Below are 144,179 nucleotides of genomic sequence, written 5' to 3' on the forward strand. Positions count from 1 at the left end.
GGTGCAGCTATGTATAATATGGCTGTCCTGGGTTATCCTTCCATGGGAACTGATTCAACACCATGTGAACCAAGGGGTACTTCAAGAATTCAGATTCTGCAAATTCCTCTGTGAGTTGATCTAATCTGAACCTCCTGGATCCATGTATGGATCAAAGCATAATTATCCTTCCAATTTTGCACATCTCTGAATGTTGTAATATAATTCTTGGCTCAAAATACATACCAAACTTGCATGTTAAAATGTGTATTTTGGGGGGGGGGGATACATCTAGAAATAGATACATTTAGATGGAATATATAAATGTGTACTGTGTGAGAAAATGAATGTTTATGCATTTTTAAAGGCACATTAATACAAAAATGTATGAACACAACAAATGCAAAATTGATATATGCTAGAAAATAGATTGATCTTTCTAACCCTAGATATTGCCATAAAATTGAAACTTCCAACATGTTATTCATTTCTGGCTGCTCTGCCAGTGAAGGAATTCTCTCCTAAAATTATTCTGTTTAGGTACTTCATGTTTCTGCAGAATCTTGGCATTGATGTTGTGCGGACTTTATACTGTTAGTTTTACCCTACCCTGTGCCTGCTTACCCTACCCTGTGCCTGTTGGCATTCTCTTCCCCTCCTTATTGTTTTACTATGATTTTATTAGATTGTAAGCCTATATGGCAGGGCCTTGCTATTTACTGTTTTACTCTGTACAGCACCATGTACATTGATGGTGCTATATAAATAAATAAATAATAATAATAATAATAATAATAATAATAATAATAATAATACTTTAAATATAGTTATTTAAAGGCATTTTAAAAGGTTTACATACTATAAAGAAGCCATTCTGTCACAAGGAGTGGGGGAAAGCATTTCACAAGCTGCACTGGAATTTCTGCCCGCAACGGGCTGGCTTTCATATTTTGCATGCATAACAAGGCAGAGTTCTCATCTGTTTCAACTAATTTTGAACTTTGTTGAAAGGACCATCAATGAGTTAAGCCTAATGATGTTTCTCCTCAGACAACAATGGTGGAAAAGCATTAAATGCCACTGCCAACTTGCTCAATGGTTTTGTCAACCAAGTGGTAACAATGATGAGAAAGATGAGGACCAATAGCAGGTTGAAGGGGGCTAAACTCACAGAGGGAGGGGGGCATTGAAGGTGTCTTGCTCAAAAGCCCTCAAAAACCTGGAGCCAGTACTGACTTGAAAGTAAGTTCCATTACATTCAATGGGCTTGCTCCTAGGCAAGTGGGTATAAGACTGCAGCCTTAGTTACATTAATCATGTAGTTACATTAGCCTTAGTTACATTAATCATCAACCCAGTACATTGTTCCTCATTTCTGTAGAAAAGTAAATGAGTAAGAAATAAGAAACCATAAGGAAGTTTTAAACTAATTCTGTTGTGGTTTTAATACACATGGCAAAGGAAGAGTACAGCCACAGGAAATTCACCGGTTGGGATGTATTTGTAGAAATTCATTTGTCAGTCAACTCAAATGATTATTTATTAATATTTATATTTGATGGAAGAGTGCTGGAACAGACATCATCATCATCATCATCATCATTATTATTATTATTATTATTATTATTATTATTATTATTATTATTATTATTTGACATCAGCATTTCTAGCAAGAACAAGTGGTATATTAATGCCACTAATTGCTTTTCCCCCACCACTGAAAATCTATTCCAAAAATGACAACCAGCAAAAGGCACAATAGCTGCTGGTGACAATTGAGGTGAGAGTGTAGACTCCCCGAGGGAGAGGCCCCACTGAGGGTGTCTTGCCCATGGGCCCTCAAAAACCTGGCCCCAGTTGTGGTCTTAAATAGTTTCTTTCCCCCCACCCACTTTTTTTTTTAACATGACAACACAAAGAAGAAGGTGAGACTAAAAAAAACCCAGCAAAACAAAATAGGTTTACAAGCTGGGTTTGGGAGTAGAACATGTGGTGACAGAAATAAGAACACACATATTTTGATATTGTAATCAACCACAGGCAGAAAAGAACTACAGACATTGGCTGTGGGTGGAGGGAAGAGAGGAGCTCCTTGACATACTGCATCCTTTTGGAAAGCCCTATGTCTCCTTGGGGCCATAAAGCTTGAACAACCCTTTGATTTGCTCCACCCCTGCACACTTATGCGCGGCTGCCCTTTCCTATTCCTATATAATCTCTGCTGTTCTGTTAGCAAACAGTCTGAAGCGCATTGAAGCACCTCATGTGTGCAGCTTAAACAGCTTTGGGATTTTGTCAAATGAGATGTATATAAATATCGCAAATAAATAAATAAACGCCAAGGCCCAGCTCTTCCTTCTGAATGTTCTTTCTCTTTACACCAGACTTGGACTGGACAGTCCTTCAAATGAAGGACACTTTCAAATCAGAGCAGTCCTCTACAGCCCTTTAAAAAGAGGACATATGGCCACCCTAGCTGTAGGTGGGAAGGAACTGGGCCTGTCAGCCATGTTTTTAAGGGAAATGATCTTGGCAGTGGTCTATCCAAGTTTATACTTTCATGCAATACTCTGAGGAGTTAAAAAGAAATAAAGGAAATTAATAACATTAAAACAACATAACAATGTGTTCAACTGTACGTCCACATTTACATAGAGCACCATCACATGGGGGGTGGGGAATTACGTTTCTTTGTGGCTTTTCCGCCCCTGCTTCTGTCCTTCAAGAGGAAGTAAACAAAGACCACATGGCCGATTCAGAGAGCACATGTGCACCACCTCTGCCCACTTCCCATTACTGGCACTGTCTTGTCTCCCATTGCACCCATTGCATCTCTTCCAATTCCTGACACATCTCCCATCCCCCATTCCTGCTGCCAGGACTCTCTGGAGCACCTTCTGTGGTGCTGCTGGGTGTGTGGGAGTGAGCTCTGGAGAGCCCCGTCAGCTCTTACAGTGAATGCCACAGTGAGAAAGCCACTGTGAGTGTGGAAGCATCCTGGCAGTGGGGGGGGGAAGCACACAATTTACCGCTCCTCCTGCTCCACCGCTTGAGACGGGGGGGGGGATTCACCCTACCTCCTGAAAAGGCTGGCCTGTTTTTGCCAGATGGAAAGACGTTTTGGTAGAATTACTATTGGTAAGTTTTGGAAGAGCTAAAGTAGTTTGAGGGTGGCCATCATCTTCAGAGACGTTATGCAGCCTAGGCAGGATAGATTAGTTTTTGACCAGCACTCAAGGTTCTGCTTTATTTGACTTACCACTGGACTGAAATTTATTTTCTGTCGTTTTTATAGTTGTTTAGGTACTTTGATTCCTAGGTATTTAAACTCTCCAGGGACGAGAGTCAGTCCCATGAGCCTATTAATGTTATGCTGTGGACTTACAGTTTTAAAGAGGGCAACCAGCCTTAATGTCGTTCTTCATCTGCTCTGACCTCCTCTGTCTTGCTTACTTCTTGGCCTGTGTTTCCTGGCCCCTCCTGGCCCTCTCTTCCTCCATATCTGGAAGCCCCCAGGTTGCAACAAAACTCTGCTGATAGCTGTCATGGCAGCCCAGCATAAAATTGAAGTAACAGCACAGTGACTGATCACACCCATAATAAGAAGAGACAGAGTTTTGTCCACCAATGAGATTTACAGACCTTTCAGCAACTTATATCTAGCAGTTTTGGCTCAGGAGATAGAGAGTGAATACTACTAAATTCCATCTGTTCAAATTAACTTAGAATAACAGCAACATCCACAAAAACTGCCTAAACTGAGATATTGCTGCAACTTACACCCCAAAGTCATAAATGGGGGGGGGGGTTTCCTCCCTCCCACCTACCCCAGCATGACCTTTACACACAGAGAGAAAGATGCTGAGTTGGTAGATTTTTTTCTTCTTGTTTGGACTTGTGAGGAATCTTTGGCACCATCTATATTATTCCCAAGTAATTATTCAGCTTTATATTCAACCAAAAAGGAGTCATCACAGTCAATTTTCACAGGCATATTTGTTAAAGGTCACTGTGTATATTCATTGCTTTTAAATAATCTGTTTTTTGCACTTCTTTAATTCTTATTTAATCAATGCTTCCTTGTTTTCTATCCATACCATAAGTTTTCTCTGGATGGGCGTACGTGTATTACAGACAATGGTGCCACTGCTCATCCGTTCCTCTCGGGCACGTGGATACAAAAGGAGGAACACAAGTGGGTGTCTGTTTTCCAGCGCTGCCCAAGTTAACCCTGGCTGCCACTCACTGGCGCTTTTCACCCATGGCTGAAATACAGCTGCTGCCCAAGGATCAGGGTCTTCTTTCATTTAAATCTGACTTGCCAGCATTACAGTAGGCAGCCAGGCTTTCTGCTGACTGACGTGGATTCAGTTCTTGGATAACATATTATGCCTTCTGCATGTATTGTTGCAAGCTTTGGTGATATTAAAAATAGCGTTTTCCAGACGGGAGTTATTAGTTGCAGAACTAGTACTTCTTCTCGAAAGGAGAGGCCAAGAGGCCCTTTGACTTGAAACCCTCGCCCCTAATTCCAGCTGTTTAGGGACCTAGTGGGAAATGAAAGGCACTTTGCACTTGCTTAGAGAGGTCTGTATTCTTTATTACTTTATATATTCTTGTTTGAATCCTGGCAATTCAAACAATCGGGGAGGGGGGTGCTCTCTGTGTCATGTGTGGTGCACACAGGTACCCTATGGTAAAGCCATAATGCTGTAGTGTTGCACATAGACTGGGGAGACCTGGGTTTGTATTCTTACACTGCAACAAAGGTCACTGGGTGGCATTTGGCATTTTTTGTACACTTGTCATTCCCAACTCACAATCATTTATGGGTGCTTTAGACATGTCATGCCAGTTGTGCTTCTGTGGCTAAACTGCACTTTTGGCAAGTTTTTTCTTCCTTTCGAACAGGGGAAATGATGCATTATTTGTGAGAGTGAACGAAAATGCTTTCCCCACTTGTATAATTGTGCTATTTTTTGCTATACCACTGTGCATCTAGAGGTTATGTAGCAGCAAAGCAAGAAAGGCAACACTCCTCATGTACTGCTTGGATTTCAATTCTTCGATGAAATCCAAAGTAGGTACAGCAGATGAATGGCCAATTAACAACCTCATAGAGAAAAGCTCTGCATCTTATTCTTCCAAGGACCATTCTTGTCCATACTCATCCCATTCTCCAGCTGATGTTAATAAGTCATAATTGGTTCAATTCTCACGTAATAATGTCTTTCCCACTACATGTAGTCTCTGGTGGCGTTTCCTGCCATATTCATAACCTTTACTCTTCTTTTCCATGCGATTGATCCAACTTTTAGAGCATCATCAGACGAGTGTTTTATCGCATGCTCGTTACTGGCCACTCATGGTTTGTCGAGGGTCCTTTTGATAATGCCATTTACCTCCCGGGCATCGCCTGCTCCTTCTCACCTTCATTCCATCACAAAATAGACCCCAGTAAATCCGATATATTTGGGGGGGAAGCAAAATGTGCCTCCATTTCCTGCTGTGTGCAGGAAAAGCAGCGCAATAAAAATGCCCATTGAATGAGCCACATGGTCATTGTTTACTTCCTTGTTCTTCACCATATGAAGAAAGAAGTATAATGGGACAGAAGCGGGGCAAAGCGCCAGTAAGGAAACACGATTCTTCCCCCGCCCGCCCTCCTGCCCCGATGACGATCTTAGTCTGCATGGTTCACGCTCAATTGTTCCTTCCTTTCTGTGTTGTTATTGCCTATGAACTTTGCCATCTCGATTTTATGCACAAAATTCCATAGTATTCCAGTTGCCCCTATCACTCGAACCATGTATTTATTTATTTATTTATTTATTTATTTATTTATTACATTTATATACTGCCCCATAGCTGAAGCTCTCTGGGAGATTTACAAAAGTTAAAAACAGTAAACATTGGAAAAGTATATAAAAAAATTAAACCATCAAAAACGTAAAAACAACAGTATAAAAAACAACAGTATCCATTTAAAAAACAACAGTTCTGGGTTCCATTAAAAAAAATCAACTTAGTGTTGTTAAATGCTGTTAAATGGCTGGGAGAAGAGAAAAGTCTTGACATGGCGCCGAGAAGATAACAATGTTGGCGCCAGGCGAGACTCATCGGGAAGATCGTTCCAAAGTTGGGGGGCAACCACTGAAAAGGCCCTCTCCCTTGTTGCCATCCTCCAAGCTTCCCTCGGAGTAGGCACTCGGAGGAGGACCTTAGATGTTGAGCGCAGTGTACGGGTAGGTTCATGTCGGGAGAGGCGTTCCATCAGCTATTGTGGTCCCAAGCCGTGTAGGGCTTTATAGGTTAAAACCAGCACCTTGAATTGGGCTCAGAAACATATAGGCAGCCAATGCAAGCGTGCCAGAATCGGTGTTATATGTTCAAACCTCCTTGTTCCAGTTATCAATCTGGCCGGTGCATTTTGCACAAGCTGCAGCTTCCGAACCGTCTTCAAAGGCTGCCCCATGTAGAGGGCATTGCGGTAATCTAATTTGGAGGTCACCAGAGTATGAACAACTGAAGCTAGGTTATCCCTGTCCAGATAACCTAGTATTTCCATCCACTGAAAATCTAGCTGAATTGTTTTTTGTTTTTGTGCCAACATCATCTTCACCTGGTCCAAATGTTAAAAAATGTATATGCAAACTTACTCCCGGGCTCCTTCAGTTCTTCAAAAATCTCGCTTGCCTAGGGAAGGTGAATCTCTGGCTCACAAAACTATCCAGCCCACAAAGTTCTCAATGTTGCATTGCGAACTTTCCCTGAATCCCTCCAGAGAGTGCGGTTTGACATCCCAGTCCCACCTTCTGGAGGAATCCTCATGGTTTTCTCTGATCTGTAATTGGAGATAACAGTGGGGATTCCCGTGCACAAACGCTGTGCAGGAGAATCCCCCACTGTTATCTCTGATCCCATGAGGGAAGCAGATATGCAGTGAAGAAAGGTCCTGGGCAGTGCACCAGCCACATGGTGCATCTGCCAGGAACCAAATGATGGCAGGGGCCAAGAACTCACCCCCAACATCATTCAGCCCACAGAGGACTGGGTGGGAGGGCATCCAACTGCCACCCCAATTTAGTTGCTCACCTTTGCTCTAGCCCTTAGTTCACATACTTCACAATGCGTCTAAAACCAAGAAATAAATGCACATTCGTCCTCTGTCCATACCCCTGAGACCATTTCCCTCCACTTTCCATATTGTTTCTCCTGTGTTGTCCTTTACATTATATTAAAAATAAATCTTTGAGAAATGAACCTGTCTTCTTACACTGTGTAAAATGCCATGGACATTGACGGTACTCCGTAAATGAATAATAATAAGACGATTGATGTCAGGAAAGATCTTTTGATCTGAGTAAGAGAAGATCTGCTCTGAAGCAAAGCACAGGAATGATTTGAGAGCTGGGGTGAAATGCGTGTGGCTTTTAGAGGTGGGGGAAGGAAACCGAGCAGCCCGGATGAAAGAGAGAGAAAGATGCAGGGCCGACTCAGTGAGCGCCAAGCACAAATCGGCGCGGTTCCTGTTTACTTTGATGGCAACTGCAACAGGGTACGCAGCAAAGATTTTAGGCAAGAATAAAAGAGAATGGTAATGAGAGAGGGTGGGGAAAATGAGGGGGTTAGGTTAGGACAGTTACTATGAGACATCAGAGAGACACACACAACAGTAAAAGGCATAATTAAATGATGGGGGAAAGGGTGTTCAGGCGGGAGGGGGGAGCTGGAAAGCTAAAATCCCTGTAATAAAGATGTTTTTCATACAGTTCTCTCAGCTCTTTTCTCTGAATAGCTGGAAGCGTTCCAGTTGTTATGAAGAGGGATATTACATATCTGCTGCAATCACAAAGAGCCTGTTAAGATAAGTGTTGGCTGATACAAGCAGTAGCCTTTTTGCAGTGTCTACAAGCTGGGATAACACGTCCATTGTTTGCTTGATCCTTTGCCTTTTTTCCCCTACAAGGAAAAGGGGGGATGGAACTGCAGTCACTCTTTTGCCTTGGCAGTGTTCCCTTTCCATTTTTCCCTTCCCTCTAGGCCAGTGTTCCTCAACTGTGTGCCTGCTAGATGTGTTGGACTGCAACACCCCCACCTCCACCTCCAGCTGGCATCCTAGGCAGGCTACAATGGCGTAGTGGGAAATTTTGAAGTACAGGAGCTCCTTAGGACAGTGTCATAGCCATGCCTCCAAGGACAACCCTACATTCACAATATTTTTGCCCTATTCTTCAGTGCCCGCCCCCCAAAGGCTCCCAGAGTGGCTTACAAATATTAGTAATAAAATAGTCCTCTGCCCTCAGGCTTACAGTCCAAAAGATATGACACACAAGGAAAAGGGATTGGGAGGGAGGAGGAAAAGAGGCTTTCCCTCCCCCGCGGTGGCATCTGGTAATCCTGATGCCGAGGAGGGATTGTGGGTTTTTTGGCAGCCATCCGGAGACCGGAGCCACTCCTGCCCTTTTCCTGGGGCTGTCTTGACACTGTCTTTCACGTCCTCGCCTTGCACCAAAGAAAAAAAGTTGGCATAAGTCCCCAACTTTTTTCCTCCGTAGCTTCAGCAAAAAAGCTACGGAGGGTGCGTGATTGCAGCAGTATTGTATATTCGACACCGCACCAATGTGCACCCATCCCGGGGCTTTCTGAATGTTTAGACAGGTCCCTAGAGCCAGTACTGACTTGGAAGTAAGTTCCATTACATGCAATGGGCTTACTCCTAGGCAAGTGGGCATCAGATTACAGCCTTAGTTACATTAATCACATAGACATTTACCCAGTACGTTGTTCTTGACTTCTGTAGAGAAGGAAATGAGAAAGAAATAAGGAAGCACAAGGAAGCTTTAAAATGATTCTGCTGTTGTTTTAATACACATGGCAAAGAAAGCGTACAGCCACAGGAAATTCACCAAACAGTCTGGATGTATCTGTACAAATTCATTTTTTAAAACACTAATTAATTGTACTTGTCAGTCAACTCAAATGATTATTTATTAATATTTATATTTGATGGAAGAGTGCTGGGACAGACATCAGCGTTTCTAGCAAGAAAAAGCTGTATATTAATGCCACAAATTGCTTTTTTTCTGAAAATCTGTTTGAAAAATGACAACCAGCAAAAGGCACACAAACTGCAACCATTGCTTAAAAAGACCCGTTGGCAGGGTGGTGGTATATTTTGTTGCTTTCTTAGTCAGTGGGAGACATCGAACCATTCAAAGCTGTTTGAATCTAAAAAAAGACATTCTTTTTTTATTATTAAGAAAGTAGGAGGAAGTCAGAACCTTTTTTTTTTTTTACAAATCAGATTAGGCTTATAGAGATGCATGTTAAGTGAGCCAAATTTAACAACAGAGTTAGAGGAGCAATTAAATTAAAATCAATACTGCTTGTAGTTTATGATGGAGAGAGCCCATTAGCTCAATGGTAGAGCATCTACCTTGCATGTCAAAGGTATCCAGGTTCAACCCATGGAATTGGACCCAGTCAAGGGCTCTAATTGGACACCTGCCAGGGGCCCACATTCCAGCAGGAGCCTAGTGACAAGGGCTCTTGGGAATTGCTGCTCCTCCTCCTCTTTACCTGCTTGTTCACCTGCCTCTCGCTTGGGCCCAGGTGAGAAGGAGGAGCACTAGATGCCACCGCCTGCTTGCTCACTGGTTCTCTGCCTCCCCAGCAAGCAAGTGGTAGGTGTCACGTCTAGCCCTGCTCCCCCTGGGTTGGAAGAAGGTGTTTCAGGTGATCAATCAGAATTAGACTCTGAAGTAGAGGAGTCGGCGCCAGAAACAGGCCAGCCTGTACCAGTGGGGGGGAAAGCTCTCAAGGGCTCTTCACCAGCTGGTGGTGAACTTTCTCCAGAGCTTATTTCGTCAAGGGCAAATAATACACAGGCAGCGAAAGCCAATATTCTTCCAAGGGGAAGAGCATGGCGAGGTTAGCTGATCCTAGAGTACGCCATAAACTAAAATGGGTGGAGCTAAAGGAAGGTGAGAGGAAGTCGGCCCGGCTGGTGTCCCATCAGAAGCTGCATCACAACTAGTCTCTCTGAAGTTAACGTGTCTTGGGAAAGGTCTATCCATTCTTCTTGAAAGGACAGTTGTCTCACTTAGTTTGCATAGTTTTGCCAAGGGGAAAGTTCCTAGAGATTAGACTCTCTTCAGGTGGGAAGAGATGTTTATTGCTTGAATAAAGCTTTGTGGATTACTTAGCAGGCCTCGTTATTGTCTCCCAAGAAGGCAGGAGGTGTTGAGAAACAGGACAGTAGCAAGGATGAAAGAGATGAGGAGGAGCAAAAGCAGCTGATGACAATGGTGGTGAGAAGATAGACTCCCTGAAGAAGGCACCCACTGAGGGGGTCTTGTCCAAGGGATCTCAAAAACCTGGAGCTGGCACTTCATGGAATCTTCAGTTATTAATCAGGTCAGGTGGCAGCTTGATGGGAAAGATTCCTGAAGAGCTGCTGCTACCAGTCACGGCAAACTAGGTGGATCAGTGGTCCAACATGTATTATTTATGCATTATATTTATATGCCACTTTTTTCTCGAAGAAGGGCTGGGAGGCATGCATGTTCCCTCTGCTCTCCATTTTATCTTCACAAGAACTCTGTGAGGGAGTTTAGGCTAAGAAAGTGGGACTGGTTAAGCGAGCATGGATTTGAACCTGGGTCTCTCCAGTCCAAACCTGACTTTCGAACCAGCAGTGTACCAAATTTTTTGACCGATTTCTTTTTGCTCATCTGTTGGGGGAAGTTCAAAAGGAAACTGCACCTGATAATTGTGGGAATGAGTGAGAAATTTTACTCAGAGAACTTTCTCAGGGTGCAGGGCTTCAGAGTAAGGAGGTGGCTGAGGGGTTTGCATATGCTCTTTCTTTTACCCCCCCCCCCCCCCGGCCACTTGAGCTTTTTGAAAAGCTCCTGGAGGACTCAGGGCTCCACAATACCTACTTTCTTATCCTGGTTTCATCTGCGGTTTCCCCTCCTTTTCCTTAGCAAGTAGAGCGCTGGCCACTTTCACCTCTGTGCGTTGTTGCACTCTTTCAGCTCATGTATTTTTTCACCTGGAGTGCTACTATGCCAGTGAAATCTTCCTCCCCGTCCCTTGGGAAAGGTTTACAGGGGAGGAGGAGTGAAGGTTTGTTTTGCTCCTTTCAAAGGATGGGCAGATAAATCCCATTTTAGTAAGTCTGTTTCTGTTCAATGGGGTTTACTCAAAGGTAAGCATGCATGGGATTTTAGTATAAATTGGATGTAAATGCAGTTGAAATCAATGAGATTTACTATTGAGTAAGGGAACCAGCAGATCTCTAGTTTATAAACTTGGAAATGCACAGCTTCACATGATCAATGGTAAGGAGAAGCAATCCATCACACTTGTGAACTTCCAGGAAAAGCATTTAAGGGAGGGATTTTTTTTTTAATCCTACAAAATCAAGGGATGGAGCGATCTCATTCAAACTTGGTACGCTGAAAGCTCTACTTAAGAGCTATCATTGTGCCAATTTTGATCTCTTTATCTTTAAAAATGAGGGAGCTGCAGGCAAGGAGGTTGCATTGCCCAAATTTCTTTTATGGTGAAAATGTACCCCTTGCCATGTCTAATTAGGAGTAAGAACATAGAGTTCAAAGAGACCTCTCTCCTCCCCCTTCATGGTTGAGTGGAGAAGCACCTTCCTCTTTTGTTAGTGAGACCGCCCTTAGACACACACACCCCCAACAAAGAACGGGATGGCCTATAGAACGCAACCACAGAAATACATGGGAGGGAGGAGACCATTTATTTCTCATAAATAATCCAGACTTTCCCAGCTCCAAAAAGAAATGAAACATGAAGGGGAAGAGGCGAAATGAGTGCAGGACCTGGACAACATCATGTGTGTACCGGGCTGCAAAACTGCATACCAGGCATGGGGAGCGTGCGATAAATCACTGATGTAATGGAGCCCTCAGTCAGGATTCCCTCCCTTTGGGCTTTCCAGTGCTGGGGCTTGCTCAGTGTCTGAAAGCTGAGAAAGCCATTTTGGTTTTGCTTTGTTGTTATTAAAAGTCATTTTAATAACAACAACAAGAAAACGATGACAAAGATGAAGAGCTCCTCTCTCAGCTTTCGGGCACTGAGTAGGCAGCAGGACTGGAAAGCCCCAAGGGCAGGAGTCCTTGCTAAAGATGTCTCTACATTAAGCAAAATCCTTGCAAAAACTTGCATCCTGACGGTGGGTTCTTTGCAGCATTAGGATGAGCTTCTTTATATGGCAGACATGTGAATTGAATCATGGGAATGCTTCCCTCCCTGCCTGGCATGTTGTGCAAAGGGATGGGGAGTCTTATTTTTGTTGCTTAACTTGTGCGGTACTGTTTCCTCGCAGCCCCCAGGAAAGACAGGACTTATTTCTGAGTAGATATAAGTTTGTGCTGTAAGTCTGCAACCATAGGCACATTTAGGCCTTAGCTAGACCTACCTGAAACTCCGGGACAGAGGAGTGAAAATCTCGCATTGTGATTCATGCGAGATCCCTCCTCCGTTTACATGTAAGGTGCGATGACCTCAGGAAGAGAGGCATCGCGCCCGCTACTTAAAATTTTTTCTTAAAGGACCAGCAGCGCATAAATGCTCATGCGCTGAAGGTAAGGGTTTTTAAAAAAATTAATTTGGTTTCCCCACTCCCCCCACCGTAACCCCGATGGGCACAGCTCCCAGCTCCACGCAAGTAATCGTGCGGAGCGGGGACAAATCATGGAAATGGGCCACACGTTCTGCGGTCTCGGGCTCAGCCTGGGACCGTGGAAAAAGCAGTCCCAAAGGGGAAGGCTCTATCCCGGAGCAAGGAAGGGATGATCCCTCCCTGATCCCTGTGCGTTATGTGGATGCACAGGGACGATCCCGGGGTTTGCCCTCAGGATATAGCCTGGTCTAGCTAAGGCCTTACTTGGAAATAAGTCCTATTGAACTCAAAGGGGTGTTCGTAGGGGTGGGGGATCAGTTCTGTCTCCCTTTGTTGCAGGGAGCCATTTTACCCTCTTCTCCCTCTGTCTCCCTTTGTTGCAGGGAGCCATTTTACCCTCTTCTCCCTCTGATCGAAGACACAAAAATTCCTTCCTTGGTAAGTTCATAGTGCCATGACAGCTTTACATGCTGCTGATTTCACTCCATGAAGGGTTTATTCCAGCTTATCTCTGATCTTTTTTAAAAATGCTATGTGTGGGACCATCAGAGACATCCTGTTTATTGACAACATCATAAAATCCACTCATATACTTCTGTGAGTGGCCAATCACGAGTGTGCTATAAATGCCTCGATTAGAGAACCCCTAAATCTCTAGGGGGCTTTCCAAGAAGCTCAAGTAGCTGGAGAGGACAGAATGGGGTTGCGGATGGTAAAAGAAAGAGACGATACGAATACCTCAGACACCTCATTACAGTAAGGTAAGCACTTAAGCTCTGCATGCAAAGATATTTCTCTGAAATCCTCAACATCCCAATGAAAGAGGCAGAAAAACAACTGCCTTTTTTCGCAGGGAAATGAAGAGGACAGGTGGGGTTTGTACACAGCACTAATTCTAACCACTATAGCTGGTTCTCTTAACTTAAAGTAAGCTTACTTTGTAATCACTTTGATTAGGATTAGTTGACATAACCAGAGAACATGGGCTGAGTGTGTGGCAATGCAATGTAATAAGCCACATTCCCATAGCCATGTCAGCATGTGACACCTATGGAATTCCTTCTGACATGTTTCGACGTCTGAGCACTTTATCGTGTGGTTTGGCCATCGTAGCCATGTCATCACCACATGCTGAACTCAGCCATGGCTGAATATTCAGCTTGCCAATGCAAATGTAGATGCCCGATCATCTGCAGTAGCATCCAAAAGCCAACCTGAGCTGAGTTTCATATGCAGCAGCGGTGTGTGGCGTTTCCTGCTGTGGGCTGGCATGGCTGTGTGTCCGCATGGACTTGGCTTTTTACTGTTTCTTCCACTCCCCCTGAAAGACTGTGTTTGCAGCTTGGGGGTGCTTCTGGATCCGTCACTCCAAATGACAGCCCAGATAGATGCGATGGCCAGGAGTGCCTACTATCAGCTTCGGCTGAGACGCCAGCTGCGCCCCTTCCTAGAGTCGGAAGACATAAAGGTGGTAGTGCATGCACTGGTAACTTCAAGGCTTGACTTCTGCAATGCACTCTACATAGGGCTACCTTTGTGCCTAGTCCGGAAACTTCAACTAGTTCAAAATATGGCAGCCAGGCTGGTCACCAGTACATCTAGGGGTGACCACATTACACCAGTTTTAAAATCTCTTCACTGGCTGCTGATTAGTTTCCAGGCGAAGTACAAAGTGTTGGTTATCACCTTTAAGGTCCTACATGGTTTGGGTCCAGGCTACCTATGGGATCGCCTTCTCTCATACAATCCGCCCCGCACACTCAGGTCCTCTGGGAAGAATCTACTTCAGCTAGCAAAAACTAGATTAACAACTGTTACCCAGAGGACCTTCTCTTCTGCTGCTCCCAGACTATGGAATGATCTGCCGGAGGAGATTAGTCAATTTGACAGTCTTTTAGAATTTAAAAAAGCAATAAAGACTGATCTATTCCGGCAGGCCTATCCAGTGAAATTTTAGAATGTTTTTAGGATGTTTTAAGGATGCTTTAAAGATGTTTTAATCATGTATGGTATGTTTTTAATCAGTTTTCAATGTGTATTTTATATCATGTTTTTATACTGTTTGTTTTATACTTTGAATGGTTTTAGTTTTTGTGAACCGCCCAGGGAGCTTTAGCTATTGGGTGGTATAAAATGAAATAAATAAATAAATAAAATATGCTGGGGTGGTTGTGAGAAGAAGCCTTTAGTCATGGGGAAATCCTCTTATCCTTCAACCCAGATTTAGTAAAAAATTAAAAAGGAGTTGCCAGTTGCTCGTGTGTGTGTGTGTGTGTGTGTGTGTGTGTGTAATTAAGTGGGCATCCCTTTGAAACCAGTGCATATAGCTGACATACATGTTCAGATGTGCATCAGATTTATGCTGATGCTTGCTGATCCAGTAAATGCTAGGTATGCAGTAGCCTGCTCAAGCATATGGATCTCCTTAGCTTGGGGGCAGGGAAGATGCCATACTGCAGATGTTGTCCGACTACAATTCCTATCACACCTGATCATTGGCCATGCTGGCTGGCGCTGATGTCCAGGAACATCTGGAGGGCCACAGGTTGCCTTAGCTGAGGCTGGGCTACCTGTGGCCCTCTAAGTGTTTTGGCATGCAACTCCCATCAGGCCTAGCTAGCATAGCCAATGGTGAGGGGTCATGGAGGTTGTAGGCCAAACCATTTGGAGAGCCACAATTTGCCCATCCCTGCCTCAGCTGGATCAGAGCACTGGTGTGCAGGCTTGTTTTAAAACCCTTGCGGATGAAGCAAAGTCAAATGTATCAATGTATTTTGTATAGTACCAATCCTTAGATTAGATTTTTAAATCCTGAATGTTTTGAGCTTGGCATACAGGTGATACACCCTGGCAAATTAACTGGGTAGGGCATGGCAAGACTGCTGTTATGTCCTTCTGTTTGAGTGAGTATATTTTAACCCAGACCAAGGGTCCTCACACCTTGTCATGAATTGAACACCAAGGCGAGAGAAGGGAGGGAGGGAGGGAGAGAGAGAGAACCAAGTTACTACGGCAACATAAAAACAACTCAGCAAGCAGCACTTGTGCATAGAAGCAGAAATGAGAGAGAGATGAGGACTCACAAAGAATTTTCATAATTAATCTGCATTTGTCTAAATAAAGATGACTAAGAATGTATATGACTCCAGGAAACACACTGTACTGCCTTTGTTTTGTTTTTGTTTTTTTTTAAAAATTAAATGCAGCTTTAAAACAACAAGAGCAACAAAACAGTTAATTTTACTCCTCAGTCAGGTCTAATTATCATTTATTAGTAGTATTAGCAGAGGCAGGAAGAGCATGTAAAAAAGAAGAGCAGAGGGTCATGGCAGCCCGTAGCGTGCTTTAAAAATCCCAAGGGAGTGACAGTGGGAAAGCAAAACCCTTCAACAGCAATTACAAAAGGAAAAGGGGAAGGAACTCAACCCACTGGCCCCCAGTATATGTTTTCAAGACCCCAAGGGAATTACAAGAGAGAGAGGATTTGAAGATAACCCATTGATACCTCATCCACTTGTCAACACAAATAAGCTGTCCAGCTGAGAGAGCCAGATAGCCTAGAACCTGTGGTTTTATCCAATATCTAGGAAATCCTTCTCCCTAGCTGTATAAAGTCCAAGGAAAACATGGCAGTGTTCTGGGAAGCTTTGAGAGGGTTTTAGGCTCCCCTAAAATTTGAAACATTCCTGTCTATCGTTTCCTCTGGTCTTAACAGCTATAATCACTATCAACAACACCTCCCAGTTGTATATTATTAACAGCTAGTGGAAACATCTCCCCCCACCTCACATTGTGAACAACCTGATAGTATCTACCAATCTATACCTAATACTGGAATGCACATACCATCCTATTGTATCTCTATGGCTAGTAGAATCACCACTCTCCTTTTATTTTGGCACCAGATCTGCAATTTAGTATGTAGCAAGTGTTGAGAAAAATCATAGAATTCTAGAATAATAGCATCAAACATTTCAAAAGTGCTTCCTGGCTTTTGGGGAGCTGTGTGTTTTAGGTTTCTACACTTTGTTAGTGGGCTGTGTCAGACACCGGACCATGCAAATGGCCTTTGGATGCCATTTGTAGCCTACGCAGGGGCGGGCAGGTAGTAGATCTCCAGATGTTTGGCAGTTCCTTTCCAAGCATTCCTGACCATTGGCCATGCTGGCAGAGGCTTCTGCAAGTTGAAGTCCCAAACATCTGAAGACTTACCTTCTTCCCACCCTTGGCCTACTGCGCCATGTCACGCTACTTTCACCCATCACAAATTGTTTCTGGATTGGGGTTTTGCACTTGAGAAAGGGGACCAACGGAAAGCAGCGTGCTGAGAGAATCCGTGAGCACACACAACTACTGCTGCTAGTGCTAGCATACTATTATCCATGCAGGGCAGAATCCTCACACACAAGCACTCCTTGTACTTGGAAACAAAAGCAATGAATGAACCAGGGCAACAGAGCCTCAGCAACTGGCCTCATAGCAGCCGCTCTGTGCCAATGTTTTCTTGTTTCGTTGCATAGGCGTTTACCTTTCTGATTTTATTTCAGAGATGCGTAAGGCTTCCTCTGCTACCCAAAAAGGAACTCTCTCATTATCTTCCCCTACACACACAGACACCCCTTTATTTCTGGTGTAGGGGCTTTTCAGAGCAGGGACAACATTACTCGAGTGTTTGGCAAACTTCATCTCTTGAGTATTATCCTAGGATCCAGAAATAAGAGTAGGCTGCTTTGATTGCCAAACAACAGAAATCCTGGCTGAGAAATACTGCTGACACAGAGGGGCGCATCTTGCCTCTTGCTCACTCCAGCTGAGCACCTCTCCACTTGCTGTGTGTGTGAGAGAGTAAACAGCACCTAAATTATCCACTGCTTTTATTTCCTCTCTGTGTTTGGCACGATAGGAGTTGTTGTTGTTGTTGTTGTTGTTGTTGTTGTTGTGTGGGTCTGTACGGATATGTAGTCAGAAACAACAACTACGACATAGCTGCAGGATGCTGGGGTCTCTGGAGACAGCTCGCTTGCTAAGGGCAGTATATACTGAGAAACTGATCCATACAGTCACTTAAAAGTACATGCATGACTAGAGAATGTTGTGTGGAGAAGAAACCAGCTGGGAGTGATTTCTGTGGGTGTAGTTGCCAACATTCATCAACAACAACAAAAACGAAGAGATTTTAATCGGCAAATCTTCCCTTAGCTGTACCTAGGCATGCATGAATTCTCTCACACGCACACTCACCCTTCCCAGGCTCAACCCTTCCATCTGTCTCATTTGGGCTCCGTATCCATAGCATCGGAATGTCTCGCAGCCTTTAATAGAGTTATCCACTCAACATCTCTCTATAAAGCCGTGAACTTCTGTTTGCCTGTTTTATAAAAGATGAACAGGAAATGACACAGACACAAGAAGGCCAAATATATTGGCTGGATTTGTACAGCTACAGGCCCTGATATGGTCGTTCTTCCAGAAGGCCTGAGTTCTATAATGCCCACATGCATGCATTAAGCTTGGAAATGTCTACCCGAATCTTTGGTACACGGAGCTAATATTCTCACAAACAAGTGGGTCAGGAGTAGGCTGAGGAGCACTGGAAGACAGTGAGCAGTGCTACATCCATAATTTAGGGGTTTTCAGAGACGTTGCCAAGGGGAAGAAGGAACCGAGAAATGCGAAAATGCAGCTGTCTTTTGATTGCCTTCTTCAGCAAGGCATTGGCAAAGCAGGAAAGCAAGCAGAAGATGAAACCAGCAGGACACCAATCCCTACAACCTCTCATTGGTGGAATCTGGTCCAATTAAAATCATCGCAGCCCATTGTGAACCGCTGGAACTCTGCCGCTGACCTCCCAGGCTCAGGAAATCTTGCCCGCCTAGAATGAATTACTTTGGTTCACTCGAATCTCCGGTCAGAAATAGAACAATGCCTTTAAAGGAATGCAGAGAGACTGTGCACTCCGCTAAGAAACAGAAACGAGGCCGTGAACAAGAGGGGGACCCAAGACTCTCAGATCAGAAATGAGGAGTTCACATGGGAAGGCCTGGAGTGGCAGCAGTGGCTACTGTGCTTGGTGGGACAGAAGGTGGGACCGGCAGAGGTGGAGCCAAAGGGGTTCACCAGGGGTGCGGTGCAGCGCAGCTAGAGATGGACCTTGAGACTAAAGCCCTGGCCCCACGGCTCAGACCCCTCTCCCAAATCTCTACCCAAAAGAGAGTGGCAGGTGATGGGGGCAGGAGGAAACAGTCCCAGAAGCAGTGTTGGTCCTGCTCACCGCAGCGTCCTTTCTTCATATTTTTAAATTCATTTTATAGTCATAGGGTGGCCAGCTGGGCATGTACTTCTTGTTGTTGCTGCTGTTCTTGTTACTTATTATTATTAATTTTATTATTTTTACTTTTAAAATATATTATCCTTTACTACAACAAAACGGTACTTATTCTCAAGTAAACATGTTTGGCAGCAGGAGCAAATTCTGTTTGATTCCTGTAGTCATGATGATTTGCTAGGATTTAAGTGAGTTTCAAATGTAAAACTGCACATGCTCAGAATTTTTCTGTTTTAAAAAATTCAAGATTGGCAAATGAGTGGTTTTTGGGGTGTGTGGAAGTTTCTCTAACATATCAGGAATGTAGAAGCAATTGTAAAGCGTGTAATACCAGTGTGGAGGAGGGAAATAAAAATGTTGTAAGCTTCCCAACTGAGGTAATACACCTGGCGGCTAAAGTCCCCACCACCACCACAGGACCATTAACTGCCCAGAGAGCTTGGGCGATAAATGTAATAAATAAATTAGGTGTAGGGTCTATAATTATCTAGCTGCACCACTGAATGACTTGTCAGCATTTTGGGACCATCCTGGCAAGAGATTCGGAAGGGCGCATTTCTTCACATAATGAGTACTGAATGAGTGAAACCCATGACTGAGACCATATTTTAAAAACCCAAAGTTGCTTTTGGAATTCAGCTGCTAAAACTGCAAATCTAGTATTCAAGTCCTGCTCATGGGAAGCAATTTACCTGGACAACTGAAATCATTTTCAAGGTGTGTGTGTGTGTGTGTGTGTGCGCGCACGCATGTGTGTGTGTTTTGTTCAACCGAGCAACAGGGACTGAGGTTAGCTTGCTTGGTTTGCTTAATACAACCCAATTGTAACTGTTGTCATCTGTCAATTGCTAAAGCCTGTGAAGTGTTTATCCTGCTGAAGGCTAGCCCTTAGGTGTTTTCATGATATGAAGGCATAAAACAACATTGCGTCTTGATTCCTTGACCATATTCTTGTCTATTTTTGTCCTGTTTCCAACACAATGCCACAGAAAAGTTCATATCACATAGTTACTGGGGTAAGCTATGGCCAATCTTTGGGACGATGGGAGTTTTTAGTTCAAAATATTTGAAGGTCCCCAGGTTGCCTACCCAATAACTTTAATGGGGAAATGTTCCATCCCCTTTGGCTTCCTCTCTCTTCCCATGGTTTCCTCTTCTTAGACTGTGAGCCTGTAGGCAAATTTGTTATGTTCTTTTTAAACCCAATCACGGGACATGCATGGCTCTTGAGGAACTATAATAAAGGTGCTTATTATTTTCTTCTATTAGAAGCTGGCTTCAAGTTAAACTCACTATGTGGGGGCTGCTTCATCTTGTCTGGGTTTTGCCTGCTGAATTCTGAAACATGCGCATACGCCCAGCCATTGCCACTAACGGGAGATAGAAGTCTCACACATCCCGGTGAAGTAGGAGACACTGGGTGCCTTTCTTTATGGGTTACTATTTCTTCTTACCTCTCTCTCTTGGGCCATAGGTAGACCTAAGGTTTATCCCTGGATCATCCAGAGGTCAAACCTGTTCATCTAGGTGACACACAGGGGATCCAGTGCTCAGGCAGGGGCGAACCCTGGATGATCCCAGGATAAACCTTAGGTCTAGCTGTGGCCTTGGTTTAGCATCTAATAGAATCATAGAATCATAGAATAGCAGAGTTGGAAGGGGCCTACAAGGCCATCGAGTCCAACCCCCTGCTCAATGCAGGAATCCACCCTAAAGCATCCCTGACAGATGGTTGTCCAGCTGCCTCTTGAATGCCTCTAGTGTGGGAGAGCCCACAACCTCCCTAGGTAGCTGATTCCATTGTCGCACTGCTCTAACAGTCAGGAAGTTTTTCCTGATGTCCAGCCGGAATCTGGCTTCCTTTAACTTGAGCCCGTTATTCCGTGTCCTGCACTCTGGGAGGATCGAGAAGAGATCCTGGCCCTCCTCTGTGTGACAACCTTTTAAGTATTTGAAGACTGCTATCATGTCTCCCCTCAATCTTCTCTTCTCCAGGCTAAACATGCCCAGTTCTTTCAGTCTCTCTTCATAGGGCTTTGTTTCTAGACCTCTGATCATCCTGGTTGCCCTCTTCTGAACACGCTCCAGCTTGTCTGCGTCCTTCTTGAATTGTGGAGCCCAGAACTGGACGCAATACTCTAGATGAGGCCTAACCAGGGCCGAATAGAGAGGAACCAGTACGTCACGTGATTTTGAAGCTATACTTCTATTAATGCAGCCCAAAATAGCATTTGCCTTTCTTGCAGCCATATCGCACTGTTGGCTCATATTCAGCTTATGATCTACAACAATTCCAAGATCTTTCTCGTTTGTAGTATTGCTGAGCCAAGTGTCCCCCATCTTGTAAGTGTGCATTTGGTTTCTATTCCCTAAATGTAGAACTTGGCATTTATCCCTATTAAATTTCATTCTGTTGTTTTCAACCCAGCACTCCAGCCTATCAAGATCACTTTGAAGTTTGTTTCTGTCTTCCAGGGTATTAGCTATCCCACCCAATTTTGTGTCATCTGCAAATTTGATCAGCGTTCCCTGCACCTCCTCGTCCAAATCATTAATAAAAATATTGAAGAGCACTGGGCCCAGGACTGAGCCCTGCGGCACCCCACTCGTTGCCTCTCTCCAGTTTGAGAAGGTTCCATTGATAAGTACTCTTTGAGTCTGATTCTGTAGCCAACTGTGGATCCACCTAATAGTTGTTCCATCTAGCCCACTTTTAGCTAGTTTGTTAATCAGAATGTCATGTGGTACTTTGTCAAAAGCTTTGCTGAAGTCAAGATATATGACGTCCACAGCATTCCCACAGTCTACAAGGGAGGTTATCCTATCAAAAAATGAGATCAAATTAGTCTGACAGGACTTGTTCCTGACAAATCCATGTTGGCTTCTAGTAATCACTGCATTGATTTCAAGGTGTTTACAGATTGACTTCTTTATAATCTGCTCCAGAATTTTCCCAGGGATGGATGTCAGACTGACTGGTCTGTAGTTCCCAGGTTCCTCCTTTTTGCCCTTTTTGAAGATAGGGACAACGTTAGCCCTCCTCCAGTCATCCGGCACCTCACCCGTCTTCCATGATTTTGCAAAGATAATAGACAAAGGTTCTGAGAGTTCTTCCGCTAGCTCCTTCATTACTCTTGGATGCAGTTCATCGGGCCCTGGAGATTTGAACTCATTCAAGGAAATTAGGTGTTCTTTGACCATTTGTTTATCAATCTCAAACTGCAATCCTGCCCCCTCAACTTCTGCTTCACTTTTTCCAGGGGGGGTCATAGACCCGCTTTTGGGAGAAGACTGAGGCAAAGTAGGAATTGAGCACTTCAGCCTTTTCTTTGTCGTCTGTTATCAATTTGCCCTCCTCATTAAGCAGTTGAACCACCATTTCTTTCCTCTGTCTTTTACTACTCACGTATCTGAAGAAAGCCTTTTTATTGCTTTTAGCATCTCTCGCTAATCTCAGCTCATTCACAGCTTTAGCCTTCCTGACGCCATTTCGGCACTTCTGCGCCACTTGTCTGTACTCTTCTTTTGTAGCCTGGCCTTCCTTCCACTTCCTATATGTATCCCTTTTTGTTTTCAGTTCATCAATAAGCTTTTTGTGGAGCCACATTGGTTTCCTCTGTTGTCTTCTATCTTTTCTCCTTATTGGAATTGTTTGTAACTGTGCCTTTAAAATTTCATTTTTTAGATACTCCCACCCATCCTGCACTCCTTTTCTCTTTAGGCTCCCTTGCCACGGGACCTTACTTATTATAGTTCGAAGTTTATTAAAATCAGCTTTCCTAAAATCCAGAGTACGTGTATGGCTACGCTCGACTTTTGTCTCCTTCATAATCAAGAATTCAAGTATGACGTGGTCACTTTCCCCCAGAGTTCCCGTAACTGCCACTTTATCCACTAAGTCATCCCTATTGGTCAATAACAAGTCAAGGATTGCCGATCCTCTAGTTCCTTCCACCACTTTCTGTAGGAGAAAGTTATCACCCATACATGTCAGGAATTTCTTGGAAGGGCCGCTTTTGGCAGTAATGGTCTCCCAACAGATATCAGGGTAATTGAAGTCCCCCATCACTACTACATCACACTTCCTTGAAACACTGGTAATTTGTTTCTCAAAAGTTTCGTCCTCGTCTTCTCCTTGATTGGGTGGTCGGTAGTAGACTCCGATTATCATATTCTTTTTATTCCTAGCCCCATTTATTTTAATCCAGACGCTCTCGACGGGGCTCCCAATCTCATCCGCCTGTATTTCTGTGCAGGGATAGGTATTTTTAACATATAGTGCAACTCCACCTCCCTTTCTATTTCTTCTGTTCTTTTTGAACAAGTTATATCCTTCAATTGCTATATTCCAGTCATGGGAGTCATCCCACCAAGTTTCAGTTATACCTATCAAGTCGTATTTGCCTTCATGTAATAAGAGTTCAAGTTCATTCTGTTTGTTTCCCATGCTCTGGGCATTAGTATATAGACATCGAAGACCATGTGTTTTATAGTCTGGCTTTGTTCCTACCTTGTTGCAGACACTATTTTGGGACACTGTTGGAGCTGTTCTCTGTACTGTGGTGCATTGGCCTTCATCCATTGTTGCCTCAAAATTTACGTCTCCCACCCCCGCAAGATTCAGTTTAAAGCCCTCCTGATGAAGTTCTTCATGCTGTGGCCGAACTCATTCTTTCCAGCCCTTGTGAGGTGCAACCCATCTCTTGCCAGCAGTCCATGTTCCAAGTAGCGTAGCCCATGGTCCCAGAATCCAAAACTCTCACGACGGCACCACCTTCGAAGCCAGTCGTTCATCCGGAGTATTTTTCTTTCCCTTTCTAATCCTCTTCCAAGAACCGGGAGGATGGATGAGAAAACTACCTGGGCCCCAAAGTTCTTCAGTTTCCTTCCCAGAACTTCAAAGTCTGAAATGATTTCTTCGTAGTTCTGCTTGGCGACATCATTTGTTCCCACATGGATGAGAAGAAAGGGGTATGTGTCCGTTGTCTTTATGAGCTTCGGTAACCTTTCAGTCACATCTCTAATCTGTGCTCCAGGGAGACAGCACACCTGGCGAGTCCATGGGTCTTCACGACATACTTGGGTTTCAATCCCACGCAGCAGGGAGTCTCCCACAACGACTACTCTTCTCTTCTTCTTGGTTGACCTACCTTCTGTCCCTTGGTCACTGTTGCATGGTGTCTCCTGTACTTCCTCCTCTGCAAACTGTCCTTCAGTCTCATTCTCCAGAAGCTGAAAGCGGTTGCTTAACTCCAATGGCCCCACCGGTGCAGAACGCCCTCTAATTCCTCCTCTCCTAACTGTCACTCTTTTCCAAGGAGTTTCCTCTTCATTGGCTTTCCTCCCCTCAGCATACTCCACTTCGGCTTCAGCTGGCTGTTGTTCTTCAATCTCATGTGCTTCTTGTTGCTGTTGCAGTTCCACCGTTCGGTCTAAGAACTCCTCGACTTCTCTTATTCCTTGGAGGGTGGACACTCGCTGCTCAAGTCCCCTCACTTTTTCTTCCAAAAGTGCCACCAGCTTGCACTTGTTGCAGGTATACGCCATGTTGAGCTCAGGCAGAAACACGAACATTGCACACCCTTTGCAGGTCACCACCTCTAGGGACTCCTTTCCATCCATATTGTCGATTTCTGCTTTGGTTTTTTTCCTTTTTGGTTATAGTAGAATTGCCTTTGCTTTGTTGTGTCCTCTCTGAAGGTACACAACTATATGAGGATGTCTTAAGGGAAAGTAATCTTTTGGGTTTTTTTTGCTTTTGTTTGGTGGTGGTTTTGTGGGGTTTTTTTCTCTTTATGTTTTTCTTTTTTTTTCTTTCCCCCACCTCTTTTTTATTTTTATTTTTTATTATTTTTTTATTATTTTATTTATTTTTTTAAGAGGCCTCCCCCTTGACCTCCCCCTGCCGAACTCCTGTTTGCTCTTCCTGTTAGCTCGCTCCCTGTTCGCTCGCTCCCTGGGAATCTGGCTTACTTTTATAGCTCCTACTTGAGCTGGGCCAGCTGCTCTTCCCTGCTTCTGCTTAGCTCCAAGTCAGGAACCAGAATGAGGTCACTGAAATGCCAACAACAATCAACAACAATCAACAGCAATTAGGCACTGATTGCTGAGTCCAACTGACAATCAGGCCACTCCCCCTTCAGCTCCTGCAGCAACTATTCACACCGACCTCTCACTCAGCACTCAGGAGCACATGGCAAGCACACGGCCTCTTTGAATTGGCAGCCTCCTGGGTTTCCTTGAGGCTTCTCTTCTTCCCCTGTCCTTGGTCTCCTCTTCCCCTACACTCCCCCTGTCAAACTCCTGTTAGCTCACTCCCTGTTCGCTCGCTCCCTGGGAATCTGGCTTACTTTTATAGCTCCTACTTGAGCTGGGCCAGCTGCTCTTCCCTGCTTCTGCTTAGCTCCAAGTCAGGAACCAGAATATTCCTTAGCAGTTGTGGGGAAGGGGGGCAGGAAGCAATAAAAATGTAAAATGGAGCCAGGTTTATATGGTGCTCTAAGGCAGAAATCCCAGGCCTGTTATCGATGGTTGGGCTCCCTAGAGTTGCTCTTGTTCTTCACCTGTCTCTTGCTCTGGCCAAGGCAATAGAAGTGGTAAGAAGGATGAGTAGCAGATGTGACCGCTTAGTTGCTCACTGGCTCTCTGCCTGCTACACAAGCAAACAGTAGCAATAATATTAATGAGGAGGAGGAGGAGGAGCAACAGAACCTGGTGAGAGGAAAGAGTCCCTGAGGGAAGAGGCCCATTGTCTTGTCTAAGGGCCCACAGAAACTTGGAGCCGGCACTGTGCAATCCTAAACAGATTTAGCCTAAAGTGTGCAATCCTAAACAGGAGTCAGTCCCATGGAACTTACGTGGCCTTTATTAACCTTCTTTAGCCCCCCATAAGGCCAATTTGTGTCACCTTCTCCCATCTGACACAATAGGATTCTGAGGAAGCTTCTTCATAGTTAACTTCTGTTTTGGAATTTAAAAAAATAAATAAAAAATTACGGTGCAATTGCTGTTAGATCTCTGGGTGATTTGCAGTAGATCACCAAGGACTTCTGAGTCCCAATTGTTCAACACAAGGGTGAGTAACATATAGGCCCTCATGCACTTCCCCCAGACTTTACTGTGGTTCCCCACTGCCCCTGCCACCAGACCACTAAAACTGAAATCAAGCTAGAATTGTCCTTTTTCAGCCTTCACCATGGTGTGCTGCCAAAATGTGTACATATATTGGTCTGAAACCAATAAAACACAGTAAAATTGTACAAATACCGACTGATAAAACAGTAAAACAGAGGCACATGGCAACACAGATTTTCTAAAAGGTTTACAAGTCGCAGCAACACAGATTCTGTCAAAAGCCTGAGTGAACAAATATGCCTTTAGTTGATGCCGAAAGCTTGCAAGACTTTTCTTACGATGACTCAAAAGAAGAATTCAAAAGTCGGTATTACGGCAATTTCTTTATTAGACCAAGCAAATGTCACAAAATGGTGTGCAAGCTTTCGCGTTATCCAGAACTCTTCATCAAATGAGAGGGGGGAGGGGGGAAACCTCATGAAGCCATGAAGCCCACATTGAGTCACAGTCCAGTGGAGGCTGGTGGCTCTGATTTTGGTGGGGCTATGAATCCACTCTGGGTTTCAGTCAGAACCAGCCAAAACTCTAAAGGACCGTATCCCCAAAATAAGGCATAGGAGAGGGGGCATGACTCAATGGTAGAGCACCTGCTTTGCAAGCAGAAAGTCCCAGCCAGATTTGATTCTCATCATCTCTGGGTAGAGTAGGAAAAAAACCCGCCAGAAACCTTGGGAAGCCGCTGCTAGTCAGTGTCCACAATACTGGGCTACATACACCAATGGTCTGACTCAGTATAAGACAGCTTCCTATGTCACAGGCCTAAGATGGAATGAGAGCGAAGGTAGCCGACATCGACCAGGTTTGCATGATCACAGATGTAAAAAGAGATGGCAGCTTATTTTCCCTCCCCATGCATGCTGGTCACAAGCCACCTCATTAGCCTAATTACCCTTGTTGGACATGGGTTGTCGTGATGTTCAAACCTGGTGTGAGTAGCTGGATGGGGTGGTGTACAAACCACCCAGCAGCCTAGAACAGGCCATGGGATTCAGGGTGTTTTGTAAACCACTCCAGCCAGCCAGCCAGCCTTGCTGGGTTCAGACATTATGACAACCCATCCCCGGCTAGTGTAATTATGCTAATTAGGTGGTTCAGGACCAGCATGCATACTGGGCTCTGGTAGATGGTATGCAGGTTTCAGGTTGCACCTTGGACTGTCCCTAAGATTGCTAAGTTGAAGAAATAACCCCCATTTGTGTTTAATGCATAGGATGCACCCTAAATCTCTGAGTGTCTCCACTCTCCCTGTACTAGTTCTTATGTATGAGCTCACTTTATTAAACCTCAGTTACTCTTGGAGCATGGTGAGCATGGTTGAATGATAGTCTAATTTGTTATATTATTTATTTAAAAAGATAACTCATAAGGTTTCCACTTGTAAGGTTCCCCAAGGCAGCTAAGACCAATACGAAACAAGTGATAATATAAAAAAGGCAATTTCACATGCAAATGTACATAGATTTAATGGATTACTTAATTGATTCATGGGCTAAGATTTCTTTTATCAGATGACAGCTCTACTAATCACTTAATTAGCCTGAGCGTTCTCTGAAACAGTCTCATCTTCGCTTGTTGCCTGGGTCCCAAGCTAGGCCACATGTGAAATGCACAACGGTATTTTGCACATCTATTGTGGCAGCAAGGGCAGCTTCCATCCCGCTGGGGCGAATAGGCTCTAGAGTTGGGTGTGTCTGTGTTATTAGGATTCTGGTGCGCAAGACAAAGTGAAATCTCTCCTCCCTGATCCCGATTCCTGTATTTAAGGGGGGTGGGGTGGGGTGTTTTAAAAGTCAGATGTGTGAAATGCATTGTCTTGTTTGGCCCTGAATCTTAATAAAGAGTGCTGAGTGAGTCTCCCAAAGAGCGTGGTACAGGCAACCACCCCAGATCTTCTGCTGGCGTGGTTCTTGTAACATGGGGCAGAATCCATGCAGGAAGCTGGAGAGAATCTCAATCTCAATCTCAATCTCTCTCTCTCTCTCATTGGTATGAACCACTTTGGGAAACAATCATGGTTCGAAAAGAGGAGTAAAAATGCAGTAAATAAATAAAGCTGTCCTCCACAGTTGATCGGCATGGATCATTTGATGGGTGCCTGTGTGCTGGGAACTGTGGGGGTGGGGGTGGGGGTGTAAATGGGGGGGGAGGGCATGCCAGCAATGGCCTCCCCCAGTGCTCACCTGCATCCCCTGATGTCCCAGGTTTGGATCAATTCGGCTCATGGGCCAAAACCAGATCCTTCTCCTGGCATAGATCCTACAACTATCAGCCTTGTGAACCCAGATCCGTCTTCTCAGTCTCTTGAGTTATATAAATAGTTGTGCAGCTTATTATTTAATATCCCCCTTCCCCCTCCCTGGGAATTCATGGCAGTCCACATGCATCCCTGCCCCCTCGCTATACTCTCATAGCAGCCCAGTGGGGCCCGTTCGGCTGAGCGCCGGCTCAAGGTCATCCACTGAGCTCGGTGGCTGGGGGGTGGGGTGGGCGTTTGAACCCAGAACTCCCCTGCCCTAGACCGCTTTACACCCCACAGAGAAAGCCTGCGTGGCGGAGAGCCAATTGCTGCTAAGGGCAGCTCTCCGTGCAAGGTCTGCAGCTGCCTCGACTCCGCGGCTGTTCTCTCGCCTGGTTCGCGGCACAGCTGCTTTGCTAAGTGCCGGAGCCTTTCACGAGGCCCCACCGGCAACTGGCTGCGCGTACGTGCCGCGGCGGCTCGGAGCAGAGCGTGGGTGCGCCAAGCAACGGGGAGGGAGTGGGTGGGTGGCTGGGGGCGCCGAGATCGGCTTTGGCAGCCGCCGCCGCCGCCGCGCGATGCGTGGGTGTGCTGCAGCTGCAGCGTCGTGGGCCCGGCCGCGCGGAGGCGCGGGCCCTGCGCAGTCACCTCGCCGCGGCGGCGCGTGCGCCCCAACGCGAGGCCAGCGTCGCCCCCAACAGCCAGGCCGCCCGCGCGCGCCTGGGGCGGAGTGAAGTCGTTATCTCCGGGCGCGCACGAAGACCCGAGTCTCGGACCCCTCTTGCCTTGCTCAGCGTCCCTCGGTCCCTGCCGGCTGCGCGTGCCTTTTGACTCCCGCCGCTGAAGGCCCTCCCCGTCTGCCCAAGCCGCGCGCCTCTTTTTACAGCCAGCTGGGCTGAGTTGCTGTAGGGAAGCCTGATCGCGCCGAGATCTCCGCGTGCCCCCTGACTTCTCAGGCAGAAAACGCAATTAATCGAGGGTCAGGGGGCAAAGAAGCATCGGCAGAGGATGCGGGCGGAGGAAGGAAGCCTCCCTTTCCCTCTCCCCCGCCCGCCCCACGCCCTCGATCACAAATTTACTTGAGAGGTCCACGGTTTGTTACTTACATAAACTGAGGGTTGCTTGGAACAGGCTTTCAGCTGAAACCAGATTGTAATGGCAACGCTTCTACCTGGAAGACGAGACTGCTTCTGAGCATGTGCAGGGTGCTGGTCTCTCATCACGCAACAGCCAAGCTCCAGAGCCTGCCCCACTCCAGAAACTATAGCTTCTTAGGCAGGCCTGTGCATCTACTATTTTCATTTTTAAATAGATGTACTTTTCACAAGCTTTGTACAATACATTTCCCATTTTCTGGGGTGTATTTATACGCACAATGCTTTGGCTGCAATCTTATGCATAAGGAAGCCCGACTGAATAGAGTAGGATTTAATTGTGACTCAAAATGCATAGGATGGTGTCGTTTGTGAGCCAATTCCACAAAGGTGCCAGCAGAACACAAATGCTAAATGTGTCTCTCCCTGCTTACCCAACATATTGGCATGACTGTCATCCGCAAAAGGCAGAACAGAGTGATATTCAATTTATCCAATTTCCAAAGTTAGCTCTGTTCATCTGTTGCGGTAAAAACAACAAAGAATCTTGTGGGACCTTAGAAACCAGCCTTTCCCAGTATGGTGCCCTCCAGATACTTAGGACTACAGCTCCCATCAGCCCAACCTGCAATGGTCATGGATGATGAGAGTTGTAGTCCAAAAACATCTGGAGGATGCCAGGTTGCATACTGCTCTAGGAGTAAAAAATAAGCCAAAGGCAAGGGCGGAACCAAGGAATCTTCTTGGCACCTGGCACTTTAATAAACCTTTTACTAATAATATTATTGTAGAAGATTCCTAGGTTCCGCTCTTGCCTTTGGCTTATTTTTTACTCCCCTATGAGGTTTCCTTCTTTTTGCACTTGCATACTGCTCTAGACTAACAAATTTATTAGGGCATACAGTTTCATGGACTACAATCCGCTTCATCAAAAATCATGAAGTATTATCCTAAGTTATTAATATGCCATCATACATTTGTGAGTCTTTAAGGTGCCACAAGACTCTGTCATTTTATCTGAGTGGTGGGAGATCCAGGACCGATAAAAGGAAGTACTTCTTCACACAATGTGTAGTTAAACTATTGGATTCACCACCACAAGTTGTAGTGATGGCCATCAATTTGGATGGCTTTAAAAAGCTTATAAGTAACAACATGTGGATACATTCCTGGAAGAGAAGACTATCAATGGCTACTATTCCTGATGGCTATGTGCTACCTCCAGTATCAAAGGTCTGCCTATATACAACAGTTTCTGGGGAGCATGGGTGTGAGGGTGCTGTTGCACCATGTCCTGCTTGTGGGTTGACAGCTGGTTGGCCACTGTTCTGAACAGAATGCTGGACCGGATGGACCCTTGTTCTCATCCAGCATGTCTCTTCTTATGTTCCTATGTTCTTATCTTTTTAATGGATTGAGGATGAGGATTAATGGAACTGTCTTAATGTGGGTTGAGGGGTTTTAATGGAGTTGTTTTATATGTGATTGTAAAGCGCCACAATGCCGGAAATGGTGAGGTGGCGCTATAAAAATGTTTTAAATAAAATAAATAAAATATATTTAAATCTCACCTTTTGAGCCCTCCACAACAAAATACTTACACATCATTTGTCCGTTTGTTTCTAGCCTAGATTTCACAACTTCAGGATACCATTTTACTCTGTGGTAATGGTAAATACCAACTTCTCAACCCAGCTGCTAATGGTGATTCATTATTCTATCTTTTTAGTACTAATTAGTCAAATACCCATCTTCCAATATTTGCTATTGCCATAGAGACCAGGAAACATACATTCTACTGCTGGAGTATTTCTTTATGTATTACTGAGTGTTAAATACTTTTATCCCACCTTTCCATTCAAAATATCCCCAAGGCAGCTAACGATAATAAAAATCATGATAAAAATTATTGAAAGGAAACAACGAATAGCACAATCCAAATAGAACAAACCACAGTGGCGGAACTTCTGGAAAAATGAAGACATAAGAAGACATTTCACAAATGTGGCACCACAACTGAAAAGGTACATTTCATGTCCCCATCCATTGTACCTCAAACAAGGTGGGAGTGGGGGTGAACACGTGGAACAAAGCCTTTGATAAATAGCTGAGTGTTTGGGTATGTGCATATAGGAAGAGGCAGTTCTTGAGACATGACACTCCTTGACCATTTAAGACAGGGGTGAGGAATTTCTTGCAAGTCTGTTTCAGAGACGCTCTCGGGCGCTTCAGAAGAGACAGGGTCAAACCACCAAAAATGCCAGTATGTTTTATTTTAAAGCACTTGCTGCCACTAACTAAGCAATTTCAACCTTTTAGAATGGGGTGGGGACACCAGGAAACCCCAAAACAATTGGTGGTGAGGTGAAAGGGGATATTTATTTTTATTTATTACATATTTATGCTGCCCAACAGCCTAGGCTCTCTGGGCAGTTTACAACTAAAACCATAAAATAACAACTATCGAGGTTAAAACTTAAAATGTCACATAAAACTAGAGTAGGTTACAGTCCAGGGAAGGCTTGTCTAAAAATTTGTGTTTTTAGGAGGCATTTAAAAGATTTTACATTTTCTACCTCCCGAACCAACGAGGGAGGGTTTTCCAGAGGGTGGGTGCCGCTACAGAGAAGGCCCTGCTGTCGAGGTTCTTCATGACAACATTCTCTTTGTCTCAGAGCGATGAGCAGGGCCTCCTCTGAAGATCATAAATGTTGCCTGGATGTACATAAGGGAAGGTGGTCTGCTAGATATCCTGGTCCCAAGTTGTTTAGGACTTTATAAGATAATAGCATGACCTTGCAAATGGCTCGGTAGCTAACGGGCAGACAGTGCAGTTCTTTTAACACAGGTTTTATGTGGACAGAGCTACGTATCCCAGTGAGCACCCTAGCTGCTGTGTTCTGCACAAGCTGCAGCTTTCGAACCACACACATGGGTAGCCCCACATAGGGCACATTACAGTAGTCTAATTGTGGGGTTACCAGTGCATGAATGACAGTGGCTAGGCTATCCCTGTCCAGAAACAAGCGTACTTACCGAAGTTGATAATGGGCGCTCCGGGCCACCGAGACCACCTCAGTTTCCAGGGACAAAGATGGGTCCAGGAGCACCCCAAAACCATGGAGCCATTCCTTTAAAGGGAGTGCAACCCCATCTGGAACAGGCAAACACCCCAATTCCCAGACTTGGGATAGGGCCATAGGGAGGGGGGCTGGCCATTTGGAGATCACCAGAGAGATGGATTGGGACCCCAAGACTATCACAGTTGAAACTAGGACTCTGAATTAGCTTGGCAACAAAGGGGTACCTCATGAAGATGGACACTGATGTTCCATGCTCTGTATTGAGAGCTCCTGTTCATATCCTGGCAGCTTCATTTCAAACCAGTTGAAGTTTGTGAGCGCTCTTCGAAGACAACTACACACAGAGCATATTACAGTATTCTGCTCTGGATGTTAGTGAGGCATGAACTACAGTGCCTCAGCCCAGTGTTTCCAGGAAAAGGTGCAGCTGGTCTAACAGCCTAAGCCAGTAAAAAGCACTCCGGGGCATCTCAAACACCTAGACATCAAAGGGCAGCGGTGCTAACCTGATTCTTAAAGAGGGAGTGCAAAACAGGTTGTGGATCTAATCCTGGATCAACTGATGTCCCAACCAACAATACTGGGTTAAATTTCACTTTGTTCACCCACATCCAGTCTACCACTGACCTCAGGAACTGGTTTGGGCAACAGTTTTGAAAGAGGGAAGGCGAGGGATAGAGAGAAAGGTGGATGGCATCAATGTACTGGGGACACATCACCCTGTCATGATCCCCAGCCCTTGGTTCTTGCAATGTGCAGTGGAAGGTTCTCATGAGGATGAGGCACAGGCTACTTCCTCTGGCTCAGAGGATGAGTTACTAGCAGAACCTCCATTTTGCCAGCCTCGCAGAAGTCTCAGCTGCAGAATCAGGAGATGGGCCTTTAGAAATCCAGTCAGCTCCTCCAGGAGAGGTGGAGCTGAGCACACTGCAATGTCTTGTCAGCCTACATAAAGCTTCAGTTGGATTTAGCTCCTTCCTGAGACATCCTCTGATTGTCCCAGTAGGAGAGAGTTCCAGCCAGCAAGGGCTTTGATCTACATTCCTGCCTTGAACTTACTGCCTTCTTCCTTTACATGCCTCAAGAGACCCCAGGCCTCTTCTGGACAGGGATAATTTAGTACGGGCACTAGGCATGTACAAAGTGGCTTGTCTCTTCCTTGAAATTCAAGCCAGAGCTCTGTTGAGGCGATTCTCTGCCTTGATTTCGGAGTGGCTCACCTTACTCTGCCCTGTTAGATTACCCGTCAGAGAAATGCCCTTTTTCTGAGAACTGCTCTAACCAATGGAAATTAATCAAATGCTTACAGCTCCCTCATTTTTAAAGATAAAGAGATAAAACTTGGCACAGTGATAGCTCTTATGGAGGGTTTTAGCCCTGCCAAGTTTGAAACAGATTGGTTCATGCTTTGATTTTTAGGAATTTTTAAAATGGAAATTAACACAAATGCTTACATCTGTGTAATTTTTATAGATAAAGAGATGAAACATGGCAAGGTGATAGCTCTTAAGGAGGGCTTCAGCCATGCCATGTTTGAATCAGATCCATTCATGCCTTGATTTTTTAGGCCTTTAAAAAAACAACAACCCACTTCAGCCTTGTCCAACCTGGTGCCCTCCAAATCTGTTGGATGAACCCCCTTGCACTGGAAGCCCAGCCAGCCAATAGGAGTAATAGTTGAACTGAAATAAAGAGCCTGCCTGTGCCTGACTCAGATGTAGAAGTTTTCTCACTCACAATGCCAGCCAGGCCAGCAGCACTTTCACACTGTGAAAATGTGGATGATTGACTTCTATGAGTCCGAGCAGAATCATACTCCCTCTCCCCACCCCAGCCGGAATTGGCAGCCAGTTAGTGTTTCACATTCCCCCCTGAACACTGCGATTGGAGAACATGGCCGTGGACAGCACTGTGGCAATTCCTAATTGGTTAGCCACAGAAGTCAATATCAAAGCTACCCCTCACCTCACTCAGCATCTTCCAAATATGGAGATATTCAATCTTGACACACACAGCAAGATAATTCCATAGACTTTTAGAAGCTCTGATTGGATACGTCTCCACTCTGATATTAATCAATGGTTTTGGAAGCAGCCAATCTCTGCTCTGGAAGATTAAATGCTCTGTGAATGTTTGTGGTTACCAGAGTGCACACCCCTAACAGGCACAAGAAACCTCAATACTAGATTTCTACAACATGCTGTATGGGGGATGCCTTTAATGTTGACATGAAAGCTGCAGCTAGTGCAGAAAGTGGAAGGTTGGCTGTTTTGGGGGGATCTACACTACTGCTTTTAAAGCGCTTTAAAGCACTTTGAAAATGTTTTGAAAACTGTATATACAGTGTGTCTTGGGCCCCAACAGTTGTCAAAACTGTTAAAAAGCGCTCCTTCGGTGCTGAAGGAACAGCACTGGCTGCCTATTTCCTACTGGGCCAAATTCTTTTCTTTCATCGTCATCATGGAGGTAGCTCTGATATAGGTACTGGCAAGTCTTCCTCCATTGTTGCCCTAACTCACGGGTGGGGAACATGTGACCCTCCAGATATTAGTGGATGGCAACTTCCATCAGCCTTAACCAGCATAGCAGTAATGAGGGATGATGGGAGTTGCAGTCAGACAGCATCTGGAGGAACCCCAAGGAACTGCATGGGCCAGATTGTGGTGCACCTGGCTCAGAGGTTCACAGCCCCGGGGCAGACTGTGGTGTGGTGGGAAGGGAGATCCCCCAAATTGGGTGGAGTCAACTCCCATGAGCCAACCCAGCCCACTGTAGTTGGGGCTAGTCATGTTATGGATGCCTTTTGACTTGTGCAACCTGAGGACATGGACAAACTACTTGGGGGACTGAGACCTTCTACTTGCCCTGTAGATCCTTTTCCATCCTGGCTTGCTCTTGCCCTAAAAAGCAGCTTATAAATGTTTTAAATGAATAAATAAGTATCTACAGTAGATGTATAAATCTGAATCTAACCCATTGTACTTGTATAAAGCAACAGTAACAAAATATTGAAACAGATGTAAAAATAAATCAAAAGTAATTCTAAATTAATTTGGTTTTTATGTTCTCCAGAGAGATTTGCATTTGAATTTAAATTATCAATGCAATTAATGACTATTTGAGTTTCACTTAATGTCATATCTCAAAAGCATTATTTATTTAAATATTATGTAAGATAACAGAACCACAGGGCACCAGCAAAGTGAGGGCAGGCAGATTTCAGTAGAAAGACACCATCTTCAATACTCAATCTAGTTTCCATGGCATGTGGGATGGAGCTACTGAAGATTCAGGAAACGGATAGAACACATTATTAAGTTTATGGGCTTCCTGCAACTTTTTCAGCGTTTAATATGTTCTCTAGCCCTTTCCTCATCGTCTCAACATCCTTGGCATGGTCAAGCTGAGAAAGCGCCTCCTCCAAGGCTACCCCACGAGCTCTCTGAAGATCTGACTTTAAAAAGCCCTTTCGCTTCGCCCAAACCCAACGGATCTGTCCACTGCGCCACCCTAGATTGCATATACATAAGATGGGCGAGGCGGTATCCTTGACGGCGCCCACTTCTCTTGACGGGCGCAAGCTTCGGCGTGACGCAGAATTCCTCCTCGGTTACGCCAAGAGCTCGGAGTTAACCCCAAGCCTTGCGCAAGTCGCGCGTCGCTCGAGAGCGGAGCAATCGCAGAGCTCTCCTCGCCGGCTCGGAATCTCCGGGCTGGAAGACTCGGAGACCGCTGACGGTTCATGCGCGACAATCCAAGGATCGCGCAGCCCCAGCCGCGCCCCGACCGGGTTGCCGTTTGCCGAGAGGGGAACCGTCGCCGTCCCTTGCCGTCCCGTCGTACCAGAGCGCGTCGTGGCGCACCGGCTCGGCCCTGGAGCGCGGAAGGTGCCGTCCTCCCACGCCTCGCTTCCCTCCCCTCCCGCGGCGTAGAGCGAAAGCGAAAGCCGGGTGTGGCCCCGCCCCGCTCGCTGCGGCTGGAGGGAGCAGCGGAAGCTCGTCAGGCTGCGGGTTGGGCGGCTCCAGGTCCCCGCTTCGGCTCTCGCTCCCTCGCGCCCCTGCCGCTCCGATCTCGGCGCAGAGGCGGAATCAGCACCACGGAGAGCGGCTTCCCCACCCCGAGGCTGGACATGGAGGCGCTGCGCGTGTGCTGGGTGCTGCTGGGCACTCTGGCCGCCGGTGAGTTGCTCGCCTCTTTCTCCTCCCCCTCGCCGCTCGCTCTCGGCGAGGGATCCGCGCTTCCCCCCTCCCCTCCGCTCCTCAATTCGTCTTAACCGTCGTTTTTCCTCCCCCGCCCCCCCCCCCCCCATCGTCCGAAGGCGAGCGCGTTTGGAGACTTGGCGGTTTCGGAGCACCTGCGCCATCCGCTCTCGTCGCCTCTCCCCCTAGCATGGGAGGGCTTCTGAGGCCCCGGGATGGCGAGCGGCAGGTCTCGGGGCTCGAATGACTTGCCAGAGGGGTGTTGCCGGGCTGGGGAGGGGGGGCTGGGGACACGAAGCTCGCGAGCGGGGTTTGCCGTTCGTCCCACCGAAGTGCGCAATGACAGGCAGGGCTTCGCCTCGCCTGGCGCCGCGTCCCCTCCCCACCCCTTCGAGCGAGACCGTTGATTCAGGCGGGTGCTGCGCTCTGGGATTGGCTCCCTCTCCCAACGCCTGATGCTTTCCATAAGCTTCGCTTCAGGATTCCTGCTGTTCGGAATGTGCCGTGGCAGAAGCGACAGCCGGCTTGTGTTGGGGACTGGGAGGTGAGAATTTGGCTCCGGCAGCCTGGCGTTTGCCGTGCCTCCAAACAGACGGGAGACATTTAGGTAGACGGCTTTCTCTCGCTCTCGCCCACATGCGCCTGCTTGTTCCTGGGAAACGTTGTGGAGGCTGCTGCGGGGAGGGCCAGGCTCTGGCTGGTTCGTTTTCACAGCTAATCGGTATCGGTGATGGCTGCTGCCCTTGCAAGAACCCACCTAAACTGCTGAGTGTGTGTGTAATCCGCCCCTCTTTTCCCTCTTTGGCTGTGTTGTTTTCATAAAACTTCCGAGCACATGTGCAGGGGAAATTCCACCACTGCCAGTATTGGGCGCAACCAAACTGGGAGCAGTACCTTTTGGGTGTGGAAAAAGGCAAGGACTCCTTTTCCCTGGCATGCTCCCATCTCAACGCATGGTGGAAGTCAACAGAACAAACCATGTTGGGCCTTCAAAATTGCAGGCCCGCCGGCCCGTCAAGTGTGGGGAGATAGGATTAGCCTGCACTCAAACCCTTGTCATGTATGGATTGTGGTGCTCAGGTGCATCTTGTGGAGTGAGAACTCAGGGCCTAGTTCTGTTGGCATGCAAAGTTTCAAATTGCTGGGTTATGCAAGCATCACAAATGCTCAAGGGACACAACCTACATTGCTGCCAACTTTGTAGAAACAGGTCTAATAAATTATCCCTGTCAAACTTTGTACTTGGAGAAGAACTCAAGCTGGCAAGTTTTGTATAGTGTGTTTGTCTAGAGAAATGGGGAGTTGTTTTAGTAAAGTTCTGCAGGTTGTATTCATTGTTTGGGTTAGCTGTGCTGGTGGCAGAACTTTGTGGAGATCTTGACTCTATTGGGATTGGTCAGTGGAGTCCAATAAGCAGTTATGGTAGTTGGAAGCGAAGGACTAAGGGAAGCGAAGTTAAATGGCTTTGGCCCTGTTCAGAAAATACCTTGAACCACAGTTTTAACCACAGTGAATAAGGCAAAAAGCCTTATTCACTGTGGTTAAAGCCATGGTTTAAGGTGTCTTCTGAACAGGGCTTTTGTGTGTGCTAGTTTATTATTTTACTTGGCTTTCAGAGAAGGTGAATTGCTGTCATAATATGGACATAAATACAAATATGTAATAAATAAAATAAAATTGTTATTTATCCAATGTGTCTTAGTGGAGATTGATACTTTTGTGACCCGGAGCTGGCAGTTCATACAGCAGCAACATATACTGGGGGATTCAGGGTAAAGCAGATGTGGGCAACATGCAGCACCTGTGTCACTCCCCTCCCCTTGCGCTGGTAGCATTTCTTGTGGTGGCAAAAAAAAGAAGAAGGAAAAACCCTGTGGCAATTAGCTGTTGATTTTCAGTGACAAATTACTACAGAAGCCAAATTTAGCTTGTTTTCAACTTAAATTTAGCTGGTTTAGCCTTCCATAGGGGCTTGCTGTTAAAAACAATATGGTGGCAAATCACTCGTCTTTTTGCCTCCCCCACCATCAAACTCACCAGCAGCTGCAGCCCATGGAGTGCATGTATAAAAATGGCTCCCAGACTCCCCTGAAGTTGCTCATGCTTGGTGTAGAGGAAGTGGCAACAGTGAGCTGTTAATATCGGTGTTATACCTCTCACTTCTATAAGGTGAAGGGTCATAGTATGTATGTTTGTATGTGTGTGTGTTTTAAAGTTAACATTTGAAGATAAATGGAAAAGGCTTAGCTTCATTTTATAGGTGATAGGGATCAGACCCTTCTAAACTAGTCTTTCTAAAATACTAATTCTAGAAATACTGATGGATATTGCTTCTCTCCAGAGAATTGAAAACCCCAAATCATGTGGTCTTATGGATAAATATTTACTATTGCATTATCTTCACAAATTGATTAGCATTTATTTATTGAATCATTCAAACAAAAAATTCTTGTATCCATCTATAGATTGCAGTCTTAACATTTATCTGGGTTTTAGACCCATTGAACTCAACGGTACTTGCTTTTGAGTAGACACATATAGGATTAGGATCTTAGGCCACGATCCTATGCAGCTTTAGACAGAAAAAAGGCCTACAATAGGGTGACTATATGAAAAGGAGGACAGGGCTCCTGTATCTTTAACAGTTGCATAGAAAAGGGAATTTCAGCATGTGTCATTTGTATATATGGAGAACCTGGTGAAATTCCCTCTTCATCACAACAGTTAAAGCTGCAGGAGCTACACTAGAGTGACCAGATTTAAAAGAGGGCAGGGCACCTGCAGCTTTAACTGTTGTGATGAAGAGGGAATTTCACCAGGTTCTCCATATATACAAATGACACCTGCAGAAATTACCTTTTCAATACAACTGTTAAAGATACAGAAGCCCTGTCCCCCTTTTCATATGGTCACCCTATCTACTGTTCCCAGTGCTGGGTGTGATAGGACATTCTCTTGTCTAAACATGCATAGGACTGCACCCCTGGAGAATTAAATCTTCCTGTATGTATGGTTGTTATCTAGGATCTGAAGGTTGTATCTACTGTTAGTTCTCCTTAGAGTAGAGCTATTGAAATGAATGGGGCTTAAGTTAGACAAACATTGGTTACAATCCTCAATGAAAATTTACCTGTTGTTTTTGTTGTTTGGTTTTCCCAATGGCCAAACAACATGTACTTTAGTGGCTTCCAAATGCTGATAGTTGAGGGAATCTCAAAATAACACCTTTTTAAATCTGATCCAAGATTCCTACTATCTGGACAGAAGAGATGAAAGAGAATTATTTTCAAATAGCTTTACTTCTGGGGAATTAAAATGTTGTGAAACCATGGGGGCCTGTAACAGTACTAGAGCTTAGGCTCTCAACAGCTTAAAAGCCATTATAAGTCACAATAGGGTAGTTATGATTCCCGTGAAGCCGAAGAAGTACAAATAAAGAAGTTGCTAATAAATATTTAGATGTGTAAACCTTAACGTGGATGGGGCTTTGTGGAGCTTGTATTGCTTGAGTCCTGTAAAGTAGATGTCTTTTGAAGCTGAGAATGTTAAACAATTCTTGTTATTCTGGTCCCACTTTTGCATTGACATGATCATGATAGCTAACAGTAACATTTGCCTAAAGTAATTGCAACAAATAATTATAGCACATTATCCTAAACAAATATTCACCAATAATCCAATAGAAAAACTGATAGGTTGTTCCTATGCTGAGGTCAATAGATGTTCTTGCAAGTCTGCAGCAGTCATGGAATCATAAATAAAACCTGAAATTTCCATTACTTCAGCAAATAAGCCTTTTTATGGCTGAATAGTGGGGGTAAAATGTAAATGAATCTGGGCACAATATATCCAGGACTGTTTTGAAATGGCCATTAAAGGATGTCAACAGGAGCAGGCCTCAGAAGAGTGTACATTTTACCTGTTACAATATCAAAAGTTTGAAATAGAAGCATGGAGTCATTTCTCAAAGCAAAAACAATGAACAACATATTTCTCTTCTTCCAGGTTCCGCCCAGTTGCTGTTTGAGAATATTCCATCTGTAACAATGGACGCTTGCAATACAACTGTTCTCATACCTTGTAAGGTAAATAATTTGATTGAGAACAATGCTACAAAAATGTTTGTGAAGTGGAAATTACAAGGAAAAGTATTTTTGTCTTACGATGGAGTTGATAATATTTTTGTCAGAAACCGTACTTTTGAGTCTGCCAGTCTGAATGTACCAGATCTGCCTAGTGGCAATGCTTCACTCCTACTATCAAAACATGAGGCAATTCCAGGAAACTACAGTTGCGAAGTTGTAGAAGCCAGTAGAGAAGGACAAACATTAATTGAACTTATATATGTTTCAGGTAAGCTATTTTGTTGCCTTCTTTTCTGTTATATATTGGGACTGGTGCTTTTTAAGTCTGCTCCATACATGAACTGGATTCTAAAGTAAATAATGATGAAGACAGGGCCCTGCAAATCTTGGATTGGCTCAATAGCCAATTGAGGAATTTGTAAGGGGAAGCATAAAACTATCAGTGTTGTAATGTGTTCATATAACAATTTGGTGCTTTTGCATTTTATTAAGCCATTCAGTTCTACTAGCCACAACTCAGAAATAATGGTAGAGCTGGAGAAGGTAAAGGCAAAGGAAATGATCCAGGAGCATAGACGATTCTCTTCATAGACATCTAGAGAGCCAGTGTAGTGGTTAGAGCAGGCTTCTCCAATCTGGTGCCCTCCAGATGTTTTGGATTTCAACTCCCATCAGTCCCAGCCAACATGATCAATGAAAAGAAACGCTGGGAGTTATAGTCCAAAACATCCGGAGGACCTCGAAGTGGGCAAGGTTGTGTTAGAGGGTCAGACTAGGGCTGGGGAGACTTAAGGTAAACCTCTTCTGCCCCACAGCCTTGAAGCACTCTGGGTGGCCTTCAGTCAATCAGCCTAAAGTATCCCATAGAGTGGTTATGATCAAATTGATCAAGGGGTCAGAACAACTCCCCTATAAAGAAAGGTTGCAATGCCCTGGACTGTTTAACTTTGGAAAAAAGTCAAGTTAGAGGTGGAAAGACATGTTGGAGGTGTACAAAATTATGCATATTTTTGATAGGCAGGTGTTTTCCCCTCTCTCATTATACTAGAACCTGAGGTAATCCCATAAAATTGAATGGTGGGAGATTCCAGACAGAAGAAAGGAAGTACTTCTCTCTACAGAGCAGAGTTAAACTATAGAATTTGCTACTACAAGATGCAAAGATCGCCTCTAACTTGGGGGCCTTTTATACAATGCTGCTTTGCATACTGATTCCCCCCCAAACCCCTCAACATTGCTGCTGCTGTATGGGAGGAGTGAGCACGGCTGTCCGGGCAGGAAAAATTGCAGCAGGAATGGGCACCAAATATTGGGGAACTGAAGACCATGAAAACCTTTTTTGTTGTTTTCTGGCAACTCTGCGCAACTTTGAAAGCCTGTAGTAGTGCACATGCGCGGTTATGGTTCATTGAATTTATGCGATATTCATCATAAATGACCCTACTTTTATCCCCCAAGCTTTAATATTTCCATGGCAGCCATTACTTGGCTTGTCAACCCCCCCCCCCTTCATTCCAGCATCTACCCTGCACTGAGATCTGCCCCCTAACTATGGCCACTGTCTTAATCCAACCTGAAGCCACTACTGACGGACAACAACAAAACATGGTGACATCAGAGCAACGTAAAAATGACACCTCGAAAAAGCACAGTTTCATGGGGGAAAGCACGACTTGGCCACGAGTTGCATCATATAAATGTCATATAAGCAATGGGGCGCACCTGCGCAGCCACAACGGGGCATATTTTATTTTCATTTTAATCTTGTACACCGCTCCGAAATTTTTCAATGGGGAGCGGTATATAAATATTCTAAATAAATAAATAATAAATAAATATAAAGAGTATACACAAGCCCTTGGTCAACTATTAGACAAATTCATAGAGTATAAGTTTATCAGCAGCTACTTGACTCTAAGATTATATTTTATCTCTTATATTTGAGACAGTACTCCTCTGTATACCAGTTTCGGGGAATAGAACTGGGAGGATGCTGTTGCACTGATGTCCTACTTGTAGACTTCTTTGGTGTAGCAGGTTTGCCACTTGTGCTGATTCAGTGTGGCTCTTCTTATGTTCCTTGATTGTGGTTAGTCCTGATGATGGACGCTTGATATGCATGTAGTGCTATAATGAAGTGTGAGGCACCAGAATGCAGGAGCGTGGGAAGAACCAGGTTGAAGATAAGGGTGAGGTAGCGTAGGAGTTGAGTGGGCATGCTCCGATGTTTCTAAGGGGACCATAGGAATTCTAGTGGGTTTTAGAGTGGTTGTGTAGTTTTCCTAGTCAATGAGATTTTAGCTTAGAGAAGGGTCTAGACAGACATTCTAAAAACAAGCATTGGCATGTTCAGAGGCTTTTTTCTTAAAGCAATCAAATTTGTGGTCAATACATTTAACTGGTAGGGAAGGTTAGGAATAAAGAGAAGTGCTTCTTCACATAATACTTAATTATCCTATGGAACATACTGCCACATGATGTTGTGGCTGAGTGTTACAAATTGATTAGATGAATGATTGGATAATCAATCCATTAATCATTATTAACGGCCACTGGAAACAAACATCTTTGTTCAGAATGTACTTAATTACTTTATTTGTTTGTTCCTTTAACTTGGTGCCAGGCACTTTAATAAAACTTTTGCTAATATTATTGTTGAAGATTACTTGGTTCCACCCTTGCCTTTGGCTATTTTTTACTCCCTCAATGCAAGAATCCACCTTAAAGCATACCTGACAGATGCTTGTCCAGCTGCAACTTGAAGGCCTCTAGTGTGGGAGAGCCCACAACCTCCCTTGGTAATTAGTTTCATTTTCGTATTGCTCTAACAGTCAGGGAGTTTTTCCTGAGGTCCAGCTGGAATCTGGCTTCCTTTAACTTGAGCCCATTATTCCGTGTCCTGCAGTCTGGGATGACTGAGAAGAGATCCTTGCTCTCCTCTGTGTGACAACCTTTGAAGCATTTGTAGAGTGCTATCATGTCTCCCCTCAATCTTCTCGTTCCCCAGGCTAAACATACTCAGTTCTTTCAATTCCTCCTCAGAGGGCTTTGTTTCCAGACCCATGACCATCCTGGTTGCCCTCCTCTGAACATATTCTAGCTTATCTGCATCCTTCTTGAAGTGGGGTGCCCAGAACTGGACGTGGTACTCAAGGTGAGGCCTAACCTCGAAGGCCTTGATGAACAGCCATGTTTTAACTTGGCCCTGAAACGAAGCCAGTGTTGGCACAAGTCGGGCCTCCAAGGGAAGGGCATTCCACAACTGGTGGGTCAACAGAAAAAGCACACAGCACAAGAAGCTTGTACAAGGACAGGAAAGAGCAAAAATGTCCTTTCTTCTTCATTCTCCCCATGTCTGGAGACTTGAATAGAAATCCCCTTGTTAAGAACTTTCGATACACTACAGTATTTTGTTGTGGGTCCTTACATTATTATTTCTTACCCACCTCTCCATTTGGATCAAGGCGGGGAACAATAATAAGTATAAAATACATAAAACTGAATTAAAAACATAGTATACATTGTTAAAATATCCTTAAAAAATTCTAAAAACACCCTAAAATTCCACTGGATAATAATAATAATAATAATAATAATAATAATAATAATAATAATGATAATAATTATTTTCCTGCCTCCACCAATGGGGATGTGATGAGACTTCTGAATAGAAAAGGGTTCTCCCCCCCACTCAAAGTCTAGCCCCTCCCACAAATAGATTGGGTGAGGTATGATTCCCCCTCTCCTCCTCCCCACCCCTGTTTGCACCTTTAAAATGTGCTCTGGAGAGTTGGGGAGCTGCAGCGTAGAGAAGAGGAGGGGAAAGCCCTGTCATATGTGCAAGAGCAGTGCAAACCAGTGCCTCAAACTGGGTGGGAAATGCTTGTCGATATCTCAGAAATGACAGAGAATGCTGATTTCCAGTTATTGGAGTCATCAGTGCTCTGTATATAGAATCATAGAATCATAGAATACAAGGCCATCGAGTCCAACCCCCTGCTCAATGCAGGAATCCACCTTAAAGCATCCCTGACAGATGCTTGTCCAGCTGCCTCTTGAAGGCCTCTAGGGTGGGAGAGCCCACAACCTCCCTAGGTAACTGGTTCCATTGTCATACTGCTCTAACAGTCAGGAAGTTTTTCCTGATGTCCAGCTGGAATCTGGCTTCCTTTAACTTGAGCCCATTATTCCATGTCCTGCACTCTGGGAGGATCGAGAAGAGATCCTGGCCCTCCTCTGTGTGACAACCTTTTAAGTATTTGAAGAGTGCTATCATGTCTCCCCTCAATCTTCTCTTCTCCAGGCTAAACATGCCCAGTTCTTTCAGTCTCTCTTCATAGGGCTTTGTTTCCAGACCCCTGATCATCCTGGTTGCCCTCCTCTGAACACGCTCCAGCTTGTCTGTGTCCTTCTTGAATTGTGGAGCCCAGAACTGGACGCAATACTCTAGATGAGGCCTAACCAGGGCCGAATAGAGAGGAAGCAGTACTTCACGTGATTTGGGAGCTATACTTCTATTAATGCAGCCCAAAATAGCATTTCCCTTTCTTGCAGTCATATCGCACTGTTTGCTCATATTCAGCTTGCGATCTACAACAATTCCAAGATCCTTCTCGTTTGTAGTATTGCTGAGCCAAATATTCCCCCATCTTGTAACTGTGCATTTGGTTTCTATTTCCTAGATGTAGAACTTGGCATTTATCCCTATTAAATTTGATTCTGTTGTTTTCAGCCCAGCACTCCAGCCTATCAAGATCACTTTGAAGTTTGTTTCTGTCTTCCAGGGTATTAGCTATCCCACCCAATTTTGTATCATCTGCAAATTTGATAAGCATTCCCAGCACCTTCTCGTCCAAATCATTAACAAAAATGTTGAAGAGCACAGGGCCCAGGACTGAGCCCTGCGGAACCCCACTCATTACCTCTCCCCAGTTTGAGAAGGTACCGTTCCCACCTGTGGATCCACCTAACAGTTATTCCATCTAGCCCACTTTTAGCTAGTTTGTTAATCAGAATGTCATGTGGTACTTTGTCAAAAGCTTTGCTGAAGTCAAGATATATGACATCCACAGCATTCCCACTGTCCACAAGGGAGGTTACCCGATCAAAAAATGAGATCAAATTAGTCTGACAGGATTTGTTCCTGACAAATCCATGTTGGCTTCTAGTAATCACTGCATTGATTTCAAGGTGTTTACAGATTGACTTCTTTATAACCTGCTTCAGAATTTTCCCAGGGATGGATGTCAGACTGACTGGTCTGTAGTTCCCAGGTTCCTCCTTTTTGCCCTTTTTGAAGATAGGGACAACGATAGCCCTCCTCCAGTCGTCCGGCACCTCACCTGTCTTCCATGATTTTGCGAAGATAATAGACAAAGGTTCTGAGAGTTCTTCCGCTAGCTCCTTCATTACTCTAGGATGCAGTTCATCGGGTCCTGGAGATTTGAACTCATTCAAGGAAATTAGGTGTTCTTTGACCATTTGTTTATCAATCTCAAACTGCAATCCTGCCCCCTCAACTTCTGCTTCACTTTTTCCGGGGGTGGGTGGGTCATAGACCCGCTTTTGGGAGAAGACTGAGGCAAAGTAGGAATTGAGCACTTCAGCCTTTTCTTTGACATCTGTTATCAATTTGCCATCCTCATTAAGCAGTTGAACCACCATTTCTTTCCTCTCTCTTTTACTACTCACATATCTAAGAAAGCCTTTTTATTGCTTTTAGCATCCCTCGCAAATCTCAGCTTATTTTCAGCTTTAGCCTTCCTGACGCCATTTCGGCACTTCTGCGCCACCTGTCTGTACTCTTCTTTTGTAGCCTGGCTTTCCTTCCACTTCCTATATGTATCCTTTTTTGTTTTCAGGTTGTCCCTAAGCTTTTTGTGGAGCCACATTGGTTTCCTCTGTTGTCTTCTATCTTTTCTCCTTGTTGGAATTGTTTGTAACTGTGCCCTTAAAATTTCCTTTTTTAAATACTCCCACTCATCCTGCACTCCTTTTCTCATTAGGCTCACTTGCCATGGGACCTCACTTACCATAGTTCTGAGTTTATTAAAATCAGCTTTCCTAAAATCCAGAGTACGTGTATGGCTACACTCAGCTTTTGTCTCCTTTATAATCAAGAATTCAAGTATGATGTGGTCACTTTCCCCCAGAGTTCCCGTAACTGCCACTTTATCCACTAAGTCATCCCTTTTGATCAATATCAAGTCAAGGATTGCCGATCCTCTAGTTCCTTCCTCCACTTTCTGTAGGAGAAAGTTATCACCCACGCATGTCAGGAATTTCTTGGAAGGGCCGCTTTTGGCAGTATTTGTCTCCCAACAGATATCGGGGTAATTGAAGTCCCCCATCACTACTACATCACACTTCCTTGAAACACTAGCAATTTGTTTCTCAAAGTTTCATCCTCATCCTCTCCTTGATTGGGTGGTCGGTAGTAGACTCCGATTATCATGTTCTTTTTATTCCTTACCCCATCTATTTTAATCCAGATGCTCTCGATGGGGCTCCCAGTCTGATCCGCCTGTATTTCTGTGCAGGGATAGGTATTTTTAACATATAGTGCAACTCCGCCTCCCTTTCTATTTCTTCTGTTCTTTTTGAACAAGTTATATCCTTCAATTGCTATATTCCAGTCATGGGAGTCATCCCACCAAGTTTCAGTTATACCTATCAAGTCGTATTTGCCTTCATGTAATAAGAGTTCAAGTTCATTCTGTTTGTTTCCCATGCTCTGGGCATTAGTATATAGACATCGAAGACCATGTGTTTTATAGTCTGGCTTTGTTTCTACATTGTTGTGGACACTATTTTGGGGCACTATTGGAGCTGTTCTCTGTACTGTGGTGCATTGGCCTTCATCCATTGTTGCCTCAAAGTTTACGTCTCCCACCCCCGTAAGATTCAGTTTAAAGCCCTCCTGATCAAGTTCTTCATGCTATGGCTGAACACATTCTTTCCAGCCCTTGTGAGGTGCAACGCATCCCTTGCCAGCAGTCCATCTTCCAAGTAGCGTAGCCCATGATCCCAGAATCCAAAACTCTCACGTCGGCACCACCTTCGTAGCCAGTCGTTCATCGGGAGTATTTTTCTTTCCCTTTCTAATCCTCTTCCAAGAACTGGGAGGATGGATGAGAAAACTACCTGGGCCCCAAAGTTCTTCAGTTTCCTTCCCAGAGCTTCAAAGTCTGAAATGATTTCTTCAGAGCTCTGCTTGGCGACATCATTTGTTCCCACATGGATGAGAAGAAAGGGTTATGTGTCGGTGGGCTTTATGAGCTTCGGTAACCCTTCAGTCATGTCTCTAATCTGTGCTCCAGGGAGACAGCACATCTGGTGAGTCCATGGGTCTTCACGACATACTTGGGTTTCAATCCCACGCAGCAGGGAGTCTCCCACAACGACTATTCTTCTCTTCTTCTTGGTTGACCTACCTTCTTCCTCTTGTTCACTGTTGCACGGTGTCTCCTGTACTTTTTCCTCTGCAAACTGTCCTTCAGTCTCATCCTTCAGTAGCTGAAAGTGGTTGCTTAACTCTAGTGGTTCCACCGGTGCAGAATGCCTTCTAGTTCTTCTGCTCCTAACTATCACTCTTTTCCAGGGAGTTTCCTCTTCATTGGCTTTCCTCCCCTCAGCATACTCCACTTCTGCTTCAGCTGGCTGTTGCTCTTCAATCTCATGTGCTTCTTGTTGCTGTTGCAGTTCCACTGTATGGTCCAAGAACTCATCTTCTCTTATTCCTTGGAGGGTGGACACTTGCCACTCAAGTCCTCTCACTTTTTCTTCCAAAAGTGCCACCAGCTTGCACTTGCTGCAGGTGTACGCCATGTTGAGCTCAGGCAGAAACATGAACACCCTTTGCAGGTCACCACCTCTAAGGACTCCTTTCAATCCATATTGTCTATTTCTGCTTTGTTTTTTCCTTTCTGATTATAGTGGAATTGCCTTTGCTTTGTCCTGTCCTCTCTGAAGGTGCACAACTATATGAGTAGGTCTTAAGAGAAAAGAAGATTTTTTGGGTGGTTTTTTGTGGGTTTTTTTCTTTTTATGTTTTTCTTTGTTTTTTCCCCCTCTTTTTTTTACTTAGAGGCCTCCCCCTTGACCTCCCCTGCCAAACTCCCCCTGTCAAACTCCTGTTTGCTCTTCCTGTTAGTTTGCTCTCTCTCTATGGGAGCTGGCTTACTTTTCTAGCTTCTACTTCAGCTGGGCCAGCTGCTCTTCCCTGCTTCTCCTCAGCTCCAGGTCAGGAAGCAGACTTGCCACTTCTTGGGATTAGCAGCAGCATAAATCATTATGCAAAATAAAGATAGTTATGCACATACGTATATAATTTGCATAATTTAAGCAGGTCAGGTTTCAGAATTGGCTCCTTTAGGCTCAGAATTTCATGATACCCTCTGTATTAATCAATGTATAGATGTTTTTTAAAAAGCAGGTGTATAGCTAAAAACATTTAGATGATATTATTAGCTGGTCTTTGTAGCAATTATAGGGTATTCTAGGCAAATCTTCAGCCATCGATGATATAGTGCTGAATTTCAGAACCATAAAATATTGCCAGCAATGTATGAGGGTTCACATTTAAAGTTGGATTGTTTGGTTTATTTTTAAAGATTCCATAGTTCATACGCATTATTTAATCTTAAAGGAAGAGGCATGTTTACTAATCAGCTGGATGAAGCTGGAATAATAGATGTGTGCCTACAACAAAATGTTGGAAAATAGAGTGTGCTATTCAGGATTCAAACCACTTCCATTTCATTCCTTCAGTTCCCTCCTAAAGCATTCCATGGCCACTGAGACTGATTAGTCCAAAGTGTGCTATTTTGGGGGTTATTCCCTTAATTATTTTTCCTGTATTCAGCCACCAGAGTTTACTATAAGAGGAAACAAGTAGGATGTACCACAAAATGTTTCACTCCGGAGTAGAGATGTGAAGGCCCAGAAAAAAACCAGAAAAATTCTGGGGAAAAACATTTTTTTCGAAGCCTTTTGGGGGGGGGGGTTCCTGAAAAATTGAAAAATATGAAAAAAATGAAGAAAAAACAGATTACAGGATTTTTTATTTTAGCATGATGAATAAAATGTTTAATACAAGGTGTTCAGATATTTACTTCTCCAAATGATTTCTAAAAACTGTACAGTATCAGATTATTACAATGTCTCTGCACCAAGGACAAGCAAGTCCTAGGTTGCAAACTGAGGCTACAACTCTCAAATGCAAGAGGAAGATGCATTTCTGCCTCTAGGGGGCACTTCCCTGGAAGCAGAGACTGAAACTAATACTGATAGCTGTAGGTCAGAAAATGAGTCTGATTAAATTTCATGCATATTCATTGAATCTTGGTTCCCCCACCCCCCCTATTTTTCTCAATTCTTTTTATGGGAATGGGGGCTTTATGTCTTGACACTGGAGGACTAGCAGAGACATAAATAATTTTCTTTGTTACTAATGTTGGTGGTTTCTTCAGTTATGGTTTTTTAAAATTGTTTTTTGCCTGCTCCTCATAAACTGGCAGAACCAAAGAGGTTCCTAACAGTTCAGGAGGTTGTCGCTCCATTTGTTACCAAAAAAAAAAAGTAAAAAAAAGTAAATTAAATTTGTAATAATTGTTTTAATACACTCCTTTTAATATACCAAACATAATAATTTTATGCCAAACCAACTTGGACATAATTACATTTTATGTTCCTAAAGTAACAAAGTGACTTTCAATCTGTAAAAAGTGCTAATATTGCATTATTTCAATCTTTCAGAAAATTTCCATTTCCACCCCTAAAAAACCGTTTTTTTCCAAGGCTTCAAAATTTCTGGAAATTTTACATCTCTACTCCGGAGTGCTTCCATTCAGGGTTCCAGTTAGTCAGCCATGGCCATTTCCAGGATGTTCCATTATGTTGGGGGGCCCTCCCAAATTCTCTACCCTCACAACAGACACTTGGTGTTCTATGGCCACACAGCATGACCAGTGACTTGGGGTCGCTGCCCCATAAGACTTCTCTCTAAAGGTATTTTATAATGTTGCAAGCCATGAGTTCTCTCAAACCGGTTAATACAGTACCTCCCTCTTGTGTCTGTATGGTGCAGTTTTGGCTATGTCAGGATCAGCACCAAAAGAATGAGTTAACTGTACATGTCAGGATAGTGATTCCCTCAGTTCTTGTTTTGTGTCTGTGTGTGTGTTTTAATTGAATCTATAGTTCTACCTGAATTATTAAATAGAAGTATGCATGTTTGCAGAATAATGTGATTATTGTTTCTGAGAAATGCCTCTTGGGTTATCTGTATGGTTGAAGTAGAAATGTACGTTTGTTTTTAATTTTTGTTCATTTTGATCTCGTCTTCAATATTGAGGGTTTTTTATAAAATGTAAAAACAATATTAGCAAAATCAAAGATACTTGGGATACTTGGTTCTCTTCAACTGTCAGGAGCAAGTTGGTTGATAGTTCCTTTTAATGTTTAGGTGAAATCCCTTTTCTTGTAATTTGAACATAAGAGCCATACTGGATCAGACCAAGGGTCCATGTAGTCCAGCATCATATTCACACGGTGGCCAACCAGCTGCCTCTGGGAAACCCACAAGCAGGACATGAGTGCAACAGCACCCTCTCACCCATGTTCCCCAGCAAATGGTTTGCATAAGATTACTGCCTCTGATACTGGAGGTAGCACATAGCCATCAGGACTAGTAGCCATTGTAGCTTTCTCCTGGAAAGTCTCCATCTCATGTAGAAGGATGAGGAATTGACTGATGAAAATGTGAGTCACATCAGCATGTTTCCTCATGTGTGTACACCAGTGAACTTCATAATTCTTCAAGTAGGAGCCACTTTAGCTCCAGGTACTACCACTGAGGCCACTTGGGGGCTTTTCTTGGACCATGGTGGTGGCGGCTCTCGTCTTTCCTGCACCAAATTTGACTGAAAGCTTTTTAGGCCTCCCCTCTCTTTCCACTTGGTCCAAGCAAATCCTTATCAGCCAGTCACCAAATCCCCAGGCAGGCAAATTCCAAATTCACCCCATTGCCGCTTCTGTCTGCCACCACCTGTCAGGCCACATGAGCTTCTTTTGAAGATCAACCTGATGAGCACGCAGTGCTGTCTGCCTTTGCTGCCAAAATTGTGCATTTCCCCCGTTACGTCAATGGCAGTAAAGGCCCCATTTGCACAAGAGTAAAGGCATGAATGGAGTGTTCACAACTTTACCCTTGTGTAAATGGGGCCTTTTTGGCCACCATTGACATGGAGGGAGGGAATGCACAATCAAGGCCTCACAAGTGCTAAAATGCAGTGCCCGACTGGGTCCAAGGCGGGGTAGATGCAGGGGAGTCCATCGGACTCCTGGGCTCAGTTGGGTGCTTGCAACAACATCCCCTACTCACTTGGTTCTTGAACAGAGATGGATCTTTTTCTCCTCACGGAGAAAGTGCTCTGCTCTCCTCAGTGTTGCAAAATCTCCCAGCACAAGGCCATTCAGTTTCCTCTATAGCCAGTCACATTGATCTTTGCCTCTTTAGCTCGGCTGATCGCTCGTGTATTCTATTTGCCCCCCCCCCTTAAAACTAATGATGCCCACTGCTAAAGCAAAAACAAGGCAACGTGAGAGAGCCCTTGCACCTGCACCAAAAGAGCATATGAGTAGAGATGTGGGCTCTCCCACACTAGAGGCCTTCAAGAGGCAGCTGGACAACCCTCTGTCAGGGATGCTTTAGGGTGGATTCCTGCATTGAGCAGGAGGTCGGACTCGATGGCCTTGTAGGCCCCTTCCAACTCTGCTATTCTATGATTCTATGTAAAATTTCGGGAAATTTTGAAGTCATAGAAAAAGCCTGCCCCACCCCTCTGCTTTTTTTTTTTCTGGGGGGAGGGGAATGGAAATTTTGGGGGAAATTGCGGGGGGGATGCAATATTAGCACTTTTTACAGATTGAAAGTCACTTTGTTACTTTAGGAACATAAAAAGTAATTATGTACAACTTGGTTTGGCATAAAATTATCACATTTGGTATATTAAAAGTACAGTATATTCAAGCAATTATTACAACTCGAATTAACTTTTTAATTTTTAATTTTTTTGGGGGGGGGGTAACAAATGGAGCTACAAGCTCCTGAACTGTAAGGAACCTCTTTGGTTTTGCTAGTTTATGAGGAGCAGGCAAAAACAATTTAAAAACAAACTAACAGAAGAAATCATCAACTTTAGTAACAAAGAAACATATTTATGTCTCTGCTAGTTCTCCACAGTGTCAAGCAGACATAAAGCACCCATTCTCCCAGAAAGAACTGAGAAAAGGGGTGGGGGACCAAGATTCAATGAATATGCATGAAATTTAATCAGACTCATTTTCTGAGCTCTAGTTATCACTATCAATTTCAGTCTCTGCTTCCATGGCAGTGCCCCCTAGAGGCAGAAATGCATCTTGCTCTTGCATTTGAGAGTTGTAGTCTCAGTTTGCAACCTAGAGCTTGCTTGTCCTTGGTGCACAGAAATTTTAATAATCTGATACTGTACCTAGTTTTTAGAAATCATTTGGCGAAGTAAATACATGAACACCTTATCTTAAACATTTTATTCATCAGGCTAAAATAAAACATTCCATAATCCATTTTTCTTCATTGTTTTTTTCAATTTTTTTTTTTTTGGGGGGGGGAACAAAAAAAGGCTTCAGAAAAAATGGGGGGGGATTTTTCCCCTGAATTTTTCTGGTTTTTCCCCTGGGTCTTCACATCTCTACATATGAGTAAGTGTGAAGAGCCAAACTTGAGGTGATTGGGAGCCACTAACGCCTCCCAGGCCTTGCAGTGAAGAGCGCTGGTGCACACATGGTCACATTTGGCTCCAAACTTCATTTCAGTTAAAGGCTGGGGGAACCTGTATGAATAGAAAGGAGAGATCGGCACAATTGAGATGTATAAAGTGGTGGAGTAAATGTGCACATAAATTCTTATAGTAATATTCTAAACACCTTTGTCTTAATGCTGAAGCAAGCCTGCTTCCAGTTCTTGAAACGAAAATCATCCATATTCTCAGAAGTGGTTTCCCTCGATTTAAGTAGAAAATATTTTTAAAATTGATTCGTAAAATAAAGGAAACATGACACCATCTTCTGGTGAGAAATGAAATAGCAAGGGTCCACATGGCACCCTTAAAACCCATGTTATGTCAAACGTAATGATCACTCAGAATTACTACTACTACTACTACTACTAATAATAATAATAATAATAATAATAAGCAGTATCCTATGCTACTGCTGTACTCTAGCAGTTTCTTTTCTGTCAGTGACAGCCGCTGATAGCATTTCAGAAAACCAGGGCTTCCTAAAACAACCCTGGAAATGAAACAAGCTTTTCTACTTGTTTAAGGATCTGCCAGCTTACTATTGTACTAACAGTGGGTGTCGCTTGTGTGCAGGCAAGGTTGGATGCTGTCCAAAAGCCTAAAGTCACATCCGCTTTCGACAACTTCTCTCTTTCTCCCTTCTCATTTATACCCTGCCTCTTATTCTACACACTGATTGACTAAACTAACCAATCCTTCAACAACATTTCAATGTAGTTCCAAAAGGAAGGGACTATTCAAATGGCCGGCTAATAGCAGTAGACCATCTTAAACATTTCCTATTTCCCATTGTTCCTTCTGTGTGTCCATAGGTAAGATACTGAAAGAGGGAATTTGTATACAGGTTTTCAACAATAGCAATACCAATACTGTAGGTAAGTGATCACTTTCTGGTTGATCTACAATGTTAGAGCAAAAGATGTACTCTATAATACTACCTGATCTACTATTAGGAAATGTAAAATACCCGTGTCAAGTGGCGTGAAGGTGTATCGACTAGTGTCCAACCTTCTTCCTTAACTGTTTTATCCCGTGAGAAGCAGCCATGTGACCAGACTTCACTATAGTCCAGTCCAATAGTGTTTCCATTTTCGTTAGGTCCTGAGCCAACACGAGCACTAAAACTACCATAGACACTATGTTGGCTTTAGAAAACTGTACTTTACAGAAGTTCAATTAGGGCTGTGTGCAGCCCCTCTGACTCACCTCAGAGGCCATTTCGGAGACTCTGAAATGGCCCCGATTCAAGTTGGGATGCTGTGGGGCTGGGCGGCCTCGCTTTGGAACCAAACCTGAAGCAAGGGTCAGCCCCTTCAAAGCGGGTCAGCCCTTGGGGTTCCTGGGCGCCTGTCATGCAGGTGTGTGGCAGGCACCCAGGAAAGCTGTGTGCAAGGCCAATCATTGGACTCACTGTTTGCTCACTTGCCCTGTCCCTTCATCCCAAACCGCTGCTGCCTGCTGGACTTACCTTTGACATCCAATTTAGAAGTAAGATGGGGGCTTTCTTGTTTTCATAGATTTACAGTCGCAAACTGTGGAAATGGCCCTTTGCGGCCTCCATAGTTTGCAGCCGTAGATCTGTGAAAACTGCAGAGCCCCATCTTACTTTTAAACCTTGGCTTTAGGTAAGTCCCATGGGCTGTGGTGGCTCCAGGTCTGGGGGGGGGGTGAATAGGGGGGGAGAGGAGGAGGGAGAAAGATGACTCTAATGTACTCATGGTCAGCCTCACACCAGCTTTTCCCCATTGCCAGGGAAGCAGCCCACCATTGCACCGAATCAGCCCAAAGCACTTTGGACCCGATCCACTTCACCTCGGAGTGCATCGGGCTGACCCAGTACCACCTCAGATTCAGGGGTTCAGCCCAAAGTAGTGCAGTACCCTAGGTTCAATACCTCCATCAGTTCTTCCCATAAACCCTTTGAGCTCAGTGAAGATTTATCCGGTGGGAAATATATGTTTAGGCAAATTAAGGTACCTGACACACCTCCACTTAGCTTTTACCAATATTGATGAAATAACATTACTTTCAGAATGGTAGATTAGCTGAGCCTCGGCATCAAGCTTCACTGAAACTGTTGTGGCCAAGCCCTCCCCCACCCACCCCAGCTCTTCTTTCTGATGGTATTTTGTTGCAGGATACAGAAATGAACAAAACACCTGCAGCAAAAGTGTTGAGATTTCCAATAACCAAGTTTCTTAAAAATGGAAAATGACATAAGACAAAATTCTTGATCTACAACTTATTCTGCCATCCAGCAATATTCCATGATAAAACAGAGAAGAGAGAATATGAATTCAACCCATCTACATAGGGAAATTGCTGGGAGTGGTGCTGTAGTTTGGGGAGAATAATAGCTTTATCACACCAGCGTTATATTGTGCAATCACTGCGAATTGCATGCAAAGGACTCAGAAGTTTTCCACCATATAATCTGCTTTGATTGTGAAGTACTCCCATACATCCTGCCTTAATTGTGCAATAAAGCAAAAAGATTCACCGTATTTAGCCCCTACATTTTGAGCGTATCTTCCGAGCCGCCACTGAGGCACAGGAGCAGGATTTTAAAGAAATGCTTACATCTGCATAAGCTTTAAAGATAAAGACACCAAAATTGGCACAGTAATAGATATTAGGGAGAGCTTTTAGCATACCAAATTTGAATTGAATTGGGTTATCCGTTGATTTTTTATGATTTTTTTTTACATTTCCCCCCTTAAACTCACTTCCTGGTATGCAAAGGATCGCTTTCGCCTGGTAGCAAAAACAACAACAACCACGAAAGCTTAGCGCTACAGGGGTAATCCAAGGGAAGCAAGTACGTGGGATGAAGCTTTAAATCAGGCTTCCCCCATGTTCTTCCTGAGCCATTGTCCATCTTCCAAGTTTGAAGAATTATTTGAACTCTTGCTTGGATCATATATATTTATGTCCAAGTTATAATTGCCTTGAATCCCCCTACCATAATTCCTGGGGAGAGTGGAAATATTATGAGTAGCAAGCATAGGAGATGAATTCCCTGGTACTCAGAACCATCCCCTCATCCATGCCATGAGATAGGGATGTTATTTGGATAGGTCACCTCTGTGGGCATGGCTTCCTCGGGGTCCCCCCAATTATGAGCGATGTCTTTGAAGGAAGGGGCCCTATTGTACAGGTTTGAGGAATGACTAATGAACTTCCTTTGTTGAACCACTTATTGATCTAAATAGGTGAAATTAGTCTCTGTGCCAGTACTTTATGTATACCTGGGTGTATACTTTGATAAGAATGGTTCTAGATTCAGCTCCAGAACATTAAAATAACAGCACAGAAGACAACTCGAGCTATCTTGAAACTTTTCTTTTCTAGGGGAGGCAATTTGGTTGCTCCAGCATTGAAAGTGTTTCTTGGAAAATGGTTGCTCAAATCCAATATGGTATTGGGATCTGGGGCTTAAGGTATAACAATTTGAAGGAGCTGGAAGTTTGTCAAAGCATATTCATGAGATATATACTGGGAGTACCCTTGGGTACTGGGCTCCCTTCCTCAAGGCAGAGAGTCAGGCTTGGTATCAGTAGAAGATAGGGATGAGAAGGTAGCCCTTCTGTATCAGAAGAGGGTCTTGGATATGCTTGAACACCACCTCCCCAAACTTTGCTTGAGAGAACAAATGAAGAAGGATGGCTGAGCTAAGTCATGTCAGGAGCTGCTAATCTCCAAAAACCTACTACCGGATATTTCACCTCACCGAAAGCTAAAAACAGAATGAGAGATTGGATAGATGGGATTAAAAATAATCAGACTTAGATTTAATTAAAATTTCAATTTATTTATTTATTGCAATGGTACTGCCTGTTTAAAATGGATCATGAAGGAGCCCAGTATGATTTGGCAATGTCCCACAGTTGCTGCTTTTGGGGAGGAGGTTATAATAAGGATAAACTTTGCATTGAAACCATCTATAATATGGAACAATGTGCATGTCCTCCTAAATTACTTGCCAGCTTCTTGGAAATTAGCACATGGTCAGTGCAGATGGATCTTCAGGGCCCTCATGCCAACCAAAAAACTTATATTACTACATTGGAAGGACAAATGCTGACCTCCCATAATGCAATGGACTGAAGACCTAATAACACTATCAACTTTTGAACGGGTGTTATATAGGCGTAATTTGTGAGTGGATAAATACATGGATATCTGGTCTGCTTTTCTTGAAATCTATGTATAACTCCCCCAACACCCTTTAATGAATGGTACACATGATGAAAAATGATGATATTCCTATATATGTAATGGGTGTTTTTTTTTCTTTACATGATATATTTTCTGTTCTGTTTTGATATATAAAATAAAAAGGGAAAATATATATATGAAGGTGCCCAGTACCTACAAACTCTCACTTTAGCTTCTTTGAGAACCTCATTTACAGAACTACACTTCCAAACCATGCCCACAGCATTCTTGGACAGAAGATTTAGGCATGTTCCTAAATCTTTTTCCTAAAGCTTTTAAAACTTGATTTTGTTCTGACTTTATACTGTTAGTTTTACCCTACCCTGTGCCTGTTTGCCCTACCCTGTGCCTGTTTGCTTTCTCTTCCCCTCCTTATTGTTTTATCATGGTTTTATTAGAATGTAAGCCTATGCGGCAGGGTCTCGCTATTTACTGTTTTACTCTGTACAGCACCATGTACATTGATGGTGCTATATAAATAAATAAATAAATAAATAAATAATAATAATGTTCCGTGAAACCTACAACTCTGTATCTGTGGTTTGGGAGAGGTAGAGGATATCTCACCTTATTTGCTTTACTGCCATCTATCTCAAAACCCCAGGGAGAGGTTATTAGTCAAACACAATAGCCTGGTTCAGACAACACGCTAAACCATGCTGCTTAACCCCAAAATGGTTAATGGAATGCATTCCGTTAACCATTTTGGGGTTAAGCAGCATGGTTTAGCGTGTTGTCTGAACCAGGCCAATAAAATGCTCTGACTGTTTAAATGAATTAGCTCTGACCCCCAGTTCCTTTCACTCTCAGTTTTTCTTAACTCCTGCTTTCCTCACCTCTTACTAACTGTCTCTGTCTTCCTTCTAACTGACTTTCTCTAATTGCCACTAACTCCACTCAGCATTCTGGGTTAAGCATTCCGCCACTCACTCTTCTGTTACGCTCTCCTTCACATATCTTTGTTCCAAACCATTTAGGGACATCTATGAAAAGATCAGCACTTCAGATTGCCACCAGAATAGAACAGGAAACTTGTGCAGATAGAACAAAACTGGAATATATGATTAGCAAGGGTGGGTGCTGGGAAGGGGCTTCAGATGGCTGCCATATTTTACATCAGTTGGGAGGTTGAAACTGAAAGGGCTTGTGAAGAGCTCCAAACTAATCTCTTCCAACTGTGGACGTAGATATTAAAATAGCAAATGATTGTAAAATGATGCACATTGAGCTTTGACTATTGGGCGGTATAAAAATGTAATAAGTAAATAAAATAAATAACTCCTAACTTCACATATATGCTGATGGGGTCTGTACTGCCAGTGATTCACTAAGGAAGGGATCTTGTGGTTGTGGCAGACATGCTGATGCAAAACCATTGCCCCAGTGTGCAGCTGCCGTGAAAAATGCAAAATCCATATTGGGGATTATTAGGAAAGGAAATTGGAAATAGAACTGGCAATCTAATAATGTCTGTATACCAATTTATGATGTGAACATATTTGGAATAATATATACAGTTCTGGTCACTGTATCTCCAAAAGCATCTTGTAGAGCTAGAAAATGTGCTGATTGCAGAAAAGGGCAGCCAGATCAAGTGGCTGGAGCATTTGGGGTTTCTTAGCTTAGAAAAAAGGCAAATGAATGCATGGAGAAAGGGGACAAGTGGAAAGTGAAGTGTAGGCCTAATCTGCACCAGTCAGCATATTGCACCATGAAAGTGAAAGTGGAATATAAAAAGCAGGAGCCACACAAAGCAGGATATAGCACTATGAAAGCGGTATAAATGTGGTATGTTGTATGTGTCGATGGGCCCCAACAGTTGTCAGTGCACTTCAATACCGCTATAATGGCTCCTGCCTTTTATATACCACTCTCATACAGCTTTCATAGTGCAATATCCTGCTTGGTGTAGATTAGGCTGTAGTTTTTCTCTCCCTCATAATACTAGAACCCAGGACCATCCAGCAAAGCTGAAAGGTGGGAGAGTGCGGTCAGATAAAAGGAAGTAATTGTTCGTACAGCACATAGGGCTCATCTACACCAAGCAGGATATTCCACTATGAAAGCGGTATTTAAAAGGCAGGAGCCACACTATTGCTTTATAGTGATATTGAAATGCACTGCAGGATCTTCAGTACTGCTTTATAGTGGTACTGAAGTGCACTGACAACTGTTGGGGCCCATGACACATCTACACCAAGCAGGATATAACACTTTGAAAGTGGTATGAAAGCGGTATGTGGTATGTGTCATGGGCCCCAAAAGTTGTCAGTGCATTTCAATATTGCTTTAAAGCAATAGTGTGGCTCCTGCCTTTCATATACCGCTTTCATAGTGGAATATCCTGCTTGGTGTAGATGAGCCCGTAGTTAAGCTTTGGAATGCACTGCACCAAGATGTAGTGATGGCCACCAACTTCGATAGCTTTAAAAGAGGACTGGACAGACGTATGGAGAATAACGCTATTAAAGTCCTGGTGGCTGCATATTGCCTCCAATATCAGAAGCAGTATGGTTCTGTACAGCAGTTTCTGGGGAACATAAGCAGAAGGCTGCTATCGCATTCATGGTTTCCCATGGACACCTGGACTAGTTTGAGCTGGTATGGCTCTTCTTCTGTGCTATTCCTATCCAATCCCCATTTGGGCATCAGTAGCATTTTCACCGTCATCCTCTTGGGATGATTATACAGAAATGGGAATCTCTCCACCCTTTTGATATTAAATGCTGGCAGTCCTTCAAGTGCAACCCCCACCCATTGAGTACAGACAGTCCCCAAAGTCAAAGAGAAATGGGCTAATGTGGGTTCAGAATTTGTAGCCATTAATGTAGCTATAATACAATAAGTCTGGTTTATGTTTTGTATTTCTTCTGCCAACTAAGATTTAGTGGTGGTTGTTATTCTTACATGTATTTTTCTTGTAGCAACATGGTTTCGACCTGTGGAACATGGTGTCATCACTGCCTTCATAATACTGGGCAATATTTTATATTGGGCCCAGTTCGGCGTGGTTGGTAAGTACTAAATTCCTTGTTCTTTACCAGTGCTGGATATTGTTATATAGTAAAATATTTTGCACATGTGTAACAATGGGGTAAAGAAACAAAAAAGAAATTAATGCTTTCCATGCATAAAATATGTAATCTTACACCATCTAGGTGATTTATATAACTGCTAACTGACATTTTCCAGGCATGAAAAATAACACAGAAGAAAAGGTGACATTGTAATTAATTTGAAGTCTGTTACCCTTTACACTGCGACTTCAATGACTGGTAATTAATACCTTCTATAATAATCTGCAGTTGAAAGGAAGCTTGTGCCTGTCTGTGGCTGTTTGACATCTTAGTTGTACAAAGAGCGTTACGATGGGTTCTGCCTACTATCCCATATAAACCAGGCCTTCCTCTTTATATGTTCCTATAAAATTATTTTACAGCTATAAGATATAGCACTTGTTCTATTGTGTTTCTTGTTCGATTGTTATTGGTGAAATCTTTTAGGGCCTCTTGGCACATTTGGCAATTTGACACACTCGTTGGCACCACCACAAAATGGGTGCACTGCAGATGAAATCGTCTGCCAACAGCCACCTGCCGTCTTTATTTCCTTACAGTATTTATGAGCCCCACGTGTGGCCAGGGGTATTCATGGAAACAGAAGATGGGAGCAGTTAGAGGCTCTCACTTTGCTTTGAAGCAATCCCAGTAAGAAACACTGTTACTGGGGTGGGGGGTGGGGAACTACAAATAAAATGCAGGAGGGGTAAGGCACTTTGGAGGATGCCAAGAAAGGTGTCTGAGGGCACACTAGTGCTCACAAGCACCACATTGCCTACCCCTGTTTTAAAAGATCTGGTCAGTTGTGGGGAAGAAAGATATTTGAATGCCATCAGCAAAACAAAAATGGACAGGACAGGCACTCCAGAAACAACTTGGTTTGTGGAGTTGTCTGAGCAAAGCATGAACCCATAATTACTCTTTCATTTTTTCTCTTTCTGCCTGATCTCCAAGGTAACATCCTCCCCTCACCAGCTCCTACTACTGTATTTTTACCTGCTCCTACTACACTAAATTTCATTAAGGGAAATTCCTTTAATGGAAAATCATGCTTCTCCCAACAGGAGAAGTTCTTGCTTCTAGTTCTTGCTTCTAGTTCCTAGTTCTTGCTTCATTGCATTGAATAATATAGGGAGATTTGCCCAACAATTAGATGCTCTAAGAGAGAAAAATATATACCAATTACAGTACAACCCTGTACCCATTTATTCAGAAGGAAACCCCACTGACTTAATCCCAGAGAAGTATGTATAAGTTTGCAGTTGTAGAGGCTCAGAACCTCTATCTGAGGGTGGGTGGGGGGATGGGGACATTTCCCTAGCTTTCAAATGAGTATAATCACCCCTTGTCCTCTTCCTTCTGGCTTATTACACCAAACAGGGAGGAAGTGACTGGCTGACTCTAGGAGAAGGTAAATGTCTCCTTGAGTGGTGGAGTATCCCAGTTGCCTTAAAACAGACCATGGTATAACTGCTCCTGAAGAAGCCTGCCTTAGATTGAAAGTATCTTAATAACTGTTGGCTCTTTACCAATATACCCTTCCTCTGCAACGTACTCAAATGGGTGGTTACTGTACAATTCCAAGAACGTATGGATGATACTGATTGAGTTTTAGGCCTGGGTTTGGCATAGGGGCTGCTTTGATTGACAATTGCTGAGAGAAAGACAGGGGAATGCAACCCTGCTGATTCTCCTGAAATTCTCAATGGCTTTAAATACTATTGACCATGGATTCCTTCTGGATAGAGTGGGTGAGCCACAGTTTTATGGTTGTTCCATTACTACCTGAATCATAGATTACAAAAGGTGGTTCCCCAGGACTATTGCTTGTTGCCTCTTTGGCATTTATGCTATTGAGTTTTACAAGCTTTTATTCTACACCAATGTTGTAGTTGGCTTTTTGGGATCCAGACTGACAATGTTTGAAATAAAAATAAAAGTTTGGGAACCGACATCATTTTAATGGCAACTAAGCAATCTGTAACTGCTGCTTCTTCCACTTCCTTATCTCTGAACTGATAGTCTTCCAAACTTTTTTATAATTTGCTCGAAATTATTTAGATTCCTAGTAATTTGGACCCCTAAATACCTAAAACTTACATGACAGAGCAGTATCTCCATCCTTTCAGAAAGTTCTTTTTGTGTGGGTGGGGAAGAATTTAGATACATTATCTCTGATTTGCTATAATTTACCTCCAAATCAACCACCAAACTAAAATTCTCTAATTCTTGTTTCAGGTGAGGTGCTGAACTAAGTGGTTGGTCTGCGGTCAGGACCATGTAATCTGCATAGTGCCCTAACAACGTGACCTTTTTTTTTTATTTAACAGAATTTTATTGTAACTCCCCCCTAAAAAATTTGTATTAAAGAGTGGTAATACAAGTATCCATAACAAATAAAAAAATGAGTGCATCCTTTGGTAGTATCCCTAGGTACCAACATTAAAGGTATTAGTAAAAGAGATTGGAGTAGACAGCCAAAGGTGGTTGAGGTGCAAACATGCTGGACAATCATAACATATTGAGTCATGTTTGTATTCATTTTTTGGCATTCATCAGTGTATGGAATGGGCTTGAGTCTTTAATTCACAGGATTTAAAACTCTGTAATTTAAAATGTCATTCATGGGCTGATGCCTGTGAGGGAGCTTGTAATGTGAGATGTGGATCTTCAAAGCCCACTAACGGCTTGAGACATCACTTTATATACAGTATATATTATTAATCTAAAAACAGCCCTGTTGTTCTAGAGAATCCTTACATCTTTGTGATGTAACATTTCTCTGGGATGCTAACCCAATGCTCCTAGGCATTATTTCATGGTGCACTGATTAAGTAAACAGTCAGCATAGAAACAAAGCTGAGCATTTCCAATTTATTGCTGTGTTACAGAGGTAAACCAAAAGCCAGCTACTCCATTAATATATTAGGGAAACATGGCTATAGCAAGAAGAAATTACTTTTCAACTTTCAAATGCTGCTCTTTAGAATTGTACTTTGGAGGGTTCTGTCTCTTTTTTTAATATACCGAAAAATCATGCTGTGTCTTTCCTACCTCATGCAATATCTACAATTAAGATTCTGGAATAGAAATGTACCTGGCAGTTTGTTAACAGAGCCTAAGGCAGAAGAATGCCCAGCTGGTGATAGCAAGTGTACAGTTTTTCCAGCTTCCTCTCTTTGGGAACCTTCCCGAGCGCAGTGTAAACCTATGAACTGTCAGCCTTTGAAGTGATCCACTTCTGCAGCAGCACTAATTTAACTGCCCGTTTTTAAAGACTAGCATGTTCAATTGAAGTGGAAACGAGAATTTAGTATCTGATCTGTATCAGATAAATTGAACTCTGTGAAGAGTACTTCTAATTTGAAATGGAATCGCAAAACGTTCCGCAACATGTAGTCATGGAGGTGTGGATCTTGCTGGGGAAGATCAGCATTGTGTGGCAAAAGGGGTAATCCAGTATCTTTAAAGAAGCCTCACACTGTTGCATGACAGTGTAGAGTTGTAGCAGCAGGGGCGGCCCGGGACACTTTACAGGAGAGGGCTGTAACTCAGTGGTAGAGTGCATGGTTGGCATGCAGAAGGTCCGAGGTCCAATCTCTGGCATCTCCAGTTAGGGCTAGGAAAGAATCCTCCCCAAGCCCTAGAGAGCCGCTGCCAGTCAGTGTCAACAATATTAGGCTAGCTGGACCTCATCTTGAGTATTGCGTCTACTTCTGGGCACCACACTTCAAGGATGCAGATAAGCTGGTCAGAGGAGGGCAGCGAGGATGATCAGGGGTCTGGAAACAAAGCCCTATGAGGAGAGACGTGATAGCACTTTTCAAATACTTGAAAGGTTGTGAAACAGAGGAGGGCCAGGATCTCTTCTCAGTCACCCCAGAGTACAGGACACAGACTAATGGGCTCAAGTTACAAGAAGCCAGATTCCTGCTGGACATCAGGAAAAACTCTCTGACTTTTAGAGCAGTACGACAATGAAACCAATTACCTAGGGAGGTAGTGGGCTCTCCCGCACTAGAGGCCTTAAAGAGGCAGCTGGACAACCATCTTTCAGGTATGCTTTAAGGTGGATTCCGGCATTGAGCTGGGGGTTGGACTCGATGGCCTTATAGGCCCCTTCCAACTCTACTATTCTATGATTCTATGACCAATGGTCTGACTCAGTATAAAGCACCTTCTTATGTTCCTGCTGCCTGAGGCAAAGGAAAAAGAAAGTGCCCCCTTCCATTCCATGTACAAAAGCTGACTGGTCTGACCAATGATTCTGTCTTAATGCTGATAAGACAGCATCCTCCACTGAACCTGAAGGCAGCAGGAGTCACAGAGTAGATTCCATAGCTCACAGGTCTCTCCTCCAACACCTTGCTGCCATCTCACACCTGCTACCTGAGGAGACTGCTTCACTCTGCCCATTAGAAGGGCCAGCCCTGTGTAGTACTGTCTCCCATTTTGCCAATATGAAACGTGTCTGGAGGTTTATGGATTGTACAGAAAGAAAACCGCCTTTTCACAGCTGCAGGAGTGACTTCCTCTTCAGTGCTGTGATGGCATTAGCCCTGATTCTGCAACAGTTGCATGATAATTGTACATACATAAGATAGCTTGTAGGAGAAAAACAGCACTACCTGTCCTTCCTCCCTTATTTTCTGTTCTAAGAGTTGGAAGGGGAATTATATGCCACTCTATGCATGACTATTCATGTTATAAAGCAGGTAAACACATAACCTTTGTCAGACCTGTGATGTTTTAAAACACATTTTAAATCTGCAGTTGGGAATGTGTCTCAGTGACATCATGGAAAGGATTGGATACACCAGTAACAATTTCCCCCAAACCTACACAGAATTGGTAAAGTAGCACAATTTGTACTGAGTTGGGGGAGCACTCAGATTTTAGTAGATATTATTTGAAATTCTATAGCATCCCTATAAAATTTGTTTTCCACTGATGGAAGTGCAATCATCTGGGTTTGTAATGGGCATATAGACTGCCTGGTGTGAAGGTTGCAGATATCACGCGTCATCTAGATAACATAGTAGACAGTGCTGGAGTGGAGTCAGTTGTTGTGGTCCCTGTTGGTACCAACAATGTGGGTAAACGTAGTCATGAGGTCCTGGAAGCCAAATTTAGGCTGCTAGGCAGGAGGTTGAAATCCAGGACCACCAAGGTGGTTTCTCTGAAATGCTACCAGTTCTGTGTGAAGGGCCAGCTAGACAGGCACAGCTGAGAAGTCTCAATGCATGGATGAGACGATGGTGCAGAATGGAGGGGTTCAGATTTGTTAGGCACTAGGGAATATTTTGGGACAAGCCAGGCTTGTACAAGAGGGACGGGCTGCTGATGCTAAACATAAAAAAGGTGGTAGAGCAGCTTTAAAACTAAATCCTGGGGAAAAGCTGACAGGAGCTTTCCCCCAAGGTTAAATCATTTGAAGGAGATGAATATGAACATGTTTTTGATTGTCCCAATGTAGAAGAGGAACAAATAGGCCATGAGTACAGGACAGAACATGAAAGCCAATGAAAGAGGCTAAAGTGCAATAGTGAAAAAGGGACACACCATAGACATCTGGGGAGGGACATCGTGCATAGGTGTTTCTATGCAAATGCTAGAAGCCTCCGAGCCAAAATGGGAGAATTGGAGTGCTTCATTTCAAAGGAGAACCTGAACATAGTGGGCATTACAGAAACCTGTTGAAAAGGAGAGAACCAGTGGGATATGGTCATTCATGGACATAAACGCTACAGGAAGGACAGGGAAGGGCATACTGGGGGCAGTGTTGCTCTGGATGTCATAGAGGGCATTGTGTCAAGTAGACTAGAGCACCTAAACAGGGAAGACTCTTCCACAGAAGTAGTGCTAGGAATGTGCTATTGACTCCCAAACCAAAATGCTCAGGGTGACCCTGAGATGGAAAAAGAAATCTGGGAGGCCTCCAAATGAGGAAGTGTTTAATAATGGGTGACTTTAATTATCATCACATTGACTGGATAAATGCATATTCTAGTGACAGGGAAATCTGAAAATACCCCATTAAAACCCTCTGATGTGGAAAAGTGCACAAGCACCCAGAAATACTCTGATCCCTTTACCCCCCTCCCCTCCTTGCTTTTGAATTTGGAGACACAGAAAGCCTCTTGGCTGGCTGTTCAAGGCTGTCCTGATCTCTTGGCACCTTATCTGCCATGGTCACATGTTGCTTTTTCCTTAAACACAACTGCTTTGTGTTTAGGAACCAGTCTCTGTAACATAGACATGAAGGTGCGTCACTTCATTGTTTATCACCTAAGTCCCCTGACTGGGCATTTTGGAAGAACTCAAATATGAAATTGTGGACCTTCTAACAAAAATATGCAACATGTCCCTAAGCTCAGCCTCTGTATGAGAGGACTGGAAGATGGCCAATGTAACACCAATTTTTAAAAAGGGATCTTGGGGGGGGGGGGGATCTGGGAAATTACAGGCCGATTAGCTTGACCTCTGTTCCAGGTAAATTGGTTGAAAGCATTATTAAAGACAAAATTAGTAAGCATATAGAAGGGCAGGTCCTGCTGAAGAAGAATCAACATGGCTTCCACAAAGGCAAGTCCTGTCTCACTAATCTAGAATTCTTTGAGAGTGTCAACAAACATGTAGACAGGAGTGATCTGGTGGACATTGTTTACTTGGACTTCCAAAAAGCTTTTGATAAAGTCCCTCACCAAAGACTCCTGAACAAACTTAGCAGTCATGTAATAAGAGGCGAGGTCCTGTAATGGACCAGTAACTAGTTAAAGAGCAGAGAGTAGGAATAAACGGTCAATTCTTCCAATAGAGGGAAGTAAATAGTGGGGTCCCACAGGGATCGGTATTGGGACCAATTCTTTTCAACTTGTTCATAAATTATCTGGAATTAGGAGTGAGCAGTAAAGTGGCCAGGTTTGTCGATGACACCAAATTATTTAAGGTTGTTAAAACACAAAGGGATTGTGAAGAGCTCCAAAGGGATCTCGCCAAGCTGTGAGAGTAGGCATCCAAATGGCAGATGTGGTTCGATGCAAGCAAATGTAAAGTGATGCACGTTGGGGCAAAAAAACACAACTTCAAGTATAATCTTATGGGATCTGAGCTGGCAGTGACCAAACAAGAAAGAGATCTTGGGGTTGTGGTGGACAGCTCGATGAAAATGTAAACCCAGTGTGCAGTAGCTGTAGAGAAGGCAAACTCCATGTTAGGCATTATAAGAAAAGGAACTGAGAATAAAACGGCCAGTATCATACTGCCTTTATACAAATCTATGGTGCGGCCACACTTAGAATGTTAATTATATACAGTTCTGGTCACCACACCTAAAAAAGATATTATAGAGCTAGAAAAAATTGCAGAAAAGGGCAACTAAAATGATCAAGGGGCTGGAGCATCTCCTCTCTGAGGGAAGGTTACACAGCTGGGATTGATTAGCTGGTGGTGGTGTGGGGGAAGAGTCTAAGAGGAGACATGTTAGAGGTGTACAAAATTATGCCTGGTGTGGAGAATGTGAATAGGGAGACATTTTTCTCCCTGTCTCAAAATACTAGAACCAGGGGTCATCCCATGAAGCTGATTGGTAGGAGAGTCAGGACAAATAAAAGGAAGTACTTCTTCACACAATGCATAGTTAAATTATGGAATTCACTACCACAAGATGTAGGGATGGCTACCAATTTGGATGGCATTAAAAGGGGGTTGGCTAAATTCCTGGAGGCAAAGGCTATGGTTACTAGTCCTGATGGTTATGTGCTACCTCCAATACCGAGGCAGTAAGCCTGTGTGCATCAGTTGCTGGGGAACATGGGTGGGAGGGTGCTGTTGCATCATGTCCTGCTTTGTTGTTCCCTGGCTGATGCCCGGTTGGCCACTGTGTGAACAGCATGCTGGACTAGGTGGACCCTTGGTCTGATCCAGCAGGACACTTCTTATGTTCACAACAACAACAACAACAACAGTGTCTATTGCCAGTTTGGTGTAGTGGCTAGAGTGTCGGACTGGGAGTTCAGAGATCTGGGCTTAAGTCCCCACTCAGCCATGGAAGCTCACTGCCTGACTTTGGGCCAGTCACAGACTCTGAGCCCAACTTGCACCACAGGGTTGTTGTGAGGATAAAATGGAGAGGAGGAAGATTATGTATTCCCCTCTGAGTTCCTTAGAGGAAACAGGGTGGGGTATAAATGCAATAAATAAATAAGATATTGCATATTGTATGAGGAAGACAAGGTGTTTCCTCAAATCCCAAAATCTGTCATATGTTCAAACCCTTAAGAGTGTAGGCAGTGATCCAGGACTTGCACAGCCTCACCTGATCCCAATGATATAGGGAGATAGAGCTGTGTGTCATTAGCATACTGATGGCACTTGGCTCCAACTCCCCTAATGACGGCTTCCAGTGGTTTCATATACATTGAGGAGAAGGCGGGAGGCACCCTGTGAAATCCTATAGCGCAATTGCCAGGGGGCTGAGGAATGGTCGCCCGATGTTACTCTGAAATCAGCCCTGCAGGTAGATGGCTGCTCTGTCAGACATCTTTTCCTGCCCCTAAAAGGAAAGAGGCTGCTTTGCTGGAGCCCTGGGTTTGCTTTCGCTTTTTATTGTTTTAAATATCCTACTGCCCTCAAATTAGCTGCTGAATACCTCAGATTGGAACAGATTGCAGCAGATAATTTTAGACTTCAGCTATGTGAGCGTTTTAAACTATTTTTCTTTTCTTTTGCTCTGATGGACTTGTGCTTGCAGTCTTATCAGTTAACAGTGGGAAGCACATCTAGTTCTGGCGAATTTCTCTTGTTGTTTGTGGTGACTGGCTGGATTCGGGTATCTTTGGGTAGCTTGCTAATTTCTGCCAAACATATTTTAAACCTTTTTTTTTTTTTTGGCTGAGTATAACAACAACTAAGAGGCAGCAGCAATAAAAACACCTGTGTTTATGCCGGGACTGAAGATGAGAACCCGCTACTGGAAGTTCAACTGCTTGTTATTATCAATTTGATTATTGACTTTCTCCTTAAAAGAGGAACAGTTTAGATAGCAGCCAAAGAACAGTAAGAATGAGAAGAGCGAAAAGACCTAGGTGTCCTGATAAGGATGGTGATGTGGAGTCTTTAAATCGTAAGCAGAGCAGCAATTATCTTCTGCCTCCCAAGGAGTTCGCTATCCCATTACGGAATCGCTTTACAGAACCCTCTGCGTACAGAAATGGCTGAGCAGATACTCTCAGGATCCAATGAGAAGGATAAAGTTAACAATGCGAACACTCCCTTAGTTGCTGTACAGAGGCTGCTGGACAGCAAAGCAGAATTGCCAGGGGAGTGTTGCCTGCTGACCAGCCAGACAGTTCGAACTAATTTTGAATGTTTGGACTATATTGTTAAGAAGCTGGACAGTTTAGAAGACAAGATGCAATGCACCCTTGCACCCCCTGCAACACAACCCAGGGAGGAGCAGAGAAAGCCCAAACATATGCTTCTGAATAGTTTGGAGAGAGTTAAAGAAGCAAGAATGCCCTCCCACTCAAATGGCCTGGTACTGAGACCATGTGAGGTTATAGTTTATCTACTTCCTTACAGGGGCCCATTTCCCCACTGGGACTCTATTTATCGGGCTAAATGACATCTGAAGCTATTACTAGGTCCCTCTGCAGGAAATGTAGACCTATAATCAACTAAGGGTCTCCTTAGTGATGGATATTGCAAGAGTATTCTTCTATCTTTTAGCTGCCAGCCCTGCAGGTAAGACCAGAACCACTGTAGCACAGTGCCTCCAGTGTCCATTCCCTGGAGTACATCCAGGAGGTTAATTTAACATAGTCCATGGTACCAAAAGCTGATGAGAGATTGAGCAGAATTAACAGGGTTGCCCTCCCCCTGTCTCTCTCTCTTGATAAAGGTCATCCATCCGGCAACCAAGACTGATTCAGTCCCATAACCAGGTCGAAACCCAAACTAGAATGAGTCTAGATTATCAGGCCAGATCTACACCAAGCAGCATATAGCACGATGAAAGCTGTGTATAACAGGCAGGAGCCACACCAAGCAGGATATAGCACTATGAAAGTGGTATAAGGTAAGTGTCATGGGCCCCAACAGTTGTCAGTGCACTTCAGTACCACTATAAAACAGTAGTGTGGCACCTGCCTCTTACAGTATATACTTTTATACTGCTTTCATAGTGCTATATCATGCTTGATATAGATCTGACTTCAGTATTCTCAGAGTGCCTGCAGTTGCTTCACCACAACCCTCTCAAGTAACTTCCGTAAGAAAGGGGTATTTACAACTGGGCAGTAGTTGTCTAATATCATTGAGACTACAGTAAGGACAGCAGGAAACACCAGAACTACCCATACACTCTCAACACCCACTCACAATTTGAACATACCCTCAACCATTCAAAAACTCATACACTGCATTCATCCAACCAATTACACACAGCAATCTTGGCACAGCCACAGTTTTTAGACTGTGGTTATAACCAGCCACTGGTCACATCTAGGCCATCGAGTTTGCCAACCCACCAAGCAACAAAAGATCAACCAAAGCATTATTTCGCAGCCATGCAAATATGTGTAATCTGTATAGAGCACAACAGCATAAACATTCTTGTGGGCTCCTGTTTATAATTGGTGTTGTCCAAAATCACTTTTCAAAACATTCACCATTATTATTCTGCTAAATGTTCTTGCAGCAGGCATAACTTTTAAGCTGTGTATTTTTTAAGTACTTGATTTGTAATTGTTATTTTCCTCTCTTGTTTTTCTTAAAGCAAAAATGTATGACATGACATTTAGTAAGAAGATCGGCTTGGGTATTCCAGGAATAATAGCCACAGGTTTTGCTGTGATTGGTTGCATTCTTTTTGCTGCAGGTAAGTGTCGCAACAGACATGGATGTTTTTGACATAAGGGGATTGTTTTCTGTGTGATAAAATATCAGCTATTGGCCTGATTATTTTCAAGTTGACAATACAAGGAGCAAGTTCTAAATCTCAGGATCAGATGAGATCTCCTGTTCAAATAATGGGACCTGAGAAGCCACATTCGTCTATACATAAGGAAGGGTCCATGGAAAGAAGATGTGACCCTAAGCTCTGTTGTCATCTCACCCAGCCCCGTCTTGACAGCAGCACTTTGGCGCTGGGAGGCCTCAGGCTCTCACACTCACACTCCTTCCTGGCATCTGCACCAGAAGGATCACAAGTGCGGAGTTGCCGCCGCCGTGCACCAGGGAGGGGGGGAGGAACGGGGCAGCGAGAGGGGGAGGAAGACAGGGACGCTAACCAGCTCTTCTCCCTCTCACCTCTCTCTCGCCGCCCAGTTCCTCCCCCCCCCACATGGTTTTTTTTAAATCTATAGATGCGAAGGATCACATCTACAGATAAAAAGGGTGTGTGGAAGGAACGGGGCAGCGAGAGGAAGGTCAGAGGGAGGAGAGCTGGTTCGCGTCCCTGTCTTCCTCCCCCTCTTGCTGCCCTGTTCCTCGCTCCCGCCTTTTTATTTTGGGTTTTTTTTTTTATCTATACATGTGATGCTTCAGCACACACTCATTTTTACTTATAGTAGTTGTGCAATGGTAATTATTGAAAGAAATATGCAGTTGGTTTGATTTGACCAGAAACTACCTTTATTTATTTATTTATTATTTAGAATATTTATATACCACTCCCCATTGAAACATTTCGGAGCAATGTACAATATAAAATGAAAATAAAAACAGAATAAAACACTTAAAACAAATTTTAGAAGAAGCAGAGACTCAAGGCTGCATATTAAGGAAAGGCTTCCTGGAATAAAGATGTTTTCAGGAGGTGCCGAATGGAGTACAAGGTTGGAGCCTGCCTGACCTCCAGAGGCAGGGAATTCCATAGGGGGGGGAGCCTCCATGCTGAAGGCTCTTCCCCTGGTGGACTCCAATCGGAGAATGGATCTATGTGGAACCACCACATAATTTAGATACATAATTTCCATGGTGTCACTCTATGGTGTGTGGCATGTAGTTTTGATGACATCATCAAGGTGGCTGTCATCAAAATTCACAAAATCTTGACTATCTCTATAAATAGTGGAAGGATTTTAACTTTTAAGGTCTCATTTTGTAGGCATTTCACAGAACTATATATTTGTTTGCACAACTTTAATTCAAAAGTCAATACTTTTTAAAGATATTTGTGTATTCATAATATTAACCCTATCTTTATACTAGTTTTGGGTGTTACATAGCTTATAAAGACAGAACAGAAAATCCTACTGAAGTAATATGCAGTATGCAAAGTAATTGTAGTGCTTTTATGCAGCTGTATGAAGTCATTCGCTAATGACTTTTGAAACTATTAGTTGTTATTGTAATACAACGTAACACAGTTGACACATTGTATGCCCTAATAGGCATTAGTCAACATGGTCACCAACATCATCATCATAAACATCTTCATCATCAGAGTCTGGGAAGTCTGATCTAATGTAGGAATCATTGTCACATAGGTCATAATTTCCTCCACACTCACACACGTCTGTACACGGTAGTTTCTTGGCTAAGCATTTGCAGGGTGGATTGCACCTGTTCTTTACAAGTGAACATCTGATCACCTGCAGAATTGGATCTGGTGTGCATGGCATGTCACAGAGAATGGGAGATATTTGCCCACACTCCATCCATGTTCAACAAGAGATGGAATTGCTGGGCATGCATGGTCATCATGGGTCCAAATCATAGCTTGGTAATTAACCTTCTTCATTGCAGGTATGAAAGCACTTTGCATAGGTGGTGTTCCCCCCCCCGCTCCATCTCTCTGTTTCATACAAAAAACATGGGCCAACATGCAAGAGTAGTTACCCTGTTGCTTGCCTGATTAGAGCTGGCAAATGAATGCTTCCAATTTGTCAAATACTATGTCTGGGTTTGTGTCTTGTGTTCCTAGTGAGTTTAAAGAAAGAAAGGTGTCTTTGGTCACTGTAGTAGTGAAGGCTTTCTGTTATGAAAAGTAAATAAATAAATAATGAAAAATTACCTTTCCCTGACAAAGTACCTGTGCAATTAGATCCGAACAGGGTGTGAAATACAAGCAATGCAGAAGCCTTCAAAGGGTCTACTGATTGAAATATATTCACAAGTGATGCAACATTTTTTTTAAAGAAAGACGTATGCCTCAGAAGGAAGTCTTGGGTACCTTTGTAGAGCAAGAACCAAAATATCAGGATCCTGTGCAAATGTATAAAGATTTGTAGTTCCTCTTTCCATAGCATTGATGGCAAGTAGAATTATCTTAGTATCTGCTTCTTCCTGGGTACTATTAAGAAACTCCAAAGAACAATCTTCATACAATCTGGTATTAAGAACACACAATTGACTAATAACCTTTGCAAACATTTTTTTTTACTGAAAACTGCCTTGCTTTCAGTGTTAATGAGTTCAGGCTTATCCTAGAAAAATAGATTTCCAGTTCGATGCACCATTTATTTATTGCCGTATCTTGTTTAGTGACTGCTGCTTTGGGGCTTTGATGGTGCTCATGCAATATTGCTGGCCCTAATAGTATCCCTGCTGTTTCTTGAGATATTTGGTTAAGTATTGGTGCTGTTAAAAATAATGGACCAGGGCCTTAGGATGCAATGTAATACCTACCAAGCATCCTGCAACCTTCAAAGCTCTATTCTGATGTTCAAGTGCTTCATCAGCTCCAAGTGCGCAGAAAGGTAACTGGGTTGTTAGGAAAACTGGGGGCTCATCTACACCAAGCAAGACATTCCATTATGAAACTGGTATATAAAAGGCAGGCGCCACACTACTGCTTTATAGTGGTATTGAAGTGCACTGACAACTTTTGGGGACCATTGACACATACCATATACCACTTTCATAATGTTATATCCTGCTTGGTGTAGATATGTCCTTGGGGGCCCCAGTTGTCAGTGCACTTCAATACTGTTATAAAGCAGTAGTGTGGCTCCTGCCTTTTATATACTGCTTTCATAGTGGAATATCCTGCTTGGTGTAGATGAGCCCTCAGTTTTCCTAACAACCCAGTTACCTTTTTCAAACTCCTTTCATATTTTAGGATCAGACTTCTTCAAAGCTCGTACTTCAGTGTAATTGTGTAGCTCTAATGCAAAGAAATAGGCTATGATTGCTTCTACAGATGAGATGTGTGCATTCCAGTCACAACATCTAATAGACCTAATTACTTGCAACAAACACTCCACCATTGCCATGTACTCTTGCATCTTTTTAAATGTTGGGTTTGCTTGTCCTTGGATCTCATAAAATTCCTTTATTTGTCCAAAGAGATTGCATTTATCTGTAGTGCTTAACAGATTTTCAGTATCATTTCCTTTGGTAAAATCGGATTTATCTTGTAGGAGTATCAATCAATCCTTTATTTACAGTCAATAGACCAGAAAAAGAAAGGTACAGTTATTCCAAGCAAAAGGTCAATAAGATAACCTAAGCAGGACTTCATCCTTCTTATCAATTTCTTTGCATGGATGCTTCTTAAAGAATATTTCAAGGTAGCAGTTGTACAATGCAATGAGTATTCATATGTGAGCTCCTACAGCACAGCAAAAGTGTTTCCCTGTGACAATGTGATGCACAGTGCTCTCGCTGTACCAAACCGCCAACATTTCAGGAATACCAGATCCATCAGTGTAAGTTCCAGTTGCATGAAGTATCACCATGCATACATGCAGTTCACCAGGCTGTAAACCAAATCAATCATGCAGAGTGTTAAGGCATTATTTGTTGCTGTACAGGCTTATAGAGACCCAAACCTAATGTAACAACACAATTTAATTTTGGTTCATAAATGTGTTGCATTAAATTTTCCAGTACTGGGAAGAATGTCAACTGAGTGGAATGATCTTTCAGATAGTGGGTATGACTGGCAAATCCCATACATGTATTGTTTGCTTAAGAACGTCTTGCGATGCTGCATTGAAAGCTATCCAGGTCAGAATGTTCGGATGAGTACTTTGCTGCTCAGCTTCATTAAGGGCATCTGTAATCATTGCATCTTCATCCTCCCTGTTTGTACATTGTGTACCCTCAATATGCAAAACACTAGATTTTGCTATACTTCCCCTTTTGCATAGACACCAAGCCAAGTTTGGAATAGTTTGGAATATTTTCATTTTTTTTTTTTTTTTTTTTTTTGCTTTCCAGTTGACAACAGATTCCTTCAAAACTGTACTCTTTGACTTTAGGATTTTTCGACTTTTGTAAGGAATGAATTCTGTCATGTTGTAGGCTAGTTCTTGTAGTGAACAGTTTTGCATGCCTGCTTCAGAGAGTGTAATGGGCTATAATTCATTTTCCTCATGATATTCTCGATAAAAGGTCATAACAGTTGCATGGAGGATTCCCTTACCATCCGGTGTATACTGAAAAAAATCTAAATTATCTGCAGCACAATAGACAAATCTCCCTTTCACAAGATCTGGTGGGGTGCATATTCTGCTATGACTTCATCAGTATTATGCATCATAATCACCAGTTACACCATAAAAATATTTTTGTTTTGTAGCTCTCTGATTTGTCTTTAAAGTGAGACCTTATAAATTATAATCCGTCCACTAATTACAGAGATAGTCATGATTGTGTGAATTTTGATGGTGGCCATCTTGATAATGACATCAAAACTACATGCCACACACCATAGAGGTACACCATGGAAATTATGTACCTACACGTAGTTTCTGATCAAATAAAACCAACTGCACATTCTTTTCACTAATTCAGCCACAGGGCATGATGTTTCCACATATGTTCCTGGACTATTATTAACTTATGAAACTTAAACATGGAAAAATGAAGTACACATCACTGATCTCACCACACATAGAGGTGACAGAATATTTTTAGGTAATGTATAGGATGTATGCTTTCTAGTGCTGTAAAACTACTGGGATCCTATTTAGCATGTATGTTTAGACATTTGTTTTTGTTGTTTATTCGTTCAGTCGTTTCCGACTCTTCGTGACTTCATGGACCAGCCCACGCCAGAGCTTTCTGTCGGCTGTCGCCACCCCCAGCTTCCCCAAGGTCAAGTTTGTCACCTCCAGAATATCATCCATCCATCTTGCCCTTGGTCGGCCCCTCTTCCTTTTGCCTTCCACTTTCCCTAGCATCAGCCTCTTCTCCAGGGTATCCTGTCTTCTCATTATGTGGCCAAAGTACTTCAGTTTTGCCTTTAATACCATTCCCTCAAGTGAGCAGTCTGGCTTTATTTCCTGGAGTATGGACTGGTTTGATCTTCTTGCAGTCCAAGGCACTCTCAGAATTTTCCTCCAACACCACAGTTCAAAAGCATCTATCTTCCTTCGCTCAGCCTTCCTTATGGTCCAGCTCTCGCAGCCATAGGTTACTACGGGGAATACCATTGCTTTAACTATGCGGACCTTTGTTGTCAGTGTGGTGTCTCTGCTCTTAACTATTTTATCAAGATTTGTCATTGCTCTCCTCCCAAGAAGTAAACGTCTTCTGATTTCCTGGCTGCAGTCAGCGTCTGCAGTAATCTTTGCGCCCAGAAATACAAAGTCTGTCACTGCCTCCACGTTTTCTCCCTCTATTTGCCAGTTATCAATCAAGCTAGTTGCCATAATCTTGGTTTTTTTGAGGTTTAACCACAACCCGGCTTTTGCACTTTCTTCTTTCACCTTTGTCATAAGGCTCCTCAGCTCCTCCTCGCTTTCAGCCATCAAAGTGGTAAAGTATTATATTTTATGAGGTGTATAAACATTTTTTTCAAAACCCAAATGTTTGAATTGAAACATTTGATTAGGATTGGGATAAATAAATCACACTTAATGTGGTTCAAACAAATTCACAGCATAGGGCTGTGTTTAATGTAAATTCTATGTAGTATAGACCCACTGAATTGAATGCAACTTAAGTTAGACTAACCTTACTGGAATGTTTGTAAGTACTTTTAAACATGTCATTCAGCTTGCTCTTAAAATTTAAGAGGAAATCACGAAGATACTGAAATTTTAGCATGCTCAAAGGGTTATGAATTCGATATTTCCTAATATAAAAAAATCTGCTCAATTCTCAGACTTCTGCCATTGGCAAATTGCGCTCACTAAAAACAGTTTCAACAGACAGCTAAAAAGTTTCAATGAAATACTAGACGTGGCATAAATGCCCCCCATCATATACCACTAAATGCCTTTAAATGCTTGAGAGTAAAGGGCAGCCTTTACATTGTGCCAAAAAGATGACAGTGTTGGTGCCAGGCAGGCCTCAATGTGGAGCTCATTCCATAGTCAGGGTGGGATCACCACTAAGAAGACGCTCTTTCTCTCTTTCTCTCTCTCGTCGCCACCCTCTGAGCCTCACTCAGAGGGGGACCCTAGATGTTGATCATAATGAAAAGGGTATGTTCATGTCAGGAGAGGCGCTCCATCAGGTAAGGCTTTATAGGTTAAAATGAGTACCTTGAATTGGGCTTAGAAACACAGGCAGCCAATGCAAGCAGGCCAGAATTGGTCTTATGAGCTTAGACTTTCTGATCTGAGCACATAAAGAGAAGAGAAAATAGGGAGTACCACTATCTCAGTACAGGAGGGAAAATGCAGGACAAAGGATTATATTATATTGGTACTAGTGTACAAAGCCCTAAACAACTTGGGACCTGGATACCTGAGAGAGCACTTTCTCCCTTACCAACCTGCCTGATCACTGAGGTCATTGGAGGGTATGGACCTTTTGCCTGATTGGAGTCCACCAGGAGAAGAGCCTTTAGTGCAGTGGCCCCTTCTCTGTGGAACTCCCTGCTCCTGAAGGTCAGGCAGGTGCCTCCTGAAAACAACTCTATTTTGAGAAGCCTTCCCCAACTGACTAGCTCTGCTTCTTTTTTCTGGTCCTTTATTTTAAATTGAACAATTTTAATTTGCTTTTTTAAAATCTTCTTTCTTTTTACTGTTTATTTCTATGTTCACTACTCTGGAATATTTTTACAATACTGAGTGGTATAGAAATATTGTAAATCAATAAATAATATTTGGCTTGTACAACGTTTGACCCTTCAAACTGAATTGGCCCACCAGCCACATATGGAAGCCTTCCTGGTTCTACTTTGTAGAATTGCAAAAGTGAGTCAAATACTTTACAGGCCACAGTACATGGCTGATGGACTGCTTTCAACTAAAAACAGGCTGCTAATCTAAGTGACGTATGGAGAGACTCACAATGTGTCACTGAGAAGCAATTTCAATACAGTGTTTCTTTTTCTTTCTGAGCCGGTGCCCTGCTCCAAAACATAGACTTTATCTGTCTTTTGAACTCAAATCTTTTGCGTATGTTCCTCCTGCTACTACTAAACATTTCTTTATTGATAACGTTGTGCCAGGCAGGCACTGTTCAGAACAGAGATACCATTTTGAGATTATATCCAGGAACGATTTGGTTAGTCATGTGCTTTTTCACTCGGAATGTTTGTTCTTGTTTTATTTCTTTGGCTGTCTTACACTTTTCTTGTTGTTGTTGAAAAAGAAATAAAATAATAAAACTATCAGTAAATATGAAGGGTGTGGGGAAAGGACATGGTCTTTGCCCAGATGGCCTGCAATCTGCAACAGGCGAAGTTGAAAAGTGTTAAAGTAGAAATCCAACGTTCAGCATAATTTTTTCAAGTGAAAGGAACATGTCAAATTTAGATGTTTCTTTTTCCTATTTAGCAGTCTTGGTATCAATACAGTTTTCTTTTAGTAACTGGGATAACAGTGGAGGAGTGCATAACGTCACTTTATGTAAAGATTTAATAGGAAAATTGTATTTATCTTGTGCTGGTTTTCCCCTGAGGGGCGCATTTAAGTAGGTCACCTTCATAATTTCCTGCTTCTTTTATAATAGAGTAAACACAATTTCAAGGATAAAGTTCTTGTGATAGTCCCATTTATACACTCTCTCCTTTGTGTTCTTCCAGTATTAACATTGCTTCTTTGCTAAGAACGAAGAATGAATGGTGAATCACAAGAATACAATGGATTAAATATCTGTTTAGTTAAGTGTACATTTATTCAAGGGGGTTGTGCTGTTTGTTTTTCTACAACAGTAACATCATGGGTTGCAGGATTTCAGGGTAAAGGGGCAGAATCATAGGTCTTAGCTAGACCTAAGGATTATCCCAGGCAAATGGAAGGGTTGCCCTTGCCTGCTCCCAGGATCCCCTGTGTGTCATTTGGACGCACAGGGATGATCCCGGACAATCCCGGGAAATAGACCTGGTCTAGCCATGGCCATTCTCTGAGACTAAAATCTAGGTAGAGAATCTGCTTGGAATGAATCTGAAATGTAGAGATCAAAATATCCTTGAGCTTAATTACACTTAATTGACATCTCCCCCTATTTTAATCAACCTGCTACAGATGGATATGCGTCAGGAAATCAAGCTGGACTTGGCTTAATTATACTTCCTGCTGTCATTTTAGTGCCCCTTTTCTACTTTCTGTTCACATCAGGTAAGACTTAGATTTACTATTTCCTGACATTATTATCAAAATGTAATATGATGTGGATCACGGAGGTGGTGTAGGAAAGAAAACCCTTAGATTTTGAGAATATAGTAGCCTTGTACAATTAAGTGCCAGCTCTGTTTTGAAGAACCTCTGGCAAAAAGCAGGGAACACTTTCCGTTACTGAGTTGCAGCATCTTTCCAGGTTGTGGCATTACACAGGGGGGTTCTGGAGAGAAAGGTTTTTGTTCACATCTTTGCCATCCACCGAAGCTTTTTCTTCTTCTTCTTCTTCTTCTTTCTTTTTTTTTGGGGGGGGGGGCTTCTTTTTATTATTATTATTATTATTATTATTTTTTGCGACGATGACAGGTCAACTTTTCCTGTCCTCTGTCAGAGACAAGAAACTCAGCTAGAGAAAACCAGAAAGGATGACTTCTTTTAACTCTGACATAAGCAGGTGCATACATAAAGTGCTGAAAGTCAGCTGGTTTTATTTTAATATATTGGACCTCTTGTGGGGCAATAAAATATTAGATTAGAAAGTCTACCTCTGGGAGCATTTTTTTTGGCAGTTCTGCTTGTTTCTTTGCTTGCTTCACATTCCACTTAGGGCACACATTTGCACTGGTTTAAATTATATTTCGGAAGATCCTTATTTTATTTTTTTCATTTATGTATCTCTTGCGTTTTGCCATTCTTTTCTCAATAACATATGATTATTTCCCCAGTTTTTGAGAAACAACCACTCTTTGCAATTATTCTGGTAGTTCTGAAAGCACTTGGATATGTAATTGCTGTAGTTGGATTTGCTCTGTGTGTGTCAGGTAAGAAGTATATTTTATCATCTTAATATTTCTTTTACCTTTGTTCTAAAGAAGTTATTTAGCCCTTATTCTGTCAAGAGGAATCTGTTTGCCAATGCACTAGCAAGTATCGAACAAAAGTGCTTTTCTGCATTGTGAAACCCACAAAGGGTTTTGTAGAATAGAATCCTTGAGCACATTTAATATTGTTTTATGTCATGAACAGACTATTGCCTTAAGGTGGTGTTATATTTTTATTAGTACGGCTGTGCCATGCATTGACATGTCTTTCAAGTTGGGCCTAAAGAGATTTGCGTTAAACTATTGACTTTTTATGACTGCATATCCTAAAGCCCATCCATAGCTACTGCTCAACTTTTTTGTAATTATTTTAATTTGTGCTCACAAGCTTAGTGTGTCTGTGCCTCCATGGGTAGACACACATATGTAATCAATTTCTGGTACACCAGTAGAGGAAGTTGTGAACGTTCATTCATATTTTAGTTTCATGTGTTTTTCTTGTACTTCAGCAATACTAAACTTTCGGTAAACTTTATGCTTGAATTTGACTTTAGCAAAAGATGCTTCCGTGCAATTGCATCTCTTGAAAAACAAAAGAGCACCTTTTGTGCTGCAAACTTTTTAAACTGAATTGAAATGTATAAAATAAAGAAGGCTGTTTATTTGAAACACTACTTATTATTAATTGGAGCCATTTTTATATAAACTGGCTTTAGTTGTATAGTGCAATTGCTGTGCTAGCAGTTAAAGACATATTCAGCCTTTGGTTAATACGGCAGGACTCTCTTGTTCAGATTGCTAGGCCTCCCTGCCTCTCACCTTCCCTGCCAGATGCAGGCAGCTTGGGACTATAGTGGCACCGGTGGATTCCAAAAGTCTGTTTGGGGTCACACAAGATCTGGTAGAAGCTTTGCTCCTGCTGCTTTTATTTCTTTCTGCTTTAAAGAGAAATTACACAAACTCACTCACTCACTTAGGGTATTTGTATAGCAAAGAAAGAACTTACCATGACTAGGACCACATACAGGCTAACAGTTCAATACGAGTTCTCAAGCTTAACTGAACTCTGTGTAAGTGATTTCTGGGTAAAGATGATTGCCAATCCCCACCCCACCCCACCCCACCCCAGCTGAATTACAGTGACTTGTTTTAGCATGCATCTATTCATAGTTGATGAAACTCTCAGTTTAGAAAGTGCTAGTAGACTCTTTCACAAATTATGTTTAAACTAAGAAAATAGAACCACGAATGCTAACCTAAATACCTATTTCCCCCCTCAACAGCATGCCGTCCAAAACAGAGCTCTGTCGTGATTGCAGGCTTAGTGATTATTGATATTGTAGCAGCAATTGGCTTAATTTATATTATAGTTCTTGGTAAGTACTTTCTATTTAAAATACACTTTAATATCAAATTACACTTAAGTATTCAGCTCGAAAGATTCTTGATTTGTTTTTAGACATTCTTGACCAGTAGGTTTTTGTTTCTTTGTCCGTAAGATCAACGTTTTTGGAATGATCTATCATTGTTTGGGTAACTGCAGGAAGCTGTTTTTAACTTTTGTAAACCGTCCAGAGGGCTTCAGCTTGGGGCGGTATATAAATGTAATAAATAAATAAATTGATAAAGTGTGCACCTCCACTTCCTTATACCTACAAGTAAGGGTTTGATTGGCCCTTTTTATAATCTAGGCCAGGTATTTTGTTTTCCATTATGGGTGTTGGAGGCCATTCTCTTCTTTTCTTCCCATTGTACTTGACTCTAACATTGCTGGAGAAGGAAACTGAAGATGATCGATGGATCCACAAGTCCAGCAAGAGAATTCTACAGAGCACCATGTAATGCTTTCGAACGCAGATCACAAGTGTTGTCCGGATCCATGCTCTGAACAGCTTGTGAGGAATTTACATGCTCCAAATATTCAATACATTATTTGTAAAATATACTCTTCTCCTAACTCCTGAGAGGTTGTTGTCCATCTGAGAAGCATTTGGTTTGGATTTTTATATACAAATCTTGTGCAATCCCCATGGTGGCTGGGGAATACTGGGAGATGTAGGACTTATTTTTGTCAAGGCATGCATAGGATTGTGCCCTAAGTGAATTCTGTTTTTTATGTAAAATTCTGGTGTATGGTCAAGATTACTAAGACAAACAAATTGCTTAATAAGCATGCAAACAGAATGCAATCCTATTGGAACAAGAATTTGAGCCATACACAACAGTATATTAGTATTAATGTGGTTGTATAGTATATTCTGTTAATAGGCCTCAAAGCTCAATTATTCATTTGATTACGTGTTGAAAACAACCCAAAGAGCCATGGAACTTTGTACCATAGGTGCAATGAGACTTCCCCACACATTGGCAGCTCCCTGTGGAACCATGTGGTGGAGGGTGGGGGTTCCCAAAAAATGGTTAAGGCTTAAAAGGGACTGTTTTGCCCATTGGAGAACTCTTTTCTTCCTTTCCTCCACAAGAAGCTTCAGCAATAAATTTCTATGAAGGAAATGGCATTTTATCCAGATAGTGTTTCCAAACTATTGAGTGTAGGTCACCCTTTCCCCCCCCCCTGCTGCCCCTCCCCCAACTTGCATAGCTGCTTGTGCAGCTGGGCTGGCCCAACAGCACAAGGAACCCCATCTTAGGGTCAAAGTAAACATTCCTGTAATCACGCAGAGTGGAGCTATGTGTTCTACTTTACTTTTGTGTAAAGGTGAGTGGCCCTGATTCAGACTGCAAGTGGGGACTTCAGAAGGGGAGCTTCAGCCTTCCCATTGCCCCTTTCCCCCTGAAATTCCACCCCCCTCCACAGGAGGTGGTTTAAAAAAAAGGGGGGGGGGGAAGAACGTGTCCATCAGAATCAATGGAGGCTTCTTTTTAATTCTCCCTCCTCCAAGGGCGGCCAAATTTCAGGTGAAAAACAGGGAGAGTGGTTAACACTGCCACCCTTCCCAGACCACCATGATCCCAATCTGAATCAGGGCCATATGTGCTTACACAAAGTAAAACTAGCACGCATAGCTCCACTATGCATAACTGGAAGAAGGTTTAGTTTGGCCCTTAGCCCCGGGCAGAGCAGATGAGACTGTGTTAAGTCTCAGTGGACATTAGGAGAAAAAGTAGAGTGGTATAGGTGATGCTGTAGAGAAGTGTTGAAGGGATAGAGGAGAGAATGTACTTCACTTCTTGGTTATGAGTGATTTGCAACCAAATTATGGTCTGACCCACCTTGAGTCGGAAACAGACACACTAGCCCCATTGGCATGTGACGAGAAGCCACTGTGAGTGAATTTTCCCATGGAGCTTTTTATTATGGCAGTTGCTGTCATATTGAATATTCAAGCCACAGGAGGGGCACACCATAGTGCCTTCATGCAAACACAGCAAAGGTGGGTTTTTGGGGTGGTTGAGAAGCTACCTGCAACCCTAAATGAGCCCATGGGTTCTGAGCTGCTTGTCAACCCCTCCAAGAACTCACCATCAGCAGGTTCACATGTAACAACAAGCTACAGCACATCCTTGCTGTGGTTTGAATATTCAAAATGATGTCTGCCCCTGTGATGAAAATCACCACAGGGACATTCGCCCAAAGTAGCTTCTTGTTATGCGTGAACCAGGTCACTGACTGGGTTTGCACAATCATGGAGGGAGAAATAAGCCACAGTGGCATATTCTAACTCCACCCCCTGTGGGTATGTTGCATGGGATGTTGTAATGTTCTGGGTGGCCTGTTACCCATGGCAACAAGTCACCCTGGCTGGGTTCACATGTCACAACTAGCTGCACTGCAAAGGGTAATTATGCAAATCCCACAGCCACCCAACTGGCACACACAGGAGATTGCTTATTTCTGCTCCGTAGTCATGTGAACCAGGCCATTGACTCCATTTTCTTGGTGTGAGTGTGTGTGAGAGAGAGAAGAGGCAGGTGAGAGAGAAAGTGAGACCTGTGTAGGGTTGGATAAATGATCCTGAGATGTTGAGAAAGGAACATTTGGTACTTCTTGTGATACATTCATTTTCTGCAGTGGATGGAAGATATTCTTACATGGATTGCTCTTCCCAGTTTCACAGGCAGGGATATTTAAATTAGGTCGAAGTGCCTCCCTGGTCTATTGCCAGATTTGTCAAATGCCACAAGTAAAGATAACAAAATTTACCCTAACCCCCAAATGGAAAAAAAGCTTTCTGCTAAACTAATAGTCCTGTACTCACACCTGAGGGGGGCAGGTAATATTCTTAATCCCCTGTGGAAAATGAACATATCACAGTAAGTAGCCAAAAGTTCTTTTTCCCTGGATGGGGCATACAACAGTGGTACCAAAAGAATGGGTGGGTGACTCCCTGCCGATCACCCAAAACAAGTACATTTGTGTATCAGTGTGTGTATCCTTGCACACACGTATGTACCTTAAGGAGCTTTAGTGGCTGAGGAAAGGCATCAAGTGGACAATGAGCACTGAGATATAATGCCTGGATTTCCTATGGACAATAAAGCCAGCCTGCAGTTGTTCTGTGACTCCCCTCAGGGAATTTGCTTATGCACACTCGGACATCTGCATTGGTGCAAGGCAGGGACAAAACTGGCTGTAGTTTATTCCTTCCCCAGGGAGGGCAGTTCAGCCTAATTTGAATATTCCTGCTGGTCAGAGCAAGTGGGAGGAGCAACCAACCCAAGGATATTCTTCTTCTCTGCAGGAAAATATCTCTTTCGTTCTCTCCCCTTCCCTCTAGGAAAGAGATGGTAAAGAACGTGGTAGATTTACTTTATTTGGGACCAGAGAAAAGTTTTTCAGCAGATCAGATTGGCTAGTCATTCATTCCAGGACCAGTGACAATTTCTGGCACTTTTTAATATGGCTATTTTCTTTACAGTGCCCTTGGGATGGTTGTTTTAGTTCCTCAGTTTCTTTCCTAGATGCTCATCAAATTGGAGCTTCTGATGTTGAGTTCAGAACATAGAACAGCATAAATCCAGAGGAAACCATTCCTGAGCTGCTTAAAATCATAGATGAACATGGAAAGGTGTCTGGCTTGTTGCTCAGTGTAGTCTCACTGGAATCAGGCCAAGTGTTTGCAGGAGTTACCCTATACAGGTTCTGAAAACCAGAAGGATGTTCCTGAGACAATATCTTGCCAGTTTTTGCTAGTCTTCTATTTTCTGTTATCTTGAATGATGTCGTTTTAGTTACCCAGTGTTTGTAATGGTTCACAACAGCCTTCATAAACTTGGATGGAGAAGGACATTAGTCCTTCTCCATCCAAGTTTATGAAAGCTGTTGTGATACGTTGTTCAAACAACATGCTAAACCATGATGGTTAAGCCCTTCGAGCTAAATGTTATGGCTTAGTGTGTCGTGTGAACCATTCCTAACCATGGTGGCTACATAACCACCATTTAAATATGCTCACCAACCACTTGCTGCAAAAGGGTTAGCAGCCTAACCTTGACTTAGCATGTTGTCTGCATAGAATCCAAAGATCTATAATGATGAAATCCTTTCTTGAACTTGTTGCATGGCTCCCTGCAAGGACGCAGTAGTTAGATATCTGTGCTTTGTATATCCAGTAAGAAAATGTATTCTGTATTTCTCTTGTAATCCTAGGTTTCAACTTGAAAGATCATCAGCCTCCAAGGGTAAGCTTAAAATTAATGTATTTGGGGTGAGTAGATGGCTCAGGGGATTTGTAATGAGATGCTGAGCCTGTCACGACTGTTTGGAGCCAGGTTGGTAGAAAGCAAAATTATTGATAACATGGCAAGAATCCTTATTACAATTAAACGGCTACCTAGTCTATCTCCAGTGATGGAATCATACAATCTGTACTTGCCTCATTATTCATTCAACTCTGTAAGATGTCTTTCCAGCAATATCTTTTCTCACCTTGTTCCATACACAAAGACTGCAGAATGCAGGCTGACTCACAGCTTGATCTGTCATCCATTGGACTCATTAAGCCCCCATCTGTGGTGGAAATAACCATCAAGCCATCAAAACAATGGAAAATGAAATCAAGCTAACTCGTGTCAATTAACTCATATACAATAGGTTTGAATCCTGAAATGGCAATGCACTTGTTCAAGACTAGCTTTTTAGGATAGATAGAAGTGGTGTGTGTTTTATAATTTCATTATTGAACTGATTTCAAAGGACTGACACAGGAAAATATTAGTAGGAGGCAATATGGCTATTTTAACTCTGATCCACACTGCCTTTATTGACAGATATTTAGTTACACTGTTTGGATGATCACTGCAGCACAGCCACAGTAGGAACAGTGCGTGTTGGCAGCCATTTTGTATATTCAACTCCTGGTGGGGGATTACCATGGTTTGTCAAGTCATCCAAACTGGGCACCAGGGTTGTCTAGTGTTAAACAACCATCAAATAACCCTACAACAGACATGAGTTATTTGATTATTGTTTAGCTCGCAAACAGCCCCTGCCACCTGGGTTTGGATGACATGACAGATCATGGCAAAAAACAAACAAACTCCACCCTCAGGGGTCAAATGTTCAAAATGGCCACCGGGCCACAGCCCCACCATAGCTGCAGTGATCATGTGAACCCAGTCATTCTCTCAGATATGGCTGGAAGACAGAAAAATAGTTAATTGGCAATTTAAACAGAGAGATCAGTAAGTTGAAGTCTGTCATATGTCTACTTCTCATGAACAGCAGTGCTAAATCTGTTTATGTAGTATACCAACACACACACCCTTGCACAAATAAAATGAGTGAATTAACTGTAGAGATATTATTTTTTCTGTGCAGAGCAATTGGGGCGGTGGGAGTACACAGAAGCATTCGATAATATGAGCTTCACTCCTGTCTGAAGTGAGGGGTGTGTGTGTGTGTGCGTGCAAATGTGTATTTATGTATATATAGAGAGAAATTGATATACCACCACTTCTGTTTGTGTTTGACATCTAAGTTTGATGCCAGAGTTTTTCTGGACCTCATTGTATTCTCTGATGTGTAGCAATGATTCTGAGGTGTATTTTTCTGAAAGCACACTTGAACAGTAAAGTGAAGCACAGGTGCTTCAAATATTCCTTCATCTGTCAGTCCTGAGACCTTGCTTGAAGCTTCTTTTTTACTATGGCAATAGGAGAAGTTGGTAGCTGTATTCCATTAGAGCTACTACAAAAGAAAAGAAATAAATCTAGTCCATTTCCCTGTGAGTTTAACATCTGCGTATGTGGGACAGTCTTTGATCTCTCCTGTAGGCTGCCTGAGTTGCATTCAGCACTGTTCTGGATGTGCCAATTTACAAAAGAAGCACCACCATGATGCCTCGGTGCCGATGCAACATTCTTAATAATGGTTAGGACATCAGGGCTATGCCTCAGGCTCACACGCTTCCTTCCTCTTTCCCTGTCCTATGTGCATTCCTCCCTTCCATGGCTTGTTTTAACCATGGTATAATGTTACGTCTAGGATTGTATGAGAAATTCATTTCAGGATTTGCCCTGTTTGCACCTTCCAGACTGAACACGGTCTTGAATGCAATCTGCAGCCGAAGTTCGTACATTTTGAACTTGCCATGTGATTCGCAACACACACACCCCAAATGTGTTCGACAGCTTGCATGCATTTGAAAAATGCACATAAAAAAAAAAGGAATTTTGAAAAACATGCACAAATATGCTTTAATAAATGAGTGAATAATGTCTGCATTCGGAAAATATCCGTATGGATTTTCAAGTGAAAAGGGGAAAGAAACCAACGCTCATAATCCTATATGGACTCAAGTTGAAACAAACTTCAAAATGGAATTTAGAGAACTTCAGCAAATTCGTATTTTGCTGATTTGCATATTCCTACTCATGTCTGCATCGACACTGATCACATTTTCTTATAATCAAGAGTTTCAAACTGTGGTTTTAAACTGCTAACAAGTTAGTGTTAACTCAGTTTGTTTTCTTTTTTAAAAAATCCGGGCAGTTGATAATATTGTCTCTAAAATACAATAAGAAAAACAAAATGTACAATAAAACAATAGATAAATACAGCACTCGAAACAGCCAGCAGAGATAAAAACACAAATCGGTGATTAGGAAAAGAAAGAAGTCTTTGGCCAATGCCTAAAAGATGATAATGTAGGTGCCAGGTGAGCCTCTCTGAGAAGGCCCTGTCTCTGATATTACTGCATGGCCCCATGTACCCTGACACGGAAGTGTACACATATAACCAACCAATTCATATATGAATTGTTCTTGGACCTAGAGAGGAAGTGCACTTCTGACTGCACTTTATATTTAAACCAGGTGGTTATTACCTCCAAAATATGGACTTACATGAATCAGAATAAAAGCTTTATTACAAAATATACAAGATTACTCAACTATATACTTTGATACAGAATGGGGAACTTGGTTAAATGAACCCTATTAAGCTTGGACTGACACCTACTTACAACCAGGAATTAAGCATAGACAGGCAGAGGTGGGAACTTACGGTTGGTAACAGAGGGAGCTGGGAGGGTGCCAGTGATTTGACAAACAGAGCTGGAGGCCTGAACACCACGGGGAAAGCTAAGAATTGTGACGCAGGGTTGGGCAGCACCAGGTAAAGAGCAGGAAGATGATAGAAGGAAACTGGAAACGGTAGGAAATAGTTAAAGCACTGGTATCAACCTATTCCAGAGGAATGGGGCTACAAGAGGAGTTTTGGAACGTCGTTGATCTCAATTCGAGGTTCAGGGGTTGTTCATCTGTGATTCTGGCATACGGAAGCTAACAAGGACCTTGCAGGCTCCTGTATCTTTTACACATTTTAGGCTTTTTGCTAGAAAGTTTGGACAGGAATGATGTGGCATTGGGCCTGTTTGCACGATCACGCAGCCCACCATGTTGGGCTGTGGCACATGCCACAGAATACAGAAGCTGTATTCTTGAATACAGAAGCTGTGACCGCAGCTTGTGTCATCTGAACCTGGTGAGAATGGGAGGTTGGCATGGTTAATAAACCACCCACAACCCTAAAACAATCCATGGGTACTGGATGGTTCAGTGGAGACTTGTGGCTCTAACACCACTGGCTCTGGGTTTTGATCAGAACCAGCTAGAACTCTAAAGGAGCTTTTCAACATGCTGAACCCGATCTACAAATGGGTTTAACATCTTGGATAGCTCCTTTAGAGTTCTGGCCGGCCCTGACTGAAACCCAGAGTGGATTTACAACCCCACTGACCTCGGAGCCACCAGCCTTTCCTGGGGTGGTTTTAACCACACCAACAACCCCCCTTCCCCTGGTCAGTTTCAGACAACATTGACAAGTGACAGTCATGACTTGAATATTTGGAAGCCGCCCGACACACAATGCAAACAACCACGACTTAAATAAGCCACAGTGGGCTGTGGTGATTGTTTGAACCTGGCCATTCTGTTCCTGAGGGACTCTGACTGAACCAGTACCAACATATCAAACACAGGTACAGGGAAGGAGGCTGTTAAGGGGGAAGGGGGAGCAGAGCTCATTGCGGGTAAAAGAATGAATGACCAAATCCCAACTTGAACTCAGCCATAGGCGTGCACAGCACATTTCATTTGGGTGTGCACCCAGAGATATTTTTTAAAAGGCAAACATGTATTGAATACTCAATCATAAAAGACATTATTGTTATTCATTTATTTATTAAACACTGTAGACACTGATGCCCTGACTGCAGGAGGGCCATTGCAGTTGGGGGGGGGGAGATGAGGAGACACTCCTCAAGCCCCAGCATTGGTAGGGTGTTGTGGTGACACTGGCTGGAGGAGGGGCTTAATAGGCACTATTAACCTTTGGGGGCCCTGTTCCTGGCCTCTTTGAAGTGTGGCTCCCAGCAGAGAGATGCCTTTTTGCTCCTGCTGCCGAGAGCAATGGTGATCTCTTGGAGGCAGCGGTTTTTGGTGCCGCAGCAGAGCAGCCTGAAGACTGTTCCTGCTGCATCTGGATCCCCCTCTGGATCCCTACTCAAAATCCCCCTCAATTTGGCACTTATTGCTTGAGACACACCAGGCACACCCCTTGCGCATGCCTATAAACTCAGCTCATCTTCTGAAAAAGAGCCCTGTTTTAAAGCTTTAATTGAGCAGGAATGGTCTACTCCTAAAACAAAGTGGATGAAAGGGAATCTAAGGTACTGAACTCTCTAGCCATTGGTGCAAGAGTTCTGTGTGCCATTTAGATATTTTGGATTGGAGCCAAGGTTTGAAATACACCCAATACAAAGAGGGCTTTCAAACCAGTTTGGTCAGTGTACAGCCCTATTCAGTTAAATGAGTGTCCAAGTACTGTTCGCCTTCATGTCATCATCAGAAAGGGCTACAGATACTGTTGGATGTGCAACAAAATAAAAAGGAAGTCAGGAGGGATTACAATGAGTTTGAAGTGACAGTCTTCTTTACTTCTGGTATGGGCATCAAACCTAGTCTTGATATCCTTAACTCTGTTTTGGGAAAACATAATATATTAATTCCATGATAATCCCCGAAGCTTTTGTTCTGTGGCATTCATGATTTCCATTACTAACGTTCTTGACAATATTGATGCCCCCCTTAATTATGGAATGATTTCTCTGATGAGGCCCGCCTTGTCGCCAACATTGTTATCTTTTCGGCGCCAGGTCAAGGTTTTTCTTTTCTCCTAGGCATTTAACAGCATATGCTAATTTTTTAAATTGACACCACATCTATATTTGGGCCTGGCTGAGGGTTCACAGTTGTTTAAAATATATATTGTCCTTGTCTGTTGTCTGTTTTTGTGCTTTTAAATTTTGTATATTGATTTTTAACGTTCAACGTTTTAATCTTTATAAACCGCCCACAGAGCTTCGACTATGGGGCTGTATATAAATGCAGATAATAATGATAACGATCATGATAATGGGGTTGAACGAAGCGTAGGTTCCACAGCATGTTCCTGTTCTTGGGTAATTTGCTACCAGATTAACTGCATTTATTCCAAACCTAGCTTGCAGACAGGGGCAGGATCTACACGACTGCTTTAAAACGGTTTATAACAGTAGTGGCAACTGTTGGGGCTCAGGACACACTCTGTATACAGTTTTCAGACCCTTTTCAAAGTGTCACATCCTGCTTGGCGTAGATGTGGTTTCCACTAAATACTGCTGCTAGTTCTTCCTTGTTCTTTCTGTAATGCAGCCAAACTGTAAAGAGAAGCTCTAGTCATGAAAGCACTTCTGAGGCAGGAGGTGTGTCATCGCTAACAGACTGGAAATAACAAAACCTGTCACTAACTTATTAACATTCTGCTGCTTCTTCTATTTGCTTTATAGAATCACTATTTATTGTATATATCAATTAGAGTTATTTAATTTTGGAGATCCAAACTAGACATGAAGGCTTTATGTTATTTTAAATATTTTACAGAAAGCTGTCGAAGAATCACTTAATGGTAGGTAGTAATTGGAATTTTGCACTCTATTTCAGGGACTTGACTTTTTCTTTTTAATCTAGGCCAGGCTGTTGATCCTATTTAAATGGAGATGTCTTTATAAAATGATAATGTAGAATTATTCATGGCCATTAATCATTTGTGGTTCATAAATCTCCTACTGGAAGTAAAAAAGTATTAGGTGCTTTGTAGTAAAGTAACCTCAGTCCTGCTTGACTGGGTATTCTAGGGTAAACAGCCTGGCGATCTTATAAATTGCTCTGCCAAACTGAATCAACCTCTTAATAACAGGGATGTTCCTTCTAGAAGGTAGCTGTTGAGTTGTCTCCTGCATGGGGTGCATGCATTTCTGGAATGGTGCTAGGCAGTGGTGCATTTTGTATCTTCCCTTCGGATCTGTGATTTCCTCATTTGAGCTAGTTGGCCTTTGAAAAATCCCACTTACATGGATGTAAAATCAAGAATAGTGCTGATTGTGCTTGAAGATACACATATCAGTGGTGCACCTTTTAATTTATTTTATATTACATGGAATTCTTGCATGCCAGGAAGTCGTCTTAAATTCTAATCCATTCTAAGTCTGTTGCTACTAAACTTCTCTTTACTCCTTGCTTGTCTAACTACTAACATTCTCTTTGATTTTCAAAGATGCGAAAGGAGTTATGCTAGAATGATGGTGAGTAAGTATTGCTGGTATTTACTGATCATATCTTTCAGTACGGCATTTAGATTTTTCACATTTTTTTGCAGAGTTTTTTTTTTTTTTTTTTAAGTAAGCCTGGGAGGGGGGCCGTCTTCATAACGCCAAGTCAGCACTGCTCTGCTGCCAAACCTTGTGGTATCACTGGTGCAGGGTGGCAGCGAGTAATACAGATGAAGGGAGGCAGCGTAGACTTTCTGGTTGCCATTAGGCTCGCCCTCTGCCCAGGCAGATGATGACCAATCAGGGTTCGCTGTCCACTCAGCCACCCCTCCAGCGTGACTCTGGAGCGAGGGTAGATGGCAGATACACTGCACTTGCCTCGCTCCGGAGAAAGAAGAAGGGATATGTCCCCAACTTCTTTCCTCCGCAGCTTCTCCAGAAAGCCCTGGGGTGGGTGCTGTGTCATATAATCATTGCAGCGCGAACATGCACCCACCCTGGGACTTTCCATGCATTCAGACAGCCACTGGGAATACCTGATTTGCAAAGTAAAAGTGCTTCTACACTTCTCACCACAGTAAGGCACAAACCTTGACTATTTTGTCCTAAAACCGTCCTGGGGAGGGATCTACACTACTGCTTTAAAGCACTTTATAACAGTTTTGACAACTGTTGGGGCCCAGAACACACTGCATATACAGTTTTCAAAACGTTTTCAAAGCGCTTTAAAAGCAGTAGTGTAGATCCCCCCCTGTTGGCCTAGTGCTTTCCAGATATGAGTTGAAACTTTTTTCCCTATACCACAAGTTTTGCAGCCATTTAAAAGCTGTTGATAAGCTTCCTGATTTCATTTTTTGCTTCCCATAGCTCCATGAATCTGATGGTTGTGGCCCTGGCCCTCTACAAGCCCAGAATCACATGGATCCCCTCTCTCCCAAGACACAATACAAAAAAATAATGCTAGAGAGAGAGTCTGTGCTGCTTCTGCCTGCCTGAAAGCTAATGAAAATAGGAAGAGACCCTCGCTTCACCTTTGAGCAGGTGGTTGCAGTAGATTAGGAGTAGGCCACCTTTTTGCCCCCATGGGTACATTTGGCAATTTGAGAGAAAGTCCTGAGCCCTGCCTTCACGGTACTGAGTTGGTGCCGCATTCCTCCTAAACCCCATGGTTTCACTCCTGTGGGGTGGCGTCAGGTAATCCCCACACCAGGATGGAGTGTGGGGTTTCCAGAGGTCACCCAGGAATGGGAGCCCCCCGCCCCACTCTCTTCCTATCTCCATCATCAGTCTACATCTGCCTGGAACACCCTCTGGATCAACCACAGATGGCAGAAGAGTCAGGGTGACCTCACTCCCAACGAAAAAGTTGGGATAAGTCCCTGACATTTTAACCGCACAGCTTCATGGAAAAGCCCCATTGTGGCAGCGAATCAGCAGCTACATCATATAACTGCTCTAGTACTGATTTGCAGCCACCATGGGGCTTTGAACACATACAGACAGCCCCATGGGAGGAGTGGTTGGTCACAAAGGACAAGTAACTTGCCCAAAGGACTGAGTACAAGGCAGAGGTGAGGTCTGCGCACCAAACACACAAAATAAGTCCTTTGAACCCATGGTTTTCAGTGCCAACAAAAACCTATTTTGCAGAAGGCAAACACTTTTTCTATTTCCTCCTCCCATTTGCCAGCATACACATTACCCTCACCTCTTTTTCTCTCACACCCTGCTTACTCACCCATAGGGCTTTTCTAAATAAAGCATATATCGTGTGCTAGTCATTCCTACTCATGGTTATTTATGGGTTCTTTAGATGATGTCATGAAAAGCGAAAGAAAATGCAACTTCCTCCTGTGTATTTGTGCTATACTACAATGTCACCTAGAGGTTATATAGTGGGAAAGCACGAAAGGAAACACTCCATGTGTAGTACTTTGATCTAATTTCTGCAAGAAAACTGAAAGTAGATACAGCAATTAACAGCATGTAGAAAAGCTCATAGATGCTCAAGTGTGCTCTCTCTCTCTCTCTCTCTCTCTCTCTCTCTCTTTCACACACACACACACACAGAGAGAGCCACCTTGGTGGGCACGTCACCAACCCTTGGGCTGGATGATTTCCTAGATCCTCCTATGATTGTATTTCATGGCTATGATTATATGAAGCATACAATGGCCCAAGCATGGAGTCAATAAAATGTTTTTTCTTGTTTATTAAAGTGTAGATAAATACTAATTTTATTAATCCACTGAGAGTATTGAAGAAAAATAATTACTCAAATGTCCGTATTCTGTGTACCACATTCACCTCCAACTTGGTATTTACTTCATTGGCTTCTGCTTAAACTACATCCATTAGATAGGGATCAAGATTAATTCAGCCATGGCTGCAACCTAACTAGTGAGTAATTAGGTCTTAGTCATTCAAGCAATTAATCAGTGAGAGAATTAGGAGTGTTTCATCAGTTTGTTCCATTTGCAACTTCTTATGTTATATTCAATCAGAAAGTAATTGTAATTCATTTACCCAAACTTGTAAATTGGTTTTGGGTAAATTAGGGATACTTGGACTCTAACACAAGAGACCATAAACCAAAAATAGTACATTTTTGGTTTATTTTATTATAATAATGTGGAGTATTAGTATAACTACATTTAGTGGGATTCAAAGGGTCATGCAGTGACCGCTACATACACAACGGACTTCCCAGGTTCCAAATCTTGCATTTCCTGGAAAGCTGCTCCTGAAGGTTGTCTAAACATCTGGTGTGGTGTGAAGGCTGCACTCAGAAGCTGGACAGGAAAATCTCTGGGTTGGTTTAAGTATGCCTATTTAGAGTAGGCCCATTGAAATCAGTGGGATAGACATAACTTAGTAATGAGCGAGTTGGAACCACAAGATGGTGACAGATGGCTGCAGACTTTATTTATTTATTAAAACATTTGTATCCCGCCCTATATCACTAGGATCTCAGGGAGGTGTAAAGATAAAATTATACATCAATATAAAATGCTAAATATACACAGTTAAAAACAAATTAAACCATGAATCAAGCTAAAACCAGTATAAAATTTAAAAGCAGAGAAAAAAACAATTAAAACAGTTACCGTATTTCTTCAATTCTAAGACGCACTTTTTTCCCCTTATAAACATCTCTAAAAATGGGGTGCGTCTTAGAATCGCAGGTGTGTTTATTATTTCTTAGAATTAAAGCTTTTTTTCTGTTGGTGGTACTGAAATTAGTGTGCGTCTTACAATCGATGGCGTCTTAGAATCGAAGAAATACGGTAAAAGAATGTGCAAGCTTGATGAATTTAAGTCGGGCCTTCAAGGGGAGGCCATTCCACAGCCGGGATGCCACAACAGAGAAAGCCCTCTCCCAAGTCCCACCATAGTGTATGTCTTGCATTGGTGGGGCACGGAGAAGGGCTCCTCTGACAGATCTCACGTCTTGGGCAGGCAAATATAGCGAGAGGCGGTCTCTCAAGTATTGCGGTCCCAAGCCGTTTAGGGCTTTAAATGTCATTACCAACACCTTGAATTCCGACCGGAAGCGTATAGGCAGCCAGTGCAATTCCTTTGTGGGATATACCTGTTAGCAGTCTAGCTGCTGCATTTTTCACTAGCTGCAACTTCCAATTTGTCCCACACAGAGTGCATAGCAGCAGACTAATTAGGAAGTTACCAGTGTATGAACTACTGTGGCTAGGTTTTCCCTGTCCAGGAAAGGTTGTAGCTGGCAGATCAGCTGAAGCTGGCTCCAAGTCATGGAGTCCACCTGGACAAGTGACAAGGATGGATCTAGGAGTACTCCCAAGCTACACACCTGCTTCTTCAGAGGGAGTACAACCCCACATGGAACATATTGCTTTCCCAATTCCCAGACTTGGAATCATCAATCCACAGGGCTTCCGTCTTATCAGGATTCCGTCTTATCAGTCTATAAATAAATTTTAACTTGGTGTTTTAAATTTGTAATTTTGCATTGCTGCTGTTTTTATCTGGTTGAGCTTTTATATTGTATTTTATATTATGGTTTTATATTGTTGTTTTATACTTTGAATGTTTTTAATTTTTGTGAACCGCCCAGAGAGCTCCGGCTATTGGGCGGTATAGAAATGTAATAAATTAATAAATAAATAAATTCAGCTTCAGTTTATTAGCCTTCATTCAGCCCATTATAGCACTCCCCCTGTCTTTCACCTGGAGGATGGCTTGACTGACTGTAACAGGAGCACTAAATGCTGCAACATTTTTGCTGCAGATCCCATTTTTAATATATTGAGTTTTTAAAGTGAAATGCTTTTAGGGTTGTTTCCAAAATGAAGTTTTTATTTATACATATGCAATATGTTCCCAAATCTATTAATTTTCAGGGACTGATTTTGAATAGCAATCATACTGATCTTGCGTAGAGATTTCTACAGCAAATGACTTCTTCGCAGTTACCTTTCTTTTTTCCCCATTTTTGGGGATAGAAAAATAATTTTTGAAGAAGAACGTTAGATTTATTTCAGATTCTGAATGATGATTTTGTCTGTATTTTCTAGGTTCCAAAGTGAGATAACTGAATCTGATATGAAGACAGAAACAAGTGGAGAGAGACTTTTGTTGATACACCGTGGCCTTGATGATGCACTACTCAAAGAAAAAGAAAATCAGGAAATTACTTGTTTTGCATGCGTGGAAAAGTGCTGTAATGACTTACATGATGTAATTTTATAGTCACAGCAGTAGTAGATTTCAAAGAGAAGTGAGTGTATGCACATGAGGTTTTGCTCTTCAGGGACGGATGAGTGCAAAGGATTCAAAATACTCTTTTTAGCCACTGTAATCTGTCTCTTTAGTGCTGCACTTCTCAGAATGATGTTGAACTGCCGCTTTGCATAAAGACCAAACCTCACAAAGGACTACTTTCAAACATCACAACGTTGGCACATTAGCTGCCTTCCGCTCTGGGCCAATTTTTGGCCACAGCATAGCAACTACACGGATAGAGTGGCATCCCCATCCTCAGATTTCACCCTGAGTTGCACAACAGCAGTGCTGAAAGTGGGAAGTGGGGGCATTGCTTATGGGTCACCAGTTCTCCTTTTTGCCCCAGGGAACTGTCCAGGGCCAATGTATTTGCTGTTTCACTTACATTATGGAACGACGTTTTCCCCCAGGTAGCCTGAAAATTGGACAACATCAGCTCAGTGTGTAGAAAAGGTTAAGCTAAGCCAGCATTGACATGTTTGAAAGTTATCTCAAGGTCACAGAACAGACTTCTATGGGACCACTTAAATCTTTATACTGCATGATAAACAGTACTATTTTCTTTCTTGGTTTTACTCACTCTTCTCTAAAAACCAATCCAGAACCAACCTACATTTTGACATTTTCTATGACAAATACAGAAACAACACTAGAATAAGGAACTATTTGTACAAGCTTTGTTTATACCTATGTAGTAACTGGATGTGGTACAGGGCGAACAACTATAGTCCCTGGTATGATTTTTTTAAAATACTGCAGTAATTTGTCTTTCCTCCCCCCGCCCTAAAGAAGAGTGTGATTTCCAATTCTTTCAGATGATCACAAAAGTCCCATCTACCCACTTGCTGTTAGTATTCCTGCTGTATATACTGTAATTCTTTGTGTGCTTTGGTGATCCGTATTGTACAAGTAACTTTCTCTTTTCCTGTTCTTTAATTAAAATGTTCTTTAAGAGCAAGGGCCAAGTTCAGATTCAGTGGCACAAATCCCAACTTCTGCACTGCTGAATGTAGTCCTTTAATGTTCATAAAGCTGAGAATCAACCCATGATGGTTCTGTTGATTAAATCATCTTTCTTTTCCATCTCCTACACCATGAAGTTACCAAAAACATATGCATAGAAACAGGAGCAGTTCCCTTCTAGACCATAGATTGCCAGCATTCAAATTAGGTTTCAATTGAAATTCTGGTTTCTTGATCTTGCCTTTCAGTGGCTTACATGTGCAGGATTTATACAAGAGGATCCAAGGAACTGTATACCTGTGCCTGTCCAGTTTTTTATAGACATCAAATGTATTCTGTATGAAATCTATTCTACACACACTCCATGAAAAAGGCCTTGTCTGCTTTTCTTCCCACTAAGAATCCACCCACTACAAATCTATTGTGAGAGAAACTGCATTATTTAAACCAACATTACTATTCTGAGTTTCTAACTTGTAGTTATCTCCTTTTTGTAAATTCAGGTCAGTTTCATGGAATGCTCTTCATTTGTTAGAATGTTCAATGGGACATTTACTCAAATCTCCGGACAGCTTTCCAGGACAAACTGTCAGTGTGTTTGAGTTTCCCCTGCCCCCATCTTATCAATAAATTGTGTCTCACATCAACAAAGGTATAGTGTTTGTTTTATTTTAAACTAGGTTAGGTAATTGCTCCATTATGCTCCCTATCCACCCTTTCCTACAAGTGTAACAAAACGAAAAAGGAAGGCTAAGCACATAGAACTTCCAGAGAAGCTAAAGACCTGGGAATGTGAAAGGCGAATCCTTACCTACCTACTTTTCCTTCTGGACAAACTATTGAGCCTAGCAGCTAATGAACAAAAAGCTCTTTGGAAAAAGGGGCCCATTGAAGATACGGGATGCAGTTGGTCTTTCATTCTTGGAATACTATGCTCTGTGGAAGAAGGAATATCATATGTGGCCTCTGATTTTGAATATTTTATTTTTTTAATCTGGTAGCATAGATAATTGTTCATATTTCTGCTGCAATACTTTCAAAATGTATTTGCAGGCCCCAGGCATATTGTAGTTTGATCCTCTATTAACTACTAAACTGGGTGGCTTAGTTCACATGTCTAGTCTGAGTAAGGTGGGATTCAGAATTTATGCCCATTACGAACGCGGTACTTGAGGACATTCATGGCTATTCATGTAAAGACAGCAAGATTAGGTCAAGCTTGTATTTTGACTTTAAAACTTAAAAGCTTTGGGGTTTTGGTACTTTTATTATATTCGAATATTATTGTGTGTGCTTGAGGGTTCATCCTGAAGACAAACAAAATTAAATGGTGCACATTAATTGGTGATCAAAGAATTCCATAGCATTGTAGTAAGCCTGGTTTGTTGCCAATAAATTTCTTTTCTGGAGGATCCAAAAAATAACAATTCAGTGGATTTATCCCATGTGACATTATTATTATTATTATTATTATTATTATTATTATTATTATTATTTATATAGCATATAAATATGTTTATGAACATATGAATTTGAAGTCTAATCATGCTGTTTGCCTTGTTAAACTATAGTTTTGTTTAAAACTGTAGCAGTAACGTCCATTGTATAGCCCAATGGGTACAGCCAAATTCTTTTCTATGGATGGAAAATAGAATATTCCTGAGACTTTTTAGAAAGGTTGGATTCGGCATATGCCCTTTTGAGAAAGATATAATATGTGCAAGAAGATGATCTTCTTCAGATTTTTCTGTGGATGCCATTCAGAAGTCTTAGCTTTCCTAAACTAGTACTTTATTTTCCCTAATGTTTAAGAAACCAAAGTAGTTATGGCTGTTTTAATGATTGCGTGGATTCATTTTTTGTATAAATATAAAGCCAAATCTTTGTTGTTTCCCCAGTTGGAGAAATCTTCTTTTAAACATAAGTGTGTTTTTATTTATTGAACATAGCTTTGTAAATAGAACTATATAATTAAAATAAAACCTGTTTTAATTTTTTTTGCGTTTCTCCTTGAGTCAGCACAGCTCCAAGCAATAATTTTCAAGCTCTGCTAGGCTGCTTTTTCCATCACAGTAAACCTGCAAATAGTTACAAATTTTCATTTAAACAATGTGCATAACAACGCCTTTTTCCCCATTGAAACTATATAACCATTAAAATAGAAACGGACAGTACTGTGGTGTTCCAACCAATGTTTGAAACGGAGAATTCAATACTGCAGTCTAAATTGTTTGAATTTGTTTAAAACCATGCATAACAAGTAAAGCTTAAATCATTAAATTCCTGGGAGTGCCAAGCATCAATGCAAATATAATGGAAATGAACTCTACCAAGTGTAAAATGCTCTGCTTTCCATGCTGTGGGAAACATACCACTGTGCACTTTTAAGCCGCTGAAAGCTTTGTAATACACAGTGCACATTATTTCTTCAAGTCTCACATTATAGCATTTGGTTATTGTTATTTCTTTTTAAAAACTATTTTTTAACAATTGGGGCTGAGAACCTATGAAGGAAATGAATATATCAGATCAGATGTTTCATTTTTTTTAACAATTACCTTTAAAGCACATTATCTCTCATGCACAAATGATTCAAAAACACTTCTAGGAAAACATACACACCCTACAAAATTTAAATCCTCTATAGCTTGCTTATCATTATGCCCTGGGAAGTCATCAAGGTGTTTATATTAATTGTGTAGGCTGTTGCACAGACGCCCACCTCCCAGGAGTAAAACTAGAAACCAGGAAGAGGCTTTCCGTTGTGAATATGCTCCTGAGATCTCTTGTACCTGCAAGCTCACCAGCCAATTGCATATTTGTATATGTTGGAGCCACTGGGTGGATGCGTCATTGGCGTTTCTCTTCCTGTTGGACCAAACTGCCCCATAGCCCATTTCAAGGCATTCAGCTTTAATTTTGTGGACTTGGCTGTGGGACACACTTCTAGTATGAAGATAGGGAAGGCAGGCAAGTGAGTGCCCTGTGCTCGAGGTAGCTTGCTCAACCTCTGCCAATAATAATAATAATAATAATAATAATAATAATAATTTCTTACCTAGCTCTCCCTCTGAATTGAAGTGGGGAACAACATTAAATACAACAATACAATACATAAAACTTGTACGAGAGCCAGTGTGGTGTAGTGGCTAAGGTGTTGGACTAGGAGTCGGGAGATCCGGGTTCTAGTCCCCACTCGGCCATGGAAACCCACTGGGTGACTTTGGGCCAGTCACAGACTCTCAGCCCAACCTACCTCACAGGGTTGTTGTTGTTGTGAGGATAAAATGGAGATGAGGATGTACGCCGCCTTGGGTTCCTTGGAGGAAAAAAGGCGGGATATTATAAAAAGAAGAAGAATTGTTAACAGAGCATATAAAACTAATACATCATTTAAATAACAATCACAACATCTTAAAATTCTTAGTTTAAAACTCATCTGGGTAGGCCTGCTGGAAAAGATCAGTTTTTGTGGCTGCCTTAAACTCAGAGAGAGTATTAAGCCGACAAATGTCCTTCTGCAGGCCATTCCAGTCTGGGGGCAGCAGAAGAAAAGAACTACGTGCTCATGCTGCTGTTACTATTGCTGCGTATTGCAATCCAGAGCTGGGATTTTGAGAGGAAAGTAACTATGGGGCACTGGATCCACCACCCAGAGGTAGGTGTGGCAGCAATGGAGTGGACAGCATTTACTTCACTGACAAGTTACAGGCACACATACATTAAAAAGATATCTGAAGAAACAGTCCACTTGAGCTGTGAGCTGCTTCTTCACCTATCTTGACTTGGCCTCTAGTTTGGGCATCTAGATGTCCTTCAAGCATTTTCCATACCATTGTAGACAGGGTAAGCAAGAATTTCCTCATATCCCAGGTATGAACATTGGAGGGCCAGGACACCATGTTGAAGCAAATACAAGCAATTATCAGCATCGTAGGTTGGCTTTGCAAATGGTTTTGAAGAATCAAACACAATGCATCCATTTCACCCTAGCTAGATATTAAACTATTCTTCACCTAGTATAATATACTTTTTTCCAATCATAGAGTGTCCTTTTGTTGTTGTTGCACATATCTCATGGTAGGTTTGAACCCCAAAACAGTAGGAACTGTTGTGCCAATGACAACAGTCAATCTGCTTCCCCTAGTTCAAGCACTCCATTAGGTCCAGGTCATAAGACAGTCTCAAATGTTTCTTTGGAGTCCATTTGAATTTGAGAGGAGGGGCCTACCTCCTCCAAAAGTAAAATGCCCGATATTGATAAGTGTCTTGGTGACCCCAATAATTAGAAGATGTAAAGTATTCAGAGTATATATACACCTTATAAGGTGTACCTGTAATTCAAGCACCACAGGAAAAAATTTTGAACTCTTATGAATTGTTCTACGTTATTGGCATTCAGAATAGAAAAGCCTGATAGGATGCCATTATGGAACAATTCACTTTTCATTATCATTTTTCCTTTGCTGGCAAGAGCTACAAAATAAATTCCCACTGATGTGTTTTATATATAAATCACCAGCCCAGTCTGCTTTCAATCTTAAAAGTGGCCTACAAATAATTTTAAAACAAATGAATTACCCCACTACTGTTTTAAGCGTACATTGCATTTTTTTGAATTCCCACTTCACTGGCTTACATTTTCTGCCTAGCCCAAATATCTGCCTTTACTTTCCTCTCAAGGAACATTATCTTTCTGACTAGCATTACATTAAATATTGACTGGGCTACGTAACATATATTTATATCTTGCTCTTGTATTGTTCATGGTTTATCTATTTGGCATATTTCAGCTTAATAATCCTAGAGCTACTCATGTGGAAGGTGTGCATGTGGTGGTTATTTTATTTTATTTATAACATTTCTTTGCTGGTCCTTCATCACCAAAGGTGATTCCAGGGCGGTGAACATTAAATTATAAAAACAATATAATAAAAGTGTCAAAACAAAACCCGATGCATAAAGTCAGCAAATAAAATAAGTTTAGATTGAAACTGAATTAAAGTTACAAATTTCAAAATACAGGAACATTTTAATTTAGTCCTAGAGTCGACACCAGTCTTTTTTTCCTCATGAGGGTATCCCAAAATCAGGTCCCAACACAGAGAAAGTCATTTCTTTTGTAGATGAATAGGGCACTTTATGCAATAATGGTATTTTATTTAGGTTCGGACATCGATTGGCCTAGAATTGTGCAGTGATTCTCCATCCGAACGTTCTGCCAGTTTTTATTACATCTAGCCTGCAGTCTTTCCAGATTACCTGTGTATGTGCACTTCTTGTAACAGGACAGATGCCACTGTGCTTTGTATTGATATAGTTCTTCTAGTGTTGTATTGTCACAAAATTCTGCCAACAGTTTGTAATTACCATCGTCACATTTATGTCAAATTTTTACAGCATGCAGTCGTTTATATGTAGATTTTTGGGCTTTCAACCAAACCCTCCTTTTATTGTTCTTCACACAACACACACAATTAAAAGTCTACACCAGTCACACCTTTGCATTTGGATGTTGAAGGATGATCAATCTGCATAACTCTATCCATAGTTCAATTATATTTGTTTACCTGAAACATACAAAGAAAAAATTACAAGACAATCAATATGACCCTGCTGTATACGTTTACAAACCAAGAATGTTGATCTAATAACAAAGGTACAGTGAAAATTACTGATTTTGTGGTTACACTTATTGTTATTTAGTAGCTCTCTGATTTAAAATGAGACCTTATGAATTTAAATCCATCCACTAGTTATGGAGAGAGTGATGATTTAGTGAACTTTGATGGCAGCCAGCTTGATGACAACATCAGTATGATGTGTCACACACCAGTTACACCATGGAAATTATATTGCTATTCAGTAGCTGTCTGATTTATCTTTAAAATGAGATCATATAAATTAAAATCCATCCAATAATTATGGAGATATTGATGATCTAGCGAACTTTGAGGGTGGCCATCTTGATGACATTAAAACTACATGCCATACCCCATAGAGCAGCCTTCCTCAACCTGGGGCGCTCCAGATGTGTTGGACTACAACTCCCAGAATGGCTGGGCATTCTGGGAGATGTAGTCCAACACATCTGGAGTGCCCCAGGTTGAGGAAGGCTGCCATAGAGTGACACCATGGAAATTATGTATGTAAAGGTAAGTTTTGATCAAATAAAACCAAACACATATTTCAACGATTTTGCCACAGAGCATCATTTTTCTATATGTGTTCCTGGACTATTGATATAGAGCTAGCATTCCCTACACTATGCTGGTGTTCTTTCTCTCATATGGTTTCAGATATAATAGTTTTTGTTTTATTTTTCCTTCAGTTTTTCAGTGACTGACTTCAGCAGGTAACATTCAAACCTACTCTGAATTCTGCTCTTCACCATTTCCCTAAAGAAAAATTTTATACTTGAAAGTCAAGTTAAAAGTATAAAGCCTTTTAGAGATGGTGTCTTCAAAACCATGATATTTTAAATTGGTAGTGCTTTTGTGTGTAACCACCCCTTTTACTCAACCCATCCAATATTGCTGGAAGGGATCATTGGTATCAGATCCCTAGATGCTCAATTAAATACAACTTCTTCTTTTTTACTCGCAGAGATAATCAGAACTGTAGACGTGCAGAGAACGTTTTCAACATGATTCACAGGATTGTTACTTAAGTTCAACCTAAAACGAAAAAAGTCTAACTTTCCCATAGCTAAACTGAATCTGCCTTTGAATTCAGGAGGAAGTGTGCATCTATAAGAGACAGCAGAATTTGGTTTTTAATGAGCTAGCTGAATAGCTTTCCTTGGTAGGTGATAAAGAATGCAGGAAGTTATTAGTTGCAATCACAGGCAAAGCCTGGCATGTGTCAGTGTCGCGTGCTACATCAGTAACAGCAAATCAATGCTTTAGAGACCTGTAAATTCAGCTGCCAACACACTCTGCTTAGTCTGACTTTCCCATTAGGAGGGACAGTGTTGTGCTGAGGATAATGGAGTGACCTGAGATTCAAGTCAAAGCCAGAATGTCTATTGATGTCTTGCCATTCTCTGCCGTTCTGCGGAGAATCCATTATTAAGAGCAGTGGAAATACAAACCTTCAGCTCTGGCCTAAAAACTGCATCTCCCCCCCCCTTTTTTTTTTTTTTTTTTTTTAAAAAAAGGGGTGATTCTGGCATCTGAACTTTGTGGCCTTCCTTTTTTCTAAAGATTCTTCCTGGTAATGGTGTCTAGAGTACCTTTTAGCTGGTTTGTGGAGAGGCTGTGATAGTGTTGTGGGCTGAAGAGTTCATAAGCAAAGTGTGTCAGGGAGAGCCCCGACACAGCATCTAGGGGCCAAAGAATAGTTCCGATTCCTGCATCTGAAGTCAGAGTCAGTGTTCCAACCTCAGACCCAGGAGTCCGAGTTCCCCACCCCCTTCCTCTCACAGCAGGAATGGCATGAACCATGCCAGCTTTCTCTCAAAGAACAGAAAAGTGGCCTTGGAGGAAAGGTAAAGAGTGGGGATGCCACCGTAGGAGGAATTCTCTGGCCTCCCCTGCCTCCTTCCCTCCTCTTCCCCAACACCTCAACTAGACAGGAGACAAAGTCAAGAGCAGGAGGAGCGTGGATGGACGAGTTTCGAGGCTTACAGCCATCCCCATAGGATTACATTCTTAATGTTTCAGCTGAAGCTTGACAAAGGTGAGTAGGATCATGTATATGGTGACATATTTTATTTAACTTGGTTTTTAATTTTAATTTTATTATTGCATTTATAACCCACATTTTTCCCTCCAAGGAGCCCAAGGTGGCGCACATCCTCCTCCTCCTCTCCATTTTATCCTCACAACAACAACCCTGTGAGGTAGGCTGGGCTGAGAGTCTGTGACTGACCCAAAGTCACCCAGTGGCTTTCCATGGCAGAGTGGGGACTAGAACCAGGATCTCCTGATTCCCAGACCAACACTTTAGCCACGACACCACACCACACATATACTAGAATGACTGCCCGCCTCTCGCATGGGGATATTAAATTACTTAACTGAAATGTCCAAAGCATCCCAATTACTAGAAAAAACTGAAATTAGGGGATTTGTGCATCTCTGCCTCAAAATGGGGACTTCAAATGACACATAGATATGGAATCTGCCATATATGCAAAGGAACCTGCGTTTCTAGGGAAGCCTGAAAATGAACATTTTGTCACTTGTATATTGGATATTTTGTCACTTGTCACCCTTTCACAAGGTCTCTATTCAAGTGGCATGCCCTGTCCAATAAGCACATGGAGGGAAGACCAGGATTATGCCTTCTGACCCTGACTTGTACACCATGTGTATAGATACATGGGAACAGAGCAGAGCCTACATGCATCAGGCTGTACCTAGGCATGATTGAGGAATTTGGTCTTCATAAATTTTGATACAAACTGATCAGATCATCTCCTGGACTAATGTATGGATCCGAATGCCATTATCCTTTGGCTTTCCTACTGTGATTGTAATCCCTCTCCATGTTGAATATGAGCCAACAGTGCGATATGGCTGCAAGAAAGGCAAATGCTATTTTGGGCTGCATTAATAGAAGTATAGCTTCCAAATCATGTGAGGTACTGATTCCTCTCTATTCGGCCCTGGTTAGGCCTCATCTAGAGTATTGCGTCCAGTTCTGAGCACCACAATTCAAGAAGGATGCAGACAAGCTGGAGCATGTTCAGAGGAGGGCAACCAGGATGATTACGGGTCTGGAAACAAAGCCCTATGAAGAGAGACTGAAAGAACTGGGCATGTTTAGCCTGGAGAAGAAAAGATTGAGGGGAGACATGATACCCCTCTTCAAATACTTAAAAGGTTGTCACACAGAGGAGGACCAGGATCTCTTCTCGGTCATCCCAGAGTGCAGGACACGGAATAACGGGCTCAAGTTACAGGAAGCCAGATTCCGGCTGGACATCAGGAAAAACTTCCTGACTGTTAGAGCAGTACGACAATGGAAGACCACCCTAGAGGTCTTCAAGAGGCAGCTGGACAACCATCTGTCAGGGATGCTTTAGGGTGGATTCCTGCATTGAGCAGCGGGTTGGACTCGATGGCCTTGTAGGCCCCTTCCAACTCTGCTATTCTATGATTCTATTTTTTCACATGTGACTTCACGAGGCAAGCTATTATGAAACCCCAAATGGTTAAGGTACCTTTACAACACCTAGGAAGCTGACATTTTGTGCAGCAGTCCTCCAAGGCATTCTGATTACTAGGGAAGTCTAAAACTGGTCATATTTATATTTAGCAGTTGAAATTCAGAAGTTGATGCAGAGCGTAAGAACATGGGAATCTGCCTTAACTGATACAGACCGTTGGTCCATCTAGCTCCATATTGTCTCCTGGCAGCAAGTCTCCTGGAGTCTCCATTCCTAGAGATGCCAAGACTTGAACCTGCAACCTTGCTGCATTCAAAGCACATGTTCTAACATTGAGCTACAGCCTTTCCCTTGCAAACTGGATGTTGGGTAGAATATTTGACTGTTGGGCCTGTTGCCTTTTCACACAGTTTGGGGCAGAGAAACAGCCACCATGTGGGCTTTTAAATTTCCTTGATAGCAATAATATATACTAACTAGGTTTAAGTTCTTCATCTTGCCTCTAAGGAAAAAAAAGCACCGGATCTAACGTTATCTGTATCGGTTATCTGTATCACGGGGCACACTAGCTTTACTTACATTTAGCTGTAATGTTACTGCAGGGCATACTGTTCAATTGTTTCCATTGTTCTTCCTCTTCTCTGAGAGTAGCAGAGCTGCTCACTTTGCTCCGCCCACTTCCTGCCTCCTTCCTGGCCAGCCATGCAGGGCAATAGTCATAAGCACACACAAACCTCCTCCCAAAACTTCTTAACTCAAGTCTCAGAGAATAGCCTGAATGCATAGGAGTCAGCCACTAGGTCTGAGTCTGATCAGGGTTTGGATGGGTGACCAAATTGAAAACTTTCAGCAGCACAGAAGATGAGGTCTGTTTTTGGCAGCCCCAGCTGTTGAGATTATTTCAAACACACCATTTAAGCCCCACTAGTTAGAGTTTTGGACTAGGAGCAGAGACCCCTGTGTTAATTTTCCTGCACGGAGCTACAGTGATCCTTTGCTTACCAGGAAGTGAGTTTAGCACTCCTCAGCTCCTTTGCAAACAGGGGGGAAATGTAAAAAAAAAATCATAAAAAATCTACAGATGACCCAATTCAATTCAAATTTGGTATGCTTAAAGCTCTCCCTAATATCTATTACTGTTCCGATTTTGGTGACTTTATCTTTAAAGCTTATGCAGATGTAAGCATTTGTTTTAGATCCTCCTGCGCCTGCAGCAGCGGCGGCTCGGAATTAGGGTGAATCTTTTGCAAAAGAAGCACAATTAAAGCAGGATGCATGGGAGTACTTCACAATAAAAGCAGATTTTAAGGTGGAAAACTTCTGAGTCCTTTGCATGCAATTGTCAGTGATTGCACAGTATAATGCTGGTGTGATAAAGCTCCAACTGCGGTAGCAGATAAGATAGCAAACGGGGCAAAGTGAAGGAAGGAGAACAGGAAGTGGGCGGAGCAAACCCAGCAGCTCTGCTACTCTCTGGGAAGAGAAAGAGGAAAATTACCAATAGAACAGGGCACATGCATTAGTATCAGTGCTACAACTAAGCATCAACGAAAGAGCACAACGAAATAGAACCAGCAAGCAAAACTCATTTACAACGTTAGAGACACAGGGTCACATGACGCTGTGCGTCACAGTAACCCATTCATAATGTTAGAATAACATCAGTGTAGATTCCCACCTGGTGATTGAAAGCAAGGATAGATTAAGATGATGCAGCATAGACATTAAGGAGTAATTTGCCATTTTATTGAATTTTAGCTTAACCTGCAGTTAGTTACCATTGTTACATTCTTCGAAGTCCATCGGGTGAAAATAAACGTGTAGCTTCCCTTAAAATTATATACAGCCAAAGGAGAGGAGTCTGCAGTATTGGATGAAGCATTTTCCTTTCTCAGCCATCCACTTGAGTAGTAAAGGGTGAAGCCACTGATATGCTCCAAACATCTTGTCAATAATAGCAGATCATCTTAAAAGCATGTTCACTCAACAGGATCCTAGTTTTATCTCTTAATGAATTCCCAGTTCACATTTCCAATTGATTGTATGCTTTCCTTGCTAACCAATATATTTCCCCCCGAGTCATTATCCCTGAATTGTGGTTGTTGACTTCTAGTTTCATTGGACAGTATCCAATGTTAGAGCAGACCCACTGAAATGAATGGGACTAACACTGGATATTGCCCCATGGTCTCAAGGCCTACTGGAAATGGTACTTTTCTTTAGTTCTATATTCTGGTGATTTACAAAATAATCTGTATAAATTTATTTACAATATAAAGTCTCAGTTGGATTCCGAGGAACATAACACTCATGTGTCAAATGTTTCCCAAATGCTTTATAAAAATTGAAGTACAGAAAGCAAAAAAGAAAAAGAAAAAAAGAAAAGAAAAAGCAACATAATATTTATGGAGGCTGTATCTGTATTAACTATTAAACACAGATCCCACCCACCCTGACAAACGAACATTGAACATTTGTAATGCAAGGGATAGGTACAGCCTCTCATTACCTAGGTGATGTATTGCTGCTCTTGTCCATTTAATTTCCATACTGATGGTGTAGTGAAGTACTTTGTTTATTCAGAGCCTTTCTTGGTTTCCTTGTATCTTAAACTCAAGGTATGTGAGGCTTATTGGTAGCATATTTATCAGACAATCACTGCAGCTGCCTGTTATTGGGTCTTGCAGGGAAAATATAAATGTTGCTCAGTTGAACATTAGAGCAAGATACTCATTCTTCTCCCAACCACCATCATTAGATGGATTCCATTGATTGCCAACATTTTCCTTTTAACTCTGGCAATTACCCACTTCTACTCCCCAACCCCAATAACTGGATGCTAATTTCTGAATCTCTGCATGCACACCTTTGGATGGTGCGTAGTACTAAAGATTTAGAAATCAATTGCATGGTAGCAGGGCACAGCTGCACTGCTCTGTACACACACTTTCAAAAGTATATGCAAATAAAGGTTGTGGGGGGAGAAAAGGTGGAGATTTCCTTGTAAGCCTATGCGGCAGGGTCTTGCTATTTACTGTGTAATCTGTACAGCACCATGTACATTGATGGTGCTATATAAATAAATAAATAAATAAATAAATAAATAATAATAATAATAATAATAATAATAATAATAATAATAACTTTGTAGCCACTCATTGTTTAACTTTTGGTTAAGGTGAGCACCTGTTGTTCATACGTTTGAGATTTCAGGATGCCAGTGCCGTCTCCCTGCACAAGCAGATTCCCCACTGCCATTGGCCATGGAATTTTTTTCTGCCTCTTCAGGCCCTTGGATGGACCCATCTCCCAGTTGGGGCCATGGGGTGAGCCATCCATGGGGTATTATGGATGAAGGGCTTAGTCTGAGCTATCTGTCTATAGTAGGGTGACCATGTTTTGGAAACCAAAAAGGAGGACAACATGTCCGTCCCCAGGGGGGATGTCCAGCACCAAGGAGGAGTTGCCCACCCGAACATGGCCTTGGTCACATATCTGATTTTACAGCACACAATTAAGACAAATCTGTTCTGCATAACATCTTAAATTTAAAATCACTGAAATAAAGAAGTGAGACATTCAATGGATCTGAAATTAACTTCACTTACTCCTACTTTTGTAGCTTTTACTGTACTTTGAAGCTTTTGCTATACTCTGTGTGATACATTCTTCCCTTCCCTCAAATAACTTTTCTGACTGTATCTTCACTCCGCTGCAAGCTTCTGCTGCTGTTGATGGGGTTTGTTGCCGGCCGGCTGGCCAGCTGACTTTTTAATTTTTAAATTTCATGTTTTTTAACTTGTGTATAATTGTCACAAGTTTCTCTACTCTAAAATTAGGGTGGGTGTTGTGGGCGGTGGACACTGCATCACCCATTCACACTTATCACTTATATACATTAGCTTCTCAAGGCTTGTGCTTTGGCACCTCTTTGCACATCCAGACTTTGAACTCCTGTCTACTTCCTGCACAAACACGTGACTCCGAGACCCTCTTTCTAATGCCCTGCGTTGCATGCCAGCACCGTGGGGCTAAGTTACAACAGGTGTCTCTGGGTTGTCTGTGCAGCCTCTGTTGTACCTCTCTCTAAGTCATTGCAACCAAACCAAAGCCTCTAACCTCAAACCATCTCCTCCCCACTCTCTCTACCAAAGTCACCTGATGGTCCAGCCAGTATTGCTTATTGCTTAGTCAGGTCCAGTGACTCTAACTTCAAAAGCCTCCAACGCCGCCACCTCCACCTGCACAACTGCTTGACTCTGATGCACTCTTAAAACACTTTGGGTGGGAAGCCAGACTGTTAGGGCCAAGCTACAGATGCATCTGGGTTGCCTTCAGCCTCTCTCTGCCTTATGCCAGCCAATGTCTCCAGCTTCCAGCCTCAAACAATCCCCCCTCTGCCAAAGTCTCCCAATGGTCCAGCCAGGCTGTGCATTTGTACCCTGTGGCTGGGGGTAGAGTGCCAGCTTATAGCTTAGTCGCATCCAGTGACTCTTGGTGTGTGTGTGTGTGTGTGTGTGTGTGTGTGTGTTTTAAAAAACCTCCAGCACCAGCCACCTCCATCTGCACCAACACTGGACTCTTAAAAGGCTCTGTGTGGCATGCCAGCTTCAAGCCTAAGCTACAGCCATCTCTGAGTTGTGACTCTGTCTAAAACTGATGCCTCCAGCCAGCCGATGCCTGCACCAACACTTGATTCTGAGACACTCTTGAAAGGCTCTGTGCGGCACGCCAGCCTCTCAGGGCTCAGCTACAGCCATCTCTGAGTTGTGTCTTCAGTCTAACTCTGTCTCTAAGAAATATGCCAGACAGCCAAAGCCTCAAATCTATTTTTCTCTGGCATGCAGTTCAAACATTCTGCATTGCATCCCAGCAGTGCAGACAGAGCCTAGCTCACAAGTGAACAGAGTGAAGTGGAAGGAAAGGAAAGCGACGACATGCCAAGTTCCAACAGGGCATCTGCCTCTCTCTCGATCGGCATCTCACTGTTGGTCATTAGAGTTTTTCTCTAAGGATGACCCTTCATCGCCCATGATGTGGAACTCTGAGAAAAAGGCTCTGGCCTGTTCTGTTTTGCCCTGTGGGATACTTTGACTGATCTCTCCTTGCCCACATTTTGATCTGTGGGTCCCTCGCCTCTTTTGAGCTCCAAGTGCCCATCAAATCTGCGATAGGAAAGGTGCCCGGCCCACCCAGCACTTCTTAGCTAAAAACTGGAGATCCCCTTGATGCCAAGGGCTGAAACTTCTCAAGGTTCAAGATCCCAAAGAGGAGGTTTGACAACCTGAGTTTAAAGGATATAGGTCCAGCAGTTTTTTAAAACAGTAATTTTAAAACCTTGAACATTTTTTAAAAAAAATCCTAAAAATCAATGGATGAACGGATCTGTTTCAAACTTGGCATAGCTAAAGCCCTAAGAGGAGATATCATGGTGCCAAGTTTCATCTCTTTATCTTTAAAAATAATAGAAATATAAGCATTTTCAGTATTTCCCATTAAAGTAGACTGCCCTTTGGCAGGGAGGATGGAGAATCCAGATTTTCTTCAAATTTCATAATTCCCCCCTTCCCAGATTTCTTACCAAAAATCCTGACAAATCTGTTTTTTTCCTGTCATATGGTCACTTTGGAAGCATTTAGCTCTCGTTTACTACCTAATAGCATGTCTAAACAAAGCATACACCTAAGATTGTTTCGTGGGTTACAATGTAGATTTGGTACTAACAAGAATTAGTACAGGAAAAACTCTTTTGATCCATGCTTTATTTTTATTAGAAATATACTTATAACATCATATTAGAATATTCTGTGAATATAAAGTTAACTTGCTGAACAGAAACCCTGTTAAAGATCCTTAGATTTTAATAGCTTAAAGAGAACTAGTATTTCTTAACCATTTCTTGTTCTTTGACTTCTAGTTTAAATACCTTAAAAAAGAGATATGTCATTCTAAGTACTAAGTCCCTTATTCAATTCTGAAAAAGCTATTCTGTTGACAAGTACACAGGCAAGGTAAGCTTCTAAGAAGACACTCCTAAAATCACTATGTATTTATCCCATTTTTGTGTAGAAGTTATTTCATAATAATATTATCAATTGTCTTATAAATTAGGGCACATAGTCTTAATTATCTCATTATTAAATGTGGTTTTTTTTTTAAAAAAAAGTAGAACATACATATAAGGCTTATGTATACACCTTTCAGGCTAGATAAGATCAATTGTGAATTATACCTTTGGAAATATAAAATCTTTACTCAAAATTTGCCAATGTAACTTAAGCATACATTTTTTCTAGACATCTGTATATCAAGCTTTTTATGCATATGCTTTACACAATATTTTTTGCTCATTAATTGATAAGTGAAAATTTTAAGTACACTTTTGATCTAGAATAATACAGCCTTACTCCTGTTCATTATCCAAATAACTTTTGGGACCAAGTAATGGGGCTTTAAATCAGCATTTCCTCTTTGGATACCATCCAGGTCATTTTGACCATTATTTTTACGCCAGTTACCCAGAATTCATTGTAAACTTGTTTGTGTCTCCTCTGTTAGTGCCAGTTACTTTATTATTTATTTCTCTGTATTTCCAATTACTTTCTATGCAGCATGTTTAATTGCTTGGGGCTTGCAGCTACAAGACAAGGCAGCTTTTGTTTGTTTGTGGGGGAGAAATAATCACTTTCTTCCATAATCATTTCAGCCACATTGAGGACTTTTTGTAGCTGATTGGGTAGCACCCTTCCTCCTTTGCTGCCATTGCCCTTGGCCAGACTTTGAGCTACTGTAGGGTGACCAAATGAAAATGAGGACAGGGCTCCTGTATCTTTAACAGTTGGATAGAAAAGGGAATTTCAGCAGGTGTCATTTGTATGCATGCAGCACCTGGTGAAACTTCCTTCTCATCCGAATAGCTAAAGCTGCAGGAGTATAGCTAGAGTGACGAGATACAAAAGAAGGCAGGGCACCTGCAGCTTTAACAGTTGTGATAAAGAGGGGATTTCACCAGGTGCTGTGTGCATACAAATGACACCTGCTGAAATTCCCTTTTCTATCCAACTGTTAAAGATACAGGAACCTTGTCCTCCTTTTCATATGGTCACCCTACTCAAACAGAGGGAATCTTACTCAAAGCTTAGAAATTGGAGGAACTGTGTACTATTGGTAGAATGTGAGTGAAAAAGCAATTAAGCTTTAGACTAGAAATTTTGGATAGAAGATCCAAGGGGTTGAGCTGAGGGTCTAATATTCGTGTTTGATTTGAACTAGCAAATCAAATATTTGGCTGTAATTCCCCAATATATTATACCATTGCTATAGTAACACCTTGAATTACCGGGCTAAATTAGGTCCCCAGATGGCTTGCTAGAAATGCATAATTAATATATATTTATACTCATTTTAAATAGAGAGCAATTAGTATGTAGAAAATAAAAAAATAAAATTTGAATGTTACTAATCTAATATTGAATACAAGTATTAAGCACATAGCACTAATCAAGGAATGAATATTGTTTAATGACATTTTAAAATATACTCAGTACAGCAGTATTAAGAGCTAACTATTAAGAGAAAGGCTCTCTAACTACCAAATATGTCATGTTTTTCTACTCTTCTGGCTGCTCTCAACTTGCATGTGAGCTTTTCAGAAAGACTGACCAGCCCCATCTTCTCAATCCAACCCTCAGACCCACTGAGGCTTTCCGCCATTTTGGCCACCTCCAACTTCGCCATTGCCAGTAGCATTCTGATTAGATCTTTATGAAGCAGGGGTTTATGGTCACCCTCAAAGGCTATATCAGAAGACATAGATGAAGGAGATGTGCTTTACTTTCAACTTTCATACATGACTGTTGTGGCTCTCCAGAAAAGATGCCTGTGTGTATATTGACTAAGAAAGAAGGGAAACCTGAGTGAACAAATTCAACAGCCAAGAAAATACCAGCCAATTTAGCAATCAGGTAATATGGTAATCAGTGTGTGTCCGGGGTGGGGGTGGGGGAATGTCACAGTACCTCTGAGACACAGCAGGTTGTACAACTCTACTATATAGCATCAATTTAGCCAGTGTGGTGTAGTGGCTAAAGTGTTGGACTGGGAGTCGGGAGATCCAGTCGGGAAATCCAGGTTCTAGTTCCCACTCAGTCATAGAAACCCACTGGTGACTTTAGGCCAGTCACACACTCTCAGCCCAACCCACCTCACAAGGTTGTTGTTGTGAGGATAAAATGGAGAGGAGGAGGAGGATTATGTACGCTGCCTTGGGTTCCTTGGAGGAAAAAAGGTGAGATGTAAATGCAATAATAAAGAAAGAAAGAAATCGCTAGACTCAGACATCAAGGTATGAAGGTTGGCAGTCCTGATTATCTACCATTTAAACCAAGCTTCATACCACACTGACATTGTTGAACAGTTTTGAATTTGGTAAGTCAGCACCCCTCATTTGTTGTTTCTTCCTCCCCCACCTTAATCCATAATTCATGGTTTTAATCAAGGAAAATAAATCATTGAAAGACACAGAAATGCCTCCCCCCCCATCCAAAGAATGCATATTTAAATGCCCATGGTTCCTTCTGGTTGTTCAGATTTATTGTCATCAACATGTATCACAAGATCACAATTCAATAAAATGAGATCAGGCTTGCATAAACACAATGACCAGGTTATTAAATTGGCCTAGATGTGTCCAAAGGGAATTTGATTCCGCCCTCCGTCCCCACCATCCTTTCAACAGATCTCCATAACATATCTTCAGTTTCAAGAAGGGATTATCCACCATGTGCCATAGTGAAACTGTTAGAGAAACACAGGTTCAAAGCCCTCTTGGGTGCAAAGAATGAGTTGTAGCATTCATTGGATTATGTCCAGTTAAAATGGACATTAAAAAACCCACTGTGTAACAATCCCCTCCTTTCAAAATAGATAACACAATATAACATGTTAAACAAATCAATGCAAATCAGGAGTGTGAGAGAAAACCAAACAGTGTTTTTTTAATGCAGCAAGACTGAAAATTTACAGGGTGGTTAGTGCTATCCAGGAGGAACCAGATCTAGTGAATTCTCTAGAGATTAATCTTGTTTTAAAAATGCGTAATAGATGTTGATTTCTTAGCCTCAGTTGTGTAAATACTAAGAGAGCCCCTGAAAATATTTACCATATTAAACTTCTCATTATTAAATTTACTCAAATATGTTATAATTTGTTGAGGTTTAATAATTCAGGAGTCGTTTATCAATATTTCAAAAGCTGTTCTCCATAGATGATGTTGAGCTTGATTCAATGGTTCTGAGCCAAGCACAAATATTTGATGAGTAATTTCCTCAGCTGGAGAGGAGGAGTTATTTACAAATGTATCATGAAGGAACTGCATGAATGTTAAAAAGAAGTGAAGGGTGAATATTGTGAACAGTCTGCCTGCTGGAGTCTCTCAGTGGCAATTCTTTCATGGCCATCAGACAGGGGGAAATCACGGTTCCCTATGTTGCTTCTTTGCCCCCATTCCTGTACCACATTACTTCCTCTTTCTTCCTGGATATGGAATACAAAAGCATTGAACAATCTGCTGATACTGACCCTGCCAGGGTCTCTGACTGGCCATTCCTTGCTTCCCAAGAGCATTGAACAATCTGCTGATACTGACCCTGCCAGGGTCTCTGATTGGCCATTCCTTGCTTCCCAATAGCATTTAACAATCTGCTGATACTGACCCTGCCGGGGTCTCTGACTGGCCATTCCTTGCTTCCCAATAGAATCTAACATTAGGACCGCTGTTCTTTCAAGACTCTGCTGCTCCGCAACGGCTGAAGGAGTTGCAATTAATGGTCGTGCTACCAAGGACTTTTTTTCCTTTGCTGTTGCTTCAGCAAAAATGTTAATCCCCTGTTATTCGCTGCTGGCTGAGACAATGGTCTAGTGTTGCCTTCTGGTAAGGTGAGCAGTTATAACTATTTGAAGTGTTTATTGGCCCTGTTCCTTCCGATTTTGTACATTAATAGCACCAGAGAAGAATTAACTGACCCACTTCCCCCATAAAAGCAAAATCATTGTGTTGACTTAGGTTCAGGGTTTCTTTTTCAGTTGGCTTTGTGTTTGTTAAATGCTGGTGTCCTTCCACATTGCAGCTTCAGAATCTTAATTACAAAAAGGGAAACAAACTAGAATTTTTCACCAGAAATAAAGAGAAGCTAAAATGGACTAAATTCGAACAAAAAGCCACAGCCTGCACAGAAGGCTGTCTGATTATTATTATTATTATTATTTATTTATATAGCACCATCAATGTACATGGTGCTGTACAGAGTAAAACAGTAAATCGCAAGACCCTGCCGCATAGGCTTACAATCTAATAAAATCATAGTAAAGCAATGAGGAGGGGAAGAGAATGCAAACAAGCACTGGGTAGGCTAAACAGGCACAGGGTAGGGTAGAACTAACAGTATAAAGTCCAAGCAACATCATGTTTTAAAGGCTTTAGGAAAAAGAAAAGTTTTTAGCTGAGCTTTAAAAGCTGCGATTGAACTTGTGGATCTCAGATGTTCTGGAAGAGCGTTCCAGGCGTAAGGGGCAGCAGAGGAAAATGGACGAAGCCGAGCAAGGGAAGTAGAGACCCTTGGGCAGGCGAGAAACCTGAATCCTTAAATTGCCTTATATTAATAGTTGCTTTATATTATTAAATCAAAACAAAAATTCCACTAACTCTTCTTGCCTCATATTGGATAGTTATATGGGGGGGGGATCTCTTTTCTGCCTGCTGTTACTCTCCCTTCCCCTCTCACACAACTCTTTGTGCCTGTGTGGGCAACTTCCCTCTATACTAAGAATAACTCATACATTCTCAAGGTTACCGTTTACAGGTTTGTGATTAATCTGCATTTAAATGCCCATTCATACCTGCTACAGAGAAGATTATCATTTTCCAAAAATGTTCTGACTGGTCAGGGATCGCAATGGCCACTAAATACATTTCCAATGCAAGGTCCTTTGTGCAGTTGCAGTGCAGAGAAATGGGTAGCCTGGAAGGCAGAATGGCAACAGGTTGGCTGTAATTCACTGGAGTGCATCCACCAGGCTGTCCCCCCCTCCCCCATGTTACTCTCAGGCAATTACAAAAGAGAATGTGATCTGGCAAAACAAGCTGCTGAAAAAGTATATTACCATATTTCTTCGATTCTAAGACGCACTTTTTTCCCCATATAAACATCTCTAAAAATGGGGTGCGTCTTAGAATTGCGGGTGCGTTTATTATTTCTTAGAATCAAAGCTTTTTTTTCTGTTGGAGGTACTGAAATTAGGGTGAGTCTTACAATCGATGGCGTCTGAGAATCGAAGAAATACGGTATTCATCTCCCTAGGTAGTGGCTGCTGTTCCCTGGTCCAGAATTTTATGGGCCTTCCAAACAGAACTATCATGGAAACAGGCTCCCCATTCACTTCAATGGAGAAACGTGTGCACAAGCAGAGGCTGCAGTTTCCACTGAAATTAACGGTGAGGCCCATGTACAGGCAGGTGTTCTGTGTGTGCATTTCCAGATGTGCAATGATTTGTTGGATTAGGTTGACAAATTGTAGTGGAGGGGAAGAGAACTTGCACATTCTTTTCTAAACTCATACTGCCACATATTATATCTACGAAGTGTTGTTACAGTGATTGCACACAAATGGCAGAGGTCTGAGGTCTTGAATTTTAATGGTCCTTATTCAATGCTGAGTGTACTTTTCTTGTTTAGAGTAGACCACTGAAATTAATGGGACTTAAGTCAGCAAAACTTGAATCCAACCTATGAACAGTACCAAACTGACTTCCATCAACATGCTTCATTTTATTGGTTTGTAAATACGTTTCTACAGACACAAGTACCAGCCCATAATAATGAGCTACTTAGTGACTTTAGCATGCAGATAGGGAAACAGCTTCTTCACTGCACCTTCTGAAGGCACAACGTTCCTTGCATTTACCCCCTCCTTTCAAAGAGAGAGAGAGAGACGGGTGGGGGGATGGGGTTTTGTTTTGTTTTGTTTTAGCTAAATGGATGGTTATAGTGTCATATCAAAATGATCATAGGTTATATCAAAAAGATGATGGGCATCAGTATTTCTTTTCTAGACTTCTAGATTGACATCAAGACTTTAAATTTCTAAAAAAAAAGTGACTGGGTTTGCACAATCCCCAAAGCCCATTGTGGCTTATTTAAGCCATGGTGGATTACGGAACGTGTTGGTCAACTTTTTGGCTATTCAAGCCACAGTGGGCGGCCGTCGTGGTTTATTGTGTCATGTGAATCCATGACAGTGGCTTATGCTGCTTATGTTAAACCATCCCTGCATAAATCTAAAACAGTCCATACCTTATGCAAGGGTTGTTTAATTCTCATATAAACCAGCCACACCCAGTTAGCACAAAATGATGAGCCACAGCACCCTTCTGCCACAGGTTGAATATTCAAAATATTTCTGGCTCCATTGCAATTTAAGTCCTATCCCTAATTCGCTTACCTCAATGGTCTGGATGGACTCTTATAAATCCCTATGGGTGAAAGCAGTTCAGCTAAAACTTACCACCATAGGGCTCTCCCATGACCATCTGTTATCCCTGGACCTGGGCAGCACCAAAAGGATCATTAAGCAGAGACTCCTGGACATTGATACTCAACAAGCTGCAGCTACAGCAAGCTGCACGGGGCCCATATTCCCCGTATGCCTTGGGGCTACGGGATCATGACCAAAACAGTGTACATCTGTATTTAAGCTGGTTATCTATACCCAAATATAGGAGGGCATTTTCCCTAGCAAGGCTTAATGCTATGCCTTCTAGGGTAATGGAGGGCAGATTTGGGAAAGTTCCACTATCAGATAGATACTGCCCCTGTAACAACGAGGAGGTAGAATCCATCTCCCACGTATTATTCAACTGCAGCTTCTATCAGGAGGCAAGAAAAGCCCTTATCCATCCTTTCACGCAACAATTACCTGGACAATCGTCCATGACCCTTATGTCGGTCCTTTTACAGGCCAAAGATAAGCATACCACCGAACAAGTTGCTAAATTTCTTAATCAGGCAATCCTTACCAGATCAGTTATGGTTGCAGGACATATTTTTGCTTCTACTACAGAACTTTAAGGTTTCATGCAATCATGCTCTGTTTTAATTCCATGTATTTTAAAAATGTATTATGTGTTTTCATATGTTTTATTGGTCTGTTGACTGTAATAAAAAGAATTGAATTGAATTGAATATTCAAAACGGCCATCAGCATGCGCCACAACCCTATCATGGCTTATATAAATAATCCAGGATGGGCTCCAATGATCATGTGAACAAGGCCAGTGGGGGTGGGGGGGTTGTCCAGGGGGTTCAGAGCAGGGCAACAAAGATGATCAGGGGTCTGGAAGCAAAGCCTTATGAGGAGAGACTGAAAAAACTGCATGTTTAGCCTTGAGAAGAGAAGACTGAGAGGAGACATGATACCACTCTTCAAGTACTTGAAAGGTTGTCACACAGAGGAGAACCAGGATCTCTTCTTGATCATCCCAGAGTGCAGGACACGGAATAATGGGCTCAAGTTGCAGGAAGCCAGATTGTGGCTGGACATCAGGAAAAGCGTCCTGACTGTTTGAGCAGTACGACAATGGATGGGACCAATGAACTAGGATGGTAGTGGGCTCACTCACACTAGAGGTATTCAAGAGGCAGCAGGACAGCCATCTGTCAGGTGTGCTCTAAGGTGGATTCTTGCACTGAGCAGGGGTTTGGACTCTATGGCCTTATAGGCCCCTTCCAACTCTACTATTCTATGATTCTATGAAATAATAGTAATAAAGTAGTGTGCCTTCTATGTCACTAGTTTAATATGGATACTGATCTATTTAGCATCCATAATAGCAAATTATCATTTTCACTAGTGTATTATCTCTGCCAATCATGACTTATTAACAGACTACTGAATTTATTATGAGTTTAAGTTTGTCATATCCTGTCAGTTATTGCCAGATAAGAAAGCAAAACCCTTCTGGGGTAAGACCAAACGCCTATCTAATCTGACATCCTGTTTCCTACAGTGGCCAATCAGGGCATGAGGATAATAACCCTCATCTGCTGCTGTTCTCAAGCAACTGGTATTCCAAAGCATGTTGTCCCTGTTCTTGAAGATAGCATATAATCAACTTAACTAGAACCCATGGTAGTCTTATCCTTCATGAATTTGTCTAATCCTTTTTTAAATCCATCTAGGTTGTGGTAGCAAATTCCATATGCTGTGTGAACCACTTTCTTCTATCTGTACTGAATCTGCCACCATTCAGCATCATTGGATGATCTCGGGTTCTAGTATTATGAGAGATAGAGATCTTCATTCTACCCACTTTTTCTGTACCATGCATAATTGTATACGCCTCTGTCATGCCCCCTTTAGTTTTTCTAAGCTAAAAAGTGCCATACATTGCAACCTTTTGGCATAGTGGAGTTGCTCCAGCCAAGGATTGTTCTTTTCTGAATCTACAATATATATTTTTAAGATACGGCAACCAGACCTGTAAACTATGTATGGTTAGCCCATAGAATTGTATAAAGTCTAGGGTGGCCAAGTGTCTACTTTACAGTCCTCTTCTTGTAGAGCTGGCAGAGGAGAGCCCTCTATTTGAAGGTGTCCTCTGTTTGATGGGCTGTCCAGTGCAAGTCTGGTTTAAAGTCAAGGGACCACAAAGAGGGAGAGCAGGGGACATGAAGCAGCAAACTCAACAGGCACACAGATCATCTGGCCAGTCTCCAGTATGGCAAGATGTATTGTATTTCTATTTAAATTATAATTGTTATTTCCAAATTTGCACCTATACATACAACGTTGCATATGCAGGTGTCATGTGAATTGGTATCCTCTTTTGCCCTCTTTTTTGGCAATGTGTAAGTTGTTACCCCAGTAAAGGCATTACAATATTGGCAATTTAGTTTTCAATCCCCTCACTGATGAGCCTTAGCATGGGATTTATATGGCACAGCTATCTGCCATGACCCCAGATCCCTTTCCTGGAGTCAGTTGACTTCAGCTCAGACCTCATTAGTGCAAGTATGAAGCTGGGATTTATTTATATTTTGTCTGGATGTGCATCACTTTATACTTACTTACACTTAATCATATATGCTGTTTTGTTGCTGTTCACCCAGTTTGGAGAGATCATTTTGGAGCTCTTTGTAATCCCTTTTTGTTTTTAACCACCCTGAATAATCTGGTGTTGGCAGAAAATATGGCCACCATACCATAACTCCAGACCATATATGAGCACATGAAAATGAACTGGTCCCTCCTAATACAGATCCTCAGGGGACCCCATTTCTTGCATGTTTCCATTGTGAGAAGAACTGTGGATGTATTCCTGCACTCTACTTAACTCTACCCAATCATATTATTTTATGTTCCCTCTTTCTAAAGGAGTGGATTTGACATAACAGCATGCACAGGGTTAGTTTCTTCTAGAGGAGAAGTGCCTTAGGTGTTTTTATTTATTTAATGTATTCATTTATTTTTAAAAAAACTATCTTGTCTTTCTGACAAGTGTCCCTTAAGACAGCTCACATCAATCGCAGCCCAGCCTCCCTCAACTTGGTACCCTGAAGATGGGTTGGACTACAACCCCCCCAGCATGCCAGAGCCAGCACGGCTGTTATAGACTGTTAATTTATGAATGTACAGATTAAACAAAGATTATAAAGTGCAGAAGTAAACACAGAGATATTATTATGAGAATTTTGAGCAACATTACTTCCATCTAGCAATTTTGGCAAAAAAAATCCAGGTCAAATAGTTCTCAGAATAATGAGAAAAGATGCCCATTTGAAGGAAGATAAGGCCCTTGCCCCAAACAAAGAGCTCAATCAGATGAACATTTTATTGCATGCTCATTACTGGGCACTCATGGATTTTCACGGGTCCCCACACGACATTGTCTGCCTCCCGTCCCTTCTAGCCTTCTTTGCGTGACAAAAAAAGACCGCAATAAGTCCAACTTATTTTTAAAGATGGAAGTTGCCACTATCTCCTGCTGTGTGCAGGAGAAGCAGCAGGATCAAAATGGCGTAGTGTGTGAACAGAGTCTTTGACTAGATGGACCCTCGGTCTGATCCAGCATGACACTATTAAACCATTTTATTTATTTATTTATTTATTTATTTATTTATTTATTACATTTTTATACCGCCCAATAGCCGAACCATTAACAAGCTAAAACTAGTAGAACATTTAAAAGCAATTAAAAAAACAATAAAACTATGTACAACTTTAGGCAAATTTATTAATTTTATTTATTTATTACATTTATATCCCACCTTTTTTCCTCCAAGGAACCCAAGGTGGCTTACACAATCCTCCTCCTCTCCATTTCTATCCTCACAACAACAACCCTGTGAGGTAGGCTGGGCTGAGAGGCTGTGACTGGCCCAAAGTGAGCTTCCATGACCGAGTGGGGATTAGAACCCGGATCTCCCAACTCCCAGTCCAACACTTTAGCCGCTATGCCTCCAAGGCTTTGATAAAAAGCCACGTTTTAACTTGGCATCAAAACAAAGCCAGCATCACTGCCAGTCGGGCCTCCAAAGGAAGGGGTGCCACAACAGAGCAGGCCCTCTCCCAATGTCTTGCACTGGTGGACGCAGAGGAGGGCTCCTCCAACAGATCTCAAATGGATACCATGGTATCCTTCTGGATAGGTTGTCTGAGCTGGGAGTTGGAGGTACTGCGTTGCAGTGGTTCCACTCCTACTTGGATGGCCGATTCCAGAAGGTGGTGCTGGGGGATTATTGCTCTGTGCCGTGGCTCCTAAGCCATGGGGTTCCACAGGGCTCTATCTTAGCCCCTATGCTGTTTAACATATACATGAAGCCGCTGGGGGAGGTTATCCGGAGATGTGGACTGAGGTGTCATCAATATGCGGATGATACCCAGCTCTACCTTTCCTTTTCATCAAACCCAGGTGAGGCAGTGGCTGTTCTGAACCAGTGCCTGGGCACGGTAATGGACTGGATGAGGGCTAACAAACTGAGACTCAATCCAGACAAGACGGAGGTACTGTTAGCGGGTGGTTCATCTGTCCAGCGAGGTGATGTTTGCCCTGTCCTGGACGGGGTTGCACTCTCCCTAAAGGATCGGGTCCGTAGTTTGGGGGTGCTCTTCGATCCAGAACTGTCACTTGAGGCACAGGTGAACTCAGTGGCAAAGAGCACCTTTTATCAGCTTAGGCTGATATACCAACTACACCCTTATCTGGACAGAGATAGCCTAGCTACAATTATCCATGCTCTGATAACCTCTCGTTTGGATTACTGCAATGCGTTATACGTGGGGCTGCCTTTGAAAACGGTCCGGAAGCTTCAGCTGGTACAAAACAGGGCAGCCCGTTTACTAACAGGGACTGGCTGGCGAGATCACATTACGCCAGTCCTTTTACAACTTCATTGGCTGCCAGTCCAGGTCCGGGCCCGATTCAAAGTGCTGGTATTGACATTTAAAGCCCTAAACGGTTTGGGGCCAGGTTATTTGAAGGAACGCCTCCTCCCATATGTGCCTGCCTGGACCTTAAGATCATCTACAGGGGCCCTTCTCCGTGAGCCCCTGCCAAAGGAGGTGAGGCAGGTGGCTACTAGGAGGAGGGCTTTCTCCACTGTGGCACCCCGGTTGTGGAATGAGCTCCCCAGAGAGGTCCGCCTGGCGCCTACACTGTACTCCTTTCGTCGCCAGCTGAAGACCTTTTTATTCACTCAGTATTTTAACACTTAATTTTAACTTAAATTTAAATTATACTGTTTTAACTCTGTATTTTAATCTTATATCAATTTTGCTGTGTGGTTTTATCCTGGTTGTGCTTTTTATATTGTATTTTGTATTTGTGTTTTTAACTTGTTGGTTGTTTTATGATGGTTTTAATTTTTGTGAACCGCCCAGAGAGCTTAGGCTATTGGGCGGTATAAAAATGTAATAAATAAATAAATAAATAAATAAATCTTGGGCAGGCATATATAGGGTGAGGCACTCCCTCAAGTATCAAGGTCTTGAGCCGTTTAGGGCTTTAAATTTTCAAGTTTTGTCCCTCTCTCAGTATTATGGTGCCAGGTCAAATACTAAATTTAAAGCAAAACTACAGGCCTCTCGTAAAGGGGGGTGGGAATCTGAATTCAATAGCAGCCTTGTTCCGCCTTTGACGAGATTTGCCCAACAACATAAACCCACTGTGTCCAAATTTCATTCCAGTGTTATGTGATCAGTTCATCCATCAAGTCTGCAACACTGTTAATGTGCCGTTGTTCGTCTCCAGAGTTACAACTGAATCTTCTATTATATTGCCCTAAATATATTGCCTTTTTACCACTCTGGAATTAAGACAGATATCATCTTTGTATTGCACTCAAGGTTAAGTTTGTCTCGCCAGTGAGAAAACAACTTTCAGTTAAAATACTATGTAGGGAGCCAATTTGCTGGAAAAAGAGGAATTTATCAAAAAAATTGATGGGCATAAGACATAATACACATGGAAACTGCCTGCACTATTTTGGGCCTTTTCACATAAAGAACATGAATTCTAGAACGGATGAAATAAGCATTGGAAGGGAGGGGCTGTGGCTCAGTGTTGAGGCACATACTTGCAGGCAAAGTGATCTGGATTTAATCCATAGGATCTCCAGGGCGCTGTCTATATACACTGTCAGTTATAGGAGGCAGCTACAGATTCGCAACCACCATGGGGCTTTTCCGCAAAGCTGCGCAGAAAAAAGTTGGGGACTTACCCTAACTTTTTCAGTGGGAGGGAGGTCATCTGACCTCACTCCGTGACCAATCCAGGGAGCAGTCCTGGCAGAAGGCAAACAGTGATTGGTCGCTGGAAACCAGGAAGAGGATGGTGGGGTGATTCCAATACCTGGATGACAGCTGGAAACCCCCACTCCCTCCTTTGTGTGGGACTAACCAATGCCACCCCGGGAAAATGAAACCATGGGGTTTTGTGGGAAGGTGGTGCCAACTCAGCACAGTGAAGAAAGCCCCCAGGTGGGTCTGGGAAAAGCACCTATCAAACTCTGGAGAAACACTGCCAGCCAGTAGCTTCTTATGGCCCTATGAAATTTATCCATAGCCAGTACGTTCCCCCTTCCCTACCAACCAAAGGTTAGTGGCTTTCTGTGCTTATAAAGTCACTGAAAAAGTCCCATAGTGATTGGCAACATTATTGCATAATCCACCCCTAATCTGTCAAATATTATGTCTAGCTAACTGCCTTTCAATTCAGATGACTGTTTCCTTGCTCTCAAGTTAGCAGTTTTGCATTAAGCTGGAAAATGCAGGAAGCAATCGAGTGGGTTTCCCACAAAGGAAATATTTGGGCAGAGGAAGGGAGCATTGTGCCTTGTCAGTTTTGCCAAATATTTTCTCTGCCTCTGAGGTCAGCTCAGGCCTGCTGCCTCATTTTTTTGGGGGGGGGGTGTCTCGGGGAGGGTGGCCATTTACGCATTGCACAAAAAGAGGAATTGCATCAGCAAAAAAGATGAAAGGGGGAACCAATTTGTATTACATTTCGATATGCAGATTTAAAGAATCGCTGTCGTTTCAATAGAAACACAAGACAACTCACCATAGTGGAGAGAATTGACCAGGTGACCTGTTTGCCTCCTCTTCAGTCTGCCGTCCAGGTGCTCGAGGTTGATGATGGGCAACTCCAAGACACCTGCTGTTCTCACTTCTTACAGTTCTTTGATTTTAAACCAGACCCAGACTGCAAAGCCCATCAAACAGTGAAGGCCTGCAAATGGACGATTTTCCTCTGCCAACTCTTCAAAATAGAGCTAGCCAGCTGCCAGCTGCCCCTTCCCCCATGAGTTTAGCGGATTACTGATACAGCTGGATCCATTTTTCTTTTTCTTTTCTTTTTTAACCCTGGGCCTGATCCTGAATGGATCCTGTGCTTTCCCTAAGTAGCCCTCTCCCTTCCTTCTCAGTTGCCTCTGGACCTCTGGCCCAATGCAGCATCCCTCTGCAGTGCAACGCTAAGGGTGAGGCAAGAAGCATTTGAGAGAAAGGACAATCATAGCAGCCGTCTGGCCCAGGATTTTTCCATTCAGTATCAGGCCTTTCAAATATTTTTTTAAAGTTTTTTTTTCTGTTTTTGTTTTTTGGTGGGTTTTTAAAAAATAAAAAATAAAAAAATAAGCAAAGCCATGAGGCCCTGGGTTACCACCAGCACTTGTTGCATCCTGATGCCAGGACTGAGATGGCTAGAATGCGATGATGTTGCAAGTGCTCATGAAGAGAGCATTATTGTAGTGTTTGTTTGTTTTTTAAATTAAAATTACCTATATGGTGTTGCTTTTTTAAAAAAGCAAGTTATGAATATTCAGCTCTTATGTTAACATTAGACCAGCAGAAGGCTATGCACCCACAATGTTTAGACAGGAAAAAAGTCCTACAATGACCAGCATTCCTCAGCCAGACATGGCTGGGTGTTGTAGGACTTATTATGTCTAAACATGCATAGGATTGCTTCTTAAGTGTTCAGTGCTGCCAGAGCTATCAGAACAATAATGTTTGGTGGTGCATGTGCAGGTTCGATTGTTAGCCGGCAGTGCAATGCAGCTAATGATTCTTTTAAACATATTTTGGCAATGTCCAGTACTTGCTTCTTTTTGGAAGGAGGTTATTATGTGGATAAATGTTGTACTGGAACAGTCTTTAATATTCACTGATGTACATGCTCTTTTAAATTATTACCTGCTTCGTGGAAACTAACGAATGGATTTTATGCACCCTTTTGGCAGCTAAAAAACTGACATTACAACCTTGGAAGCATACATGGTCTCCTCCTAGAATATAATGGATCGAAGACTTTACAACGCTTTCAACATTTGAACAGGTGGCTGTGACCTAACAGACCCTTACACTAGGCCCGTCGCATAAACCCTTCTCAGGCCAAGCACCGCCACTTGAAAACCCGAGGGAGGGTTAATTAAAACCTTTCCCCTAGCTATGAGGGAAACAGGTTTAATATAGGATCTGCTCTAAATATACTGTAAGTATAATCTGGTGTAGGTGTTTAATAACTGTAAGGCAGGTAAATAATGCCAAGCTGACACATGGTATTTGGTAGCTAACAAAATAATAACTTTATTGTTATTTAAAAGCTTAAAATAAAAAATATAATATTTTCAATCCTGCCTAATCTAAACTCTCCACACACCAACCACCTCACTCTCTTTACAGCAATCCTGAGTCCCTAGAATCCAAACCCTTCTTACTCTACCAAAAAAGCACACCTCCCCTCACATGCACTCATACCCCAACTAAAAACTCCATCACAAACTCCCAACGTTCTCCTTATATACTCTTTCCTCCCACCTACTACATCATAAACCACACCCACTCAGTTCTAACATTCCCTACTTACCAGACATACTAATCTAGACATATACAATATAATCAATTGTGGGGTAACACCACAGTGGCATATAGACACCTTCAAATGAATATTTAGTTGGATGTCTGAGGCACTTTTGTGGAAGCCTATGTATAATTACTAAGTTGTATTTTCATATATATGCATTTCATGCTACAAAAAAGAAAGAGAGGAATCAATTGTTAGTGCTGGCTACAACAGGGGATGGGGCAAATGGAATCCTTTTACAAAGCCGGCTTAAGCTATATTGCTCCTGGCTTCAAGGCTCTGGGGGTCTTATTAAGACAGCCCTCAAAGTTGAGAGCAAGAACCATGGTGGCATAGTCTGGTGTGTTTCTCCAGAGATGCTGCTGCTGCTGGCTCTTGCTGCTAGCCTTTCTCATATTTTGAAGGGACAGTGAGTAATGAGGCTATTAAACAGAGGATGACCTTGACAATCCAGTCCACCATCCCTCCCATGCCTCCTCCCAACAGCTAACAGCCCTTTTGGGGACTGATCTTTCCTCGAGGGATCTGTGGCCGGCTAAGGGACTGGGAAAACATGTGGTTCAGTCATTAGGAAGGGATGTTCTCCCCACATGCATTATAGCCACTTCCTGGAAGGTTAGGTCACCATACTATTGCGCCAAGGCCTGTTTTTGAACTGTGGATTTCACCACAGAGGGCCTCATAAATAATGCAAATGCGGCTCATGCATAGTGAATCCCCCCCTCCAAAAGCTCCACCCTCTCCGTCACACATCCCAATTGGCCACCTCCATCCCCTTCTGCCTCCCTACTGGCAGCTATAGCCAGGGCCCGCCTTCATACCACACTGATTGGCCAAGCAGAGCTGCCCATCATCCTGCTAGCAGAGAGGCTGCTCTGCCTGTTTGGCATGGAGGAAATTAATTGCTATTAAATCTCGAGCTTTGACTCCTTCTTTTTTAAGTTTCAACATTTTGTGCACACCTACATGCTCAAGCTTTAGTTTAAAATGAAAATGAGCAAAATCAGTCTGGTAGATCTTGAGTAATAAGACTTACACTACCATATTCTTATATAAGATACCAAGTTATCAGGATCTTTCTCAGAGGGCAGTTGGTATCCGTTGGCCTTGTGGGACTCAAGGAGAGGGCATTCCTGCTGGAGCAGGCTCTTCTAGGCCTCCTTCCCCCCTCCCCTATTTCTTCTTACAAGGTAGATGTTTCTGTCAGCATGGGTCTCTCTATCACTCCCTTTCTCCTTTGATTCTCACAAGAGATCTCAAGACCTATAGACGAGGCTGACATATCGTGGTATCGATATGAGAACACTGACCCCACACACAATGGCAAGTCCCAGCGTCAGCACCTGGCATCTTTAGGCAACCATCAGGGCCCCATCAGGGCTCATCAGCACCAACACTTAGGCCTTTGCTAGACCAGCATTTATCCTGGGGTGAACCCCAGGATCGTCCCTGTGCGTCCAGATGATGCACAGGGGATCCCGGGCTCAGGAAGGGATCACCCCTCCCTTGCCCCTGGATATCAGGCACCACCTTTTGCTTGATATTTTTCGCAGTCTCGGGCGCCCAAGACCACGAGCATGTGGCACCTCTAACAAGCAGTTTTCCCGGCTCCTTGCAATTACTCATGAGGAGCCGGGAGCCGTGGACAGGGTGTGGCACAGCACTCCCCAGGAGTGCTGCGCCCATCGGGGCCAGGGAAGGAGATTGCGGACGGGGGGGGAGATCATGGATGGGGGGGAGATCACAGACGGGGGGAGATCATGGATGGGGGGAGATCACAGACGGGGGGAGATCATGGATGGGGGAGATCACGGACATTGGGGAAGGAGATCACGGACGGGGGAGGGAGATCACAGACGGGAAGGAGATCACAGATGGGGGGAAGGAGATCGTGAACAGGGGAAGGAGATCACGGACGGGGGGAAGGAGATCACAGATGGGGGGAAGGAGATCGCGGACGGGGGAACATTTTTTTTTAAAAAAACCTTACCTTTGCGTAGGAGCGCTCCTGCGCATCCGGCCCCTCCTGAAAACAAAACAAAAATGGCAGGCGCGTGTAGACTAGGGCGAGATCCCACGATATTTGCATCGCGGGATCTCCCCTGGTCAGGCCCGGATTTATAGGTAGGTGTAGCAAAGGCCTTACTCTAGGCCTGACCTGCCACTACTGGCAATTGCAGGCAACTGAGAAGCAGCCATTTTAAATTCCCCACAATACTCTAACAACTCAAGGGGGTGCAATGAAGTCAAAGGGAGCCCACCACTCAGCACTTTGCCAAGCCCCCCCTCAAAGCTGAGGCCAGCCAAAGTGATGGCATGTCAGGGATCCCTTCTTGATGTTAGGAGTCTCTGCTGACTGATGGGATGTCTTGTGTTGAAATAATGTTCTGGGCAGGAAAGCAAGCTGGTGACATTACAAGCCAGAATGCTTATTGGCTACTGAGGTAGTTTTCCCCCCGAGTAGGCCATTAAGACAATTTGTTAATGCTTAAAACGCCTCCCCACCAGCTCATCAGTATTTTATTCTGCTCACTCTGCTTGCTTCTTTGAATACTCCAGGGGACACCTCTAGCAAAAATAGAAAAGAGAAATGATGGATTCTTAATGATGGAATCAAGGCCCGAGAGCTTCACCAACTTTCAAAGTGAGGCATTTCATTAGTTTCTAATGTATAGAGTTCAATTTGTCTCAACCCTTTCCAAAGGCTTGGGATGGGCAACTACAGCGTGTAAAAACTACAAGTACAGAATATCTAATTGAAATATATGGGATGGTGCTATGTGTAGGAGCCGTCGGCAGCTGCTCCCAAAGACACATAACTGACAGCAATACACTCTGCGGGGATACCTAATGGCCTGCCTGTGCAGGAAAATACTTGTGTTTATGATGAACCTTTCTGGATAGGATTGGGAAAGTCACTATTTCTCAGCCAAAGGTGCCTCACAGGGTTGTTGTAAATCTAAAATGCCACTCTGAGCTCCTTTGAGAAAGTGCAAGAAACAAGTGAAACCAATAGATCAACAAGTGTATTTAGAGAGCAGCATTTCGAAGCCCTCTTATGGACCAGTCCAATTTCAGAGTCTCTAATTTATCCTAAGCCCTGTCAGGCTCTTGACGGAAGGATAAAAATGAGAGGAAACCAGGATTCTTTGTGGGGTGTTTCCCATCTGTGGTTTGAGAGAGGGTTCTTTTGTTTTCTGTCCATTAAAAAAAAATGTCCCTCCCATTGCAATCAAGCAACAGGAGGAAATTCATTTAGAGCAGATCCAGGGCTGGTCGAAATATTCCCCTGGGCTTGGGGGATGGTTCATGGCTGGGAATCCACAGCTGCTTCCCCCCCCCCCCCCACGTCACACCTCCTTTCCCCCTCCTCAAGTTCGAGTTCTGATGTCAGGGATGAAGCCACTGCAGAGGATTTTGTGATGGCTGGGAGAGGGGATCTGTGGTCAGCCATATCCTGTGACCCCTGGAACATCCTCCCAGGCACCATAGGATTGCTCTCGAAAAGTCCTACCTCATGAGTAAGAAAGAACCTTCCTAAAATTAGCACCCACTAAGGTCTGCTCTACAGGCAATTAATTTGCTGCCCATCTGCACCTAAAGTGTGATAACAATTATTTCCCCTTACCATTTGGCAGGATGATGCAGAAGATCAAGGAAGAGTGAGAGAGAATAAAAAGTGAGAAATAACATTAGAAAAGTGGCAAATGGAATATGCACCTACAGTTACCAGTGAGGTGTAGTGGCTAGAGTGTTGGACTGGGAGTGGGGAAATGCGGCTTCTAGGCCCCACTCAGCCATGGAAGCTCACTGGGTGACTTTGGGCCAGTCACAGACAATCAGCCCAACCTACCTCACAGGGTTGTTGTGAGGCTAAAATGGAGAAGAGGAGGATTATGCTGCCTTGAGTTGCTTAAGGAGGAAAAGAAGGTGGGATATAATACACTTCAATACCAATAAAAAGCACCAATGTAGATCTAGCCCAGGTTGGAGAAGGCTGACCAGGAAACTTTTGCTGTTGTCTGTGCTCCCACACAACCCACTAAACCCTGTTTTTGGCCACACTCAATTACCAGCATTTTTTTAAAAAAATCAAAACCTGGCAGCCATACCAGACATTGGATAAGTACCAATACTGCAGGATCTGGGATCAGAAGAAAAAACACACGCTGCTTTCAGTTACCGAAAGAACTAAAATAAAAACCCCAAAATAACTAAGATTCCTAATTATTGTTTAGGCCAAAACCCACACAACTCATGATTAAAATATTCTCCTGCTTTGGAGGAGAGGTGATTTTTCCCCCTGCCCTTGCTTCTTTTTTGAGATGTAATGAAGGGTAAGAGATCGGTATACAATTTGTTTGGACATAGAAATTCATCCTGCTCCTGCAAGGAACAGTTGCTTTTGTGAGCAGCCTTCTATGTGTGTTGCTGGGAGTTGGAGGGTAGGATGGCAGGTATTTGTATGTGTAACTCCTGCAGACTGGAAGGTTTAGTCCCTTAGTGGTAGAGTCCTCACCTAGAGGGAGGGCTAAGAGGAAAAACAAAACAAAAAGTGTCAGCTTGTTCTGCTGGGAAGCTGAATGGTTGATTTATGATTATGGGCTCTTATCACCTTGTATAAGGACTAATTGTGATGTTCAGCTGCCTATTGTGTGTTAATATATGCAAAGTTAATGGTTTATATTATGCATAAAGTTCCAGGAAGTAAGTAGGCCTCAATGTACTTCCAATTTCTATGTTCAGGTTGGGGTTCGTAAGGTGGGTGTGGGGGGTGAATGCCTGAGTGCTGATTGGATGGTAGAGAGTGCTTGGATTGGCTGTGTGAGAGTGGGAAGAGCTGGAGAAATGTAGCACTTTATATAGCGAGTCTGAGCTGACAGCAGGACAGTTAAGTAAGGGGGGAGAGAGGAAGGGTGATGATTCTGTAAAGTGAAGGGGAGAAGTGGGGTAGAGAGAAGTGTAGGGTGACCAACTGTCAGGATTTCCCCGGATTTGTCCTGGTTTTTGTTCTTTCCATGGTGTCAGGGGGGATTTTCTATAATTTTCAATAATGTCCTGGAATGACACACCTTCCTCTTTAAGGCTGCCATTAGCATGGCAGGAGGGAATGACATGCTTTCTTGAGGCACATCATTCCCCCACCCTGAGCTCCAATTGAGGTCTTAAAGGGGAAAGTGGGTCATTCCTGGACATTATAGAAAAGGCCCCAATTGGAGTGGATGGTGGTGGTGCAGAATGAAATCCTTTCCCCTCCTCCACTCCAATCGGGTTCTTTTAGGTGGCAGGGGAATAACGTACTTTCTGCAGGACTCAGAAAGCTGCTTCCCCACACACACACTAGGTGTCCTCTTTTTTGGTTTCTCAAATATGGTCACCCTAGAGAAGTGGATGATTATATGAGGGTAATAGATGATTATATGAGAATGAAGATAGTTGAGTTATAGACAGTAGTACTATATAGTGGAACCTTGTAAGAAAGAACTGACAGAAACCAATATGCCTAGAGCGTTGTAACCATACGCATTTGAACTGAGGAAACCATTAAGCTTGTTCACGCACTTACTTATGTTAATAAATTCTAATTACTTTTAAATGACTAGTGTGGTTTGTGGAAGAGTGACAGAGGAGCAAACAGTTAATGGTGGTAGTGGAATGGGAAACTGAGGGCTAGATTGCTGGGCTGTGGAGCTATGGGGCCTAAAGAATAAAGGTGAGACAGGAGCAGCAGCAGTAGGCCTAAACCCTCACACATGTCATTAGCACAGGGGAGATTGAAGTAGTTCCTGGGTGCTAGTGGCATGGATAGTCCTGTCAGGTAGCTTGTGGGTGTCTCAGGTGAAGCCAAGATAACACAGGTGGGCAAGACATCACACTAATATCTTTAACTACTTAAGCCACCAACTGTGGGTTGTCCTGTGGTCTAAAGCTAAGGTATCTACAAAAAGACGACTGAAATGTCCAGCATCTTGGGAAACCAAAGTCACTTCGGGACTGGCCTACTGCAAAGTTGCAAGCAAGAACTCCATAATTTCTGTTTGGACTCAGAAAGCCTAAACATTACATTTATTTATATTGGGAAATTGTTGCATTTTTTTGTATCATTTTAATTCTTACTAGAGACATGTTTGTTAAGTTATATCTTTACAAGTTTTATTCTAATTAAACCCCATAGGACCCACACAAGTAGAGGTTATCCATGCACATTCCCATTTGAGCTGTACTGAATTGATGGGAGCTGTCCTTTGATATGAACGGAAATGTGCATTGAGACCTGGGCCCACCAGTTGCTACGTGTGAGCTCCATCAGATGAGTGTTTGCATGCTCATTACTGGGCACTCCTGGATTTTTGCGGATCCCTATCACAACATAGTCTGCCTCCCACATGCCTCCCACCCCTTCTAGCCTTCTTCACACCACAAAAAAAACCACCCCATTAAGTCCAACTTATTTTTTGAGATGGAAGTTGCCGCTATCTGCTGCTGTGCGCAGGAGAAGCAGTGTGATCAAAAAAGCTCACTGATGACCACATGCAAGTTGTTTACTTCCTCTTTCAAAAGAGGAAGTAATGAAGGACAAATGTGCGGGTGAAGAAGCGTTGGTAAGCAAACGCAATTTTCCCCTGTGTGATGATGCTCAGAGACAGACCAAGTTGGCTCCAGATTAGGAGCAGTGGGGATGGCACTTGGGTGACCCTCCTCTTCGTCATCATCCCTGCCCATTTGCGTGCCCTCTCCCACCACCTATGGAGGCTGCTGTCCCTTCTCTTTGTTCTTGCCACTACTTGTGCATTAGGAGAGGGCAAAGAGGGAGCAACAGCAGTCAGGAGGCCCAGGGGCCTTTGAAGGTCAGCAGTGGGCCACCTACAGGAGTGTGGGTCTCAGACAGTGCCTGAAAATGCTAACCCCTGACTACAGCTGGTAGATCTAAGAGGAGTACCAAACCTCTCCTGAAAATCATATAATCTTCTCCAGGCCTTCTGCCTGAAAAGTAGACTTAGCTAACACTTCATTCATAATCTTGACTATGGTTCAATTCCTTGAGACCTCTTACCTTGGGAAGTATTTCTGGAAGTTCAATCATAATCTTGCCTCCATGTCAAACAGAGAATCTTATTTGTGCAAAACTCACACTGAATCTGCATACATTAAATATGATGTGAATCACAAGCCAAGGAGTGTTACTACAAAAGTGACAGCTAAGAATATGTTAAAATATTCACTGTGAAATAGAAGAAGAAAAATTAAAAGCCCACATGCAAAACACACCCTTCCCTCTGCTCCAACCTGCCATGGAAAAACCTTTACCAGACTCTTAACAAAAACCCCTTTGTTCCAGCAACCCTCTTTAAATAACCTCACTTAGAGTAGTCATGTTCTTTGATAACATGCTGTGAACAACTACAGAACAGGCAAATGTTCGAGAGGTACAGCTTTTTCCTAGTATGGAGAGATTCAGTGATGAGGAAAGTTGGACTCTGGATTTCTGCCCATAAAAAGAAATTAGCTTCTGTCAGGACAAAAGGCTGCACATTACAGAATTATAACTACTGACCTACAGTTATCAGGTTTTCTCCAGAGATGTTGACAGCCAACATGTCAGCCAAAGGTACTAGCAACGTAGGTATAGATTTGCAAGTCAATTTTCTAGTATTTCTATATAATTTCTATCCTTGCGCTGTGCCACTGCCTGTGCTCACTCCCCTTTGATCTCTACTTGGATTCGGGGGAACAGGAGGACAATAAATTATGAAGGCGGGTTTCCCCCATCCTGCCCTATCATTTCACATAATGTATTTCTTCTCAGTTTCACCTTTGTGGGACTTGTTGTTACTATAGAAGGAAGTTCTTAGTTATCCTGCTCCATCCCTTGGTATCCTTTCAAAGTTCTGTTCTTCCCCTTTGCTCTTTCCACATGCTTGCTTTGTGACCTGATAAAATACCATAGATTATGGTGTGTGTGTGTGTGTGTGTGTGTGTGTGTGTGTGTACGTGTACGTGTACCACTCTATCCCAGACATTTCCCCTTCCACCTAAGCCTACATCCCCAAAGGCCTCTTCAGATGGAAGGCCTCATGCATTCAGTGGAGGCTTGTAAATACACCAACAAAAGTTAACACCCTGCAAAATGGCCTAGGGTTCATCTTCACAGAAACACATTGAAAATCGCTTCCAGCTTTTCTCCGCTTTTTGAAACCGGCTTTGGTCCGTCAGCAGCATACTAAGCTGGAAAAAGCAGACTGCAACCTCCCAAACCAACAGCTTTCACAGGTCACACTGCAATCTAATCTGCCTTATTTTGGGCTGGGCGGAGTCCCACCAGTCGAAATGACCATCTGAGAGGCTTGGTCCCCACTCCCCTCTTTCCCCTGTTCAGGGACAGGACGTGTAAGGGATACCAGGCATTCAGAGAAAAGGTGCAGAGCCTTTTGTCTGGAAGTTTCCTACATCCCACCAGCAAGTATGCTTGCCAGTGTTTCTCCACAGAAAGGAGACTCCCATATTGCTAACGCAGTCAATCTTTAACATACCCCAATGCTGGATGACAGTCACTGTAAAGCCGCCCCCCTTTCTGTGCATGTATAATGGGAAGTAAGAAATAAATCTCACTCCCCTGCAATCAATCTTTAATATATCCCAATGCAGATGGAGCTATGGTATGCCACCATATTGTTGTTGTTTATTCGTTCAGTCACTTCCGACTCTTCGTGACTTCATGGACCAGCCCACGCCAGAGCTTTCTGTCGGCTGTCGCCACCCCTAGCTCCCCCAAGGTCAAATCTGTCCCCTCCAGAATATCATCCATCCATCTTGCCCTTGGTCGGCCCCTCTTCCCTTTGCCTTCCACTTTCCCTAGCATCAGCCTCTTCTCCAGGGTATCCTGTCTTCTCATTATGTGGCCAAAGTACTTCAGTTTTGCCTTTAATACCATTCTCTCAAGTGAGTAGTCTGGCTTTATTTCCTGGAGTATGGACTGGTTTGATCTTCTTGCAGTCCACGGCACTCTCAGAATTTTCCTCCAACACCACAGTTCAAAAGCATTTATCTTCCTTCGCTCAGCTTTCCTTATGGTCCAGCTCTCGCAGCCACAGGTTACTACGGGGAATTCATTTCATTTCATTTCATTTCATTTCATATATTGCATTTTTATACCGCCCAATAGCCGAAGCTCTCTGGGCGGTTTACAAAAATTAGAACTACAACAATATTTAACAATATACTAATCAGCAACATCACAATAATACTCAAAAATATACTAAATATAAGTTCACAGCAAAACAAACCAGATAAAAAGATAAAAAGAAAAGAAAGCTTGGTTGGAACAGCGTTTCTCCCCCTGAAGCAGCGCCTCTCTTCAGCTCCAGCCTTGCTTTTAAAGCCTCCAGGTGGGGGGGGGGGGGGAGGGGAGCCGGTGGAATAGCTCACCCTTGGTGGAACAGCGTTTCTCCCCCTGAAGCAGTGGAAAACCATTGCTTTAACTATGCGGACCTTTGTTGTCAGTGTGGTGTCTCTGCTCTTAACTATTTTATTGAGATTTGTCATTGCTCTCCTCCCAAGAAGTAAACGTCTTCTGATTTCCTGGCTGCAGTCAGCGTCTGCAGTAATCTTTGCACCCAGAAATACAAAGTCTGTCACTGCCTCCACGTTTTCTCCCTCTATTTGCCAGTTATCAATCAAGCTGGTTGCCATAATCTTGGTTTTTTTGAGGTTTAACTGCAACCCAGCTTTTGCACTTTCTTCTTTCACCTTTGTCATAAGGCTCCTCAGCTCCTCCTCACTTTCAGCCATCAAAGTGGTGTCATCTGCATATCTGAGATTGTTAAAAGTTTCTACCTGCGATTTTAACTCCAGCCTTGGATTCGTCAAGCCCAGCACGTCGCATGATGTGTTCTTCATACAAGTTGAATAGGTAAGGTGAGAGTATACAGCCCTGCTGTACTCCTTTCGCAATCTTAAACCAGTCCGTTGTTCCGTGGTCTGTTCTTACCGTTGCTACTTGGTAGTTATACAGATTCCTCAGGAGGCAGACAAGATGACTTGGTAGCCCCATACCACCAAGAACTTGCCACAGTTTGTTATGATCCACACAGTCAAAGGCTTTAGAATAGTTGATAAAACAGAAATAGATGTTTTTCTGGAACTCCCTGGCTTTCTCCATTATCCAGCGGATATTGGCAATTTGGTCTCTAGTTCCTCTGCCTTTTCTAAACCCAGCTTGTACATCTGGCAATTCTCGCTCCATGAATTGCTGGAGTCTACCTTGCAGGATCTTGAGCATTACCTTGCTGGCATGTGAAATAAGTGCCACTGTACGATAGGTGGAACATTCTTTAGTGTTTCCCTTTTTTGGTATGGGGATATAAGTTGATTTTTTCCAGTCTGATGGCCATTCTTGTGTTTTCCAAATTTGCTGGCATATGGCATGCATCACCTTGACAGCATCATCTTGCAATATTTTAAACAGTTCAGCTGGGATACCGTCGTCTCCTGCTGCCTTGTTATTAGCAATGCTTCTTAAGGCCCATTCAACCTCACTCTTCAGGATGTCTGGCTCTAACTCACTGACCACACCGTCTGAGCTATCCTCGATATTATTATCCTTCCTATACAGACCTTCCGTATATTCTTGCCACCTTTTCTTGATCTCTTCTGTTTCTGTTAGGTCCTACTAAAGCATTAATAGAACTAAAGCACTTTAGTGATCTGGCGATATACCATGGCTCCGACTGCAGAGGTGGTGGGGAGGGCAGGTGGAGGCAGGATGCCAGTTCCTTACGGCACCTTTTCGCTACCCCTTTGGCTCGCTTTCTTGCCTCTGCTCCTTACACCTGAGCAGACCTAGTGGGCTGTTCTCCCCCTCCTGTCTGCATTCCATGAATGAGTGAAGCCTCTAATGGGAAAGTAGCCCTATAGGGGAGAGGAAGGGGCCTTGATTTTCTCAGTGGGGAATAGAATGCTACAGTGGGCAGTGGGGAGGGCAGGCTGCTCAAGGAGGTGCCAGGGAGAGCAAGTGCTTGACAGAACGGCCGTTTCTTATGGGCGCCCCTTCGCCACCCCTTTGGCTTGCTTTCTTGCCTCTGCTCCTCACATCTGAGTACACCTAGCAGGCTATTCTCCCAGCCCCTCTCTCCCAACCAGACACAACGCCCCATCACAGCTAGGTCCAACGTGCAGCTCCCGGCGTTTCTCTGTCGCCGCTCCGACGTCACTTCTTGAAGTAATTAGCCCCATTCAGAAAGGGGCTAACAGGAAGTAATTAGCCCCATTCAGGAGAGAGCAGCAACCAGACTTTCTCTGGGGAGTTTTGTGGCACAACAAAGGCCAGAAGGAGTGGAAGATGCTTGAGAGGCAGACGACTTCATGTGAGTAGTCCGTGAGTGCCCAGTAGCAAGCGTGCAGTAAAACACTCATTGGATGCAGGATTTAATTCAGGTGAATGGAGCTCACTGCAGCTGAAGTGCATAGGAGCCACATTTAAGATAAAATACATGCGAAAACGACATTCAGAAAATGTACATTTTAGGGGGGGACGTAGTGGGGTGGCCAGGACCCTGATTTCCCTCCTCAGTAAATCACACATGTAGATTGCCTTCTGCTCATTTGCCTATGAACAAAACAGAATTTCAGTGAGGAGCATTACAATTTTACACATCCAGCTCTGTACCAACAACACTCCATAGTCAAGTGCCTATGCTCTGTCTACTATATTCTTACTTCCATCTGATCCCCAGAATCTGATCTCTCTGAGGCCTTAACTAGACCTAAGGTTTATCCCGGGGTCGTCCCTTCTTGCTCCCAGGATATCCTGTGTGTCATTTAGGCCTTAGCTAGACCTAAGGTTTATCCCGGGATAAACATGACACACATGTAAATGACACACAGGATATCCTGGGAGCAGGCAGTGATGACCCCGGGACGATCCTGGGATAAACCTTAGGTCTAGCTATGGCCTTACATGAACAGGGATGACCCCGTGACGATCGCAGGATAAACCTTAGGTCTAGCTAAGGCCTGAGACAAGCAAGGAACCTTCTCTTCTGAAAGCAGCAAAACTTAGTTTCAACCTTCACACAACCTCATGGTAACCCTCCTCCCTTTTGAAGGTCATCTTGTACTATACATGACATTTAGGCTGCAACCCTATACATGCACTCCTAGGAGTCACACCCATTGAACTCAATGGGACCTGCTTCTGAGTAGACATACATAGGATTTTGCAGTTATTACACCTATTCTTACCTGAGGAGGGGTGTTAAAAATATATTTTTTAAAACCTGCAGATACAGAATGGGTAGTGTAAATAAATGTTTGCAATTTATCTGTAGATCTCTTCCAGCCACTATGAAATTGCTGTTGGCAAAAGAAGAAGGTTAAAACATTCAGTCTTCTTGAAAACTAAAAATAGAGAATAATAAATCAAGCATGCAAACCAAAGAAACATATATGAAGGATGCAGATTGGCACACGGACACTCACTCTTAGAGCATCAATTTGCATAATTTCATGTGCTCAGCCTCCCCACTGATACCTGGGCAACACGTTTTTCATCCTTCCCATCAATAAACCATACTCTCACACTCAGGCTTTTATTTGTTTCTTCACCTTCACCTAAAATTCGGGCACTAGGACCCAAGCAGCAAATCCAATGTAACCCTGTGCAGCGTCTGCTGTTCAGCCCTTTTTGGGACCCTAAGAACTAGGGTAGAAGGGGAGGCTGTGCAGAGACTGCGACGAAAGATAAGGGACACGAAGAAAGGCTCTATGAAAAGTGTGACAAGAGAGACGGAAACAGAGAAGAAGGGTCCTGAAGAAAGAGAGTAGAAGCAACAGCATTCTGCCTGTCCCCATTACCAGTTAGTAGTGGTTCCATAAGCAACTGTCAGTAACTAAAGGCCTACAGTTACCTCTGAATCCTGAACTCCACAGCTAGAGACAGATCTTAAGAAATAACCTACCTTTGTGGACTATATATAACAATTGGATTCCATTCCGTCCATTTCATCGTTTTAGAGACTTAATTGAAATAATTTATTCATTTTGCTTCTGACTCCCCCTTTCATATTATTATTATTATTATTATTATTATTATTATTATTATTATTAATAATAATAATAATAATATCCCGCCTTTTCCCCAGTACTGGGACTCAAGGTGGTTTACAAGATTAAAACTTGTACAATTAAAACATATAAATATAAATTACAAAAGTTAAAATAGAATTAAACCTACAGTAAAATTAAAAGCATGTTAAAAAATTTAAAAACTGTAACAGGTTAAAAAGGGAGGGATCCAATACATTAACACAGGTCCAGTATAGTTCCAAGTTCTTGTTTGATAGGTTGTTCACTGTTCCCCCACCCACCCACCTCACACACCTCTTTTTAGGGAACAGGGGGGCCCACACCTTAGTTTGGGGTCAGCATGTTTCTCCCTCACCCACCCCACTATTGTATGAACCCACGTCCCACGGTTCCTATCAACCCACAGAGTTGCTTGTGAGGTTATATTTGGAGGCACTTCTGGGATCTGGGTTGAAGAAGAGGCATTCAAGGCTGGACAACCATCTGTCAGGTATGTTTTGAGGTGGATTCCTGCACTGAGCAGGGGGTTGGACTCGATGGCCTTATAGGCCCCTTCAACTCTACTATTCTATGATTCTAAGTGATGGGGTCAAATAGAGGACCAATGGGCAAGACATCTTCAATGGGCCTCTCCTTCAATGAGCCTGTCTTGTCACTGCTATTGTCATCAAGTGCTATTGCTTTTTGTCCTCTTTCTAATAGTTGCTCCCTGGCTCTTTGACAGGCAAAGAGCCAGGGAGCAAGTAGGTAGTGGCATCTCCTACTCCTCCTTCTCAATACCACCATAAACTGGGCCTGAGTGAGAGGCAGGTGAACAAGCAGGTTGCAAGGATGAAGAGGAGGAGCCACTCCAGGACCCCTGGACTTTGTCAGTGGGCCCCTGCTGGGGTGTGGGCCCTTGGCAGCTGCCCAACCATGCCTACTCTTGACTCTGACCCTGACTACCAGTTCTCCCTTGTTGCCCCATATGCAAAACTGATGTCAACTTGGAAGAGTCCATGAGTGTGGAACACCCAAACAACTAGCAAACAAACGAAAAACACCACATTTTCAATGATGTCTGCCAATAGACTTTAGGGCACAGGAGACAACACACAACTGTGCAAACAGTTTCCCTCTGGCCTTGGCCGTGAGGGGGTTATTTTGGGTCAACTGAACAACTGTTAAAATGTAAGGGAAATGTGCACATCAGAGCCTTCTCTACTGATTGTCGTGTGCTTTAGTACAGAAGTGGAAATGGGGGAAGCACTCTCCACATGAAGGAAGTACTGGATGCATTTGGGGAGTGGAAGGGAAGGAATTACCTAACTTTTTAACAAGAGTTGATAGAAAACAAGACTGTCTAAGCCCTGTCAAGCACTATTGTGCAGGAATGAATCACAGTGCCAACAAGCTGTTGCTGCGTGGGCAATCCAAACGATCCTTCACAGAATATGCAGTTGTATTATTCTTTGTAGCATTGAGATCTACGAGCAAACATGCTTATTAACACCCCACTCCTGTCCTCTGTGAAGGATGCAACTGACATTAAGTCATTTTTGTTCATCAGCACAGGACTCCTATTCGTGTGTTTTACATTCACACACATGATAT

General features: G+C 42.8%; 1 protein-coding gene across 2 annotated transcripts; it reads left to right on the forward strand.

Moving 5' to 3' along the window:
• Positions 1–36,355: 36,355 nt before the first annotated feature.
• CD47 (CD47 molecule) lies at positions 36,356–99,624 on the forward strand. 2 transcript variants are annotated; one of them, XM_063126844.1, is made up of 11 exons: positions 36,356–36,690; positions 40,717–41,064; positions 60,781–60,870; positions 71,693–71,794; positions 80,289–80,381; positions 81,107–81,202; positions 82,486–82,578; positions 86,811–86,842; positions 92,585–92,609; positions 93,258–93,285; positions 97,803–99,624. In XM_063126844.1, exons 1-10 carry the CDS (start codon positions 36,642–36,644, stop codon positions 93,281–93,283), a joined length of 954 nt encoding a protein of 317 aa, XP_062982914.1. In that variant the 5' UTR covers positions 36,356–36,641; the 3' UTR covers positions 93,284–93,285; positions 97,803–99,624. The 2 variants fall into 2 exon arrangements, with proteins under 2 accessions (XP_062982914.1, XP_062982915.1); XM_063126845.1 differs by lacking the exons at positions 92,585–92,609; positions 93,258–93,285.
• Positions 99,625–144,179: the final 44,555 nt, after the last annotated feature.

The sequence above is a fragment of the Elgaria multicarinata genome, chromosome 5, assembly GCF_023053635.1.
Source record: "Elgaria multicarinata webbii isolate HBS135686 ecotype San Diego chromosome 5, rElgMul1.1.pri, whole genome shotgun sequence".
NCBI classification, from domain to species: domain Eukaryota; kingdom Metazoa; phylum Chordata; class Lepidosauria; order Squamata; family Anguidae; genus Elgaria; species Elgaria multicarinata.

What these genes read in the sequence shown, in the direction of transcription:
- CD47 (XM_063126844.1), top strand. Translation starts at nt 36,642, where the DNA reads ATGGAGGCGCTGCGCGTGTGCTGGGTGCTGCTGGGCACTCTGGCCGCC. An exon ending in CTACTTTCTGTTCACATCAG is followed by an intron (nt 80,382 to 81,106) that starts GTAAGACTTAGA and finishes TTATTTCCCCAG; the next exon opens with TTTTTGAGAAACAACCACTC. An exon ending in AAGATCATCAGCCTCCAAGG is followed by an intron (nt 86,843 to 92,584) that starts GTAAGCTTAAAA and finishes AATATTTTACAG; the next exon opens with AAAGCTGTCGAAGAATCACT.